The sequence below is a fragment of the Cornus florida genome, unplaced genomic scaffold, assembly GCF_030987335.1.
Source record: "Cornus florida cultivar Cherokee Brave unplaced genomic scaffold, ASM3098733v1 CherokeeBrave_3.0.0_Hap2_Chr10, whole genome shotgun sequence".
NCBI lineage: Eukaryota > Viridiplantae > Streptophyta > Magnoliopsida > Cornales > Cornaceae > Cornus > Cornus florida.
The window spans coordinates 112,542,133-112,686,311 of NW_026775580.1; the positions used below are offsets into that span (position 1 = coordinate 112,542,133).

The window sequence follows — 144,179 nt, forward strand, 5'->3', positions numbered from 1 at the left end:
TGAGGTCTGGGTTTATAAAAGGCTGCAGGCCATTCATTGGGTTAGATGGTTGTTTTTTAAAGGGCCCACATGGTGGAGTACTTTTGTCAGCTGTGGCCTTGGATGGCAATAATGGTCTATTCCCCATTGCCTATACTGTGGTAGAAAGTGAAGGGAATGAAACATGGACTTTTTTCTTAGATAATTTGAAGGATATTCTTGGTGCAGATGCATATGCTAGACATTGGACAATTATGTCTGATATGCAAAAGGTATAATTTTTTTCTTTAACTATTCATTATTATATAGTTCATTATTAAATTGTTCATAATTACTTCTAATTTATTTTATTTTGCATTTCAGGGTATTGAGGTTGCAATTTCTAACTTATTTCCTGAGGCAAGCCATAAGATTTGTTGTAGGCACTTGTTTAACAGTTTTAGGAAGGATAATCCTGGGTTGTTGTTGAAAAAAAAATTCTGGAAAGCTGCAAGATCATGCAATGAACTTGAATTTAATGATGCAATGAATCACATGAATGGGATTTGTACAGAAGCTCATGATTGGCTAATGGACAGGCCTTTGGAAATATGGTCTAGGGTGGGGTATGGTGAGACATCAAAGAGTGACCATATCACAAACAATTTGACTGAATCCTTCAACTGGGTTGGTCATTATAGGTCTAAGCCAATCTTGAATATACTTGAGTGGATTAGGATTAAATTAATGGTGAGAATCCAGAAAAGGTATCAGAAAGCTTTAGCTTGGAAGGGAAATTTGACACCAAATGTCTTTAAAAAATTAAACAAATCCATTCAAGAATCAAGAGGGTGTAGAGTTTGTCCTGCTGGGAGGGAGGAGTTTTGTAACAACCCACTCCACCACATGGTATGATATTGTCTGCTTTGGGCCTGAGTCCGCACGGTTTTGCTCTTGGGCTTCACCCCAAAAGGCCTCATACCAATTAGAGGTGACACACTTACATATAAGCACTTCACCTTTCCTCTACCCAGGCGATGTGGGACTGTGTACCCATAACTCGCCAGTGTGGTAGCCTGACAGTGTCTCTCGCACCCGCCCACGGCACACCCGCTCACAAGGTCATCACAATCCACTCCCTTTAAGGCCTAACGTCCTCGTCGGCACACTTCCTGCTGGGTCAGGCTCTGATACCATTGTAACGACCCACTGTCAGGTTACCACACTGGCGAGCTACGGGTGCACAAGTCCCACATCGCCTGGGTAGAGGAAAAGTGAAGTGCTTATATGTAAGTGCATCATCTCCAATTGGTATGAGGCCTTTTGGAGTGAAACCCAAAAGCAAAACCGTGCGGGCTCAGGCCCAAAGCGGACAATATCATACCATGTGGTGGAGTGAGTTGTTACAAGTTTGAAGTTCATGAAGTGGTGGGAGTAAGTGTGGTTAATTTAAACTTGAGAACTTACTCATATAGAGCATGACAGATATCAGGGATACCTTGCAGGCATGCAGCTGGTGCTATTTCATGGAATAGGCAGGACCCTCAGCATTTTTGTGATCCTTGTTACAATAAGGACACATATCTACTTGCCCACAGTGGGATGATTCATCCTTTGATGGATGAGAAGATGTGGCCCAAAACTCCATCAATTGACTTATACCCTCCTAAACCAAGAAGATTACCTAGTAGACCAAGAAAAAATAGAAGAAGGGAACAAGGTGAACCTGCCCCTGCAAGTGCAAGTGGAGTACCTAAGAGATCGTCAGTTGTAACATGCAAGTATTGCCTACAAACTGGTCATAATAGGAGGACTTGCCAGAGAGCTCAAACAGCAAGAGAAATAGTTGTAGCAGCAAGAGGGAGGGCTGCAAGTGCAAGAGGAAGAGCTCAAACTGCAGCAGTGAGTGTTTCAGTCAATTTTAAACTTGCTATGTTTTGATAAATTTCTTTTATTACTGATTTATATACCTTCTAATTGTTAATTTAGGAAAACATAAGGTCTCAAACTCAAGGATCAAAAGGAGCAGGAACTTCTGGTGTTACACAACAGGTATAAGTCCTTACTTATGTTCACTATAACAATTTTTTAATTCTATGATTACCCAATTCTGTACTTAGCTAATTTTTTTTGTTTAAATTGTTTCCAGTCCCAAACTACTAGGAGAGGTGGAAGAAATGTAAGTGCAAGAGGTGGAAGAAATGTACGTGCAAGAGGAGCTTCTCAACCAAATGTGAGTGGCATTGGTGGTGGTTCTCAATAAAATGTGAGTGGTAGCAGAGTTGGAAGACAGCCAAACCAGAGTGGCATCAAAGGTGGATAACAGCCAAGTGAGAGTGGTATTGGTGTTAATCCTCCACCATGGGTAAGCAATAAATTACCTAATATTTATCCTTATACATATTAATTTATTGTTGCATTAGTATTCTAATCTTAATATTCAATTACAGAGAGAGTAGCAAAAGCAGCAGTACCAAGGAAAGAAACACAACAGTAACTAGCAGTTGGAGGCTCCTTTGGGTTTTATTCACCATACAACAGTGAGGATTTTTTTATGACCTACTTTGTTTGAAACTTGTAACTTGTGGTTGACAATGGTTATGTTTGTAAGTTTGTGGTTGACAATGGTTATGTTTTTTTTTTTTTGTGGTTTCTCAGTAATAGATGATGCTTGATTTGTGGTTGTATATGCATGTGCAATGATAATAGATTGATGATGCTTCAATGGTAAATATACTCAATATAGGTCAATATTCATTGCATAATTTTATTTCAAATAAATAGCAAAAACAGATAACAAGAAGTAAGTAAATACAACTATCTTCAAATACAAAATAGTTGTTTCAAAAACTTGTAACCTTGAACTTATAGCTTGTCTCTGCAACCTTAATTCAGCAACAACCTCAAGCAAAAGTTGATTTGCAGGTGAATACTCCTCAGCAGCACCAACAGCAGCAGCACCAACATAACCATCTATAGGGTTACACCATTCCCAAAAACTACATGTTTCATTTTCACAAGTATAATACAGCCTGCCTTTGTTGCGATTTTTGTCATTCTCTGTAACCTTCACTATAGCAAAATCCCCATAGCGACAAATCTTGTTCTTATACTGTATATAGCCTCTGCCTCTACCTTCACGACTATTTACGCTTGATTGAGATATCACTTTACATAGGAGAATATAAGAGAGGAAGATAGGCACTTTACATAGGAGAATATAAGAGAGGAAGTGCAAAAAAACATTGTCCCTATCTCCTATTTATAGAAGCCAAACATGACCGTTGGAGTTGAGGGGCAATCTGGGCATTAACATGGACTTTGTGGGCAATCTGGGCATTTTAATTGCTTTATAACATGAAGCCAAACATAACCGTTAATTTTTGTAAACAAACAGAACCGTTTAGGGGCAATCTGGGCATTAAAAGCTCATTTTTTGCTGACGTTGGCAAAAAGTATCTCTGACCAACCTTGACCGTTGACTGAGGGGGGAGACTGATGTGTGTCAGAAAAAGTAGGGGGTCTGACTGAAGTTTTGCAAACGTGGGGGGGTCTCATTGAAGTTAGGACATACCTCAGGGGGTGTAACTGAAGTTAACCAAAAAAAAAACACAAAAAGGGTGAATGGAGTATAAACGTTTTTATTTTTTTAACTAAAAAAAATGAAAAAGAAAAATAAGAGCAAGGACTGTTGAATTAAAGATAAATAAAAAATAAAAAATTAGGAGCCAAATAAGTTTTTATACAATGGGTGATTGGGTATATAGCTGCATGTAATTAAATTGTAACAACCCGAATTCGGGGGTCCGAATTTCTAACCAGGTCCTTACCTGAATCAGAAGTCATCTAATGGTAAATGAGTCATTTCCAACGTCAATGCACTATATACACATCATCCCAAGGGTCATAACACGTTAAACTACTAACATTGACGAAGGATCACAAATGCAGGTGGAAAGAACAGCATCGGCCGGCTGACAGCCTTATGTCAGCCGATTGAAGGACAATGGTTGGTCGGCTAACTGAGTTAGTCGGCCGGCCGAAACGAAGATCTTGATAATGCCACTCTCTACAATGACTCGAAATGCACTGTCAGTCGGTTGACTAGCCTTGCCAGCTGGCCGACAGGCCCTAAAAGCTGTTGAATCTGCAGAAAATAGTCTTGGGAATCCTATACCCAACTGGGCTCATTTGTGAGCCAAAACCTGCCATAAGACCTGTCCCAACTCACGACAAATAAGATATAACGTCCCAAATCATAATGCTAATGAAATGATTTGAAATAGCTCATTCATCCCATCCAACCATGTTATATCAACATAGTTCATTACATGATGACCTTAAGACAAAATGACTTTCCTTCTATAGTATGCATCTTTCAAATTACATTTATACAAGTCCAAGAAACATAATAAAGGATACAAGGCCACAAAATATACAAATTTGTCTTTACACAATTACAAAGAATCTAAGTATATGAATGAGGCCGCCATTGCCGTAAATACAACCTTATAACACTAAGAAAAATTCTAGCGTCGTCTAAGTCCGTGAATGTAAGTCATACGTGTTGGGTTTTAAATAAATAATCCACATGTAGAAATCAAGAATATTACAATTAATTAAATAGGGAATTTAGGCTCGTACCTGATTGATGATTAACGCACATATACCTTTGAGAATTCCTTATCGCCCTTTAAGAGATCTGAAAAAAAAATAGAGCGTTTTACCCCCTTCTGAAAATTGTTGATACGATAGGACTGAATAAATGTTTTAAAACCCTTATATATAACAACAACAGAGGGAGACGGTTTCTCTACAAACAAGCATATCTAAATCCCCCTTCCTATCATGGAAACTTAGATATCAATGGTTAGAAATAAATCACACCAAATAAGTTAGAAAACCACAATCCAACGGTATAAAACTATACTCCCAATTAGACCACCAAATTGGAAAGTACAAACCCAATCCATCAAGTATCAATAATCACATTGCAATCCTATTTTAGAAAACGTAGTACATAGGACCATAAAATAATTTTTATTATTTAAATATATATATATAAATTCCAACAATCTCCCACTTGGTCCATGCACTCTAAGTTTTATAAAATGACACTATGAATTGCAACACACTTTATAAAAGTCGAGTGGCCACTCATTTTTATTTAGAAAACACAATTATCGAAATTGATGGATTGAAATTTTAGAGCACTCTCCTCCATAAATTTCCTCAATAGTGGATCGTGAATGCGTAAACAAGTAATATATTATTCTAAACAGTTCCATGGTCTCAAAACTGATTCCATTTAGGATTCAAGCAAATATAGTGGTTTTACTGTATTTCATGAGATATGCAAACTGCATGGGATCTAAACGCACACCTCACTATCCGTCCTGCTTCATACCATCGCGGTATGTCACCTGAACATATTACAGCAAACCGCCAACCTTCTGTTCAGTGTGAGGGTTTACCGATATGGAGCCAATCCTATATCTAGCCCAAGCTATCCATCCTACTTCATACCATCGCGATATGTCACCTGAACATATTACAGCAAACCGCCAACCTTCTGTTTAGTGTGAGGGTTTACCGATATGGAGCCAATCCCATATTTAACCTAAATTATCCTCATGGAGTGTGACAAAACTCCCACAGGCAAAATTTAATATTTATGTTTGGATTTACCAATGTGGTGTCAATCTCACATCTAATCCAAACAATCTCATGAGTGAAATACCACTCCCAGACAAATCTTATATTTGGATTTACCGATATGGCGTCAATCTCATATCTAGCCCAAACAACTGTATGAGTGAATTATCACTCTCAGACAACCTTTAATAATTATTTTGGATTTATCGATGTGGTGCCAATCTCACATCTAACCCAAACAATCTCATGAGTGAAATATCACTCCAGGCAAACATAATAGCACGTGCATAAACCATATATATCAAGATAATAATAATTATGCATCATAACTTTATTTTGGATGCAAATAACTGTCACCATAAGGCGTAAACTGGAGGAAAAATAACTGTCACCACAAGGCGTAAAGAAACTAACTGCAATGTAGCATATATAAAAGAAATACTGAACATCATAACATAATGACTCTCGAACACCTATCCGAATCACATGCTTTATAAATACTTTATTATCTTTAGCTGAAGACCTTTAGTGAGAGGACATGTAACAATCTTTCTGTAACCATATGGGAAAATCTTAAAGGCACTTAAACCTTAACTTTCTCATTCTTGAAAATGAACTTTATGTCAATGGGCTTACTACACTTGGTCACCGTTAAAATTTTTCATATTCTTAATTAATATAAACCTTTTGAGAAAGTCCAAATATTTCTTTTGAGAAAGTCCAAATATTTCAGTAGGATGATCTATGTGGATTCTAAAGCTAAGGACATACTTTGCATACCCATGTCCTTCATGTCAAAACTTTACATAAAATTCTTAATATCATGTATCACACGAATGTCATTGCTACCTTGCAAAATATCATCAACATATAGGATAAGGAAAACAAAATGACTCCCACTAAACTTGAGGTATATACATTTATCCATAACATTCTCTTTGAACTTACAATTAGTAACCACTGTATCAAAATTTTGGATACTACTGCTTTAAAACCAAGTTCTAGAAAATCTCCTAAGCTAAACTGGCTTAGGAACTAGATTAGAAACTGAAAGAAAGGTCTACAAAGGAGAAAGAACTGAAAGAGTAGGAATATGAGCTTTAACTGAAACCACTAAAGAAAGTGGAATGAAGCCTGGAATAAATAGAATAGATGCTGAAAATACCTTTCTGCAAAAAGAAACTACAATATTTTAAACTCCCACTGGATTCACCACTCTCATTAAATATGCATGACATATTCCAATAATCTCCATAAGTCAACAGGATAGTAAAATCTCGAATTCTTTAATCTTTCAAGATGCCCAATAACATAATCATTGACAGTGCGAGTATCAAGCCCCTTGATATCTGCATTATATAAGTCTATCTCTATAAAACATCCCCACACTTTCTCTTTTCTGTAACTTTATTTTACGCAAGAGAACTAGGAGTGGTGTACTGTGATATAATGTACTGATCTTTAAGTATGTACTAAAAGTACTACGATTTACACCATCCTTACCATTCTACCATTAAAATTCACCACCTTAGTCCGATCTTCAAACCATAATCTTTATACGAACTATTTTCAACTTTAGTCTAATAAATTTTACACATATCAAGTGCTTCAGACTTCTGGTAGATTAAGTATACAATCATACCTTAAGAACCCATCAATGAAGACAATGAAATACCTTTACTGCAAACGAGTTACAATAAGAAATGGACCACAAATGTCGGTATAAATATTGTCTAAAAACCAAATGACCGACTTGCCTCAAAATTGCGTTTCTTAGCATTTGTCCTTTGACACAACCAACGCATAAAATTTGTGGCCTAATAATCTCATCCTTGACCAAGCGTTCAAATCTCTTTTGAGAGACATTCCCCAATATCCTATGCATAACATAGATGAATCCTCTCTGACCAAAACACGATTTTATTCGGATGGTATCGAGTCAATTGAAAAACAAGAAGCAAATAGGATCACACCCGAATCCATCCACCATGTTTATACCTATATTTTTACCAAGTTAGGCTCAAATATTAATATGGCAATTTTCTTTCTTGCTTTGTTTTTCTTTTCACCACAATAACATTTTCTTTTGATGTCCTTTTATTTTTACAGGATCAACATTTATCATTCCATGATCAATGTTTTTATTCTGTTTAGCCTTATTCACTTTCTTGCCGCCTAGTTTCTTTATGAAACTATTCTTACTATCACTGCAAAATAAGCTGACTCAGTTTTAACACCCTTGAGTCGTTTTCATTCAATAACACAAAATACTAACAGCTGGTTAATGCCACATTTAACTTCTTGTGAATTATAATTCACCTTGAAAAGCTGGAAAAACCTAAGCAGAGAATAGATCACCATGTGGACTAATTAACTTATTAGCAAATATTTTTCTCTACTACCTCAGATCATTAACCAGCTTGCACATTTTATAGATATACTCCCTCACTGAACCATTACCATCATATCTCACTAACATAATCCATGTCAAATAATAGTATTGTAGTTACTTCTTAATACCCATTAACTCTTTCTTGATCAAATCAAGAAGCTTCTTGGCAGTATCAAAACTAGCATACCACCCTGAATAGTATCACCAATAGAAGTATAAATTAATCTAATGGCATGGTAGTACCTGTAGTTCACTTAAAAAATGCAACAACTTTTCTACCTAAGAAAACAATGCACTGGGCATATGGGTTTCTTTCTAAAACAACAGACACGTAGTCCAAGAAATCCAATATAATATCAAAACCTATCTTCTAGGCAGTATAATTTTAACCATTCAATGGTTCAATCCCTATAAGATATCTTTAAATTGCGGAAGCGTCTGTAACCTGAATAATTGTTATATTGAATAACATCACATAAATAACATATAGTAATATATCTCAGCTTTAGGGATTATAACTTTAATTCATACTTGGGGTTTTAAACCGAATTTATCAGGGTGTTTTACTATGTGCAAAACCATCCACCCCGCGGGAACAAATAAAATGTCATCTAAAAATCACTTTTTGGCAGAATTTTAGATTTTATTTTACCCCCAAACTTGCGATCAAATCGCACATAGACCTATTTGATTATACTTGAATTATTACTAAACACTTCCACTACCTTTTGGCAAGAGGGTTATTTAGTTATAATCCAAGCACTCTCAAATATTCTACTCACTTATCCCACACTAAGACATTGATCACCTTTTGGCAGAACAAATGGCCTCATGTAGGTAAGTGTACTGTGAGACCTCAATAAGACCAATGTCTTAAAATTTTAAAATAATAACCTCCGTGAGCATGTCACCTTTTGGCAGACATCACCTACTTTGGCTACCACATTTGAAACGGTCACTTTACCGGTCTTCCTAAACCCCAAGGAAGAACCTAAACTGCAGAAGTTCCATTTATTTAAGTTCAACAATTTCTTTATAATGCACATAAACTAAACCCAAATATTATAGAACATTTGATTTCACCGTAATATAAATGGCTTTAATACAAATAAAATAAAGCCCCCTCAATACATCTTAAGAAATTACAGTGAACAATATAATAATAACATGCACATCAATTGAGATTTAAAATCTTAATTCTTTATATACTCTAATTAAAATAAAATAATAAAAAAAAACTTTGATGCATGTATATTATATATCCGATGAACAATTTAAAGTACTTAAATCTTTAAATCAATTGGATAAAAAATACTTGCGTATGGCACATAAACCCCCATAAGTTTTTCAACTTAAAATTGTGCAAATATCATGAATTACTTAATAAAAACACTGGTTAAGGTGTGACCAAATAGCCACACAACCTCATGTCCCACTCAAAGGTCACTGATACATGTAATATAACATGAATAAAATTTCTCAACCTGACATCAACCACTCAAAGGTCACTGATACATGTAATATAACAAATCACATTTTAATACCTCGCTAACCATTTATGCATTTGATGCATGTATGTATAAACACATTCAAATAAACAAGTCCACTTTAAATTCATGAAAGTAGAAACTTTATTTTTTTTTATATTTTTTATATTTTTACTGTTAATCACACTGTACTGTACATGCAATCTTGCATATATATATATATATATATATTCACTATACAAATGCTTTCTTACAAAACTAATCAGACAAGCACCTTGGCAAAAAAACATGAAAATATTTACATCACTTGTACATGTATATTTTTGACCCGTGAATATATATATATACATGAATTAATTTATCCGTACATAATATATAATTCAAAAGAAATTTATTTGAATCAATGAATTAATATAATAAAAAGACAAACCTTCAATTAGTCCAAGTATACATCTGAGTGTACATTAAATTGAAAGAATTTCAATCTTAATGTACATGTGCATTTGATATATGTATATTACTTTATTATTTATTGAATAATTTATAATATAATATAAGAGCCAATTGCCAACAATCATAGTACGGAGCATTCTTTACAAACAAGATCCAACTCTAAAGCATATATAAGCACTGAACATATATGCATACACAAATTAGATTATGTTAAAAACTTTCAAACAAAAAAGTATCTCGTTTGACGTGCTAACATATGAACTTTCAAAGGCTTAGTCAAAACCATATTCTGTATATACTGTATTATCATTATTAGTCCAATATTATCATGTCACATGACTCACATGTGCTTAACAACATACATGTAGCAATAATATCTCTTCACAATCATCAGTATATACTAGATATAAAAGAAATGGACATTGGTAATATAAACACTGTGAATTGAATACATAAAATTGGAAAACAGAGACTCTCTCCCAGCGATGCAATACCCATATAAGAAGTTCATGATCAAATATATATCTACTTATTTTCATGCCCACAACTTTAAATAATACATATTCCTTCTTAATTTCTACAACCTAAACCCTAAATTTGCTCTGATATCAATTGTTGGGTTTTAAATAAATAATCCACATGTAAAAATCAAGAATATTACAATTAATTAAATAGGGAATTTAGGCTCGTACCTGATTGATGATTAACGCACATATACCTTTGAGAATTCCTTATGGCCCTTTGAGAGATCTGAAAAAAAAATAGAGCGTTTTACCCCCCTTCTGAAAGTTGTCGATACGATAGGACTGAATAAATATTTTAAAACCCTTATATATAACAACAACAAGGGGGGACGGTTTCTCTACAAACAAGCATATCTAAGTCTCCCTTCCTATCATGATAACTTAAATATCAATGGTTAGAAATAAATCACACCAAATAAGTTGGAAAACCACAATCCAATAGTATAAAACCATACCCCTAATTAGACCACCAAATTGGAAAGTACGAACCTAATCCATCAAGTATCAATAATCACATTGCAATCCTATTTTAGAATACGTAGTATATAGGACCATAAAATAATTTTTATTATTTAAATATATATATAAAAATTCCAACAATACGTCCATACTCCTCCGGTTTCCTGAAAATGTTAAGATAAGGGGTGAGCTCAACAACTCAGTGGACAATGCCTAAAACATCGATTTGGGACTCACTTGAGCCAACAACCACGGAATAGGAGAAAGAAATCGGGATCATACTTGGAAAATTTTTAAAATCACAATTCACACATTTCATATTAACAGATCATCAACACATAAACCAATCATTTTCATAAATGTCAACGTGCCATGAAATGAAATGCCTTACTGACCACAGTCCCAGCCCAACACAACGTCCACCAAAAATCGCTAACTAACTTTACCGAGATGAGATTGATAGCTATCCCCGGTTCCAAATCCGGCAATCGTTTCAGGCCTAGTATCAACTTTTTCACGCCCTACATCAGGCCACTCTCCCTCTAGGTTGAATTAGCCCCGGGCTCGCAAAACCAGGTTTTATTTACAAAACATTTTCTCATAATCCTTTCCAAACACATTTCTTTAAAAAAATCATTTCAACCTCACTTTTCCCAAACCATGCTCATGTCATGAATGGAATCATACATGAATGAAATTGACATGCACATGCTTGCATTTTATTAATTTAGACACACGTACTCATCATCGTCATCTTGTATATACATATAACCTCAAGAAAACATTTCAACGTAAGGTATACTCTTTAAACACCTTTGCAACCAAGCACATATATATACTCAATTAACATCATCTAAAACATGTTTTGCCACATAAATATTTAGACACATAATCAACATTCAAAATTATGAAATTTAACGTTTTTAACCATGTTTAGCAAGAATTCAAGTAAACAAACTTAAGTACAGTCAAAACGTAATGGTTTAGACATCCCTACCTCAAAAGTAGTCAAAATGCATCCCTGACCGGAAAAATCAATGCTGGTCAATGCCGGTCAACGGCAGATAACGACGGCGGAATAGAAAATTGTTCGGTGGAAACGTAGTCGACAATGAGGAAAGTAAACTGCTCTAAAGGCGCGACTCCGGAATCTGACTCGAAGTGGTCTAAAACCCCCTCCGAAGTCTTAGATCTAAAAATTTCAAAAATTCATAAAATAATCGCCACTCCTAAAAAATTAAATCCTTTAACTATGTGATAGGAAAAGATGAGAGGAATACTTTCCGTTAAGGAACTGATACCAGAAATCCTACCGATTAGCCGGAAAATGAAAAAGATTTAATGAGACTCAAAAAATAAATAAATAAAAAGAAAATGAGGAAAATGAGAGCTGCAAGAGAATGAGAGGGAATATGGATGAAAAGGAAGCCATGTGATATATAAGGAATAACTTATATCATGTGGGGCCCACTCATAAGAAAATATCTCTGTTTACCTTTATATATATATATATACACACACACACACTAAACACTTTACAACCACACATTTTCAAACACATAACCACATAAATATACATCATAAAATAATGTATGGAGAGTAACGGCCCCAAAAAAAATAATCTTCGTGCACAATAATACCGGTTGCGGGTCCCGTCTGGGACCTCCTAGTCTGAAAAACTAAAAAAATGTTGAAATGGCCAATAATGCATTTTTAAGAGTCCTGAACTCGAAGAAATACCCCAACCAACTCTCGGGACTCACCCGGCACACCCCACAGTGTCTGGCACGCAAAATAAGGTACGAAAAAGAAAAATCCCGAAAAAATAAAAAATCTCCAAAAATGGAAAATAGGGAAAATCAGAAGCATTACGTAAATATATATATATATATATATATATATATATTGTTAGATAAATATTCACACATACTTATTAATAGTGACAGACTTGAACTCATCCTGAGGAGGTACTAATTAGTCTTATGGCCTAGTTATGTTACATACAAAATATATTTAGGAACAATATAGTATCATTAATTAGAACAATTAATCTTTCAATCCATCTCATTTTGAGTCAGCTAGGTAAGAAAATTCTCATGTACAATACATGAATCTAATAAGCGGTGGAGTTTGAACATTTTTAATTTATAATATTAGAGGCCCTGCTAATCCATTTAATTATCATCTTGGTTACTAGATTTTTTTTTTTTTTTTTTGAAAGTTTAAGCAAACACACACCTATGCAGTCCATGCCTCCACTAAGGCTAAAACATCCAACCTTTCGTTTGAGGAGGAGGAGGAAAATATATGATGTGCCGAGTGCCCCGTGCACTGGGTACATCACAATTATCCATTCTCGCGCGTATACAACACAGATAGTTGTGATATGTTGGATGCACGGTGCACCGGACACACCATATACCTGCTCAAGGAGGAGGAGTTGTACCAACTGGCGAACACCATATACCTACTTGAGGAGGAACAGGAGGAGGAGGACTTGTACCGACTGGTGAAAATATGCTGGAATTTATAGTCTGGCCTACTACACATGTGCATGTGTTTTCTTCCCAAAATCTTATTTGAAAATCGTAATTTACCTATCTTTTTTTTTTTATTATGATCTCGATGAAAAAATTGGTCCCCCGGTGGTTTGCTGGAAAAAATGGTGTTTCACCGGAATATCACTAGGTGGGTCACCGAAAAAAATGCCGTGTCGCCGGAATATCACTAGGTGAGTCACCAAAAGGAGTAAGGGTTGCACAAAAAACTGGTGGAACCAGATAATTGAACCGACGGTTCGATTCTGGTTCCACACCTGTTCGGTACTAGTTTCGGTTTTAAAATTTTGGAATCGTTGAGTTTCGGTTCGGTTATGGCTTCAGACTCTTTGGGACCGAACCGAACCGGTTATATATTGTGTATATAATATATATTATTTTAAAATTATATAATATAATGATAATATATTTATAATTGTTTAGATCAAATATATTATTATTTCAATGTTTACATTAAAATAAAAATTTATTAAATACTAGTGATTATTACTTCATTAGCCCAAAATGTTTGTTTCTTGCAACAACACTTTATAAGAATGTTTATTAAAATGAATTAGACATACTAATTAACGGAATGAATTTGATCTTTAGTAAGCAGTTATGGATTAATTTAAATAACATATCAAAAGTATAGTTTTTTTTTTTTTTTAAAAAAAAAAGTAAGCAATTTATTTTTAAAATTTTTATAATGAGAACTGTGGAACTGAACCGAACTGGACCGGACTGGTCTTCACAGTTCGGTTCGGTTATATGTTCCAACGGTTTCGATTCTAATTTTTTAAGAACCATTGGGAACGGTTCAATTCCAGTTCTATCAAGAATAGTATCAAATCGGACCATGTGCACCCCTACAAGGAGTGTTAAAGAGAAAGAGAAAAATGGGTAATGGGTAATTTTAAAAAAGGTAAGGGTAATTTTGTCCTAATTATATTAATATTTGTATGATTTTGTATAAGTTATCGTATTCATAACTAGTTTTGTTTGATAACTCTTATACTTAATTCTTTTTCAGTGTATATCGTACTTGTAATTATGGCTCCAAACTAGTCAATTATTAAAATTTTCTAAATGTAAACTACATTTACATTGACATTCCTCTTTGATTAAATATTCTTAGATGTTATTTTCTCGGTAGAAGCCCTAATCATTAATTGGATGGATGATTATGGTTTATGCAGAAGTATGAGTACAATCACTACTAAGATTAATTTTGGGCTTGCATAGATTATGTCCGTAATCATTCAATTAAGGACTGCGTTTAGTGTACATGAATGGAATGAAATGCAAGTGGGAATAGAATGAGAATGAAAATGGAATGAAATGACTATTTTTATTCTATTGTTTGGTTGTAAATATGAAATATGTAGAAATGGAAAAATAATAATCATTGTAATGTTTGGTTGGATCAATTTTAAATTTAGAATGGAATAAATTTCAAATTGAGTTATCCAAAATATCCCTGTTAGTAAAAAATAAATTAAATTAACAAAATGACATTTTTCTATAATTTTTTTAAAAATAAATGGTGGTAGTGGTGTTGGTGGAGGTGGAAAGCGATAGTGGTGCATGTGGTGGTGTTGGAAGGCAGTGGCAATGGTGGAAGACGGTGGCTAGAGTGTTGGTGGTGGTGGAAAGAGATGGTGGTGTAGGTGGCGGTGGCGGAAGCCAATGGAGGTGACTGTGGTGGTGGTGGAAGGTAGTGGAGGTGGCGATAGTGGTGATGGAAGGTGGTAGAAAGCGATGGTGATGGTGGTGGTGGAAGGCGATGACAATGATGGTGGCGGCGGTGGAAGGTGGTGAAAGGCGATGGCGGTGAAAGACGGTGGTGGTAGAAGGTGGTGGAAGGCAATGACGGTAGTGGTGATGGTGAAAGGTGGTGGCGGTGCAAAGCGGCGGCGGCAGTGGTGTAAGACGGTGGCGGTGATGGTGGTGAAAGGCGGTAGCGGTGGCAGTGGTGGTGGTGGTGGCAGCAGCGGTGGTGGAAGGTGGTGGTGGTGGAAGGCGATAGCGATGGTGGTGGAAGGTGGTGGCATTGGTGGAAAACGGTGGCAGTGCTGGTGGTGTGAAAGTCGGTGGCGGTGGTGAAAGGCAGTGGTAGTGCTGGTGGTGGTGAAAGGTGGAGGTGGTTGTGGTGGAAGATGGTGATAATTTTTGGACTTGGACATGAAGTTTTTTTGGGAAGTTGGTTTTTTAAAAAAATTTACTTGGGAATGGAATGGTCATTTAATAGGTTTAGTTGTGAAATGGATTTTCATTCCAATGGAATAGTCATTACCACTTTAAATTGTATACCAAATAAAAGAATGATTGGAATGGACATTCCATTTCATTTTATTTCTACACACCAAACACAGCATAAAATTTTTATATATATATTGGTCACACAAACATGTAAATTTCTTACAACCATACCAAACACCAACCTTTTGCATTAAGTGACCCTGGTCCCAGCAACCTGAAACTGTATCCCTCGTTACCAAACAATACCTTAATAAAAAACTGGTAGGTTGAAATCATGTGCTATTGTCAAAGACCCGAACTAAAAAAACGGAACATTGAAATCTCTAACATAGGATTCAAATTTTTTTTTTTTTTTTTTTTTCAATAAACGGATCAACAGCTTCAACAACCCATTAAATGAACATTTAGTTGAAGCACCATATTTTCAATTAGAAACCAGCTAAAGCAGCTTCAATGCTTCATTTGTCACCGTTTTTCCAAGCTTCATTTTCTGCCAGCAACTCTTCACATGCACAATGGGATTGTGAAACATGAAATTTTCTTTTTGATGCAATTAATGCCCTCAATATGTCATTATCAATTAATAATTTAACTTTATATATAGAATAGACCTTCCACCAATTTAACGCATCCAATAATAAAAAAAGTAGTGTAACAAGTCCAATATATTGGTTGGCCTATATAATCAATTAAATTGGCTTCTAGATGCAACAGATATCAATCAAATGTGGCTGTGGATCAAAACTAAAGGCTTTAGGAGACTTTAGGGACACATTGACACATGCCAGGTACTAGAAAATGACTCATTAAATGCAAAATGTAAGTACCTGTGGAATTGTCAAAATGTTTGTCTTTTTACACATGCCAGGTACTAGAAAATGATGTGAAGGATGCTATATATATATATTTGTAAAATATCAAAATAATGTAATAATTTTCTGACTGACTTTTTGTTTTAGTAATGTAAATTTTGAAACATGGTTTTAATTAGTATCGTGATTATATGATCAGATTTTAGAGGTAATATGTTTGATGGGGTGGTTTGCTTTGAGAACATCACATGTGGCTTATTTAATGATGTAATTCGTCATTATTGATCAGTGATTCAATAGTCCACTTATGTATCCGGACATGCACGATCAAGTCCTGATCTTGGGACACGACATAAATTTTATCAACAGATTGTCAACCAATATTAAAGTCCAGTATTATTGTCTCCATGCGTAGTTCAGGATTAAGCTTTGATTGGTTAAGCCCATGAAATGTCTCATTAGGGCTAATTAAGGTTGGCTTGCTCAATATGACTTAATTTTTGTTCAAGGATGAAATCTTAGTGTAACTTTTCATATCTTGTTCACCATTTTACGTCTTGAATTTGATGAAATAGCAGTATTTTATAAATACGTAATTATCTTGAATATATTAATCATTTCTTTATTTTTTGATCGCCTAGAAGGGACAAAAGAAAAAATTTGTTGTTTCTTCAACAATTTATGATCTCTAGTGGATCTCTTACTAGGATTTCAACCCAGATGAAGTTCTGACTATTATTTTTATAACATGCATACACAATTATTTTTTGAGCAATTGAGCAACGCAAATCCTCTAAGGATAGAGGCATGAATTTATAATCGTCCGACCCTAATAAATAGAAGGGGAGACAAGTATAGAAAACACCCTTAAAGTATATTCCACTCCGGAGCATTTTTACTCTATATTTGAAGAAGTGTACAAAAAACACTCCAAATATTTTCACATTGTGTAAAAATACCCACATGACATAAATTAATGATGTAATACCCGATTTTGTCCTTTTTCAACAACTAAGCAACCATCTTTTATACTCACTTCCATTTTTTCGGTCATTTCCATATTTGCCGACAACCGTCGGCTCATGTTTGTGGATACATTGATCGTCAAATGCATAAAGATGTTCATCTCAAAATAGCTTTAATAAAGATGTCAAGTGAACTTATTGGTAGCTGGAGATTTGATCCATTTTCATTGTAAGTTAAACGGGGTAAAAGAAACTCTTCCAAAGTTGTCTTTAAAATACCCCATTATGTTCTGCTCTCCTATAGTCCACTGATGAAGCATAAATTCCTCCTAAAACCCACCCCAAAATTCTTAGAATCATCAACAATTGTCGCAATAAAGTAAAAATCTTGCACCTTTTTAACCACTAAATTCACCCCATCCTAACACATAAGAACTAAACCACCACCTATACCAACTGGATCAACACAAATCATATGATCAAAATCCATTTGTCTCCTTATCCTTTCCAAAACCTTATTTTATTTTATTTTATTTTTATCTCCAAAAGGAATTTGTAGCGTACTTTGCTGAATGGCAATTGGTTTGGCAATTGATTGAGGTTTAGTTTGCTCTTATTTAATCTGCAGAAACACAACAAGATTGTCTTGCTGATCTACAAAAACCCAGTTATTATTTTTCCCAATTTCTAATTCAAAAATATGTTTGGCAATGGAGAACCACGGCCTCTGATAACCACGGCCAGAATTAAGTATTTGGAATCAAAATACTGTTGAGGAGTCATTTACTATTAATCGCAGTGGCGAAGAAAGAAAGCAAGCAAGAAACCTTTGGGCGGAGGGCAAAGGAAAAAATAGCTGTAGAGGTCAAGATCTGAAAAACCATGGCCTTCTGATAATGGCGACCTCTGAAATTTGAAGAAAGAGAATGGACACAGACAGTTTACACAGTCGATTTGAAGAGAGATAAATAATAGAAAGAAAAAATAAACTAATTTTTTTGCTTACATCAGCAGGAGGGTATTTTGGGATTTTTATAAAAAAAATAGTCAAAATTAATGATTAATGGACAATTTGTTTAAAAGACAGAGGGATAACTTCACTTATCTACCCGGAGGTTAGGCTTAACTACAGGCGATCCTCTTTACATTTCAAAAATTACACCGACCTCCCTCCAGTCTGACCAACGTTAAGTTCCGATAGAAATCAATATGAAAATACTAATATACCCTCTATTATAATATTAATAAGATTTTTTTTTTGCCAAAAGACACTCTTACCCTTTACCTTTTATATTCAATCCTATTTTCACTCCATCTCTTATCTTCTTCCATTTGTGAACCATAATTACCGGACGGTTAGATTTCCAAAACCTTCTATATCTTATATATAGACACACACATACATATATATATGTATGTGTGTATGTATGTGTGTGTGTATGTATGTATGCATGTGTGTGTGTATATGTCCTTCATTTTCTTGCATTTTCTTGGCAACCAAACATAAATTCTTTCAATTTCATCAGTGCTATTGAGTTGAAGATCTGAAAATCATCAGTAAAATTACAAGTATAAAAAAAAATTAAAGCAAAACGAAATATTTAGCGCAGTAGATTGTATTTATGATTTTTCTTTTAATTTTTATGGTAATTTTGTGATATGTGTATATATACACATATACACGCTATATGTATATATACACATATACACGCTATATGTATGTATATATTTCGTGTTTCTCTTCTCTGGTTCTTCTTTTTCGCTTAACGGTGGATGATCGATCTCGACTGAAACGCAACCATCGGCAAGCGATCACCAATCGCTAATATTTTGGACTGCTTTTATTATGGGCAAAAACTAGGGTTTAGCTTTGCAATTTAGGCATTTGGGGCTTCCACGTAACAGAATACAAATAGCAGAGGTGGCGTACAAGAGCACGATGGAGGGGTCTGGCAACATTGTGATCTTTTTTTCTGGCGAGGGGGAACATGCCAGAGCCGACGACGGAGAATAAGTTAAGCTAGATTAGGTTCCACCAAGTAAGGTGTCGTTTTGTCTTGGTTTCACTCTTTTCGAAGTTCAACGAGCTCGGTGGAGTAGTCGAAGTGGCCGAAAATGCGGTTATTGAGGCGATGAATAAATCGATATGACGATTTGTAGTGGATGTATATATAGATCTAAACAGGGACCTGTATATATATATATACATATATATACATATGTACATAGGCTATATATGAATATAGAGTGTCGTGCAAAAAAATAAAGATTACATGAGTAATTTTCAGTTCAAAAGTAAGGGTGGAATGTTTTTACAACTATAGAGAGGGCAAATATGGTATTTTCAGACTCAAAAATGGCTGACATCATTGTTGACCGACGTTGACTGTCACCGGAAGGGGTAAAGTGTTACTACAGAGCTAACATTGAGGGAGGTTGGTGTAATTTTTGAAACGTAAAGAGTATCATCTGTAATTACGCCTAACCTCAGAGGAGGTAAGTGAAATTATCCCAAAGATGGATAATACAAAAAATTATATGTATTTTTTTTTTGTTAATTACAATGACACCCCATGAGGTTTGTCATAATTACAGTCATACAAGTTAAGCTTTTTTTGAACAATGACACCTCCTGTCAGAAATTAGATCCGAACAACCCTTTAAAAGAGGTGAAAAGTCAAGATTGCCCTTCAATATTTTATTAAATTAAAATGTAAAATATCAAAACTCTTAAATGACAGTTTTGCCCTTGTAACCAATAATACACCTCACCACACACTCTCTCTCCTTTCACCTCATCCAAGGTTGATCCGTTTTCGTTCCACCAAATCATGTCATTAGTTGTACGATCCATTAACAAGCTCATACATTTTTGGCAAGAACGACGTCGAAAGAGATCTCGGTGAATCACTGGTCATCACAGATCTTGATGCCTCGCTGGCCGTTGATTCTCCACCGGCCGCGGTGCTATCGTCATCGCACCTAACCAATTAAACACCATCAATACATATATGAGCCCTTTTGATCCCTCTATCGATAGGTCCAGGGGAATCCCATTGACCGAATCTACAACCGAACAAAGAAGTGTAACCCTCATTAGAACATTTGAAGCCATTGTCGCGGAGCCTTCGCCACGCTTATTCAAATCGTGAAGGTTGCATTAGTGTCGGTGCTGCCTCTGCCGCGGTCATCGTTGTCGTGCCTAGACAATCTTGAATGCGTATATATATATATATATTGGTTCAAAACCCAAATCAATATATATATATATATATATATATATACAAAATTATTGATTTGACATTCATACCCATTTTTAACAGGTTTGATATTTTATTTATTTATTATTATTATATAAATATTATATTAGGGTAAAAAAAGTAATTTCATATTTACATAGGTCAACACATAAGTCAAATGGCAAAAATATTATTTTATTATGTATCATATGTGGCATTGATCAATTAGGGTGTCTTTGTTAACTTTATCCAAATTAAGAATGTGTTATTGTTTAAAAAAGGTCCAACTTGTATATAACTGTCATTATAGCAAACTTCAAGGGATGTCATTATAATTAGCTCATTTTTTTTTTAATAAAGGAATTTCTTTTACATTTTTTATATTGTGAATGTTTTTTTTTTAGCCCTTTTATAAACCTTATCTATGACTATGACACTACTTTTAGTCACGTATACTAATTCCGTCTCAAAATAGTTATTCATCTTTTTATTTTGGGATGATCTAAAAAAAATATGTTCCATTTTAAATTTGAATATACTATTTTTTTTATAACATTTCCAAATTATTCTTTTAACTAAATAATTACACTAATTACGAAGAATTATTTTGTCTTTTAGTAAAAGATATATTTAAAAATTTACTCTTATTAATATAATAAAAAATTATTAAAATTTTATTATTATAAAAAGTTAAAATTTTCATATTAGACATGTATTGCGAGGCTGAGGGAGTGGCTGAAGAGAAAGTAACATGCTTGGTACAACCCACTTGCTAGAGATTATATGTCTGCTTTAACCGTTTCCAAGATGCAAACCACGAAACATTTTGTACGAAACAACCCGTCTTTGTCTACAAGCTCAGAAAAAGAAAGAAAGATAAAGGCAATTAATGTTTTTGTCAGCCAAAAAGGACAAACTAAATGAAAGCGGTAGTACAAAGAAAGTGTGGTCTGTTTGAAGATTAAAAATTTGGACAAGGTGTCTAGTAGCCTAAAAAATAAAAATTTTGTTCAAAATTGAAAAAAAAATAAAATTCAAATATGAAATATGTTTAGAGCATCCTGAAAATTGAAATTGAATGAAATTATATTCAAATTTGAATTTTATTTTTTTTTCAATTTTGAACAAAATTTTTATTTTTTAGGCTACTAGACACCTTGTCCAAATTTTTAATCTTCAAACAGACCACACTTTCTTTGTACTACCGCTTTCATTTAGTTTGTCCTTTTTGGCTGACAAAAACATTAATTGCTTTTATCTTTCATTCTTTTTCTGAGCTTGTAGACAAAGACATATATATATATATTTTTAATTATTGTGAAATTCAACTGATCAATTCAAAGTCTTAAACTAATTAATCATTTTGATGATCGATTTTTACCTAATCTTTAACCTGTATTGAATAATATATATATCTATATATATATATATATATATATATATATAAGTTTTATTTTTTTCAAAACTACTCTTAAGAAATTGAGCTAAAAGAAATTAATGAATTATAATTTGAAAACTGTTTTTTGAATTGAATAAAAAAAAGGTCTTAAAACTTGATCATTCCTATTCTTAATCATTGGAATAATAATGACACAGTTACAATTCACATTATGGTGAATTCTTAGCTATCCTAAAAATTCGAGGAGCACATTGTAAATTCACGATAGGAAAAATGCTATAACGAGGACGTGTTCATGCTGAACTCGCGTGGGGCCTAGTGAGATTTAGTGAGAGCGCGAGCTTATATGAATGACCGTACCGCCCAACAGTTACACGTGTCAGTTATAAGAAGCGGGTTTAATCACCTACATTAGCGTATAGTATAATACTGCAAACGAACCCCTTTAAACCCCGCCATTTTGTCATTCCCGGTACATTCAATGTGGCAATGTGCCCCCCTCTCTCTCTCTCTAGCTCTTCTCCTGCACAAACTGCAACGCACACCACTGACCACACCAACAACTGACAAACGGAACTAGAGAGAGAGAAAAGAGAGTATAGAGAGAGAAAAGAGAACCATTAAATGCAAAGCTCAACCACCACTGTAAGGACGCTAAGTAGTTGTATATATTCAAGTCAATAAACTCCCAACTACAATTGCAGCCTCAAGAGTCTTCTCATCTTCATTATCTATCTTCCTTATACCACTCAAATCAAATCAGAGATTTCTAGGATTTGAGCTTCTTCTTCTCCATAATGTGGAACTCTGCCGAGAACCTCTCCGCGAGGTCGGCGTCGTTCAGAGAAGACGGCGACGACGAGGAGGCTCTCCGGTGGGCCGCACTCGAGAGACTGCCGACTTACGCTCGAGTCCGGAAGGGCATTTTCAAGAACATTGTTGGAGATAAGAAAGAGATCGATGTTGATAAACTCGAAGTTCAGGATCTAAAGGTCGTGCTGGATCGGCTCGTCAACTCCATCGATGATGATGTGGAGAGGTTCTTTGAACGGATGCGAAGGCGATTCCAAGCGTAAATTTCTCATTCTATATGATAATTTATGTTCTGACTGGTTACTAGTACTGTTTTTGTTGTTTGTTTGATTAGTTTGTTTATGTTTGATTACTTTGCTGAAAGCATATAATTAATGCTTATTTATATAATTGATCATGCAAATTTTGTGCTATATTTATACAGATGATCTCAAAAATCGAAATTTATGTTATTTTATTTTGTTTTGATTGTGAATTATTTGCTTGTTCTTTAATTCCCAAATTCTGTTAAATTTGCTCATGAAATTGATTGAATTCTTCATACCTGTCTAATGTCTATGCAATTTTTTCCCCTGTTATGTACTTAAAGTAACTGAATTGTATCATTTGGCATTCATAGAGTTCAGTTTTTTTAACTTCCCACCTATATGGCATTGCAGAGTAGATCTGGAATTCCCCAAGATTGAGGTTAGATTTCAGAATCTGAAAGTTGAGGCATTTGTTCATGTTGGAAGCAGAGCATTGCCAACTATTTCCAATTTCATATTCAACATGACTGAGGTAGGATTTACAAAATTAATCACTGGCACAAGTGTCACCATCAATAATTAATTGTTTCCTTACTAAGTTTCTTTTTTTTTTTTCCTTTTCAATGTCCTCAAGGCTTTATTAAGGCAATTGCGGATATACCGGGGGGAGAGAAAGAAGTTGTCAATTTTAGATGATGTTAGCGGGGTAATCAGACCTTCCAGGTATACATTGAGTTTATATGCAAACCCAGCTGATGATTTTTCAGTCATGTATTTGATGAGGTGTAACTTTTATTCTAGATTGACACTGCTCTTGGGTCCTCCTAGCTCTGGAAAGACAACATTGCTGTTGGCCCTCGCTGGACGCCTTGGACATGATTTGCAAGTATGAAAATTCAATTTCTCTTGAACAGAAATTGACATGGTCACATTATACTTTATTATAATCGTCATGCAGTGCATCAGAATAAAGAAAGTACTCGTCCATAAATTTATAAATTCTTAACCAGTTTCCAGGATGTGCTGAGGCTTTTGATATTCATAATAAAAAATGCAAAATGGTTTTACAGATTCTTTTGAAGCTATCATGCCATGTACGGGTTTTAATTGACCTCCTTGACTTCCTCTGGTCATTTGGTTTTATTTTTAAGTACTACATTATTGTTAAATGACTTCACGCTATATAAGGATCACTGAGAGAAGAGTTCTCCTTTCCCTCTTTACTTTTCATTCTTCCTTCTTCTGTTGATGGGACCTATCTGGTCTACTTAAAACAAATAACTGAGTTCAGATGATAGTTGCTCATGCATATCATTGGTTGGATTCTTCTTATTTTGCTCATTTTCCTTCGATACCTTGATTGCTTTGAAGACGTCAGGGAAGATTACTTACAATGGACACAGTTTAAATGAGTTTGTTCCTCAGAGGACATCTGCTTATGTCAGTCAACAAGATTGGCATGTGGCAGAGATGACTGTAAGGGAAACTATCGACTTCTCGGCCCGTTGTCAGGGTGTTGGATATAAATATGGTAAGCTTTTGAGGATCACATTGTTGAGTGTGTGTGGAAGTCTCCTAAGTGCTGAACCATGTATATTTGCAACAGATATGCTTTTGGAACTTTTAAGAAGAGAAAAGATTGCTGGAAAAAAACCTGACGAAGATCTTGATATATTTATGAAGGTACATGTTTATCTTTAATCCATAATATATAATATTGATGCTTTATATTTAACTTAATTCTTTACTGATAGAATCTCATCTTTCTCAGGCATTAGCTTTAGGGGGCCAGGAGACAAGCCTTGTGGTGGAGTACATTTTGAAGGTAATTTCTAGACGCTAGTTACTTGGTACGCATATATGGAGCAGTATTTTTCATGCAATCCTGGTTTTAATTATTCTGAAATTACCATTTGGGTAATATATTTGAGAACAAATGAAGTTCTTGAATTTTACAATCTTGGTTGTAAGTCCTACTATACTAGAGAGTATGGTTTCATGTAGAATTCAATATTTATCAAGTCACTCCAACACTTCTCTTTAAGATTCACCTGAAATACTAAAATTCATCTGACAAAGATTTTAGGTTTGGACATTTGTGCTGACACGCTCGTGGGGGATGAGATGCTAAAGGGAATCTCTGGTGGGCAAAAGAAGCGGCTTACTACAGGTATATGCCCTGTGATCTTATGTTTCTTGGATACTAGAAAGATAATGTGTTTGTTTGTGTTAACATGGCTTGCATGCTTGGCAGGTGAACTATTAGTAGGTCCATCTAGAGTTCTATTCATGGATGAAATATCAACTGGGCTTGATAGTTCAACTACTTATCAGATCATCAAGTATCTTAGGCATTCAACCCGTGCACTTGATGCAACTACAGTCATTTCCCTGCTTCAACCTGCTCCAGAGACTTATGAGTTGTTTGATGATATTATACTCTTGTGTGAGGGCCATATTGTTTACCAGGGACCTCGCGATGCGGCTCTTGATTTCTTTGCATTTATGGGATTTAATTGTCCACAGCGGAAGAATGTGGCAGACTTCCTGCAAGAAGTGAGTAATGGTGATCTTGGGATGTTAATTGCTACTCCCATGTTTTACATCACTTCATTCAAATTTTTTTCTTGCACAGATTATGTCAAAGAAGGACCAGGAACAGTATTGGGCTGTTCCTGACCGCCCTTACCGATACATACCTGTGGTGAGCTTTGCTGAAGCTTTTTGTTCATATCAAGCTGGGAAGAATTTGTCTGAGGAACTGGATATTCCATTTGATAGACGTTATAATCATCCGGCAGCCTTGTCAACTTCTCAGTATGGTGTTAAGAAGAGTGAGCTTCTCAAGACTAGCTTTAATTGGCAGTTGCTACTGATGAAACGGAATTCCTTTATCTATGTTTTCAAATTCATTCAGGTGATGTTGTCAGTGTTTTATTTTCTGAAATTCTTTCATGATATATCAAATGAATCAAACTTAACTTCTTCGACATCAAACCAAGTTTTCTTTAATCACTATATATTGATATGCCAAACCTTTTCATTTGGTTTGCCAGTATGGTAGCGTGCCAGCAATCTGAAATAAAACATTTTCATGGTTACCTATGCTGATTATATGTATTATTTTCTGTTTTCCAGCTCGTCATTGTTTCTTTGATCACGATGAGTGTTTTTTTCCGAACAACACTGCGTCATAATACAATTGATGATGGAGGTCTTTATCTCGGGTCACTGTACTTTGCCATGGTTATTATTCTTTTCAATGGCTTTACAGAGGTTTCAATGTTGGTGGCGAAGCTTCCGGTGATTTACAAGCACAGAGACTTGCATTTCTACCCATGCTGGGTTTATACACTTCCTTCTTGGGCATTAAGTATTCCAACTTCGCTCATAGAGTCTGGTATCTGGGTAGCTCTTACATATTATGTGATTGGATATGATCCAAATATTATCAGGTAAGGCTCATATCCAGATGGAGTTTTCCCTTAGTTATGATGGTTGACATAATGGATTCTGCAATTTTAATGTTTTAATCTGCAGATTCTTTCGGCAGTTTCTGTTATTTTTCTTTCTTCACCAAATGTCTCTAGCTCTTTTCCGTCTGATGGGTTCCTTGGGTCGAAATATGATAGTCGCTAATACCTTTGGATCTTTTGCCATGTTGGTTGTCATGGGGCTTGGAGGATATGTCGTTTCAAGAGGCAAGCTAACGCATCTCTCATTTTCTCTATGTATAACTCCGAAATTATATGCTTATACATTTGCCTTCTCATTTTGACAGCTAGTATCCCAAAGTGGTGGATCTGGGGTTTCTGGGTTTCTCCTTTAATGTATGCTCAAAATGCAGCTTCTGTGAATGAATTTCTTGGGCATTCTTGGAATAAGGTAAATTTGTTTGTCTGATTGGCCATTCAGTTTCAGCACCTATTTGTCACAAATTTTTATGTACCTTTTCTTTGGGCCTAGCATAGTAATGACTCGACTCAGTATTTTGAGGTAGAACTACTATATCTGCCAAAGAGTCAAATATTGCTTGTGAGAGATAAAAAGTCTTCTACAGTGTAAGTTTGTAATGGATTCATTCTTCTTTCTATCATATGAATTCGTTTAATAAAAAGTTGAGGCATAATACTGCACACTTTATTTTAGGCAATTATTTTATCAGCAACTACAAGGTGCATGATTGAAGTGTTCACCGATGTTGATATGTATTGCCTGATATATATTAGTGGAAAAAAGTTTTGATCTAGATTAAACAATTGTTGTTAACTGATATTGATATGCATTGCCTGATATATATTAGTGGAAACAAGGGTTGATCTAGAGTTAACAAGTGTTGCTCAATGTAAATGAAAAACCAATCCCTATAAATGGTTCATTCATGTAGTGTGTGCTGTTTATATGAAGTGCAATCCAAATTGCAAATCTTGAATTCTCGTTGGGAAATGAATTGTCAATTTGTTACATAATATATCATTTGCACTTTGGGGTTTATTATATAATATATACACAGGGAAATTGAAGAAAGTTGGAACGTGTTGAGTAAAAATGGGATAATAGTCATAATCCTTACAATTTGGAATTCTGAAACCTATTTATATTTCATAAAACCTAGAAAACGAGTAGAGGCCTTACAAAGATAATCTTATCTACATTAACAACCTATAAAGATTCAAATAACAGTCACAAGCCTATAAAACAAATGCTCCTAAAACTGTAAAAATTGCTATGTATACAGTATTAGTATGCCTATAAATCCTAAGCATAAGGAACATCTATAAATGTCTGAAATTCAGCCACAGTTTGGGTAGTTTGTTCTACAACATATGTCCAGCCACATAATTGTTGGTATATAGTGATGACTATTGATTTCAAGCTTACTACTTTTCTTTTTCTTTGACAAAAGAATTTCTTTATTTTTTACAGAAGGTTTGTTCTTGTTGTGTTTAGGAATTAGGTACATACTAAATTTTACATAGAATTAAATCAGTAGAACATGGAGAAGGTGCCTTAATATCTTTCTTGACAGTAATAATGCTTGACCACAAATATACACTACCACTCTTTCAGTAATTACAGTATATTGAACTTTGATTTTGGATGGTGGCTATCAGGGAACATAACAACCCTGATTGAGACTTGGCCCAAGAAAACATGGTTCATGTCAAGCTATAAATAGGGTATAAAGTGTTGAGGTTGTGGAGCCTGAATCACAAGACCGGTTTATACCCTTGGATGCCCTTTGTATTTAAGTCCCCTTATTTTTCTGTGTTTTGGGTTGTGTGGTTTTGAGATTGAAAGACTGGAAGGAGAAGGAAGGAAGTGCTGCAAGGACTGATTTAATCATTACCTCCCTCCCTGCCTTTGATAATAATTCACCCCTTCAACATTTTCATTTTTGCAGCAACTTTATCTGATAGATAGCTAAAAGAGACTTGCTTTTATCTTCCAATAATAGCCCGAAGACCATTTTATTTTTTTAAAATCCAACCAGCCTCATCAATATAGTACCCCGAAAGTTGGAAATACCGAATTGTGAGGTTTTCTGTGTGAGAGCTCTGTGGACGTAGGCAAGACAATTTTGCCTAACCATGTAAATCGTGTGTTTTCTTGTGTGATTGTTTTTTCCTTCTTTCTAGCTTTTTCTAGTGTCTGCATGCTCTCTGTGTTTTTCCGTACGAGTGCAGTTCTAAGGCAAGGTTTCTGCTTGGAAGCTCATGTGCTAAGTTGTATTTAAGTTGCTTGTGTATAGTGGCTGAATTATGTGTATTCCACCTTAATCGGCAATCACCGCAATGATTCACCTTTGAAATGAAACCACAATCTTTTCCCTTATGTAGTTTAACTTTTCCCTCAAACTGAACATAAGATGGTTCACAGAAAACGACTTCTGTTTCATGGCTCTTCATGCGCATGCCTTTGATGTATGCCTTTGATATAAGTGGTCCAGTGACTCCCCAAGCCGGGATCAGGCCCGGGATTGGAATCCGTTTGAGTAACCTTGCACAGCACCACTGAAATTTATAGTAGTCTTAACAGAGGTTCTGTTTTACCATTCTTTCTTCCAAGTGGACTCATAAATTCTTTGTTCACTTGTTTGTTCATGCAGAGAGCTGGAAATAACACTAACTTGTCATTAGGTGAGGCATTAATGAAGGAGCGCAGTTTGTTTCCACAGAGTTATTGGTATTGGATTGGCCTAGGTGCTTTGCTTGGATATACAGTTTTATTCAACATCCTTTTCACATTCTGCCTAACTTATCTCAATCGTAAGCCATCTCTGTCTTCAAAAAATATCGTGAACCTTAACTTCTTTTCTGTCATAAATAAATAAATAGATGTATGAATGTATAGCCCATCAATTTTTTTAGTAGAAGGGGAGAAAGAAGCAATGAATAGTGTAGATGTATGAATGTATAGCCCATCATTTTTTTTAGTAGAAGGGGAGAAAGAAGTAATGAATAGTGTTCTTTTCTTTCATTTTCTTTTATGTAAATTTGATATAGCACTGGGAAAGCACCAAGCTGTTGTTTGTAAGGAAGATCTCCAAGAGAGAGACGGTAGAAAAAAAGGTGAAACCGTTGTTATTCAGCTAAGAGAGTTCTTGCAGCATTCAGCATCAGTAACAGGTTTGTAGTGATTTATCCTTATATGGATTCTCTCTCTCTACACACACATCTATTTATCTATCTAACTTTGATAAAATTACATCTGAAAGCCTACTTTTCTACTTTATTTATTGGGCAGCAAAAATGTTTAAGCAGAGAGGCATGGTTCTTCCATTTCAACCACTTTCCATGTCTTTCAGCAATATCAATTACTACGTGGATGTGCCATTGGTGTGTATATTGCTCCCTTTAATATTTTTTTATGAATTGTTTAGAATGAAGATTTCTAATCAAATTATTATATCAGGAATTGAAGCAGCAAGGAATATTAGAAGACAGATTGCAGTTGTTAGTTAACATTACTGGAGCATTCAGGCCTGGTGTGCTTACTGCATTGGTTGGAGTAAGTGGTGCTGGAAAAACCACCCTCATGGATGTGTTAGCTGGTAGAAAAACTGGTGGAGTAATAGAAGGAAGCATACATGTATCTGGTTACCCTAAAAACCAAGAAACTTTTGCCAGAATATCTGGATACTGTGAACAGAATGATATTCATTCCCCTTGCTTGACTGTTCTTGAATCACTTCTGTTCTCTGCTTGGCTCCGGTTACCACAAGATGTTGACCTAGAAACACAGAAGGTAATAATAAACCATGTGTTTTGCTGTTGTCCATGTTTGAGTATGCAATGACTTATGGAGGGTTAAATTTTCAGGCTTTTGTTGAGGAGGTGATGGAACTTGTGGAGCTCACTCCACTAAGTGGTGCACTAGTTGGTCTACCTGGTGTTGATGGTTTGTCAACAGAGCAAAGAAAACGGTTGACTATTGCTGTTGAACTTGTTGCCAACCCTTCAATAGTTTTCATGGATGAACCCACATCAGGATTGGATGCAAGGGCTGCAGCCATTGTGATGAGGACTGTGAGGAATATTGTAAATACTGGGAGAACAATTGTCTGCACAATCCATCAGCCCAGCATCGACATTTTTGAATCGTTCGATGAGGTCTTTCTCTCCGTCATTTGATAGGGAACTTCACACTTTAATGAAAACTATCTTCTGCATTCTCCATGCATGTGTATGGCAAGGTTAATATTTTCCTAATTTGTGGGCTGAATCATGCATACTGGCAATGATTCATTGAGAATCATGACAAGTTCCATCAAATGCCCCTTTCCTCATGCATATGGTGTTGCAGCTCTTGGCCAGTCCCTGCATGTTAGATTTGAAGACTCATCAACATTTATATTCCTATAGCTACAAGTGTCTCTGAGCAAAAGCATTTGTCCACTGCCAGATGTGTTGCCAGGACACAAGATGGGATAGGTCTGGCATGATATAGACATGCTAGCATGGAATTTTTTTTGAAAAACAATGACAAGACATGAAATAGACACATCAAGGTTATGGAATTATATTTGTGAATATTATATGCATAATACTTGTATCATTTTTACATTTGTCCTTTGGTGATTATACATACTTCCATTTTTGGTGCAAGTTGGTAAAATTTCTAAATACTCTTATAGTCTCTTTCCTTCTCTTGTTTCTCTCAATATAGTCTTTATCCAGTTAAAAAGAATTATGCCTATATAGAACATTATTCATTTGCTGACATCATATTGAATTAATTTCATGCCCAGTGTGAGTTGAATAACTGTTGGTTTGTACATCTGTTTGAATGGAGCACAGTATGGCCGCTCTTTAAAGTGTCCATGCTACTTTTTTGGCCATTGTACTGCTCCATAAATACCATTTTGCTTTGCTGATTGCCCAAATACTCTACCAAGTTTACATGCTGGGATCAAATTCAAGCAAGGTATTTTGGAATAGATTTTGTGGATTGAGAACATTGACCCCCGTCTCTGTATGACTGTGTTGGGCAGTATACATGTGCAAGAAATATGTACATTTAATTGCTGCATTGGAATTTCACATAGCTGTGTCCATGGATGCATTTGTACTTCAATTAATTTTCAAGAAAATAATGGGTTGAAATACTCATTTTCTGTCTATAATGATATGCAGACAGTAACATCAGGGAGTCTAGAGATAGCTAAATCTTGCTTTCTTTTCTAAGTTTTACCATGATCTCTTCATTCCTTATTCTCTAATATTATCCGACATTGCAGCTCTTATTTATGAAGCGCGGAGGAGAGGTCATTTATGCAGGTCTATTGGGCCCCAAGTCTTGCAATCTCGTTGAGTATTTTGAGGTAAAAACTTTGCTTGTTTAGTACTTCCAGCATGTGAGTTTTATAGCTGATTGATGGTTGAATTGCTTGAGTTCTCTTGATACAGTAGCACTTTTGTTTTATAGGCAGTAGAAGGAGTGCCAAAAATCAGATCTGGATACAATCCTGCTGCATGGATGTTAGATGTTACTTCATCAGCAGAAGAAAACCGTCTTGGTGTTGATTTTGCAGAAATATACCGAAGATCAAATCTCTCTCGGTATGCAATTTTCACGGGATTCTGATTGTTGATTTTTCCTTTATATTCTTTACTTAATCTGTCTGTTATTTTTAATGTTTCAGGCGTAACAGACAGTTGGTTGAACGTTTAAGCAAACCAAGCATTGACTCAAAAGATTTGAACTTTCCAACCAAGTACTCTCAGTCATTTTTTGATCAGTTTCTGGCCTGTCTTTGGAAACAAAATCTGTCTTATTGGCGCAACCCGCAATATACTGCAGTTCGTTTCTTCTACACTGTCATCATCTCATTGATGCTTGGAACAATATGTTGGAGATTTGGTTCTAAAAGGTTTCTATGTGATCCTTTTCTCAATTTTCTGTTGTCTTTGTGACTCCATTAATGACTAATCTTTGTTGAGAAGGTCATGTTTGTGACATTAGATAGGTTAAGACACTTGGTAAATGTTTAGAATGACACTATGGATTGAGTGGTATCTAAATCCTTTCAGAAAAATAAAATAAAAAAATGATGAAAACTTTTATAGGCTCTGAAAGATGAGAAGAGACGTGGTGGTTTGTGACTTAAAGGTAGATTCTATGCTAGATGGAGCAAAATATCAAATTAGGAGTTGTGGATGACTTCATATAAATGAAACAAGGCTTTCTCGAGTTGAACTTGAGAAGGATGGTATTTGCACTTGCTTTTGCCTTTTTAGGTTATGATTTTGAGTGAGGAATGACGGACAATCGTCAAGCTCACTGTAGGTACAAGAAGTGCAATTATTCTGCAATCTTATTTGTGATAAATCATTTCAGTGTAGTTGATTTTTGTTTTATTATTCTTTCTTCTTTGCTAAACTTCCGCACTTGCAGTCTAGATGTTCATATGGTTTGATTCTCATGATGATTTCATTTCTTCCAATGGTTTAGGGAGACCCAGCAGGACATATTTAATGCCATGGGATCCATGTATGTGGCAGTCCTATTCATTGGAGTTACCAATGGCACCGCTGTTCAGCCTGTTGTTTCTGTTGAAAGATTCGTTTCATACAGAGAGAGAGCTGCAGGGATGTATTCAGCTTTGCCATTTGCATTTGCTCAAGTGCGCCTTCAGACATTATTTTCCATCATGATACTAGTTTAGTTTGCTAGAAACCTCTAGATATTTAATATGCTTTCATAGCTCTGTCTTCTGCATGCAGGTTGCTATCGAGTTTCCTTACGTATTTGGACAGTCACTTATATACTGCTCCATATTTTACTCCATGGCGTCATTTGAGTGGACCGTGCTGAAATTTATTTGGTACATATTCTTTATGTATTTCACTATGCTATACTTCACCTTTTATGGAATGATGACAACCGCCATTACGCCCAATCATAATGTGGCTGCCGTTATTGCTGCTCCCTTTTATATGCTTTGGAACCTCTTCAGTGGATTCATGATCCCTCACAAGGTAAAATTTTCACTTGATATAATTGGATATATCTCTTTGATAATGAAACAGCATGTCATCTTCTGTTTTTTGTCATTAAAATTTTAAAATGCACACTACTAAATATAGTGTACTATTAGAACAAACATTGTTAGATAGGTGGCTAATCCAAGGTCATATATTAGACATGTATAACCCACTCAGGCAATAATTAATTCTTACTATTAACTGGTTGATGTGTGGTGCAAATGCTTGCACTTTTTTCTTTTCATTCTGTTGTTCCAGTTTGTATAGCAGTAAATAACTTTTTACTGCTTTTTCAGAGGATCCCCATATGGTGGAGATGGTATTACTGGGCAAATCCCGTAGCTTGGAGTCTTTATGGCCTCCTGGCTTCGCAATATGGTGATGTGGATGAAGTTGTGAAGTTATCAGATGGAGTTCAAACAGTAGCAATAAGGGTTTTGGTGAGGAATGTATTTGGGTTCAGGCATGATTTCCTTGGTATCTGTGGTATCATGGTGGTTGGTTTTTGCATGATGTTTGGGGTGATTTTTGCTTATGCAATAAAATCCTTTAACTTCCAAAAAAGATGATAGGAGGATGCAGTGTGGTGGTGCTAAGACTATGATTTGTGTTCAGGGTGGGGTTTGTTCCATGACAGGTATAAGACTATTATTAAATCAGGTTCTCATTAGAGAATTTTGAATTGTTAAATATGTAGGGAGCCAAATTGATTTTTTTTATATCTACACAAAGATGATAGCTTGCTGTAATCTTAATTTTGTGCAAAAACAATAATGATCGATGTTGCATTTTCAATAACTAAGTGTTGAATATTGTAAAGTCATATTTATAATAATTAAGCATACTATAGTTGAGTTTTTTTTAGTAATTTCGTTTTGTTCTTCTGACTCTGAAAACATTTCTTTATTAATTATACACTTTTACGTTACTCTTCTTCTTGTTGTTTTAAGTAAAGAGAAATGGTTGTAATTAAATAGTGACAATGCCATTCAATAAATAATATATAAGTTTGTTTTCATGCACCCTTGAAGAGAACAAAAGAAAAGAAGTAAGTTTAAAATGGTAAGAATTGATGAGAAACATAATTAGAGAAATAGTAGTAGTATCACATTGCAAGGAATGAGTATCTAGTAAAAGAGAATCTATTCCTGAGTAAAGGGAGGGACATCTGTTTTTGTTGCTACAATCTTCCCTTTGAAGTGACTAGTAGTACACTACATGCATCACTCTCTCTTGTCTTCCAGTAAACGCCAACCTTCACTGTTATGATGATACAAGTTGACTAATGCCTAATCATCAGGTTTGATACATTTTAGTAGCTAGCATGGCGATTATAAAGCTATCTTTTTGGCAGACTGCTGGGACATTTGCTAGCATTATTCGTGTCCATTTATTTTTTAGTTTGGTTAGTGATCCGAGTGAGGGACAGGGACCCTTCAGTTCCACCACAAAGGGACCATTTTTCTTCTTTTTCAATCTTCTCATCTAAGCTCTGCAACTCACTTTTGGACTTCTTTTCATGCTATAGTGCTATTCACACACATATTATGCTTTTTATGTATACCCAGAAAATAAATATAATAATTGGAAACAGCGAGACAAGCTATGCAATTTCTGCCATATGGATGGTGTTACAGGCTAAATTACACCACGAATTTTTACCTTTGTAATGGCAGTTGGGGCCACCAAGTCTCAGCCAACACTACAACACAATACACACAGTATAGAAATATAAAGAAGGCACACACAGTTTACAGGGACAAGCCCCAACCTTTGCTCATATTAAATATATTACAAAGGAATATGAGTTCGTACAAGGAATCAAGGCTCACACCCTCCCCTCTGTTCCCTCTACAAAGCCCACCTTAGCATTATATAGGCCACTCTCAAAACCGTCCATAACTGCCCACTAAGATGATGGATGACACCCCCATCCACCTAGGGTTGTGCTGGCACCCTCTAAATGTGCCAGCACTATAATGCAGTTGACAAGCCCAACTGCTAAACTTATTGGCATGTTCTGCTCATGCTACATAACCACAAGAAGTTACATTTTGCATAGTGGAAGAAACCACCCTTAACCGCCTGTGTGTTGGTCCTCTTAGAATTGTGCCACATGCTTGGGAGGTTACTTAGCACTCCCCCACTTCCCATGATGAGTGGGAAGTGCTAGTAACTTCCCCCAACCGACCGAGCCCACTAAGCCACCACCTCTTGTAACCGCAAGCCATGACTTTGTGTTGTCCATGCTCTAGCCACATCTGAGTCAACCTTGTGAACCTAGTCCAAGCCAAGTCCACCAATCTGCACCTACATATATATGTCTCTGAGTGCACGGCGTGCCAAGCCATGCACGCCCGTGTGCACGCTAGGGTGCACACCAAAGTGCACGCCGGTGCACACACTAGTGCCCTTCTACGCGCGCCATGTTTGAACCCTCATGCGCCCGTGGCTGTACGCCCGCCTGGACGCCCGTGCGCACGCCGAGCTAGACGCTCGCGCACACTAGGTTGGATGCCTGCCCGCGCACCCACCTGCACGCCCGTACGCGCGCCGCTGCACACCAGCGCTCGTGTGGGTGCCCACTTGTTTGCCCTTCAATATCTTGGATGCTCCCCACTTGTGCAACCATCTTGGAGTGGTGCAACACGTGCCCATGCACGTTGGCTAAGCCCCAACATAGTAGAATGGAACCTCTCCGGAAGCTATCTCTGCGACCTTGTCGACACACTGCTGATCGGTGAGTTGTGCTTGTAAAACCTTGCGAATGATGGAAGGTGTAACCACCATGCAAGCCATAAAAGCATCCGATAACTCATCCACACTCTTTAAAGCATTCCACTTAGTAGTGAATAGAGCAGAAAGACTACCAACAGGTCGGCGACTGAGTGCATCCGCCACTACATTCGCTTTCCCTGGATGGTACTGTATAGAAAAATGATAGTCTTTTACAAACTCCAACCACCTGCGCTGTCTCATATTTAGCTCCCGCTGAGTGAACAAGTACTGCAGACTCTTGTGATCACTGAATAATCTGAAGGACTCACCCAACAGATAATGCCTCCAAATACGCAAGGCAAAGACTACTGCTGCCAACTCCAAATCATGTGTTGGATAATTAAGCTCATGAGGCTTAAGTTTTCGAGATCCATAAGAAAACAGTCACTCCTCCTGCATCTATACACATCCAAGACCCTGTAACGAAGCATCCGTGTAAACAAGATACTCTATCCCGCTCTGCGGAGTAGCCAAAACCGGTGCAGAAGTCAGCTTCCTTTTCAGCTCATCAAAAGCTTGCTGACAGTGTTCATCCCACACGAACTGTACACCCTTCCTGGTCAGATGAGTGAGTGGTCCTGCTATCTTGGAGAACCCCTGGATAAATCTCCTGTAATATCCTGCCAGACCGAGAAAACTCCGAATCTCAGTAGGTGATGTAGGCTGTCCCCACTCAACCACCGCTGAAACCTTGGCCGGATCCACTGCTATCCCCTTTTCTGACACCACGTGACCCAGAAATTTCACCTCCCGCTGCCAAAATTCCCACTTCTCGAACTTGGCATATAACTGGTGCTCACGAAGCGTCTGCGAGATTATGCGAAGATGTCTAACATGATCGTCCTCCGACCGAGAATAGATCAAGATGTCATCAATAAAGATAATAACAAACTGATCCAAATAAGCCCGGAAGACTCTATTCATTAAGTCCATGAATACTGCAGGTGCATTAGTCGTCCCAAACGGCATAACTCGAAACTCATAAGAATCATATCGCGTGAGAAATGCTGTCTTAGGAACATCCTGCTCCCTGACCCTCAGCTGATGATACCCAGAACGCAGATCAATCTTGGAGAAATATGTGGCTCCCCTTAACTGATCAAACAAGTCATCAATCCTGGGCAAAGGATACTTGTTACGAATCGTAACCTTGTTCAACTCCCTGTAATCTATACACAGACGAAGCGAACCATCCTTCTTCTTTACAAACAGAACCGGTGCTCCCCAAGGTGATGTACTCCTACGAATAAAACCCTGGCTGAGTAACTGCTGAATCTGATCCCTCAGCTCTCTCATCTCTACCGGTGCTATCCTATAGGGTGCCCTAGCAATAGGCGCAGTGCCTGGAGCTAAGTCTATCACAAAATCGATCTCGCGACTAGGTGGCAACCCTGGAATCTCCTGAAATACATTCGGGAAATCCTGTACAATCGGTATGTTATCCAATGACACAGTAATCCGCTCCTCATTTTCCTCCTCCACGTGGAACAAATAGGTGCTACCGCCCCCTTTAGAACGTGGCATAGCTACTACATACATATCCTGACCAGGTATGGTAAAAATAATAGATCTATCAAAACAAATAACTTGGGAATGGTAGTGAGACAACCAATCCATCCCAAGTATCATATCATAAGTGTGCATGTCCAGGATCAATAGATTGGCTAGAAATCTGAGTCTGCCAATATCTAGTGTCACAGGCCCATCACTCTCATGTATAATAGCTGCATCACCCAATGGTGTAGAAATACCCTGAGGTCTAGTGCATACCCTCGTCCTCATCCCAGACAAAGCAACAAAAGTCCTAGCTACAAATGAGTGTGTAGCAACCGTATCAAATAAAACACGTCCATGCAAACCATAAATAAGAAACTTACCCTCAATAGTCTGAGGTGCCTGAACATCCTGTGGCATGGGGTTATACACCCTATCATAGTGCAACTGCTGTGGTGCCTGTCCCTGAGTCTGCGGCGGTGCCGGTAAAGCCAGATGTGTCTGTCCCTGAATCCGTGGAACCTGTGGAGCTGGTAGAGGCATTGGCGCCCTCTGTCCCTGCTGCACATACTGTCTCTGTCCCTGTCCTTGTCCTGCTTTAGGACACTGCCTGGTGGTATGACCATACTCTCCACAAGTGTAACAACTACCCTGGAAAGTACCAAATGGCCTCCTCTGTCGGTTAGCCTGTGGCTGACCCTGTCCTGCCTGTGGTCCCCCATTCTGTTGCCTCTGAATAGGTGCCCCATTCCGGTGAGCATCTGAACCACCTTTGTGCTTCTTCCAAGGCTGTTGTCCTTGGAACTTGCCTTTGTCATTCTGCCGGTGACCATTGCCATTCCCCTTTTCAGCTGACTGATTAGTAGAGTCTTTATCTCCCCGCTTCTCACCACGAGCTTGTCTGATGTCCACAGTCAACTGATACTGTTGTAGAGCGGCGTCTACCACCTGAGCATAGGTAGTATAGGCTGGACTACCTGTAATAGCTCTCTTGATAGACCACATCAGTCCCTTGACAAAACTGTTGCGCTTCTTCTCCTCTGTATCCACCTCCTCCGGTGCAAAGAGAGACAAGCGTGTGAATTGCTGTTCATACTCCGCCACTGTCATGTTTCCCTGCTGCAGACTTAGAAACTCGGTCTTCATAGCTGTCCTGACTGCATAGGGAAAATATTTCTCATCAAAGCGAGCACTGAACTCATCATAAGACAATGTCATCCTCTCCTCTGAGGTGGTAACTGACTCCCACCACTGTAGTGCATCCCCAACTAGCTTGAAAGTAGCAAGCATCTGCTTCTGAACCTCCGTGCACTGAACCAAACGAAGATGACGCTTAATGTCCTGTTTCCACTGGTGAGCTGCTCTCGCATCGGTTGAGCCTGAGAACACAGGTGGATTACCCTTTGTGAAAGAGCTCCTAACCTTTCCCCAAGAATCCGTCTGAACCACTGGTGCTGGTACAGGTGCCGGCTGTACCTGAGGCTGATTCCGAAGTGCAGCTGTTACCCCAGCCTCTATAGCCCGAGCAACGAGGTCATTGAGGTGAGGAGGAATCTCTGGATCTCTGACCTGGTCCAGAGTCTGTTGAACATTCTCCCGTTCCTCCTGAAACTGATCCATGTCATCTTGAAACCCAAGCCTTTGCTGCTCTTCCTCCATTTGCTGACGCCGTAGGAGATATTGTTGCCTACGTGCCGTTCTCCTTTCCTTCCTAGTTCCTTGCATGTTCTGTCCATTTCTAGTGTTAACCATCTGTTAACACGAAAAGACAGACATCAGTACCCTTTCTATACGAACCATAAGGAATACAATGAATCCTAACGTAAGCTCTATTCAAGAGAAAACGCTACGCGGAAGACTTAATACGAAACATCCTAGAGACACTTGAACCTGGAGACTCAGATACCAACTGAGATACCCCTCGGATCCGAGACACGGGTTGATCAGGCCCAGGCCCAAACCCGAGGGAATATCAAACAATTAATATTTTATAATGAACATGGAATACAAAATAAATTAAGAAATGATATTAAAGCTGAAAGGAACTAAAAATAGAATCCGCAAAATATTATAATTATTAAAATCCATCAAACCCAAACTCCAAAACTCCATCAGTTTACAACTTGGGAATCCATCTCTAGTGGACCCCTATTAAACATCCAAACGGAAGATAGAACAAATGTAATAAACGTCCAGAAATAAAACTATAGAGAGAGCCCTACATCGTCGGAAGAGTGAATAGAGACCTCTACTCAGCACGAACACGTCTAAGCCTGGAACTGTCGTGTACCTGAAAAATAGAAGTGGGTCAGGCCCACGTGCAAGTTCTATACTACTACAATCCAAACAGAGGCCCGATACGCATGTACATCCTAAACAATTCAACAATAGCTAATAGTCCGTAAATATATATATAGTCACACTAAAGTACTCTCACTGGACTACAGGCCGGTCTCAACCTGAATAGAGGTAACATGCTAAAACGCACACGAAGTGGGCATATGTACCTATACCTAAACAGGGTACACCTCCAACCATCGTAGCCAGCTACACATCCCGATGCATATACGCTCCCTAGCCATCGGTCCTGAGGCTCAAGCTCATACCGAGGCACCATAACAATACATATAAAAAATCCATCCAAAATCCCTGGTATTGCCGCTCAACAAGTAGTTGCCATGACAATACAAATCCACGGGACTTAACTTTTAGTTAATCCCATTCTTATTCCAAGTAGGTGGGTAATGATATTGATTTAAAAACCAAACCTATCCTTAGTATGCCACCGTCCCATACCGGTGCCTACTTTCCAATCCTCCAGTAGTCAATAATACCAATAAATCAAGTATATATCAACTAAATTCCAACATCCAACATTCAATGTTAGCAGTGATAAAATAAGCATTGATAAACAGGGTCACAACAACAACATATACATGCCCAATTTAAGTTGTTCCCTTTGGTCTGATATAAAGACAGAATTAATTAAAACTTCTATTTAACACCTTACAAATGACATACAGATATGTAGGGTATGTATCACAAAATCCTAACCTCCACAGTTGATACTAACTGTGATAATGTAAGCATCAAAACAATATTCACAGTATGTATGTAGACATGCTCAAATTATAGTGTTCCACAAAACCGATCTAGTGTTAAACTCAAATCCTCCTAGTATTTAAGTTCCAACAGTTGCTATTACAGAAGTTAAGATAGCTATCATCTAGACCCATCCTTCCAATAATTTATACTAGCAGTGGTAAGGAAAAACGTGAACCACAGAACCACAATGCATCCACAAACATGCTTAGTCTAGGTTGAACAAGCATACAACACTACTGTAACTACCAGTTTCATAGCAAAACAGATATCATTTTAGTTTGGTTTAATCTTCATTAATCCTGGAATCATTTAAGAGTGCAAAGAGTATGAAGCCTAAGGGAAAGAGTAAGGATAGAATCTTGCCTCAGAAACTTTTGTTCAAAGTTTCAACGTCGTCTTCTTAAAAAATCCCGGCGAGTTCCAAAACCCGGTTACTGTTCACGGGTACGAAACACTATTCCCGAAATTAAAATCTAATCTCCACCGTTCAGATTGTGCGACACTGAGTCATGAACCTATCCTCCAAATTTCAGCTTGATCGGACCACGGGCGAAGCGGAATCGGATGTTTGATGAAATCTGGGCAGAATGGAAAAAAATCTGTGCGACCCAGTTACTGTTCACGAGTACGAATCACTGTTCCCGAGGTCAAACTCTGATCTCCACCATTCAGATGGTGCGTCACTGAGTCGTGAATCTCTCTTCCAAAATTCAGCTCGATCGGACCACGGACGAAGCGGGATCAGATGTTTGATGAAATCTGGGCAGAATGGAAAAAAAACCTGTGCGACCCAGTTACTGTTCACGAGTACGAATCACTGTTCCTGAGGTCAAACTCTGATCTCCACCGTTCAGATTGTGCGTCACTGAGTCGTGAACCTCTCTTCCAAAATTCAGCTCGATCGGACCACGGACGAAGCGGGATCCGAGCTTTGATCAAACCTTGGCAGAATGTGAAAAATTGCGTTTTTCCTTCTCCACTTCCACAAAACGTGTGCTTTGTTTAAAAAAAACCCTACACAGACGTCTACCTTATACTTATAGAGTTTTCCTAAACCATAGGTTCATTTAAGTCCAACTCGCAATCCTAACCGGCCCATCCAATTAACGTAGAAACCTACGACGGTTATAATATAAAACCCTAATTTATACTGTAATTAAAACCCTAATTAGATGTATTTACCTAATTACCCTATTCACCATTAAATACTTAACAAATAATCTAATTGAACAAAATAATAATTAGTAAAACCAATTAAACCAAATAAGACACACATAGAATAATTAAACCAATTACACTTAAACCATTAATGCCAATTAAATAATTAAACACTAACAAGTAATTCCAATCAAATAACTAAACCAATTACACTTAAACCATTAATGCCAATTAAATAATTAAAACACTAATAAGTAATTCCAATCAAATAACTAAACCAATTACACTTAAACCATTAATGCTAATTAAATAATTAAAACACTAACAAGTAATTCCAATCAAATAACTAAAAATAAATATCATTTAAATAAATTAAATCACTACAAAAGAAAACAATTAAGCACCTAATAAAAAAAATAATGACACATAATCAAATAAAATGCACTTAAATAATAAATTAAATACCATTAAATACCAGGAATATCCTTTTTAAAATTAGGGTTATTACAGTTACTCTCTTACTGGATTGATCCATTGAATGGTAAAAAAACTGATTGAGTTAAATTCATATTTTCTAAATTTTTAATATATACATATAACTTCCGTATACAACATATTTATTATATTTATTTTTAATTAATTGGCTTTTATTTCATGGGTCCCCAATCGGTTTCCTTGGCACATATATGTATGTATATAAGGAAAGAGGTGGATAAAAAAAAAAAAATTAAAAAAAAGGAAGAAGAACATGGAATAGGAAGGAAAAACGAAAAAAGAGAACCTTAGGCACTTCTCTTTTTTTTTTTTAATTATTCTTTTTAGAATTTAGGGTTACGGGGTAAGATTTAGTTTGTGGTATAATAATTAAAGTTGTTCAATTTGATAGAATCCTACGAAATTTTCGATTTGGAGATGTTTTGAGAATTGAGTAATTTAAATCTATTTTTGAGGTAGGGATATATTAACCCTAATAACCCATTATACGATTTGTTCTTTCTTGTAATTTTGTTTGAGTAACATGTTCTGTATACATATTTTAATTTTTGTTGAATTGTTTTAAAGTGAGGTTATTTTGCATTTTAATTTTATTTTAATTTCAGTAAAAATGTAAAGTTAAATTATATAATAATATACACTTTATAATATACTGCATAAAGTATAACATATAGAGTGATATTCATATAGGGGAAAGTGCAGAAAACACCCCTGAAGTATACTTTTCGTAGCACTTTTATCCCCTATTTGAAAAAGTGTGCAATAAACACCCCTAATCTTTTAAAATTGTGCAAAATTACCCCTCTGTCATAAATCTGACATAAATTAGTATTATAATACCCATTTTACCCTTTTGTTCTTCCTAAAATGCCCATACAATCCACGATATACCTTTTCATCGGAACTTCCTCCCTTGACGATTCTATGGCTAACAAGAGAAAGAATTCCATAACCTTGGGCATAACAACATGATGAGACTATTGGTCCGAGCTATACATACAGATGAAAATGCTAGTCCCAAGCTTCACATAGTAAAAATTGATATCCCATTGATGAATAAGAAAAAAAAAAAAAGAACTCTTCCTGCTATTGCGGTTCACAGAACTAATGGAAAGCGATGAGCGCTCACTAAAAGAAGAATCAATAGATTCGTCCTGATCGGTGCCGTTCACCGGATTCACCGTCTAGCCACACTCTCCTCGATCACCAGATTCACCGTCCGGCCAGACTCTCTTCGATCACCAGATTTACGGAGGTCAACGACGACCTCGAAGGGCAGTACTTCGCGTTCATGTTCGACGCGTTGGCGATCGTGATGGATTGGTTGCTGGGGACGTCGTCGGTGAAGACTTTCATCTTCCAGTTCTCAAATCTCTCTTTCAATCACCAATTTCTCAGTTCTGGCTCGGAATTGTGGGTTTCATCATCAGTTTTGGCTCGTCATCGGCATTGTGGCTCAACGTCGTTTGAAGGAAGAGTAGGGGCGGCCTGAGGAATCGACAGTGCTATTCACGCACAACACTTTCCCCTCTTGCTCAGATGGGTTCATCGGGACTGGTTATTGCTGGCGACTGATCCATCTTTTTGTTTTTCCAACTGGGTCGCCTTTTTTTCTCTCTCTTCTTCTCCCCTCTCTCACTCTAAAAGTCACCTACCATACACATATACACACCCTACACACATATGCATATGGTTTTTGGGTTTGATTTACTTTTTGTGGGTTTGTTATAGAGAGTTTGGATGAGTTTATCGGGAAACATGGGGATACATCAAAGGCCCTCTAATGATGCAAATAGGAAGGGTGTGCAAAACAACCTTACTAAAGTAAGGTCCTTTTTGGTCTTTTTACAAAAAAAAAAATTATTTTTATATATTTTATAAAATTATTCAATAAGGGTAATTTGGTCAATTTAGATTTTAAATGTGTCAAGGGACCTAATTGCATCAAATTGAAACTTGAGGGGTGTATTTTGCATGTGAGGGGTGTGATATGCACTGTAAGCATATTTCAGGGGTGTTTTCTGCACTTGACCCTATTCATATATATGGTAAAATAAAAGTAATTTTTTTTTTTTTTTACCTTGACTTGCTTATTTGGTAATGATAAAGTTATATCCTAGTCGTAATGCCTCACCATTTAAGGTGAAGGGTTTAAGTCCTGAACATCCATATCTCATCCATATTTGAATATTGGTTGGGCGCTGTGGCAATAGAAATGGTTTGATATGAGAATTCCACAGTTCGTGTCCCCCACTCGAGAATTCACACTACATATTCCTCAACTATTATCTTATTCGTGATGGCATGTATGGTTCAATTTTCTTACTCAAGGGATCGAAAAAAAGCCTAACACTTGAGTGTATTTCAAAATTAATTCAAAATTTACTAAAAAGTTGTTTAACTAAATTTTGACGAAACTGGGACTTTCCTAAAATTTCAGGAGTTTTCTAAAAAGTTGTTAAACTAACTCAAAATGATGAAACTAATTTTTTCTGAAAATTTCAGACAAAAAGGATTTTGATTCAAGATTGAACAAATCCAATGAATATTTGAGCTAAGAATAGATCAGGAGAATGGTTTTATTTAGTATCCGAAAATGAATTACAATCTCATAACTCTAACGGGTTAGTAGCTCAAGGGTTCCAAAAGAAGGTCCAGGGTTCAAGTCTTAATAAAGACATGCGTACGTGAGTACCAACTTAAAAAAAAAACTAATCTCATAACAAATTGACTGTGTATTTTCTGTGTTGATAAACTGTGATAATTCAATCAATACATTTTGAATTTGAATTTGTTTTTGAGCTACATTTGACTTAATAGCCATGAGAAAAGTGAATTTCAGAACATAAAAAATACTACAGTAAATGTTTTTTTTTTTTGTTGAATGGTCTACAGTAAATGTATTGCTTGACTATATACTATAAAGAGGAAAGTCAGCAAAGTCATGAATAAAAAAGCTGAATTCTTTCTATTCAAAATGTCTTGTCGCCAAAAAAAACTCAAATTCAAACAAGATTATTAGTATCCGATTCAAATAGATAATATTAGATACTAGTATTATAGAAATTTATGTTTTATTCAAACACATGTACTTATTGCAATTCCTTTGACTTTTACATATTTATGGCGAAACGATGTTAACAATTCCACAAGCGCACATGACCTATATAACTATACTTTTATGTATAAGCTGGCAAAGTCTTTTTATTATTATTTTTTTCTTTTTCAAATTACTCATTTATTGCTTGACTAAAATACACTACGTACAAGATTCTAAGAATTTAACTAATTACAACTACAAAAGAATTGAATTTTATCTAGCTATATTTTACAGGTAATTACCATTAATTCACCCCTTTTCTAGTTACATTGAGCTAAAATAAAGCCATTAGTTGGAAAAAAATATATGATTAAAAACTGTACCTTACAAACTTTTATTTTTATTTTTTAAAATTTTCTTTCCCCTTTTCTTTTGGTGCTAACCATAAGAATTCATCCAAAACCCTATTCCTTCATTGAATTATTATACCAACACTTTGTCAGTTTGTTAGGATGGCTTTATAGCGTAGTAAATAATCAATATCAAATTGTACCAATTTATAAGTAGAATAGCTAAATGACATTAAAAGCTTACACTTTAGAGACAAAAGGACAAAAAGGAGAGTAAGATCAAAGTGATCCTACCCACCAACAATTAAGAATAACACACAATTTGTTTAATTGCACAAAATGATGCAAAAAATAATTAAAATAATGAACAGAAAAATAAAAAAGATGAAGAAAATACATATATAAACTATTCAATCTCACTTAATAACAAATTAAAAATCTTTGTACCTTCCAGCTCTATTTGCCAGCCATGAATCTCTGTCTTGGACAACAAAATCTATAATGATGCCATATGTAACCACACTTTTTAACACTACACCTTGTAATAATTTTTAAAAAGAACAAAATTAAAATAATAAATTACATAATTGTTTTATCCAAATGGCTCACACATCTCGATTTTAACATGCTTTCGACAAATGGACAAGTATATCTAAATATTTATATTTATGTACAAGAAAATTTGAATTAATTGAAATGCTTGTAGGAAATTTGTGAAATAAAATATGGAATCAAGGTCTTAGAATTAGAATTATTCCACATATAAAAATCATATGAAATTTGCATACATGATTATAAATAATCTTTGCTCAAAATTATTTAGTTACAGTCTCTCTAATGGAAGATTACATGGCCATGAACCAGTAAGATATCAAAATAGATTTTTGAATAATTGGAGGGACTGATGAAATTATTGGCATCCCTCTCAAAAAGAAAATGTAATAAAGTTTTTTTTTTTTTTTTTGGCCCATACTTTTGAAGCTCACAAATAAAAAAAACTAACTTTATTTCATTTTGTTATACAGCTTGGAGCCTCCCATCAATACGTAGCCGTTTCTACTTTTCTACTCAGAAATGCATATTTTAACAACATTCACGCGCCATTGAAAAGCGTGTACTTTACCCCGATTCACTTTCTATACCCTTTTTGATTGCTCTATCTTCCAAGATGAGACAGATTGTCCATTAGTACACGTTCACCGTCCGAACGAAATGATTATTTTTTCTTAAATTATTATTATGTTTTGATTTTTTTTTTTTTTTTTTTTTTCCCAATTAACAACTATGTAGTTTTTTAATTGTAAAAAGTAATTTTGAAATTTGAAAAATGTAGCAAAACTCCCGAGTTAATGAAACACTTAATTACTTTTAAAAAAAAAAAACTTATATTCCTCAAAAATGGACGTGGTCGATTGCAATTCTAATATTATAAGGGCAAAGTATAGAAAACCTCTCTCGAATTATAATTTATTTCAATAAATCCTCTTTATCTATTTTTTTTACTAAAAAACTCCCTACGATTTGTATTATTTTTCTAATAAATTCCCCTTGTCTTATTTTTTATCAAAGAATCTTCCTCAACTATCTAAATGGGGTAAAAGATTTGATATTTGGACCAAAATAATTTTTTATTTAAATCTTAATTCTCCCAAACTTCAAAAATTCATATATCACAAACCGTATATTTAAAAATTATAAATAATATATACACGAAAAAATTATAAAATAAGGATTCCAGAAATATAAGATTTGTACAACAAACTTTCATAATTAGAAAGAAATAGGCAATCTAAAAATCTACTCCAACAATCTTATTTTATTTTTAAGAAAATCTACTCGAGATATTTGTAAGAAAAATTTCAGAATTATTCATTTACATATGGAGTTGAATATATAAAAAGTTTAGCCCTAACGGAGACCGATTTCATGAGATATCATATTTTGCGTCAAAGTATTTTCATTCTTTTAAGACTCACTATTTAAAAATAAATAAAAATAAATATTCGGTCTCTATTGGGGCTAATTTTTTTTATATGTTATGTTCCATATAAATGAATAATTCTGAAAATTTTCTTACAAATAACCCAAGTATTTTATAAAAAATAAAATAAGATTATTGCAGTAAATTTTTAGATTTTCTATTTCTCTTTGGTTATGAATTTTTTTTAAAAAATAAATCTTATATTTTCTGGAATTCTTGTTTTATAAGCTTTTCGTGCATATATTATTTGCAATATTTAGATATGTACGGTTTGTGAGATATAAATTTTTGAATTTCGAAAAAATAAGATTTAAATAAAAGGTCATTTTGGTCTAAATATCAACTCTTTTACCCCCCTTAGATAGTTGAGGGGGGTTCTTTGGTAAAAAATTGGACCAGGGGATTTATTGGAAAGGGTTATAAGTCGAGAGAGGTTCTTTTGGTAAAAAAATTAGACAAGGGGGTTTACTGAAAAATGCTACAAGTCGATGGGGGGTTTTATATATTTTGCCAATATTATAATTTGTCAATTGTCAGGTGAAAGTTTAGGGGTGCATAAAAATTATATCAAACCGAAAATCCAAACTGAATCAAACCAGACCGGACAATTTGGTTTGTTTGCTAATGGTTCGGTTCGGTTATGGTTCTAAAATTTTGAAACCGTAAATATACGATTTGGTCACGATTTGAGGTCCTTTAGGACTGAACTAGACCAAATCGAACCGCTATGTTATATATATGTTAAATTATACAGTATATATAGTATAATTGGTATGAGGTATTTTTGGGTAAAAGTTCAAGAGCAAAACCGTGCGGGCTCAGGTTCAAAGCGGACAATATCATATCATGTGGTGGAGTGGGTCGTTACAAATGGTATCAGAATTTGACCCAGCTGGAAGTGTGCCGACGGGGACGTCGGACCTCCAAGGGGGTAGATTATGATGACCCTGTGGGCGGGTGTAAGAGACACTGTCATGCTACCACACTGGCGAGCTACGGGTGCACAGTCCCACATCGCCTCGGTAGAGGAAGTGTGAAATGCTTATATATAGGTGTGTCACCTCCAATTAGTATAAGATCTTTTTGGGGTAAAGTTTAAGAGCAAAACCGCGCGGGCTCAGGCCCAAAGCGGACAATATCATACCATGTGGTGGAGTGGGTCAAATTCTCTATTTAATTATACAAATTAAATATTAAGATAGATTTTAGGTCTTATCAATTTATTAGATGATTCTTTTTTATTTTTTATTTTTTTTATAATGGCTGAATTTTGAATTGTGGCTGATTGTTTGTTATTGAATTAGTAATTCTAAATGTATTAGGTTATTAGCAATTCTGAATTTATTCACTTCAATTCCAGAAGTAATGAAGAAAAATGAATTAAAAATTCTAAATATATTAATATTTCTGAATATTTTGGTAACTTGGTTTATGGTTGTATATACTAGTTATAACTTATAACGTTAGTTATTTTCATATTTTATTTTTCATATCTTTCTTTTTTATTTTTAATATGAATGAATTTTTATTATGAGAAAATTGACAGTCTGACATAGTATTTATTAAGAATTTTTATTAAAAATGTTTTTTTTTCATATCTTATTCTTGATTCATTGTATATGATTTTTTTTAGTATATTAATTAAAGATTGCCCCCACAGAAGGAAATTTCTGACTACACCATCCAATCAATAAAAAAAATTGATAAAGTAAGTGAATATATGATTTCATTGATTTGGGCTGCAAATAAAAAAAATTTAAGTCTTATTTAGAGAATAATAATTAGTAACACAATTACACAAACTAAATTTTGAAAGAATTTTGATAGTAATAACTAATAATTTTTCTAATTAAAATTATAATATCAAATAATATTAATCGTAAATTTAGATAATAAAAAAAATATATTTGTCGCACTGCAGTAAAATTGACTGAGTCTCTATTTACTAGTAAATGATTGCTTCACTTGCTTTGTTTGGATTATTAATTTGTGAAATGTTAAAGACTGAAAATGTGATGGAAACAATACATTTGTTAGTGGTAAAGTCAAAAGTGTGAAAGAATATTTAGATGAAATGTTTTTTTTATTTTTATTTTTTTTATTTTAGGAAAGTGAGAAAGAATATAATATTTTGAGAAAGTGGAAAAAAATATCATATTTTATGGGAAAGTGATAAATTGGTAGATATTTATATATACTTACAATTGTGTCATGATTATATATATATATACATATATTTTTTTTTGTGTGTAAAACCGTGAATGGGCTTTTGGTTTTATATATATGTGTGTGCGCGCGCGCGCAATGTCAAATTTTAGAAAGGGCAATTATACACCTATAAAAATTAAAAGTTCGGTGGGGTATATATATATATAGTATATATGTGCAATGTCAAATTTTAGAGAGAGTAATTATACAAATAGAAAAATCTTTTCTATAAACATTAAAAGTTCAATGGGGACAGTTGGTATGCCAAAATTTTGAAACCAAATCAATTTTTTACGATTTGGTTTAGTTTGGTTTCTTTGATCAAAAATAGTTTGGTTTGGTTCGAAATTTTATAAAATTGTTAGAATTGATTTGATTTAAAAAAAATTTAAAATCGGTCTAAACCGAGTCGTGTGCATCCGTGAATGAAATATATGTAACGTTTTTTTAACATTAAGCAAATTGCAGGGGTGATAGCAAATTTTTAGATAAGATTTATTGTCAAACTAAAAGAACGGGGGATCAGTTGCAAAAAAAATAAAAATAAAAAATAAGTGATTTTTTATGTTTTTTTGGCCCCATATGATACTCCATTTAGCAACTAATTGCACGCGCTTTGAGTGCGTTTGAAATTGCATGAAAACAGTTGTTTGTTTAATTATTGCTATATTTAAAACGAAAAAACGTTTGTACCACTGCCAGCAAAATCGCTTCTGTATTTTCAGCTTTTATGCTCTCGTTATACTCTTACAAAACCACTCTCCTCACTCCCTAACTTCCTCCAACACACACACTCTCTCTCATGGCTTCTCACCGGAAAACCACTATTAGATCCATCCAAAATCGCAACCACAAACCACCTTTTGAAGCGCACAAATAAAAACAAACTATCCTTCGATAACTTTTGGGTGCAAAACACATCAATGGCAGTGTTTTCAAAATCAGGGATGGTTGTTTATGTTTTGTTCTTTGTTTCACTTCTGTTGCTACTGAGTCTCCGAGTCAACTCGGAGCCGACTCAGGACAAGCAAGCCCTCCTTGCTTTCCTCTCCCAGACCCCTCACGAGAATCGCCTCCAATGGAACCCCTCCGACTCGGCTTGCAACTGGGTCGGCGTCGAATGCGACGCCAATCGCACCTCTGTCTACTCTCTCCGACTTCCCGGTGTCGGCCTTGTGGGTCAAATTCCGGCCAACACAATCGGTAAATTGACTCAGCTCCGAGTCCTCAGCCTTCGTGCCAACCGCCTCTCAGGTCAGATTCCCTCCGATTTTTCCAATCTAAAGCTTCTCCGGAGCGTCTACCTCCAGAACAACCAGTTCTCCGGCGAGTTCCCATCTAGTTTTACCGAGATGCCTCGGATGACCCGTTTAGATCTCTCCAGCAACAACTTCACCGGCACAATTCCATTCGCCGTCAACAATCTGACCCACCTGACCGGACTTTTCTTGGAAAACAATGGGTTTTCAGGTAAGCTCCCAAGCATCAACCAAGAGAGCTTAATTGACTTCAATGTTTCCAACAATCATCTCAATGGTTCAATCCCTGCGACCCTATCGAAATTCCCTGCGTCAGCATTCGCCGGCAACATCGATATATGCGGCGCACCGTTGCCGCCGTGCACCCCATTCTTTCCCTCACCCGCCCCATCGCCATCTTTAATTGCGCCACCGCAAAACCCATCTGGCAAAAAGTCCAAAAAGCTCTCAACGGCGGCGATTGTAGCAATTTGCGTCGGTGGGGCGCTGCTTCTCCTCTTTCTGTTCCTGATTCTCATCCTCTGTCTGCGGCGGCGGCGGCAACGACAGACGGCGAAACCCCAGAAGCCGCCGGAGACAACTGCACGGACCACTGTAGCAGTGGCGGAGGCGGGAACGTCGTCGTCGAAGGAGGACGTGACGGGCGGGTCGGCGGAAGCGGAGAGGAACAAGTTAGTGTTTCTGGACTCGGGAATATACAGTTTCGATTTGGAGGACTTATTGAGGGCTTCTGCGGAGGTGTTGGGGAAAGGGAGCGTGGGGACGTCGTACAAGGCGGTGCTGGAGGAGGGGACGACGGTGGTGGTGAAGAGACTCAAGGATGTGGTTGTGAGTAGGAGAGACTTTGAAATGCAAATGGAGGCCTTGGGGAGGGTAAAGCATGAAAATGTGGTTCCTCTTAGAGCCTTCTATTATTCTAAAGATGAGAAATTGCTTGTCTCTGATTTCATGCCCGCTGGTAGCTTATCTGCTCTTCTTCATGGTACCATGACTCTCTCTCTCTCTCTGTCTCTCTATCTATATCTGTATCTATATCTATATCAAAATGTATGTTATATCTATGTTATGTTGGTCCATTTTAGGATTTTGTTTCTGAATTTTCGCCATAATGAAGCTCAGGCTGTTACAGTTCGAAGCAGGCATTGTTGCTTTGCCAACATTACCATTACCAGTCTTTGCTAAATACCTTAATTCCTTGCTGAACTAATTGCCTGTAAAAACTAAAAATTGTGTGAATTTTGTTGTTTTAAATTTTTTACTAATATTTAATTATTTGTTTAATGCATATTAATTATATATGTGTGTGTTGAATTGTATCTTCAATGTTACTAAAAGCATAGTATTATATTTATGGGGTATTCTGCATTTAACAAAACAGTATGTTTCTGCATCATAAACAAGACCGTGTGTTACAAAAAGAGTGTAAAATTTGCATATTATTCAAGCTGTGTGTGTTAACACTGCGAAATGCGCACCCTGGCGCGTGGAGTTTGGTGTCAATTTATATTACCTACTGTATTATTTTAGGGTAATTAATAACAACATTGGCAACAGACCACCATGATTCCCTACCGACATGCTTTTTGCCCTTTAAATGATGATGAATGAATTTCTTCATTTCAAAGCTAAAATATATAGACTATTATATTATTCTTTATCAGTCCTCAACCTCAATTTTATATACCAACAATGTTTTGTTTCCTCATTTACCCCTGCAATTATTTGTACAATTCTATGCTTTTAACCAACCACCAACTATTGCATTTGCAAAAAGACAGACTGCGCTACTTCTATTTTGGAGTTATTATTATTATTATTATTTTATAATCTTTTCTAGAAAATGGTAATATTGTGGTAGTGGAATGCAGAAATCATTTGATATTTTTGAAATACGAATACAGTAGTTTCATTACAGTCTATTTCCAAAACAATTATTTTGAAATTACTTTCTAAATCTATTATGTGTCGGTTTAGTTCCGTGGTTTCGTGAGTTTTGCACTTCTTGTATTAATAATATCTTCCCATCTTTTAAATTGCATTTGGTGTTAAAGAAAATTATAATTTTAACAGTAAAAGATTTGGTCACAATTGTATCAACCTCAAATGAAGTTTTATATGCCATGTTGGGTAGCATGAATTAGAATTGATACTTTAACTTTTTTTTTTTTTTTTTTGAGACACAAATTACATATTTACATGTTACTGAATATAAATTAAATTGTGTTTGTTAAAAAGATAAATTCATTAAAACTAAAACAAATTCATATAAAATGTCTTAACACTGCATCCGTACAGCAACAACAACAATATGTTTTTTTGATAAATTTTCATTGAAATAAAATTGTTTCTTAACTTTCTAAAACATACCATAAAACAATTGTTGGGCCATTGCTTCCGCTTTGAGTATATTACTGGTCACCGGTGAACAATTGCAGGTAGCAGAGGCTCAGGCCGAACTCCACTGGACTGGGACAACCGGATGAAAATAGCGATGAGCGCCGCTAGGGGCTTAGCTTACCTACACGTGCCGGGAAATGTAGTCCACGGCAACATCAAATCCTCCAATATCCTCCTTGGCCAAGACAACATCGCCTGCTTCTCCGACTACGGTCTCAACCCACTCTTTGGCTCGTCCACCCCACCCAATCGTGTGGCTGGATATCGTGCACCGGAGGTAGTGGAAACCCGCAAGGTCACCTTCAAGTCGGACGTGTACAGTTTTGGTGTTTTGTTGCTGGAGTTATTGACCGGAAAGTCGCCCAATCAGGCGTCATTGGGTGACGAAGGCATTGATTTACCGAGGTGGGTCCAATCCGTGGTCCGTGAGGAATGGACGGCTGAGGTTTTTGATGTGGAGCTGATGAGGTATCACAACATTGAAGAAGAGATGGTACAGTTGTTGCAAATAGCAATGACATGTGTATCGACCGTACCGGATCAGAGACCCCCCATGCAGGAAGTGGTACGCATGATTGAGGACATCAATAGAGGGGAGACCGATGATGGGCTACGACAGTCGTCTGATGACCCTTCAAAGGGATCGGACGGCCATACTCCTCCCCAGGAGTCAAGGACCCCACCTCGTGCAATCACACCTTAGACAGTGTTTGGAAGCTGAAAAATGAAGAAGAAAGTGACAAGTCATCCTCAGAATGCGCAGTGTATGGGGTGTTTTCTTTTGTTTACTTCACATTTATTTTGTTTTTTTTTTTTGTTTTTCTTTCTTAATTGTAAAATGATTTTTAGGAGAAAAAGGGGTTTGAATTGTTTGGGTAAGGATACAGTATTGCTGTAAAATGTGTCGATCAAGTATTTTATTGGATGAAGAAATGTATAGTTATAGAAATGCTTGGACGACATGTTTTATCCGACAAGATCCAAACCCGCATTGTTTTCGGGTTAGAGTTTCATGAAGTAATTGAGAATGAACATGTTTTTATTTTATTCTTTTCTCATATTTTATGTTTCAGAATAAATTACTCTTTACACTAGGGCTATGCTTCTTTCTTTAATTCTAGTTATTGTAACTCTTTCCATTTTGATCCGCATGATTATAAATGAACAGAGTTAAGTTGAGATCGAGCTTATGAACTTAGGGCTATATCTAAAAATGAATCTAGGTGAACTGAATTCGAACTTAAGGTTATATCTATAAATGAATCCACGTGAATTGAATTCGAACTTACAAAATTAGGATGGTAAATGAATCGATTCTGCACCAGAATATGTACAGATTACGAGTAACTTTGCAACCCTACCCATAATATACATCTACCGTGTTCACTACTTCAGAATGAGTGGCTATGATGCATGTGTATGTGATTTATTCGTCTTCACTACTTCAGAATGAGTGGCTATGATGCAGTGTACTGTTTGATTATTTATTTGTTGCGTGGGGAGAATACTGAATACTAATGTGTGAATATGGAGTGCCACGTGGCGAGGACCCACATGGAGGGCAGGTTTGGGAATTGACAGATAACTGCAAAGGAATTTTGTCCGTTAATGGATAATAGAGAGAGAAAGGGAGGGAGAGATGGGGAACAGGCTGGCCGAGCTCTGTCTGAGTCTTTTCTTTCTTTCTTTCTTTCTGACACAAATAAAGGACGGACAGTGTTTGACTCACTGTTCCATATCCAACCTCCTCCTCCTCCTCCTATTTCTTCCCATTTCAATTTGACTTGCCACTTACTAGTTACTGCTCTAATGACACTATGATAGATAGATATATAATTATATATATATATATAACTGTCACACTAAAGTAATACAGTTACATTGAAACGTTTTAAGTAGTGCTGGCAAAATTGAAGGATGAAGTTAATTGGGGATTAAATTGAAGATGACACCTTATCAAAGCCATATTGATTGATGTAATTAAGTGTTCTTGTTGATTTGTGTCAGAATCACCACAGCTGTCATTGCTGGTTTGTTAGATGATTTCATTGTGGATTTACAACTACCATGTCAGTTTGACCAGAAAAACAACAAAAAAACGGTTCAGTAAAAATTAAAAATACAAAATTTATGAAATTAATTACACCCATCTTTCAAAATGGCCCCCAACAAAATACTATAGTGATTTTTATAATAGCCATCACTATTTATTAAGGCAGTTGTCTCTCCACTTGTGGAAATAAGTGAAGCAAACAACCCAATCATAAAAGACCACATGGGCTCAATGTGGGAGAATCCACTCCTTTAATCAAACCAGTGCCAAGTTTCCTTGGGGTGGCCATCCAGGCACATGCTTTCTTGGAAAAAGGCATAGTTTTCTGTGGTTTGGTGCACCGAAAGAGGACACTAGCAATACTTTTGGTCGGTCTCAAATTGACTCTCGTGCGTTTTTTCCTTCGGATTTGTTAACCCTAGATTAGCCCCTTGCGATCTACTTAATCATAGCCCTTCATTAGATCAATCAAGAACCACTTAATCAAGATGGTATTCAATGCAACAAAGCCTCTTCTGGGAGGAATTTTTGATATCTAAGCTTTAGATATACTAATATAATGTCCTTCATAAACAAAATGACTCAGATTAGAAACTTCAAAACGAGTTCAATTTAACAATTGACCAAAGGAAAAATAAAATATATTAATAAATAATACATTGCATGAAACTTATTAAATCACTCAAAATAACGAGTAATGGACAATGGTTTCCATCATATATATATCATCCAAATAGTTGCTATATATATGTCACAATTGTGGCCCACTGTATGCCCTGCCATTCATGTCAAGCCTGTTGGTGTAAGAGGAATAGAACATGAGAACCCCATTTGTTATAATGGAGACATGGAACAGTGGAAACACTGTAGAAAAGGAAAATCCTGAAAATGATTAGGGTCACTGAAATAAAAAAAAAAGAAAAGAAAAGAAGCTCAATGTTTGAGAGGGCACCCAACCGTATTGGCAGCTCACAATCATTTTGTGGGCCATGGAAAATATGGATGCCTATTTGGCTATTTGCCAAATAACTAAGACAGGTGTCTTACAATTAGCTCGGATTCTCATTTATTGGATATTCTAAATAATGATGGTGAATTTGTTTGATGGATAAGGGCACGAGTCATTTAGTGAATTCAATGAACAAAGGCAGAAACTCACTGTCGGCACTCTTTCATTATTATTATTATTATTTTGCCAAATACCGCTCTCTCTTTTCTGGCACGATATTCTGTATTTTCTTTAAAAAAATATAGTTTTCATGTACAATTCAACTATAACTTTACCTAAGGTATATATGATTAACACAGCTTAGAGATTTCCTTATATTGGTCACCTAATACTATCTCCAAGAGCAATTTACCTAAAATTTACCCCCTAGAGTTAAGTTCTTTCATCAGTTTTTTTACTTTGCAGAACACATGCATCAACAGCATCAGCATGATAACTGTGTTTTCTCTCTCATCACATCTCTATCTTTCCTTATGTAATTTGATTTTAAATAATCATCCACCCATTTTATGGGAATTTATGGTTGATTAATATATATATTATTTAATTCAAGTCATAGTTTGACAACAACTTGACAACTGAGTGTCCCTTCGGTAACTGTTAAGTGAACTACTACAACTGACTGCATTTTCTAAATTCATTTGGTGATCATCCACCACACAGAGAAATAAATATGAGAAGTGAGTTGACTAAATATAGAACTAATAACTAACCTTGGAGTAGAGCTTAAGACAAGTGGTTTTCTTTCCTTCTCAATTGGATTTGAATATATAACCATGGTTGTAATCTTCCCAGTTCTAATGACTTGTTGCAACACCCTGAAAATCAATCACAAACAACTAAAATATGAATTGATTGATTCTATACACCTAATAATAAGAATTTTCAGTTTTAAAATTATATTTAGCATTGAATTTTTATCCCAAACCTATCTTTGGTGTTAGTTGGATCAGTAAAGACAAAGAACACCTTTCACAAGAAACCTTAACTAGTCCTCACTAACCTTACTTTATAGACCATAGGATTGCATTAAAATCTCAACAACCAAAGTGACTCCAAATTTGATTAAATGAGGATAGAGAATATATCAAAGGCAAATGAATAAGCATAGTTGGAAATAAAAGGGATGTAAACCTAAAAACTGTGCACTGAGATCCCTCAATTCAAGCATATCATTAACATTTGAGCCATATTATATGCATATATGGTTAAATGAAAACATCCATACCTTTTCTTACGGACTTACCACTTTCCAGGTCATCTGATGGGGATATGCTGTAAAAATGATATGATTTCTGTAACATATTCTCTTCCTTTGAAATGTGACGGCGAGTTTTTTTTTGCTTGCACTTGCAACAAACTGCATAATGTGGTGGTGGTCACAAAATGAAGCTGAGGACAATACATTCTTCCACACACTGTCCAACATAACTTTGTGAAAAACAGCCAACCTTGTCGATAAAATTTTCTGCTGCCAACCTGCCACTGATAACATGCCTTTTAAGTATCCTTATATGATAATTCTTTACAAGAAGTCAGGCCGCAGTAGTATACTAAATGTCGAACAATTCCTTTACACTGCATAAAAAATTCATAAGATCACAGAAAGCTATAATAGTTATTCTTCTGATTATTGTGATTTTTTTGATGAATTTTAGTAAAAGCTAGAGATGGTTCACCAAGTGATCCAATTCATAGGAATGATATTGAGATGAGTAATGCCAAACAGAATCTGTGATGTGACACATTTGAATTGTATCATTTTGTAACAGAGGACCAAGGTGCTATTTAATTTCAAAGGTGCCACTGTCACATAATTCAGGATTATTTTTTATTAAAAGCTTGAAAAGCGTTTTCTTGCTGTTGTGATGTTAAACAACTGGATAATTTTGTATTAAAAGCTTGTAAAGCATTTTCTTGCTGTTATGATATTAAACGATCTCCTTCTTTTGATTCAAACTTGGTACTATCCTCAAGAGAAAATATTGAAGACATACCCCCAATGACAATAAGTAGAGGTCCAACACTTTGAACAAAGCCAACATATAGAACTAATATGACCAAACCTTAATTATTATTGTTGTTTTTTCAGTACTGGTTTTGGCTACCTGCTTCTTTTGGTAAAGAGATGGAATTGACTTGTATCCCGATTTTGCTCACATATTGGGTTCTATAACAGGAAGCAAGTATGTTTATGTTAATTCTGCGAATATCAAGTAGTATAGAGGTCAACCGCTCTACTCTTTGCAAAAGAATAACTAGTTATTTAAATTCTACAATCTTTCTAGTGGAAAGCTTCAAATGAAACTTGCCTGGTGAGTTGTGCATGCCACAGGTCATCTTGTGCCCATTGCATACTCACAGTTATGAGTTGCTCCAGCATCAACCATAAATATTACCGAGGGATCTGCAACAAGCGCAACTGCAATGGCCAAACTTTTGTGCTGCTCAATAGAGAGTCCAGCCAAATCGGCAAATCCAAGCAATGCATCTCTTAGTGGTGTCAGGCAGCTCGATCAGTCCCATTATCTCCTCAAAAAAATCTGCACCCAATAGTTCTGGGATAAATTTTAGATTTACTAAAAAAATAACAACAGTACCAATGGAGCCACAAAACTCTCTCATCTCAGGGTTGAACTCCCAAGGTAAGAGAAACCGAGCTGAGAATGCTAGGGGAAAATAGACTGCAATAAGTGGAGACTGAATGTCATTTGTTCATGGTATTCAAAACTCGAGCAAGTGTTTCAACCTTGCGTTTCTCTCATATGCATGCGGAAAAAAAACCAAATAACAAGAAAGTAAACAACTGAAGAGCAGTAATTCACAAATGTCTACAACATATGTCACTAAAACATGACTTGTGTATCAAAATCAATACAATTCTGTCATGTTTTTGTGTTATATCACAAGTTCAATTAAAACTGAGAAGTCTTGATCGTAGCTCACTGTCAAAGAGCAATGCCAAAGCTTTAACAGTTGAAGACCTGATAAAGTGATTTTTTTTTGGCATCATAGTCAATCTCAGACAACTGACATGGATTTAACATTAGAAACAGTAAAAATTAATATCAGTATAGAATACATCAGTTTTATATGCATCTTACATCCCATTGTAGGCTTTATGTTTATTAAGAGAACTCATCCACTTAAACTAAAGTCACTGTCACCTGTCTAACAATGAAGGATGAATGACAACTTACGTAAGGAATGACAACCATAATCTAGAGAATGTGCAGTTTCCTGAAAGCAGAAAGTAATATAATCTGAACAAAAATAAAACCAGAGGTGACCTGCAAAAGATAAAGCAAATAAACAAGCAGATTCAGGATGATCTCACTCAAGCCACCATTTTAAAAAAGAATTAGATAATTTAAAACAGTAATCATACTACAAAGGAGACAACTTTTACTGTATAATTAAACAAAGTTATCAGTTATTGCATTAATTTTGAAAAAATAATGAATCATCCATTTACCAAACAGAAGTACAATTATTTTCCCAACACACAACTTATTGTTTGGCTTCCTCAATGGCGAACTAAGCAAGTATAAATTTAGCAACATAAGCATAGAAAAAGTGAGGGCCCCAAAGTATGACTCCGAAGAAGAACCTGATAAAGATTAAAGAGCTTTCAGTGCCACCTTTCAAAGGCAATGCAAGTTCTATCCTTCATCATCATCTTCCAAGGATGACCAGGCAGGTCTCTCATCTGCCAACTATATCAATGCCTTTCCCTTTTTCACCTCCATCAAGAATGGGTACAAATCAAATGGATCAGCTTCTTTGGCACTTTCTTGAATTCAACATTCCTATAACTTGGGCCAGTCTTCTCTGAGGTACTTGCAAATGCCTTACAGGTTCAAGTGATCAATCTTCAAAATATTTTCCAGCTGCTCATCTGCACCTCCATACATATCAATGTCATTGCTATTCTTTGGCATGCACAGACCACAGAGTAGAAAAGGTAGGCTCTGTAACCAGACCCTTGTTGTAGACAATGTAATGATCATCAATTATTGGTCGTCCATCCCCTTCTCCTGGTTGAATAATCTATTCATACATGGCCTCTCCTCTCTTCCTGCTCCAGTAAAGGCCATCCACAGAGCAACCTTCTTGCTGTTGTTGTCACCAGATTGGCAGGTACAACTTCAGCCCAAAAAGGAATCATCTAATGAATTATTTCTTGACACCATTCTCTGTGTCCTCCAAATCTTCAACCTCCATCTTTCAAACTTGTCATGTGTCAAATCGCTGATCCCCAAAACAAATTGCTCTTATCCGCAGATGCCTCGCAGCCCAGTTGGATAAGAGCCTCCTGTGGAATTTGGAGTGCCCAGGCTCGAGCCTCTGCACCTACTAACATAATCTTACATTTATGAAAAAAAATTGCTCTTATCCATTTCATAGAAAGCATGAAAATTGGCTACAGTTGCAAGAGTGTCATTTCTTCAGCATAGGAATATATATCTCATCGTGTATGATTATATCCTACACCATAGCTGGCCCATCTATAGAAGATCTTCAAGCAGCTTTGCTTCAATTTACCAACAAAATCTTGTGGTCACTAGAAGAAAATATCACCACTCTTAACTACTGGAATATATCCCATTAATCACATTTCCTGTCCCAGTAAAGCCAATGTGGTATGAATTTCCCCAATACCTGGGTGTGACGTATCGCCAGCGACAAACACATGAAGTTCTCCTCCAACTTGAATCCAACTACACCCAGGATTCTTCTTCAGGCCCTTCTTTTTCATCAAAATCCTCAATCTTGATACCTCATCCCATCTTCCAGAAGCTGCATATGTATTTGAAAGAGCAACAAAGTTTCCCAAATTATCTGGTTCCAACTCGTTTAAGTATCTGAATAAAAATTCCCCAAGTTTAACCTCATGGTGTTTTCTACAAGCAGCAAGAAGTGATCCCAATATCTGTGAGTCGGGCTCAAATGGCATTGTGAGAATAAGCAATAAAGCTTCATCCAGATTTCCGTGCCGAGAAAGAAGACTGACCATGCAGCCATAATGCTCCATAGTTGGCTTCACGCGGTGTTCCGAGACCATATCAACAAAAAGCTCCAGACCTTTATGTACCAGCCCTGCATGGCTACATGCTGATAAGATGCTGGTGAAGGTTATGCTATCAGGTTTTATACCTTCCTCCTGAAGATGTTCTAATAATAGAAAGGCTTCTACAGCTTGGCCATGTAATGCATATGCAGAGATCAGAGCGTTATACAAAGGTAGTTCCTTGCTTAAAACCAGATCAAACACTCTCTTTGATTGATCTACACCTCCGCAATTAGCATACATATCCACCAGAGAAGTCGCAACTGGAATAGACAAATAAAGGTATCGCCTCATAACGTAGCCATGGATGGCTCTTGCAAACTGCAATAAGGCTGTATCTGTGCAAGCTGAGAGTGCACTAATAATGCTTACAACATTGGGTCGGATCCCGGTTTCTAGCATTTGCTGAAAGAGCAGAATAGCATCATTTCCAAAACCATTTTGAGCTAAACCAGAAATTATGGTGGTCCAAGTAATTATGTTAGGCTGAAAACCAAGGGACAACATCTGTGAGAACATATCTTTGGCCTCGTTGACCTGGCCCTTTCTTAGAAATCCTAAAATTACTGAATTCCATGATATTACATTAGGAGGCACACCCTCTAATTGCATTCCATAAAACAATTTAAGGGCTTCACCACTCAGACCTAGTTCTGCATAAGCGGCCAATAATGTATTCCACAACACAAGATCTCTCTGTGTTGTGGAGTTGAAAACTCGTCTTGCATCATCAATTCTCTTACATTTGGCATACATATCGACAATGCTGCTTGCAACTACAACATCAGATTCAAGGTTTCTTCTAATACAATAACAATGCCCCTCTTTGCCAAGTTTTATATTGCTTGTTTCAGCTGACGAAGACAATATCGATGCTAGAGTAACAGAATCAAACCTAAAGTTCTCTAATCTCATTAGTCGGCACAAATTGAGTGCCTCCTCAACCAGACCATACTGCACATAACAAGATATTAGCAGATTCCATGTCACCACATCTTTCTCAAATATCATGCTAAAAACCAACTCTGCTTCCTCTATCAGTGCAACCTTTGAATAGAAATTTATAATGGAACTTCCCAAAATGTTATCTAAATCTAACCCACTTAAAATCGCAATTGCATGCCCTTGCTTACCTTCTATAAGAGCATACAAATTGGCTGAAGCTGAAAGGAAGCTTGCCACAGTTGCACGAGTCGGTTGAACACCTTCCACTCTCATATCACAAAAGACCTCAACTGCTTCCTTGTACATCCCATTTTGAACATAACTCGCAATCATGGAATTCCACGCGACTACATTTCTCTCAAGCATAACATCAAACACCCTTCTTCCGTTTTCCAGAACCCCACATTTCCCATACATATCTATTAGACTACTTCCAACAAAAACACAACTTTCAAAACCCATCTTTAAGACATAAGCATGAACTCCTTTTCCAAACCCAATCAGCTGTAGAGCACCACAAGCTTTTAAAGCATTTGGGACAACAAAATTATCCGGTAAAAAACCCTTTTCTTGCATTTCACAAAAACCCAACAAAGCTTCTTCAGTAAAACCCATTCTACAATACAATCCAATAATGGCAGCCCAAGAGAACACATTCTGTTTTCGGAGTCTGCAAAACAAACGGGTTGCAATTGCAACATCTGAAACATCGCATTTTGCATAGAAAATCACCAACTTTGTCTCAATATACTCATTCTTGGTAAAGAAATCACCATATTTTATAATTTTAGCATGAATTTGCTGTCCTGTGAAGAGGTCTCGCTCGTGGACACAACCCTGAAGGATTTCACCGTAGATTTCAGGACCACTTGGGAGATTTTGGGACTCCATTTCGGTGATGAGATCAACAGCTTCTTCTATTTGACCATCTTTGCAGAGAAAAGATATGTGTTTGAAGTAAGATTTGTATAATATTTGATTGTTTTTGTCATTTTCAGATTGTTTCCCGAGATGATTTGGTGTGAATTTGAGAGATTTGGTGGGTTTGGTGGATCTAGTATGAGGAAGTTGTGGGTTTGGAATGGTTTTAACAGGAAGAGAAGCCATGCGTGAAGAGGTTGAAGAAGGGAGTTGAGATATGGTGTCATACTTGCCATACAAATTGATCAGACCAGGGTATTTACGTGGTTGAAAATTTATGGGATAGATTGAATTTTATAATTTCTTTAAAGATTAATAATTCCAAGTGACAAGAAAAGATGTGATAAACTGATAATAGACTGAAAACGGGGGTTGTAATATGTTTGGCAAAATGGTCCACTTTTGTAGGCTAGAATTGGATTCGAATAAGTGACCAGTTTCTGTATCAATCTTTGTTTGATTCGGGTATTTCATTTCAAGTACCTTAGGAATTCAAGCATTACCACAACCAAGCGTTTGTAGTCCAACGGTTAGGATAATTGCCTTCCAAGCAATAGACCCGGGTTCGACTCCCGGCAAACGCATGGTTCTTATTTTTTTTTATATATATATATATTTACATTTTTTCCCTTTCACATACAATATTTAATATTATGAACTGTTTTGAGTTCTTTCTCAACAGATGATCAGGAGGGAGATTAGAAGAAGAAAATTTTAAGTACATTATATTTAATTAAATTATCAAAAATCTGTAATAAGTTACAATCATTAAGGCTAACCAGGAATTAATTTCTTTTCCTGATTTCTCAGCCTAGTGTGTATTCTTTTCTCTTTGAAAATGAACATTGGTATTGAACTTGAGAATAAATAATCACCAAAGGAAATAAACGTCTAAAAAACGAATAATTGGACAAAGAAGTAACGAAAGAGATAACAAGTAACATAACTAAAGTTGCAAGACACCAAGGCATTTTTAACATTGAGATGTTATTTGAATAATTAACTACGGAGAACATCAGAACATGCATATATTCAGGAAAGATTAGGAGAATCATTTTTAAAAAAATGTAGGTCACCTGCCAACAATGGCGGATGATCTTATGAAGTCAACTTAGTAATTTATTTATATATTTTCATTAATTTTTTTCTGCACAGAATCACCCTTGTATATATGTTTGTCATTATAAAATATATTATGTCATTAGAAATATGTTACGGTTATTTATGTCATTAGAAATATGTTATGGTTATTTGAGGCCCCTAACTTCACCTAAGTGTAGATTTCCCAAACAAATATAAATGATTAGTTTAGTTTCAAAATTGCCTTGTTTCTTAACTAGTGTATCTGACTCATTGGTGAGATGAGGTGCTGACTACATTACATACCAGAGAAAACTTTGGATCATGGGACATCGAAGAATTGCATCAGGAAAATAAATCGGTTGGCGTTACCAGCTTATCTAATATCTTGAAGATCTATCCCCAAATTTGAATTTAGGAGAAACAAACATGGTAGATCAGCTGTTTTTTCTCTTGCTTATATTATATATAGTTCTCCTAGTAACTGGGAATGAAAAGCCAGAATATGTTGCAATTATGAGACTGACACCAAGTGCTGTGCATACAGAAGTCGAAGGTCCTGACATGGATTTCCTACTACTAAATTCTTAAAATTTGGATTATCCACTGAAAGAGCTAGACTATGATACAATTTCTTAACTAAAACCAAAGTTCTGTAAATGGCATCAACATTATATAACAGACTCTAGATCCCAATCTACATTCAAGAAGGAGAGCTCATTTTTAATCCTCACCAGTCCAGTAAATAACTAGTACACAATCAAAATAACTATAGGCATTTCTCCGGACTTTTGTGCAGTATAGCAAAATGAGAGAAAAGTCAACAACCAGCCATGGATAGCAAATATGAAACAACTGCTCATTATTTGGGTGGCAAATAGACTCGCATACAACAAAAACGAGCTTCCCTGGAGATCATCGCATCCACCAGACATTATTCTCTCATAAACACGGAAAAAACGAAAAGGAAAAAAAGAGAATACTAAACTGGGAAGCAAAAGCCAAGTGCAGGCTTAAAATGGAACACTCTCAGAGTAGGGGTCTACAACAGGATCTCTCAAGTTATCATAGAAACTAAGAAGAAGACTTACCAATACGAAACCAGAAAAGTAGTATTTTTGAAGGGCCTGAACACGGGGCTTCCACAAGAAGTTTCCAATGATTTGAGGAAGCATAAAGAAATCTTGAACCAGACCGAAATATGCCCCAAATCCCATCAACCAATTTTGCAGCATATCAACACTTACGGTGTTTGTATCCTTTCCGAATAGAAGCAACAGCCCATAGGGAAGGAAGAACCAAAAAATGTGAACAGCTATGGTAATTAGGAGAACCCGCTTATCACTAGGGACAGCTACTGGTTCTGAAGTTCCATGTGAATGCAGTTGATTTCGAGATGCTGACACCAACTGGAAAGCCCTAGCAGTGAGTAGCAAGGCAGCCAACACAAGAAGTTTTGCAGTGTAGTCAAGGGCCTTGAAGAGCATTTGGTATCTTTGATAGTCATACGGATGGTTTCTGTAAGATTCGGATTCCTTTGATTTGAACAGAATTTCAGCACTGCTGATAAGGGGAAGGCTATAGCCAAGAAATTGGATGCCCAGCATCACAAGCGATATGTATGGAATTGCAACTGTCTTTCGCTTCATGTACAAGAGCTGGCTTATTATGATTCCAACTGACACCAAAAGCATCACTATCCGAAGAATTCCCTCAAAAACTTTCCGGAAGAGAACATCACTTTCATGATTTCCATATCGAATAACAGAGGTCCTCGCCCTTATTGGGAGAAAATAAAGGGGGTCATATTCACTCCTTTGGTTGGTAATGGTGATCTTCGCAGTTGGATTTATGAGCCATCTCAAACTTTCAGATGGGTACTCAATTTTCACTTCGGTCGAACAGTCTAGCCCACTCTCAATATTTATACTCTCAGCCATAGCCTTCGCACAGGCAATCAAATACATCTCACCAACTAGTGGATCATAGAGACCTTCCAAGAACATCCTTGCTTCACTTTTGTAAGGTTTATTATCTTCTCCAAACTTGAGATGAAGGGACACATTCAAGCGATCAGAACTAGTGAGTTCAACTTGAGCATTAACTGGAGAACCATCTTTATATGATCGGGGAGTATAACGACCAACTAAAGGACCTAAAGAAAGCACCTCAGCTAGAACAAAGAAATTTATGTACCTGGGGGCTACATAGGCAGCAAGATGGAGATCATTAGAGAGAAGATTTAAACTGGCAAGTGAGTCTTCTTTGTCTTCCAGAGCTGGATAAGTTAGGAGATATTGCCTGATGATTGCAATAAACTTAGATGGCTGACTTCTCTCCCTAAATGCACCGGCCAATTCAGTCTTCGCGTAACTGTATGACAGATAAGAGCTAGAATACCACTCATGGTTATTGCGGATATTTGAGGGACTCATTTCCAACCCGAACAGTATGGGAAAGTACGAGTTAGTTTCGTTTTCAATGCTGGAAATGCTTCCGTAAATGATGCTTCTCTGCCTGCTAGAAAGTGAGCGAGGAAAGTACAGTGAGATCTGAGAATCACATCCTTCCAAACCTGAATCAACAGCTCCAATACAACCAACCATGCAAAGCTGCCCCATGGAGGAATTCCATATTCCCTCCACGGAAAGTGTCAGGCCAGAAAGACCCCTCCTCATTGCTACGACATGTCGTTCCATGAGTGCAAATGCTCTAAATACTGCAGAAACCCTGGCATTTCCGGTCTTATAGTCAGTGGTTTCCTCCTCACATATTATATTCTGCATCATAAGCTTTACATTCGTCCAGTCAACAGATTTAATCTCCTTGCCAAGCAAAAAAGGGCCCAACCTAATATGTCTCTCATATCTGCCACTAAATTTCCAATTTGGAGCAATGCTGTAAGCTTCATTTGAGAAATATTTGAGGACTTTACAGAACTCAGAGGCATTTAGCATGTTGACACCATCTTCCAGCAGTTCATATTGTATTGGACGTGGATCACAAGTTCTTGACTTGAGCTTTTCAGTAATGAACTGATATTTTGAGTAACGACCCAACTGAGAAGATATGTGAACTTTATCAAAGTACTGAAAGCTTTCTCGTTTATTCAAACTTCTCATTTCACCTCGGATTGCACGTGTTGTCAAACTGAAGGTCCGAGGGTAATGGAGAATAAGAAATATCTGATCATCTTGCTTCAATTGAGGCCAGCGCTTGTAATGCGAACCAAAATTGTCCGTCATATCTTGAAAAACATCAACCAAATCATAATATGGCAGAGTTGAAATTCCCAACAAACAGAGCAAGTGTTCCCCTCCATTTTCCTCAGTTTCAATGTACACACCTTCAAAGACAATTTTGAGGGCAGAGAGACCAGGTCTCATATAGTAAAAGCTTGAGAACAATTCAGGAGCATAAGTGCTATTTCTAGATATGCCAATAGACAAAACACCACTGAGACTAACGACTTTTTTGGATTGATGGACCGAGTTGACATCCTTCACCTCAAAACTAACCAATTTTAAGGGAGAGACGAAAGAAGAACTGTCCGCAGGCATGTCACTGTCATCAAATGGCATCAAAGGCGCCCCACCAGCCTCCTGCTCCCAATCGCCATTGAAGAAAGATAGTTCATTCTTAAGTCTATAACTTCTACTATCATCGGGTTTCAACTCAGAAGCTGAAGAGAGAAAAGGGCTGCATTGCTTTTCAATCTCAGCAAACCGATTGTATGTATAGACTACTGAGGAATCATCCGAGAATGCAAAGTCATCGAAAGAAGCTGTGTAGGACAACCCAAACAACTCTAGAAGGGTCCAGAGACCAAGAACCAAAAGTTTGATCTTCATAACAGTGGATTTGAAATGCTAAACCCTCAATATAAAAGGCAAAGCCAGAAAAGCTAGCAGACCCGAAAGATCTGAATCTAACCCAGATATGTGAATGCAATAATGAAATATTGTACACTAAGAAACAGTCTGAAGATTCTATTGAAAATAGAGATGAGCCAAAGGAAAGAAAAAAAAAAAAATCAGATGTATTGTCTCTCTTTATTTTATTCTTCTATCTCAACTTCAATAGAAAGCACGAGAGTGACAAAATCAATAAAAGTAAATGACAATGATGGAGATTCTAAGAAGATCTTAATGCTGAAAGACTAACCTGAAGAAGGGTTTTGTCAATATCTTCTGCTTATTTCCTTCACTGCAGAATTGGTTCTGAAATAGTCGAGTCTTGATTGCCAACAAGAGAAGAAAGGAAACAACCTGAAACTCTTGAAAACAGAGAGTTGACCATAAAAAAGAAGGGAAATTACATGCATATTTCACAATGAATATAATATCACTCTGTATTATAAAAGTGTTAATTGAGACTTGAGGGTCACATGGATGAGTCATATTCCTCTTTGATAAACTGCACTTACCTCCCTTGATAGTCCCAAGTACTGTTGCCCAAGGCCTCCATTACACTTGGCAGTTTAAATTGCTGAAAGTTCAGCACTAAATAATCAGCCAATTTCAAGTTAAGAATGAAATTATTTTACAGGAAAAAATTAAACAATAAAAAGGAAAACAGAAAGAACAATCCAACAGTAATGGCATATTTGATTTACATATTTTACATATATTGAGGTAATTCATGCACAATTTAAAAGGCCATTTTTATCAGTGGCCTAGCGGTACCAAGCCCCTATTTCTTAAAGGGAGGTCAGGTATTCAACCCTCAGTAGAGACATGTGTGTATGAGTACCAACTAAGAAAAAAAAACAAAAGGCTATTATTCAATATTCATCCAATGGACACGTAATGTTGAAAGTGGAAGATTAGAGACAAACCTAACACTTGACATTATTTATACAGAGACTGTTTTTGTATTCATATTCAGGCCTATCAAGTCAATGTAACCGATAATTTAACCAATTTTTTTCCCACCAATGACAGGCCTCGTTTCAACCCCTCCCTCCAAAAAAATAAAAATAAAAATAAATAAATAAATAAAATTAAAAAAATTAGTGCAAAAGGGTTGCAAAAAGGAAGACTTTGCAGGGGTTCAAGACCCGATCAACTGCTTCACCACAAACCATGCCATCTTTTGTCGTCACATTTTTTTTTTTTTTTTGTATCATTCTCATGACCATCAGTGCATAATAAACCCTTCTAAAAATTGTCATTCTAGAAATCAAGAGAGCCTGAGAAAGCAAGGCAAAACACCACTTCCTACATATCCCATTCTACCCAAGGACACTATTCTGCGACTCTCTTTATCACTGCTACTTGAACCTTCCCCAATCCGTTCCTTCTCTTGACCTTTTCCTATAATATAAATTCAGTCTTCAAGTACCCTTTATTTTTTCAGTAATTCTTTAACCACCATTTGTGAGGAAGGCATTATCAAAAGGAAAATTATTTGGAAAGAACCTGTTCTTTGTGCTAAAAACCTGTGCCTTCGCTTATCCACCACTTTAGCATGGTGACTAGTTGCACAAATTCATTCACAGAAATGCTCTGTGACAGTAACACTCTATTTACTTCTCAACCTGTTAAACCAGCATTTTGCAATGTTTTGTCAGTTTAAGAAAATAATAAATAGATAAACCCAGCATGTTGCACTGACTGCTACTACTAGGGCATATGAATCAAGAAAGCTTGTCACTTTCTCATTCATGCAATTTATCAAACACCTTGTGCACCAATCGCTTACATTAAAATAAAGGGCCAGCGTTGCAAACCAGGCTTCATAAATTCTAGCCCAGAGTTCCCAATAGAATAATTCATCAGACCTAAAACTCATGGCCCAACTACAAAGTTATAAACCCAAACCATTTATCCAAAGCATAAGATCTGATAGTCTGATACTCTTTTTAAATTCCGCGGACCAATGTTGCAGAGACACGTTTTAGGGGTGAGATTATTTTGTTTTTAAATTGATACTAACTTTTAGTTGACACTTCATATAAATATACACATATAAAAAGTCTAGCTAAGTCAATACTGCATAATCGTATATATGACAACTTTTATTTATCTAAATTCCAGTAGTCTTCAACAACACTAAATGCATCTTTTGAAGAAGCTATATATGTATCGTTAGCTTAGATGCCGACCAAAGTGATTCTAATTCCATTCCCACTCTTCTCTCGTGCTTGAGATGCTATATGCTCACTCTCTATTTATGCATCTCTATGGTCAAATTAATAATGCAGATTTTCAATGGAGGGAAATTTTTGCATGGGTACTGGTACCATAATATATATCGTGGGTGTCCCTCGTGGTGCTACATTTACCGTTGGTTTGCTGAGTAGTCAACCGATCACACGGCTTGTAAATTTTCTTAAATTTTCAATTGTCTACCCTATATCATAAAATTTGCAATTGTAACATAAAATTGATAACTTGAAATTAAAACTCCATAAATAATTATGAAAAATGAATAAATAAATTGAACTGAGTGATTAATTAGTGAGTTCAATAATTGATCAATCAGACTTAAGTAGATATCAATCATATAATTATTTGGATAAGAAAACGTTTTTTACATGTACGATAATGGAGCATATATTCATTTTCCAAAATTTTATGGGCTAATGCATAAAGTGACATGTAGCATGCAAGAACCACCTACTTTTTTTCATTTTCTTTTATTTTGTGAAAATATTTCCTTGGTTCAAAGAGGAGAGTAATTTACTATAATGGGTAAAATTATATCCACATTTCATGTAGAATGACTAAATAACATAGACTTCCTCTGCTGTTTCAAACATAATGTTGTTATCCTTTCTTAATTAGTGTTGTTAGTTTGTCAAAGGTGTAAAATGACAGTTATACCCATCATACTTTTATTATAATTTAATGTAAATATAGTGTTGTTTCAAGCATTCTAAGAACAAAATTGAAATTTAAGACAATACGGACAGATTTATAACAAGGGAGGTAAATGTTACTTGAACCAAAAATATAGGAGTGGTAAGTATTATTTTTGAAACTAGAGATGAAGTCAATGTTATTTAGACATTTTATAGCCCATAGTTTACATTAAAAACATTCTTTTTCTAGGATAAGCATCCAAATAATTCAAATCCAAAGCTATCAATCATCAATGTATAATCAAGTGGAAATTATCTATATCATAAGTGAATATGGGAATTAGTGGGACAAATCAGTCTTCTCATTGTCATGATACACTGAATGCCCAGTTAATGAATCTTACGAAAGAAACATTACTACCCCTAAATGTACCTATTTATTTTTAGCTTTCAGGAAAAGCTCAAAAGAATATTTCACATTATGCAACATAAAGGCCTTTCTTTTGATATTCTTAGCCTGCTTTGAATTGGGTTTCAATAGAATTTAGAAAAACTTCATCAACTCATTAATTGATGATAATTGTAACAGAAAAAAAGTTAGCACTTGGATGGAAAAACAGAAAAAGAAAAAGAATAGAATCTTGCATTTCTTATCCTTGTTTGGATTTTTATTAGTTATTCTAAGTATCTAAACCTTTGGCAGAGCACAATTATGCTTAAGTAAGTAGGCTTTTCTCTACTTTTTTATTTATCGCCCAATATAATTTAAAACTTCAGGCAAAATAATAATAATGGTAAGAGTGGCGGTTTAATGTTTAATATATTAATATCAAATACTAATTGCTAAAGGAGAGGAGAAAAAACATTAACTATATAGAGTCTTCATCTCTTATTTCCTATGTAGTAAGAAAATTAATCCACACTTTTAATATAGACTGTTAGATTAAATCTAACTGTCATTTTTCAAACCCATCTATGATCTTTCCTTTTAATACAAAACCACTCTCACCCTATTCTTAGTTTCTATATTTAATTTTACCATTACCACCTACTATAACAATAAAAGGCAATTATCAAAATAAAAATAGAAACCTTTTTTAAAAAAATGATACTAATATATTTTACTAAAAATTTGTTTTTATTTAGATGTTTCTTTGAAAGGAAAATAATGTCCGTATCTTTCAATTTTGTAACAACAGAATGATATTATAGCATTTTTCTAAGAAACATCAATTTTGTAACAACATTTTCCTAAGAAACATCAATTTTACAACTATAATACACTTATCTAGTATAAGTAAATTTACCAACAAATATACTGTAATATTACATTTTGGAATATCGAATTGATTAATTGGAATTGAGATTGAAGAAAATTTCATTTAAAGTTTGAACAAAAATTCTTTCTATTTCAATTTGAAGTTGGGCATTTGGTGAAATTCATTATTGAATTTGTGAATTTGTGAGTTTAATTATTAGATGATGATGTTGTACTGACTGTGGTGGGACTGTAAAAATGGGTGAAGTTCTTCTCACAACCTTATATATAGAGAGAAATCATTTGTCACTTTTGTCCATGAATTCAAATTCAGCAGTTAAAATTTAATCTAACGATCTATATAGAAAGTATAGATTAATTTTCTTGTTTCATGGAGAGTAAGAGAATCAGGACTCTTAACTTTATATATTCATATAAATATGGATTTGTATATTTGTAACCATATACTTTTCTTTTTTAATGTGACATAAATGTGGCTTTTCAAATATCACATGAGAATGTATAGTCGGCCTTACGTGATGGGCTTGTTAAAGTATCATTTAGGCCCCTTGCAGCCGGCACTTTTGCCCCATCCCCCACTTAGTGGAAACACTGGTAAATCAAAACATGGAATGAAGTTATATATGTATATATATAGATAGATATATAGACACACACATACGTACTCAAACCACACCAAGTGCAAACTTGTTTCTTTAATGAGGCAGAGTCATTAGTGAATTTTACCATAAAACTAGCGGTCTCATTCAACAAATGAAGTTGGGATAGTTATGCAAGTGGGACTTGATTATTAGGGATTCCGAAACCATTCTTAGTAGTTAATTAGTATATACAAGCTTTTATGTATACAAATTGTCTCACGAAACTTTAGTGTGTCCTTATATGAACACAGTTAACTATTTATATGGGCATCAAATCTCAAATAAATAAATAAAAAGTAAATTGGAAGAGAATGACTATACTGAAATTGATCAATTGTGAGGTGGCATGGATACTTTGTACAACTTGATGACTAAGTAAAAATTTAAATAAAACTAATACATTTATTTGATTGTTGTTGATCATATGTTCACTGCAGCGCACATTAGCACTAGCTGGTCCTACTATTTTCTGGTTTATTTTACAACATTCCATACACACAAAGATCGGTTTCGATTTTAGAAGAAATATTGATGGAGTATTCTAGTTGAAAGGGAATATTCGTTTTCTTTTTTTCAACTCCAGACAAGGAAGGATATTCACAAGGACGATATGGAGAATATCACGACCGCCTGTCCACCCCATGAGAATCTCTGCCATGCATATATATATATATATATATAGAACTATAGAGAGAGAGAAAGAATCTCCACGAAAGGAGTGTGTTGGAGTCTTGTACGAGAAGACTGATTATGGAAAGCGACCAACCATCATCATTGCTCAGGGAATTCGATGCACTCCTCTCACCTTTTCTTTTCATGTAAAAGCCAAAGCCAAAAAGGTCCCTCTCTTCCTATCAATTGTTCCTCCGATTGGGTCGACCCGGATTGAAATGGTATGCTTTCCCCCACACGTTTAGGGGTGACAATTCGTGTTTGTGAGTCGTATTCGTGTATTATATTGAATAGGTAAACCCAAATTCAACCCATTTAATAATCGTGTGAAGAATTTTCAACACTAACCCAATTCGTTTATTAAATAGGTAAACGTGTTAATCCGTTTATCGAGATATTTAATATTTAATCAAATACTAAATAATAGAAAAAATTTGTCATAATTAACCCAAATATTGAAAATAAAATAAAATAAAATTATAAGGCATAGGCAAGGTTTATGTTGAAATGACTTAACTATCTATAGTAATTGGGTTTAAACATATAACATATTACATAAGTCATGTTCATGATTATAACATGTTGAATTAAATAGGTCATAAACGGGTTATACGGGTTGAACCCCTCAACCCTAACCCAACACGATTAAGTAAACAAGTTAATCGTGTCGACCCTTTTATGACCCAAACCCGTTTATGCCAAATACAAATCATTTTAACTCGTGTTGTGTTCATGTCGTGTCGTCGTATCGTGTCGTAATTTGTCACCCCTACACACATATAGACTTCTTACTTCTTATTAATAAACATTTTAATTTTTAAACTTCTACTATGTTCCTTTTGGTTCTGTATAAATTTGGCGTGTTTCAATAAGTGCGATTCGTGGGCATTTTTTTTTTTTTTTGTTGTTGTTGTGTTAGATTTGTTCATGTTTGGTTCGTTTTCGGCTCACATGGGTGGATTTGTTATTTTTCTCCAACTAGATCTCCGATCTAGGTTGGTTTTGGTTTTGTCCCGCGTAGATTTGATCTGTTTCTCCTTGATTTGATCTTGAGCAGGGTTTTGGGTGATCTTCCCCCTATTGAAGCGCCTTGTGGCTGTAGGTTTGGAGTTGTTATCTTGATGATGGCCAGATCTTTGGGTCATTCCTGTTGCTGCATTTCTCCCTTGGTGGTTTCCATTGCAGACCTTTGGCTCTCGTTTCTTCACAAATCTGGAGTCTATTCTTCATTTTTCTTGCTTTGCTTCAAGATTTGTATGTCTTTTCTAACTTGACTTTTTTTTGCTTATGTAATGTTGTTATGGCTTGGCCTTTTTACCTTTGCAATAGGGGTGCACACGGTTCGGTTCCTTACGGTTCCGGTAGGAACCGAAACTGGAATAGTTCACAACGGTTCCTAAAAAACGGAACTGGAACCGTATTCGGTTCCATGAGAACCGTTAGCCATGAGTTGAGAGACAGCTGCTGAAGCTTGCGAACACGAACTGGGACAGCGGCGATGGAAACTGAAAGATATGGGTTTTGATTTTTTGAACAATCTGAAATGATATGCCGATATGGGTTTTGAACTTTTGATTCTTGTAGCAGATCTGAAATATATAGGTTTTGAACTTCTGATTCTTGTAGATTTTGTAGTTTACACTTGCAGAGAGAGAGAGAGGGCAAGTTTAGCAGTTGCAGAGAGAGAGAGGCAAGCTTGAGAGTTGAGAGACGGCTGAAGCTTGCGAACCTGAACTAAACAGCAGGCAATGGAAACTGAAAGATATGGGTTTTGATTTTTTGAACAATCTGAAATGATATGCCGATATGGGTTTTGAACTTTTGATTCTTGCAGATAGATCTTAAATATATGGGTTTTGAACTTCTGATTCTTGTAGATTTTGTAGTTTACAGTTACAGAGAGAGAGAGGGGGCAAGTTCTAAAGTTTAGAGTCAAGAGAATAGAGATGGAGATTGGAGGCGATTGGGGAGGTGAGGCTCAGATCTAGGGCAAAAAGACAAAAAAAAAAAATAGAGATGGAGGCGATTGGATAGAGCCGCTGAAATGATTTGCCCTAAAAATAAAATATAATATATATATATATATATATATATATAATATAATCAAATATATATATATATATATATATATATATATATATATTACGATTCCGGTTCCAGAACCGAACTGTGAGATCGGAACCGAACCGAAACTCAACGGTTCCTCATTTTAGGAACCGGAACCGGAACCGTGAGAACCGAAATTTCGGTTCATGTTCTCACGGTTCCGGCAGGGCCGCCCTGAGATTGAAAAAATTTCAAGAGACCCTAGGCGGACTTTAAATGTGAGACTCTCTATACATAAGTGATATGCTTGCACTAAATTTTTTTTTTTTTTTTTTTTTTCAGGCCCTTTTTGCTGCATTTGGTTAGACTTTTTTTTTTTTTTTTTTTTTTTTTTTTTGGGTAGCCCATCATTCCTGAGGCCCTTTGCTGCGGTTATAAATTTTTTTTTTGGTGGCCCAACATTCATGGCCTATAAATTTTGATTTGCTGCATTTGGTTGTAATTTTTTTTTTGGTGGCCCATCATACATGGGTCTATAAATTTGGAGGCTCTTTATATTCTGAGGCCCTAGGCAACCGCCTTGGGCCAGGGCCGGCCCTGGTTCCGGTTCTGATTCCGATTCCGGTTCTACTATTTGTTTGTGCACTCCTACTTTGCAATGCTTAAAAAACAAATGACCCATGTACATGTCACATACATATACCAAACCCAAATTCTTTATCCAAAAGATGTGGTTTAACGGGTGGATATATCCTGGAGGGTACCTCAACTTTTGTCTTAGTAAAACAAGAATTCTTTTAATTTGGAGAGAGAATCTTCTTACCTTCCTGCCCACTTCACTAAAGTTAGCAGCGGAGAAGAAGATTCCTATCTCTTAGGATCCTTTTTATTTATTTATTTATTTATTTATGTTTTTTGGGGCTTTGAGCTCGTAGGTGGGTGTCTTTTCCCTTAAATTTTTTTTATGGTATTTATTAGAGTCGTAGAATTGGAACTCAGATATTCCTTCTTGGGAGATATTATTATATTAATTCTTTTATTTGACTGTTTCATTTTAGACTAGATATTCTCTCTCTCAATGCACTCAAATGTAGAATAATTATGCAACTTCTTTCCATAACCAAAAAGAAAGTTGCACAGTGGATTTTGATACTAAACCCCAGTTGAATGTGTGTGTGTGTGTGTGTGTGTGTGTGGGGTATATGCTATTTCCAAAGTTTCTACTTTCTAGTGCATGTTAATTAATTATAATAGAATCATTATTTTACCTTTCATGCATATGATATAATACATTGGTAAGAATAGATCCTTAAAGGCCATTTGTTAGTACTGCTGTTATGGAGGTTTTTCTTGGTTAAATTTGACATGATTAATATATTATATATATAGCAACACACATTTATATATATACACACACACAGTCACACATATATAGATAACTTAAGTTAAAAGAAAGAAATGAAGCAAAAAAAAAAAAAGAAAAAAAAGAAGAAGAAGAAGAAGAAGATGAAGAATCATCTTTTTATATTGGTGATTTAGAATCGTACAATTAGGACAAGCACTAAAGGTCTCAAAAACCAGATGTCTCTTAACTCTAAGCACATGATCCCTCAGGTGTCAGACACCCTCCCTCTGCCCTCTTGATTCCTTCTCTCTCTCTCTCTCTCAAGTCGGAGGGCATCCCCCCACCCTTAAATACCAAGCTTTTGCCTTTGTTCCAGCTTGCAAGAAGTTACCATGCATCTCTGTGTGTTCTTTATCTCCTTATAATTAGCTTTTTCTTTTCTTTTCTTTTCTTTTCTTGTTTTTCTCTCTCTAAAACCCCTCTTTCTTTCTCTCTCTAAAACCCCCTACTTTATTATATATATATATTCTCCCTCGAACTCGCCCCTAAAAGGAAGACTATCCTCCCCTTCCTTGATCCTCCTTGTGTTCACAAACACCACCACTTCCCTTTCTCTCTTTTCTTGCTCCTCTTTGTTAATTTTCTCATATATACCACCCTATAGCTATTCCTCCTCCTATATCAAAATTTGTCATCATAAGATTGTTGAATAAATTAATTAATTAAATTTGTTACTATTATATATATACAAGATATATACACCAAAATGATGGCATCCCCTTCGGAACTAAGCCTCGATTGCAAGCCCCATGGCTGTTCTATGCTGCTAAAATCTTTTGGAGACCAGGGTGACCAGACCCAGAAGCTCCAAGACTTCCTTGCTCGTCTCGAGGAAGAACGTCTCAAGATCGATGCTTTCAAGCGTGAGCTTCCACTCTGCATGCAACTTCTCACCAATGGTACTTTTTTCTTTCTTCTTCTTCTTCTTCTTCTTCTTCTTCTTTTTCTTCTTCTTCTTCTCTCTCTCTCTATATATACATATATGCATACCTTTAAATTTAATTAATACTCTTTGATTTTTGCATTTTAAGATAGATTAAAATTTTTTTAAGTCTCAATCCTATGTTATATGAATATCTATGTGTGTAGCACCTACAAATCAAAGACGTACAGAATCAATCAGCTACCTTAAGATTCAAAAGACAATTATTTTACTACCAAACAGTGGATATTCATTTTCTGTGCAGTACTAATGTCTAGCTTTTAATCTTCTCTTTATCTTTTTACATTGGTAGAACCAGTGGAGAAATAGCTAGCTTTACATGTTCCCACCAACTTTATTGTTGATTTCATCACTTCTTATTATATATATATCCAAAGTAGCCAATCACATAAATCACTCACAAACAAATACCTTCAATATGAAACTCTCTGGTGTCTGTTAATAAAAAATGGGTATCATATTCAACCGTACCTGAGATAAACTTGTGCTTCTTTATGAATTAATAAAAACCATTATCGATCATATATATATATATATTGACAAATTTTTCTGGGTTAATCAGCCGTGGAGGCTTCAAGGCAGCAACTACAGAGCTACCAGGCAATTAATCATGGTGCACAACCAGTTCTTGAAGAGTTCATGCCCCTTAAGCAGCATTCAAGCTCCGAAGAAGGCTCGGATCATAAGGAATCGAACATGTGTGATAAGGCGAATTGGATGACATCTGCACAACTATGGAGCCAAGCAAGTGATCCTCATCGTCATGCAACCAAACAACAATCCTCCATAATAACATCTCCTAAAGAAACCGATCAAATCGGCTTCAGTGTCAGTCCCAAGCTAGACTTAGACAACAAACAGAGGAGAGGAGGTGCTTTCCTTCCCTTCTTAAAAGAACGAAACTCCTCATGTCCGACCCCAACATTACAAGCTCTACCGGATTTGGCTCTCGCTTCACCGGACAAAGAAATGGATAATAAGAAATTATCTGAAGCTGAAACTGGAGGGTCTGGCGCGGCAATCCAGCAACGAAATTCAGAAGCCCAAATAACCACTACCGCTACTACTACTACTACTCAAACTCAGAGGAAGGCAAGAAGGTGTTGGTCACCAGAATTACACCGAAGATTTGTGAATGCTCTCAATATGCTAGGTGGTTCTCAAGGTAACTCAAATTTTGGATTCGTACTGTAACCAGTAAAGAATAGTAAATATTACAAAATTATCAAAATACATAATTAATTATAATTAAGCTTTGGGATTTTTATTTGCAGTGGCCACACCAAAACAAATCAGGGAGCTAATGAAGGTTGACGGTTTGACCAACGATGAAGTTAAAAGCCATCTGCAGGTGCCTCTCTCTCTCTCTCTCTCTATATATATATATAAATATATATATATATATATATATATATATATTTGTACCTATATATATAAATACAGAGCACCCTTTTGTTGTGATAGATGCAGACATGCACGACAGAGTCGCAGAGCAGTAGCCCTTTGTGCGTACCAGTGTACCACAGTACTGCATTGCATATTCTTGGTCTAACAAACATTGATTGATTATATAAAGATTTGTTTTTTTGTGTGTGTATACAGAAATACAGACTGCACACCAGAAGACCAAGTTCGAGTCCACAGGCTGCAGGAACCCCAACGCCTCGGCTGGTGGTCTTAGGGGGCATATGGGTCCCACCGGAGTACACCACGGCAGCTCATGGTGGCACACCAGCCCTCTACGGCTCACACCAGACCACCCACGCCTCCCAGCACTACTGTCCACAACCAGCTCCCCAAGAATTCTATCCTTCCCCACCACAGGCACACCACCAATTGCACCAGCTCAGCCTCCACCACCAGTTTGACATGTATAAGGCGTCGTCAGCCAACCACAGCTCGCCGGAATCTGATGTCAGGGATGCCGAGAACGGATCCCGGAGCAGAGATGAGAGCAAGTCAGAGAGCAGTAGCTGGAAAGGCGATAGCGCCAGCAGCGAGAATGGTGGAGAGAGAATAGGGTTGGCAACGCTGGGAGGTAAATGAAAGTGAGATTGATCACTCTCAAGTTCTAACTATATTCAGTGTTTAGGGTTAGGGTGTATGGTAGTACGTGTTAGGATTAGTGGATTAGAGAGTGTGTTGTTAAATATGTTTTCTAGTTTTAAAAAATACAGAGGGGGGTAAAAAGGGCATAAGAGAAAAGTAAGTGTTTGTTTTGTTCTCCGTGTTGTTCTGCTCTGATGGAAATGGTCATAAGTTGAAGATTGGATTATATGTGGTGTTTGGCGTTTTCTGCAGTTTTTGCTTTTTGGGAAAATTGTTCAGTTGACAGATTTGCCCTTGCTTTTATTGATAATGACAAGACACCTTCGAGACCAACCTTTTTACCTTTAAAGAATAAAATTGACCAAGCTATTGTCTATAAAGAGATGCTGCTAGGACATGGTATTTCATGCTATATTGGGTCAAAGAAGTGGTCATATAAAGGCAGGAAAGACCAAAGACCAAGAACGTCTACATGTTGACACTTGATACCCCCTAGCAAATGACCACAATCCTAATCAACATTAAACAAAACGGTTAACCTAGGCAAATTTTAGTTTTTGTAAGAAAAGGCTTTGGGTGTGAGAGGTTGTCTTTTTAGTTTACTCAACTTTAAACACCGAGATATATTTTGGATAATGAGAGCGTATGCATATAATGATGTTATGGCAAGTGCACTTTCATAACAAAGTCAATTAAGAGTAAGACTACAAGGAACAAATTTAAGTAGATTCCCCGAGTCTCTTTCAGTTTCAGATACATTAAGGATAAGGGCATTGTTATAGCAAGCCAACGACCAAGTGTGCACAGGTCAATGAGGACAAGAATTCACATGTAAAACGCACCCAAATGATACAATGTTTTTTTAATTTTACCATTGTGTTGCAATGATTTTAGTTAGTTATTTCATCAATACACCTTTAGAAAACAGTTTCGAGCGCTATTTCAGCTAGAATTGGTATCTTAAAAGGCCTAGGCAAAATTTTACCCTTTCTTCTCCAAAGAAATCAAACATTGCAAGGTTGCAAGAAAGAGAGGAGAGCAAAAGGAGAGAACCCCAAATGAGACGGAACCTTGATGATCCCGACTGTCTGCTATCTCCAAAAGTTAGCAGATATTTGGATGTTACGCAATTCCTTATTACAGTTCTTTTGCAAGAAAGGAAACACTAGTCAGTCTAAAAACACTTGGCTAGACCCATTTCGGTTTTAGGCCCTCATATCAAACAATTGTTTTGGATGATAAAAAGCTTTTGAAGTTGTGTGCGTGTTATATATTTGCATAGGGCTGATCACGGATCGGTTTGATTTGGGGATAAAGTTCAATCCAATTCGGTCCCCACAGATTGGTGAAATTTGAAACCGAATCGATCCGTAAGGACCTTCAATCTGAACCAAACCGATCTGTGAAATATCGGTTCGGTTTTCACAGATTGGGTTTTTCAAACAGCCCAATATGATTACACTTTATGACTTATTAAAATATCAAATTAGTAATTAAAAACCTGTAATGACTAATGACTTTGGTGACCTAAGGTTAACTTAAAGTCTTAAATAATGAAGAAAAAAAAAAAGGGAAAGAAACTTGCCCTGACAATACCCGACCTGGTTTGCCATCAGTATTTGCTCTCTCTCTCTCTCTCTCTCTATATATATATATATATATATATATATATCTGTTAGGCAGATTGTTGCTTGTGTCACCACCACATTCGCCGCCGACGTCACAGCACCTCTCGAACGAAATTTGGTGGACAGGTTAGCTCTCTCATATATGGAATGTTAAGGACGTTGCTATATGCGATTTCACCACACTAGGGGCGATTTGTGCGACTGCGATTTTGTTAGGTTAAGAATGAAATCTTTTCTGGAGATTGCAAGATTACCAAGACTCTCGCTTGGAAGGGACGTGAAGACGGCAGTTCCTCATCAAGGGCCGTCATTATACATCAACAGGGAGTCCGTCAGAGGAAGGAAGTCAGTGCTTGCATCTTGCCTGGTCGGATGTTTTGACAAGGAGGTTGGGGGTGCGATCGAGTGGAGGTATTGGCAGCGCGGGCTTGGAACACGACTTGTGGGGTGGGGGTAACACCCTTATCCGATTCGCTGCTCCTTTTCCGGTTTCCTTCTTAGGTAGAGGCTAAACGGGTGCTGAAGAAAGGCTGGCGACAGTGGGGAACTGCAACTTTGAGGATCGACGTGTGGTCTTTTAGAGTCGGATGCTGTGGCATTCTTAGAGACAAAGGTCTCAAACAGATCTGGTTATTCGGACTTCCTCTACACATATGGTGCCATGCTTTGTTTGTTAAAGTGGGAGAACTTTGTGGTGTATACGTGAGATCTGATGCAGATGAGACTAGGGACGCCGAAAGCGTTCGAATCACAGTGAGAACAGGCTCAGACTGTCCAAAGTTTATATTTATTAATGACAATACATTCTGCTACAAGGTCGTGATTTGGGAAGAAATCTCACCGGAGCTTGTTCCCTAAACGAAGAGCCTCGAAAGCAGTGATGGGTCACACCTTTTGACGGAAGAGGAATGGTTTAAGATCCTCAGTAAAGGAGAAAAGGGAGTTCTTGAGATCCAACAGTAGCTGAACGATAGAGAAATACAAAGGGCAGTGAAATACGTTTGGGGAAGAAGATGAAGTGATCTTTACGAGCCAGTCAAACGCGTTGATGCTGAGCAAAAAAAGATTACACGTGGAGGACGACGGGGTGCATCTCTAGATTCCCCCTTATCTTTATCTATTGGTGATAAGATAGGGAAGGGTAGTTCCAATTGGGCTGAGGTCAGTGGTGTGATGGGCTAAAAGGAGTTAAGGCAGGTCAGGGGCGAGATCGGGCCTGGTTTGAATTAACCCAATAGAGCTTTTTATGAATCTAGGCCTAATCAACGGGTATAGAAAGGGCTTAACAAATTTGGGCCTAATAGACGGGTACAGAAAGGGCCCAATTCTTTAACCATCTCTATTTCAAATACTAAGCAAGGCCCTAACATTCCTTTGAGGCTATGTACTGAAGATCAAACCTATGTTCAGACTCAACCTCATGTCTCACAGCGCGACTCATCAAAGTATAAACACTAGTCTTCGTCGGACAAAACAAAATGGAGGATGATGAGTGCAAACTCAGTCGGTCGCCATGGTTCTCGGTGGACTCGGAACGAAAAGCAAAAATGGGTAGCACGATCTCATGCCTCCATTCATCTAGGTTTGACTTATGTTCTTCATTCTCAAAGCTCATTTTTTACCCCTTCTTCTTCATGTGGAGTGGTGAGAAGTGGGGATGGTGTGGAGAATGGGTTGATTCAACAGAGGGATTTTCTTGGGTCTTCAATTTTATGGTTTGATAGGTCAGTGATGGATGTTTCAAAAATCATGCTTGGAAGCGTAGGTTGCTCTAATGGGGTGACAGTTTGTGTTGGGAAAGACCTGCACTTTAAACTGACAAACGATTTAGCCGTGGCTCTACTCAAAGAGCTCAGGCTTTTTGAGGCGTTTAAAGGGCTAAACTGCCTACCACCTAAGAATGAGGCGAATGATGTTCACAGTTTGTTGACTGAGCCGGATAATTTAGAAACAGAGAGAGATATGCAATTAAAAGAGGTGATTGGGGATTGGGTTCCTTTTCAGCAGCTTTGTGTTAATGATTTTTATTCTTAGATGGACATGGATTAACCTGATGTGGACTTAATAGAACCTTTGGTAGATGTACAGTCAGATTGCTTAGAGACGACTAATGATCTGGGTTTGGAATGGGTGATTAAGAATATTGGCACAGTAAGTAAAGCTTTGGGTGTTTCTTCAAACGGTAACAATGATTGAACTATGTCCATTCTTCACGAAATAGTTGTAGGAAATGACAATACAGAGAATTATCGAGGCACAAAAGAAGTTAAGACCAGAAAACATCTTTCACATCGGAAAGAGGAACAAGAAGTCAAGAATTTCATTTCTTATATTAATTATGAAGGGAAGGATGGGGTGATTAAAGAGAAGGGAAGGACCAGAAGTGGAAAATGGGGAGGAGGAAGGGAGTTGATCCTTTTTTTTTTTCTTTTTCTTGATGAAGTTACGAATTATTATTATTATTTTTTTATAAATAAAATGTATTGGAAGGCGTTCAAAAGGGGAACGCGTCCCAAACTGTACACAAACCGAAAAAAAAATAAAGTGGAAAAGACCTATGAACTCAAAGAGCCCAAAAAATCCACCATGTCCACAAAAGAAGAATAATTTCTCCCCTAACCCCAACAATAAAGGGTACAAATAATAGAGAATTTCAACGCCCCAATGGAGGACACCTGCCCTGGAGCTCTTTGGTCTTGCGTGTGGTCCGGCACCCTTATCAGTACCCAATCTCCAAACTTGTTCGGTATCGAAAGATTTTCTATTTTGTTCTCTCCAAAGACTTCACCAAACACAAAGGAGAGTCGCCCTCCAAAAATCTCTAGCATGCACCCCCACCCATTGGCCCTTCCAAATATCCATCAATTCCCTAGTGGTCCGGGGCATGACCCAATGGACACCAAACAAACCGAAAATGAGACTCCAACAGTCATGGGCCACCGGACAATGCAACAAAAGGTGATCCACGGACTCTCCATCAATCATGCAAAGACAGAACCGATTGACAATAATATGCCTTCTCCTCCTCAAATTGTCCAAAGTCAGGATCTTTCTCCAGGCTGTTGTCCACCCAAAAAATGCCATCCTAAGAGGCGCATTTGATGACCACATCGTCTTCTACGGGAATGTGGAACCATGAAACCCAGAAAGACAGAAAAAAGGATCGGACTTGAAACATCCCCTGCGCATAAGGCACCCAAGACAAAGAATCCGCACCAGTGCCCTTCATCTCCTGTGTGTTTTAGTTGGAGGAAGACAGTTTCAGATGGGTTTTTTCAGGAGTTTATGGACCTGTTATTGATAGTGACCGACCAGCTTTTTGGGAAGAGGTTTGCTACGTTAAAGGATTGTGGTCATTGCCTTGGTGTTTAGACGAGGATTTTAATACTGTTAGGTCCCCGTTTGAAAGTTCCACATGGGGTAGGTGGTCCTCCGAAATGACCCTGTATTCAGAATTCATTAATAGTCACTTTCTTATTGACCTGCCATTGGAAGGGGTAGCCTTTACTTGGTCTAATGGCAGGGATCCAGTTACTTTTTCAAGGCTGGATAGATTTATGATTTCTGGAGAGTGGGAAGAGCATTTTTCGGATGTTTCTCAGGCTGTTTTGGTTAGAGTGACATCTGATCATGTGCCCTTGGTTCTCGATTGCGGAAGAATGAGATTTAGACGCACACCTTTCTGCTTTGAAAATATGTGGTTGAGATCTGAGGATTTCCAAGGGAAAGTCCAAGTCTTGGTTGGAGGAAATGAGTTTTACAGGCTCTGCTAGCTATATGTTAGCTAGAAAGTTTCAGATTCTCAAAACTGAACTAAAGAAATAGAACAAAAAGGTGTTTGGGAATCTGGAATGGAAGAAAAATAGAGTTCTTGCTGATATTACTGAGCTTGATCGTCTTACTGAGGTGGGGAAGGATTACGTTCTAGAAGAGCCTCTTGCCAGGCGATTTTTGCTGAGATTGCTGTTATGGAGGAGATTTCGCGGCGTCAGAAGTCTTGGGCATTGTGGTTAAAAGAAAAAAATCGTAATACAAAATTCTTTCATAAACTTGCCAACGCTTACAGAAGATGTAATCACATCGAGCATATCCGTGTGAATGGTTCTGAGCTGTGGATAGAGGATGAGGTGCGCGAGGGAATTGTTTTATTTATTTATTTATTATTATTTTTTTTATCAACAGGTCTATACTGAGACTTTGGGATGGAGACCTACACTTGATGGTTTTCCATTTAATTCTATTTCTGTGTTGGATAGTGATAGGATTAAGGTTCCTTTCACTGAAAAGGAAGTGCTTAAGGCACTATCTAACTGCAATGGCGATAAAGCTCCAGGACCAGATAGGTTCACTATGTGGTTTCTTAAGGAAAGTTGGAGGTGGTGCGAACTGAGGTGATGGGCACCTTTCAAGATTTTTATTCTCATGGCACATTTAAAAAGTCACTGAACGTATATTTTATTACCCTTATTCCTAAGAAGGGCGGCGCCTCTGATATTAAGGACTTTTGGCCGATTAGCTTAGTGGGATGCATGTATAAGCTTATTGCCAAAGTTCTTATCTTTAGGATGAGTACTGTTTTGGATGGACTTATTTCAGAATCACAGAATGCTTTTGTTGGAGGATGGCAGATCTTGGATTCTGTTCTTATCGCAAGGGAATGTGTTGATTCTAGATTGAAGAGTGGGGTTCTTGGCGTCTTATACAAGCTTGATATCGAAAAAGCCTCTGATCACGTTAATTAGAAGTTTCTTCTTTATTTGCTTCGGAGGATGGGGTTCGGAGATAAGTGGATAAAATGGATAGAAACTTGTATTTCGTCCATTATGTTCTCTGTGCTCGTGAACGGTTCCCTTGCTGGTTTTTTTTGCTAGTTCACGTGGTTTGAGACAAAGAGACCCATTATCGTCTTTTCTATTCTTTATTGTCATGGAAGGATTAAGCAGATTAATAAGAAAAATGGAAGATTTGGGTTATATCATGGGATTTAGAGTGGCAGAGATATTGAACATCAGATGCAGATTTTCCATTTGTTGTTCGCGGATGACACGTTGGTTTTTTGTGATGCCGATGCCTCCCAACTCAGATATTTGAGGCGCATCCTTGTTTGTTTCCAAGCGATTTTTGGACTTAAGATTAATGTTGGAAAGAGTGTGATTGTCCCAGTGGGGGATGTTCCAGATATTTTCTCCTTAGCTGCAGTTCTTGGATGTGGAGTGGGCCATTTTCCTCTTCCTTATTTGGGATTGCCTTTGGGAGTTTCCTCTACAAGAGTGGGGAACTAGGACCCGCTGATTAATAGATATGAGAAGAGATTAGCAGGTTAGAAAAAACAGTATCTTTCAGAGGAGGGAAAGTCACTCTCATTAAAAGTACTATCTTGTCCCTTTTTACCTATTTTTTAATCTTTGTTTTAAATCCCATGCTCTGTTGCTGAAAGGATTGAAAAAATTCAGAGGGATTTTCTATGTGGCGAAAGAGGAGAGGAGTTTAAGTATCATCTTGTTAATTGGGAACAAGTTTACAAACCATTGAAATTAAATGGTCTAAGCATTCGTATGCTGGTCCCTTTTAACAGAGCTCTTTTGGGAAAGTGGTTATGGAGATTTGGTAAGGAACTCCATCACCAGTGGCGAAGAGTTGTTTCGCGTCGCTTTGGAGAGGAGAGTGGGGACTGGTCCTCCCATCCAGTCTCTGTTACTAGAGGCGTTGGTATGTGAAAATTCATTCGGAAGGGTTGGGATGTTTTCTCGTCACATATTAGATTTAAGGTTCGTGATGGTAGGCATGTTCGATTTTGGGAGGACTTATGGTGCGGACATCAGTTGGTGTTTCACTCTTTTCCTAGACTTTACAGCATTGTTGATAATAAGCACGCCTACGTAATTGATTGTTATCATCTTAATAGTAGTGGAGTTATATGGGATGTGCGTTTTAGGTACTCCTTTCAGGATTGTGAGATGGAAGAAGAATGTGTTTTTTTGGATCTGCTGTATAAACAAAAGGATATTGGCAGAGGGTGTGACGATATTTTATGGGTCCCGTTGACCCATGGTAGGTATGGTGTCCGATTTATGTTCTTGTGTTTGTCCAATTTCATTGGTCACGATTTCCCATGGAAGTCTATTTGGTGTTCTAAAGCTCCTCTTAGAATCGCATTCTTCGTTTGGACTGCCACATTGGGAAAGATTTTGACAATCTGAGAAGGAGAGGTAACACCATTGTTAATTGATGTTATCTATGTAAAGCATATGGAGAATACGTGGATCACATTCTTATGCACTGTCCTATGGCGTACGATTGTTGGAATTTCATATTTAGCATGTTTGGCGTTTATTAGACCTGTCAACGGATCGGATACGGACCGGATCATGGTCGATCCGATCCGAAACCGATAAGTAATATAGTCGATCCGATCCGATCCGATAATCCGACGAATTTTTAAATAAGCAATCCGAATCCGATACTCACTCTATCGAATGTCCGATCCGATAAATCCGATCCGATTGTGAGTTTTTACCCTTTTGCAATTTACACAAACAAATCAAGCAAATTAAGCCAAAGCTAGGTTACAAAGGGAAAGAGATAAATGAATTTGGTAACAAGAAACTAAAAAATCATCATAAACATGGATAGAGAAAGAGAGGGAAGAGGAAAATCTGAAATAACTTTGCTTTGAAAGATATAAATTAGGGCTTGTAATAAAGAAATTAAAAGAAAATATAGAAGAAAAATGAGACCAAAAAAATGTTTGTCGATCGCTAATTTCCCCCTTCTCCTTCTTGCTGTCGATCTCCATTCACCTGCTCATGCATACAGACTTACCTGCTTCTGGAGTCTTCTTCCTCTCTCGTGAATTAATTGATAGATATGAGTAGGTTTACTATGGTGTGGTGAGAAAGGTTTACTACTATGTGGGTGAGAACACCTACTTTATTGTAAGTATAACATTCTGATTTATTGATTTTTATTACAGTTTTAAAAATATGATGTTGATATATATATATATATATATATATATATATATATATATTATTTTAATCGGATCGGATTATTAACGGATCGGATTAACCCAATCCATATCCGATTTGTTAAGTTAACGGGTTATCGGATTCGGATCATTATCGGATTATTTTACTCAATCCATATCCGAATAATCGGATTGAATTCGGATCAGAATCCGATCCATTGACAGGTCTAGCGTTTATTGGGTAATGCCTAAGCATTCCTTACAACTGATCAACACATGGAAATGATGCCCAGTTAAAGGGTTATGCTCGTGATTATTGGATGATTGTTCCACATTGCGTTTGATGGTGCCTATGGCGAGAGAGGAATAACAGAAATTTTGAAGACAAGGAATCGTCTTTAGCAAATCTAAAAATTCATATTCTTCGTTCTCTTTTCTGTTATGTAAGAGGAAGCGAATGCTTTTCGATTGATGACTTTTTTGATCTTTTGGATGCTATTGGTCCTTAAGTCCTTTTTTACCTTTTGTATTAGGGACGCATTCCCCCTTTTGAACGCTTTTCTAATATACTTATCATTTATCCAAAAAAATAATAATAATGAATAAAAAAAATATATAGAAATACAGTAAGTATATATATATATATATTTAAGGTAACAGATCAGAACGGATCGGTTTTCCCAAGACCCAATCCGTTAACTGAACGGCAAATAGCGGATTGCTATTTTTCTAAACCATCACTGATCTATGAGATCCGAAAACCGAACCGAACCACACGGATCGGATTGGTTCGGACCGAATTGACGAATTATTTGTTCACCCTTATATTTGCATGACTACTAACTATATATTTGCAAAACTACTATATTTGATCAAGATCACCAGGAACCCCCCATCATGCAAACCAAAAATGAGTAACAGAAAAAGAAAGATCGCTTTCCAACTCTCTCTCTCTCTCTCTTTACCTTTCTTGTTTAATCCATCCAAACACAGCTTCTAAGAACAAACTCTTAATACATTTTAATAACACAGCTTCTAAGAACAAACTCTTAATACATTTTAATCCAACCTATAATAACTGATGAATCCTCGTCAACCGAAACATGGCCACTCCCAAGTGGATTGCCTCTTCAAGACCTTTAAGCACCATTCAATATTTCTGCTTTTATAGCATGCATCACCTTGAGTGACTACTAGCTACAAGTTTTATAAAATACATCTCCGTCATTATAATATCTCTAAAAATGAATCCACAACTCCAAGTTGGCAACTTGGCCCAGATTCCCAAAGGAGCAATTTAACACTCACTAGGAGGTTTCTACTTTCTATAAGACCAAGAGCTTATCTCTACAATCATCTTATGAGGAAGCAGCAATCCAACCTCTTTGAACCACGCTAAAAAGAAACCCTTTAAAGTCTCTCGCACAGAAGCCCAAGAAATATGTCGCACTGCCACACATGTGACTCAAATCTTTGCACTTCTTGTAAAAAATATAATCAGAAAAACTTTGATGGTATAAACATTTGAGAATAGCATGAGTTGATCACCAACAATTTTTGTAAAGATATCTGTCCTCACCTGCCTATCCAAAATAAACATATATATTTATATTTAAAGAAATGTGCAAGTAAATATGAATATAACTCGTACCAAAAGGAAAAATACAATACAATAAATGAAGCTGCACCCATCAAATGCCAATGGACTGTTGGACCTCAGTTCATCATCAAGCATTGCCATTTGTTAGGACCCCGTCCCAAAGCTCGCATCATTACCAACATCAACCTCTATCATTGTTGCATCAACGAGAGACTGCAAGCAGGAAGAGATGAATAAGTCAACTATGCCACCATGCATTCCTGTTTTAAATTTTGAATGTGAAAAAATGCTGCTTGATTGTAACAAATGCATCCAATAATTAATTGATAAGCATGAGTTTTGGTTATGAATCACTTCAAAATTTTGAAATCGACTTTTGATGAATGCAAATACATGTAAATACTTAAAACACATACTGAAGAAATTTAGGTTTACTTTTTTTATTTTATCACAATCAAAAATTCTAGCACAAGTGGACTTTACACCGTGGTAACAAGAAACCCTTTAAAGTATCTCGTACGGAAGCCCAAGAAAAATGTCACGCTGTCCAACATGTTATTCAAATCTTTGCACTTCTTGTCAACCACAACATCACTTGTGAAACTTCGGAGCTCACTTAGATCATATTCTTAGTTTGAGTTAGTGAGTTCGCAGGTAATTAGCAGGTGGTGTCACGGCGAGCCCTGAAGTTTCAAGGACTTCTAGTGGCCTCAGAAACTGTTTCTAGAGTTGCTTTCCCAGGCTATCTCATATATAACTCAGTGTACAAAATATTATGCCTTCATTCAAGCAAAAAGGTAAAATGTTAGATACATGTCTCAGAATATCTGAAAAGAATCGATTACCAACTATGCGTTCAAAACAAAACAAGTATTTCTAAATTGTAGATACACTTGAGAATAATCAGGCATATATGAATGAGAATCCGGGGAGTATTGAGTATTCAATATGTATATAATACAAATATGGCTATCTTCTACAAATATCTGTGCTTCATAAGTAGATGATTCCCTAGAGATGTGCCATGGTGAGTGTGTTGCGCAGCTACACTTGAAATATTTCAAGGTATTGTGGAAAATATGCAATTCATCTAATAAATTCAACTAGATCACATAAACAAATTTTGATTTGCCGGTTGCACAGCTATCAGAATAAAATAGGGTTTAGACTAACCTGAAGCTCCTGTTCAGAGCTTTTAAGTCTTTCATTGTAGTCTTTTACTTGCTCATAACATTTATGCAGCTGCATATAATTCACAGAATACAACTATTATCCCCAAGCGAAGCTCCAGATGAATTTACATATAGAAAAATGGTTATCAAGGCAATTACCTTGATCAATTGCATCCGACGGTGAGAGGAGAGTTTCTTTGCAGTTGTCAATGCATCCTCCAATTTCTGCAATAATACCCTATTCTCAATAAATAAAAGTAGACAAGGCCAGTGCTTGCTCTAGAACAAACATAAAGTAGTGACATATTACACAAGTAACATTCTTCATGATATGAAACTAAAATGCAAATGTAATCACAACAAAAATAACCTGTGATTTCTCCTGTAATTTTGAAACAATTTGTCGTTTCTCGTCTGCCAAGACTTCTATCTGCGGTATCTGCCAAATTAATGCATATTAGATCTTTCACTACTACAGTAATGATAGTGAAATTTATAGACAAAGATTAAAATATGGCTTGTAACCAGGTAGCCTCAGGGTCCTAACATGTCATCACAAGAAAATAGGAAGTTGTCACGAGCAGTGAAACAGAAGACCGTTTGCTAAAATGGTAATTTAGCCATATAAGCAACGGATAGAATTAGCAAGGAAGTTCCTATTTAAAAGTTATAACTGTGACTTTCTCAGGTGAAGATGAATGAATACATAAATATTGTTTTCCACAATCGCTTCAGAAAATACCAATCTCAATAATAAGGGCTTTATATAGGAAGGAAACAGAAGCTGAGACATGTTTATTTCATTTCAATCACCTAATATCACATACACACGCAGTCACATATGGAGAAAATTTTGCAGCCAACCTTGAGTGACAGTGTACTTTGTTACAAAGTTGTTGAGTTGATTTACCTCGATATGTACAAAGTACCATTAACAAACCCCACTCTGGGAGGCTGCAAGATCAAGTCCCACCAGGATCTTTTATCCCAGCCAGTAGGTGGTACTCATTAATTTACATTTGTTATTGTGGCATGAGTTTTTGTCGCTATTGGATGCAAAACAATCAAGCAAAACCGCTCTAGAGACTGCTCAATAGCAATGAGAAACTTAAACAATAGACACTTTTCTCTGTTGATTCAGAATCCAAAAAGAAGGCAAACCTCCTTTTGAAGTTCTTCAAGCCTTTGCTTTGAAAGGTTCAATTGTTCCTCCACCTGATAATATGAAACAAAAAAATTATAATTGAAACGATGATGATTATGTGAGAAAAAACATCATTATCAATGCCATCTATTACGTTCTTTTGATTCACAAAACAAACAATCAGTGATAGTTTTATAATTGGTGCATACATCATAAAGCTTGAATGTCCAGAAAAGAAAAAAGAGTCTACCTTATCACAATTGTCATCACTCGAATCTGATGAAAGCTCCCTACTATGTCGGTCACTCAAATTAGAGCTGCTGAACAGAAAGAAGAAGCAAGGCTGAGTAAAACCCTACCTAATGCATTAAACTGTTATAATCCCTATCAGCCTTGTTTGACATGTTGAGATCAATTAATTTAACAAACATTAAGGTCAATGTGCTAGATACGATTTATACCATAGACATAACAGAAAAACACTAACAGAATGCATAGAATATCTGACAGGACTCCCTCCCTTACCCCCCTATCAGCTTTGATTGACGTCATGTTGTTGAGATCAACTAATTTAACCTCTCTGTCAGTGTGTGTTCCTCCCTTGACCTTCAGTAATTATTATAGCAAACAATGTGCTAAAACGTAGCTATAATAACAAAGCAGGTTTCATAATTATACAAAACAATCAAAAACGATATTACTTAAGAACATTGAATACTAGAAACTTCATAACCAGATGTTGCAAGCCACAAACATATTACAATTTTGAATTGCTTTGCCCATCAAAGCCATCTGTCTAAATCAGTTTTACAAAGTGCACATCATTTTTGTGTTTGTGTTTTGCAAGTCAAACCTAAAAGCCTTAGTAGAATATAACGTCTTGATCTTATATGAATACTCTGATGAGGAAATGGCTTCTAATTATTTGAGCCTTTGAGGTATTCCATACCAGAGCCAAAGCGATCATTATATTGCTAATAAATTGTGTAATACATTGGAAAGAATATGTTAAATATCTTTAAGTGCATCTGCTGTCTTAAACCAAAAACAAAAGTGACACGGATGAAACATTGTGCATATTATGTTTTCTCTCCTGTTATTTACACAATCTCTTCCATGGCCCCCATCCTCCCAAGAATGAAATTCTAACACAATAGCAAGAAAATAAATACTCAAGACTTTGCCTAGAAAGTCACCTTATTTTCTTTTACAGATGAAACTGTTTAAAAGGTAGTAGATGTCTTAATGCAAGGCATGGCCAGCTAATCTAAAATCTTTAGAAGTACGGAATGTTTGTGCTCGCCAAATGAGTGAAGAGGGAAACTAAATGAAGCTAACAACAACTGTATTGTCCACTTTGCCAATGCCTTTCCAAGGTACAAACACGATATTACCGGCACAAAGCTAATTTTACCCTACAATACATAAAACAGTTCCATTCTCTTTTTAAGAAATTAATGGTTCCAGTAATGATGCCAAGCTATGCCATAACTAAAATTTGCAACTGAATGTGATCCCAAAAATGTAGGTTTAATAAAAACAGATAAGACAGCGCTAACACAACTTGCTCTGAATATGCTTTGTTTTCCGAACCCCACAACATTCTAATTTCATCAATAAAGTTGCTGTATGAACGAAATTTAAATGATAAAGATGACAAGCCTATACAACCTTTGTTGGGTTTTAAAAAGCAAGCAACAAATCAGATGTATCTTACCCATTCCCTTTCTTCGGTGTATAATCTTTATCCTTGTCTCCACTTTTCAGATGATCCTTAGTTCTCTTTATCTCCTTTTCTCGACCTCCATCCATTTCACGGTCTCTTTCCCGCTCCCATTCATGGTGCCTATCATGTTCATGCTCAGTATCCTCCATATCTCTATCTTCATCTCGATCTCTATCTCTATCTATGAAACGATCTCTTGATCGAACGTGATCTCGTTCACGGTCAGATCCTCTTTCCCTGTCTTGGTCATGGTCCCGAGATCGCTCTCTATTTCGATCCAAATACTGATCCTTATCATGATCATAATCCCTTTCTCGACCTCTGCCCCTATGCCAGTCTGTGCCCCTCTCGGGGTTCCGTCGAAAACTTTCACGACCAAAATTTGATTTCCCACCTCTAGCTCTTACTTCATTTACTCTCACAACTCGTCGATCAATAGTCTGATTTAAAGCATCCGTCAAACGCATCCAATTTTTAAAACATAAAATAGAAAACTAAAATGCACAAGTATATCCTGCACTAAAATTAAAATAAAGGAGTTCCAGATGACACAGTTATTCATTAAAAAGTACCACATCTTAAATCTAAACCAGAAAAAATGTGCTTGCACGTGTATGAGAGGTTTAAGAAATACCCTGCCATTCATGTCATTGATAGCATCAACTGCTGATCGCGAATTTGTGAAAGTAACGAAGCCATAGCATTTTCCCCCAACACCACGATCATTAATTATCTGCAGTGAAAATGTGTTAGATTGTTAAAAATAAGCAACCCTTTTCAAATGAAGTTGATAGCAACCAAAATTGTAGAAGATGTTCAACTTAATTACTGCAACTGCAGAAACAAAATATTGCTGCAACAATACTATCTGAATTAAAAGAAATATTGTCAGCAACAGGAACAATACTATCTGAATTAAAAAGAATGTTTGCTCTAACACTCACTGTCCCCAACGCCATAGGCATACCAACTCTCAAGAACAATACTATCTGAATTAAAAAGAATGTTTGCTCTAACACTCACTGTCCCCAACGCCATAGGCATACCAACTCTCAAACTCATATCCCGAAAATTCAATGACAATTTTAGCTCCGGCCCACTTTACATCCATTAAGGTCCGCCACCACCCCCCTAAACATGGTAATTTAGTAAATGGAGAATTTGCAATTGTTTTACGCTGATAATTCATCTATAAATCGTGTCATGTTACACTACATTCTCAATATCCCTCAATTTGGTAGCTCAAAAATGGCCGAACAAAAAAGATAAAATTAGGAATCTTAAACATTATTTTGTTTTGGTTTTCCAAAATAATAATAATAATAATAATAACTCCACCAAAGCTATGTTTAGTTGGGTTGCAGCCTTTTTCTGTAAATTTCTATTGAGAGTAAACGATGATTTTGTTTCTTTTCCAACCATTTCCACCAGCAACCAAACAGTGCATTAATCGAAATAGAAAACTAACACAAAACAGTAAAAAGAAAAATAAAAATAAAAAACCCTAGGAAAACAAAACCCTCAATACGTAAAGACCTGAGACACAATTAAAAAAGTAAAACCACAAGAAAGAGAAGGGGCATAGAGAGAGAGAGAAAGACCTTAACGGCAACGACCGATCCATACAATTCGAATGCCTTGCGAACGTTGTCTTCAGTAGTATCGTATGGTAGTCCACCGACGTATACCGATTTGTCGTCGTCAATCGTCATTTCTCACCTCAACCAAAGAATCAAATCAGCTTCAATATATATATATATATTCGTGTATATATACAAATTTCAAAGCTATAACTGTGTGTATACAGTACAAGCCATGAATAGCACGTTTGATGTGCAAGAGGAGAAAGGTTAATGGATGGAAGGGAAAATGATAAAGATTTGGTGTATTTGGGCCTGGTACATTGGTTACCAAACTTGGGCCTTCCTTTAAGTTTGATTTCTTAAATTGGGCCAAATGATTGGACTAATTTCCCTTACATTGGGCTAAACTTTAATGTTGCTCGGCTTAAATTAGTCAGCCAGATCAGAGATTGGGTCGTCACAACTGGGGCTAATAATGGGTCAGTTGGGTTGGGTTTGTTGGACTCATGTTTTTTCAAGACTATTTACTTGGGCATGTGATTTAATGGTTGGTCCAAGCTTTGGCCCATCCTCCATGTACATATTTATAATTTATACAATTACCTTCACCTTCCGAAATATATATACACATATATATATATATATATCAAGAATCAACTACCACCAAGGTCCAAGGGTGAGTGGTATCATCTCCTTCCCAATGCAAACTCAAGATTGAAGGTTTGAGTCCTTTTAAAATAATATTTGTTGGAAACTCTTAATCGGGGCTTTGGAACTCATGATAAGTCTTTTAATCTATTGATGTGGTTTCGAGAATGTAAAAGCTCTGAAGAATTATTTATTTAGAACTAAGGGCTAATTTGGTGCGATAGAATAAAATAAAAGAAAGTGGAATGGAATGATTTTTTTTTTTTTTTTTTTCCATTCTTGTGTTTGATGTCAATTTTAAAGTTGGAATCATCATTTTCCACTATTCTTGGAGAATAGTCATTCCATCAAAATCATTCCACCTTCAAACAAAAGGAATGACCATTTCATTCTCTTCTCATTCCATTTTCACCTCTATTCTCATTTCATTCCAATTCATTGCGCGGTACTAAACTAACCACAAGTGTAAATTGAGTCTGCCTCTTTAGTCCTAAAGTTACTTGTTAGATTTTTGTTGAGCAAAATGAATGTAAGAGACTCACCAATCACTAGCAAAATAGTTGCAATCATGGGAGGCGGGCAAAAAGAATGTTAATACGTAAAGTGAAAAGACCAAAAGGAGTTAAAAGACGTGCATTTTGTTTCAGCCCTCTTGTGCTTCAACAACAATGGTCTCTTTCACTTGTGTGCGACAAAAAAGCTTTCAAAACTTTGGGTCTAATCACTAATAATGCTACTACCATAAAGGAAGTCTTGGGCCTAAAAATGCAGGTCACCCTCATGAAATACTGTTTTAAGGGGGAACATTTCAGGTCTTGGTTGATCATGGTGGGATCAATTCCAACAACCCATCTTTGTCTTTGTCTTTTTTTAAAAAGAAGTAACCCTTTATGCATTCAAATTGCTTTTGTGATTAATCATTTCAATATAACACAAAACCACTTTTAAGAGAGTAAGTAAATATTAGCATCATTACTGCTAGTCCTCCATCATTGTCACCATTATTACTTATTAGTACTCCCATGCCACTGTTCATCCATAATGCCATTGTGGCCTTGCTTGAACTTGATTTTGAGAAATGACTAAATACCCCTAATAACAGTAACCATTGTTTCCTAACTTTCCAAAAATCATCTCTGAATTTTTCATTGTTTAAATCAAAATCAAGAGAAAACTCTTCCCACAATTGATTCCACTTGATTATGTTGTTAATAATTGGTGGAAATTTACAATTCTACTAGGGTTATGTCGAAAGGATTGTAAGAATTTCACTATCATGATCAAAAACAATAATGAATTCAGAGAGTTCAGAATGAATAAATACCATTACACTAGGGTAATATAACAAATGTAGAAATTATCAAAATATTCTGAAATGTTAGACCCGCTAAGTTGAATGTACAATATTTATTAACCTCCACACCATCTATCACTCCTAACCAAAACTCATCTCTAACAATTACGCCTTAAGAAAATTTAATCATTTATTGACTACTTATTAATAGAACTAATATTTTCAACTAGTGGCTTTTAATTTAAAGTCTGCCAAGATTGTTATTTAGTAATAATTTTTCAACTTATAAAGCCTTTAAAAATAGAAGATTGAAGATTCAAATTCTCAAGCGAGTGTGCGAGTTAAAAAAAAAAAAAAATTAATATAAGCATTATACACAAAGATTAAAAGGAGGACAAACATGTCTACACAACACCATAGGAAAAAAGTGTTTGATATGCTAGAGATCTCCTTTTTTCAATAAATGAATACTATAGTACCAAGTTAGCTTTATTAGGAGAGCTCTTCTTGTTGCTTTTAGGGTACTTTAAAATGAGTAGTATAATTGCCACCTTATCTTTTAAGAAATAGGGTATAATTTGACAATAACATTCTTCGTGAAAAGAAAAACGAAAGCGAAGGTTGCTGTCAACACTAGAATTTGCTTAGTCCTCTTATAGCCTTCTCTACCATTTCAATGTAATCACAAAGATTACAAGTACCTGCAGGCAGGTCAGCTCTTCTAGAATGCATAAAGTCCAAATTTATTTGCTCACCAATATGAATCTAATTGTTTGCTGTTATAAAAAATAAAAAATAAAAAATAAAAAACCTTAAAGCACTTGGACCTAAGACGCACGGAGTAAGTATGCGTGAGTGAGAGAAAGAGCGAATACGAGAGTGAAAATGTAAACGGATAAAATTTAAAATTTACTCCGAATGAGGATGTGTGTATTTTTTTTTTTTTTTTTTTTTAATATTTGAACATATACTAAAGGCCATTATATATTTTGTCAAATAATAAAAATGTAATTTCATAAGTACTAGAAAATGTATTTGAGTTATAAGAAATATTATTTATTTTATGTTAGGAGATACATAATATTAGTAATAATTAAAATAAAACTTAGAATGTATTTTTTATTTTTTAAAAAATGATACCTTAGAAGTCTATATGCTTTTATAAATTATTTTAGATTCGGAAAGAGATATTGTTTAATTTTTATTACATAAAATGATTACTTTAAATAAAATAAGAGTAGTGATAGGAAATCGAAGATTTCTACGGAAAGAAAAACCGAATCTTTTTGGCTAGGTGTAATGGGTGGGTAATTGTCCATTTACCCAAAAACTCGAATTATTGGGTAATCCTGCATACCCACCCATTTATACCTAATCACTTTCCCATCCGATTCCGATGTAGGATAAATAACTCTTGTTGCATTCTCCCCCACCCAAACTCACAACACCTTCATTGCGACTCGAGCCACCCTGCCTACCCGGGGTGTTCACCTAGGCTCCTTCCGGGCCGGGCGCTTGGTGTGACACCGGATCAAGGATTGGAACTGGGTCTGACTCTGATACCAACTGTAATGGGTGGGCGCTTGCCCATTTACCCAAAAGTTCGAACTATTGGGTAGTGTTGCATATCCACCCATTTATACCTAATTACTTTCTCATTCGATTCCGATGTGGGACAAATGACCCTTGTTACACTAGGCCACATCAGATTCTTTTCTAAACGTTTCTCTTTCTTTTCCTCGCCGTTTATCTCTCTCTCCTCTCTTTTCGTCAACCGTTTCTCTCTCTCTCTCTCTCTTCAAGTCCTAATCCTCTCTCATCTGCCTTCCTCGTCATTTCTCTCTCTCTCCTCTCTCTTCAAGTCCTCATCCTCACCTTTTTGTTCAAGTTCTTATAATATTCTCTTCATAGGCATCTCTACCTTGGGTTCCAAGGAGATCTTTCAAATGAAAAAAATATTCAAAAGAGTTGCCATCACAACATGTATTAATTTTTTACAGAATGAAAATCAAGAGAAACTGATGAATCTTTTCAAAGCTTTGAAGGCAATAGATTACTATTGCAACCTTTTTTTTTTTTCTTTTTTCTTTTTCTTTTTGTTATTGTGCAGACTTTATTGGCAAATATGTAATCTAAAAAATATAGAAAACAAATTATATTTCAGTTTTGTCATACTTGAATCGCAATATGTAAAACAATATACAGATTGTTCCATCTTTAATTTGGTTGAAAGTGAAGCCTTCATAATCATCGGTTCTGTTTTGACCGAAATGATAGAATTATATATCATCCATGGATTAAACCCTTGATTTTAAGAAGCAATACAAGATGGAATTTTATTTTTGTTTTTCTCTTCAATTTTGCGAGAGAGAGAGAGAGAGAAAAATAAAATAAAAATAAAAAATTAATCGAGAACTAGAAGAATGGAGGAAGAGAGGAGAGAGAAAAGTGGAGGGAGAGGGAGAGGGAGAGAGGAGAGAGGAGAGAGAAACGAAGACATTTACGCTTTTAGGAAATACGTGGCCTAGCCACGTTAGGTTCGACTTTTTATTCGGTTATTTAGTTCGGTCATTTTATCATTTTTCATAAAATAATATGCCCTAACTAAATAAAGTAAAATTAAAAAGTATCTATAATTTATTTTCAAATATTTTTGTGTCTATACATTACAGGCACTCATTTAATATTTTAAACTTAAATAATAAAAGCGATCAATATAAAACCGACATGAATATGGCAAGGATTTGTTCTTAGTCTAGTTCTATACATTTTTAATCGTTTTTATTCAATACTAGATACATTCTGATAATTAACATTCATAATAAATTCATAATCAAATGAATGATAAATTATTATGAATTTGACTATTAAGAAAAAATGAATTTGTGAATTGCGAAAAAAATTTACTCTCAAAGTGTTAATTTACACATTTCCTATTAATTTACACGCAAACGTCACCCTTCAAAGCATTGTGTGACTTAAGGATTGACTTCTATTTAATAATTAAAGATGATTGATTAAAATTTGCAGTTAGACCATTCGCTTTTCTTATTTCTTTGATTAACAAACCAAAAATGAAAAGAATGATTATGATGTGATTTATTGTTGAAGGTAGAAGTCCTTGACCGGAAAAAAAGTGGATTCCCACTCCTCACTTTATTCTCTCGATTTCCTCTACATAATGGATATTAGGACAATGAACACCAATTATTATTATATTTATTATTTTTGATTATGGAGATGTTGAGATCAGTATTAATTAAGGCTGTGCAGGTTCACTCCTTTACTTATAACTTCAATAAATTTAATTAGTTCCTACCATTTCTCTTTTCAAATTTTTTTTTTTTCTTCCTTTCTTTCTTTCAAAGAGGCCATAAATATATTAAGGGCTTAAATCATAAAACCCCCATTACTTTTATTTTTTAATCATATTATCACTTTATCTCAATTATGTTATATCGAGCTGTTAATCTAGAGCATGTAAGGGTGTCAATTTTTACCTTCCCGTCGGGGCCCGGCCCCGTTCCGCTCCGTTAATAACGAATATGAGAACACCTTTTATATCGTTAGGGTGAGTATAAATACAAATTTTGTACCCATTGCAGGTCATGAGACGGGTAAGGGTTCAGTATATATATCCGTCGGGGCCCGTCCCGCCCGCCCCGCTAAGCATATAACTATATATATATATATATATATATATATATAATATTAATAACTTATTTAGGATGTAAACTTGGTATTAAATTTACTTTTGTTTAAGTTATGGTGGAAGTTGGAATTTAGAACTTCTTGTGATTTGGTTGTATTAAACTCTTATTTTCAGTGATTATGTTTTCTGAATTACGTTATATGCATGTTATTTTTTTATTTTTTTATTTTTGTTGGGATTTATAATTTCATTTATATTGTGTCATTCCCGACTTTTCACATTTAAATAGCAGCAGCTTAAATCCCAAAAGGTGAGAGAAAAAAATTTGTTAGTGGAACGAACACAGGGCACAATATTTTACAACGAGGCGGGATTAGACATGAAAATCCAACCCGTTGCGAGTTGCGGAGCGTGCATGAACTTGACAAAAATTAAATGGGGCGGGATGGCATTTAGGGATACCCGTCCCGTTGCCATCCCTAAGTGCTTGGTTAACAAGTGTTTTGGCAATCAAAATTTAGTGACGAAAATATCCCTAGAGGAGCACATGCCAAATAAGTTAAGATTTTATGGTCATAAAGGTAATTTAACCATTTCACAAATTCTTAATTGTTCATTGACATAAGTAGGACAAAGTGGTAACTTTATAATCCTATTGAGATTTTTATAAATAAATTAAAATTTTATGATAAAAAAAGTACCGAGGATTTTATGATTTAAGCCTATATATTAACGAAAAGTAGGAGAAATACAAAAGACTAGAAAGTGTATATTAATTGTAGAAAAAAGAGATTGGATGAGAACTTTTGATAATTAGACGTAAAGAAGGATGATGATGAATGATACAATGAGGTGAGGTGCAAGGTATGGCGCGTGCGACATCCGCCAATTTATTTATTGGGTACAAAAAAAATTCGCCGTCAACGAGGCACCAAAAAAGCTTGGAAGCCAGTACCCCGCCTCCACTGCTTTTTCAAAGCCGACTCGCGTTTGCTTTGCAGACCCGGCCCCCTCACCCATCTCATATCTTTCTCTCTCTCTGTATCCCACCGGAATCTCATTTTCCGACCAAATTTCTCATTTCTCTCTCTACACTAGTCAATTATATATACTGCATATTCTCTCTCCTCTATATAAACATGCGTCAGATCTCCAACCGAGAAAAAGAAGCCACCAGCAAGGAAACGCACTGAAAGCTTTGCAGAGACACCACAACACACACATACATACTGACCCCTCTCTCTCACCGTATGGAATCTATCACCTTTGCTGTTATTTCAATAGTCTATTCTTTGTGTTTTCATTGTTTTTCAAAATCAAAAAGATATTGTTTTCTCAAATGCACGCTCTCATATCTATACTATATATATTATATACTATGTAGCTAGCTCGTCTCCAAAGCACTTATTTTTCTTGTGTTTAAAGTCCCTTTTCTTAAAGCCTGTGACAGACTAAGTGCTTCTGGATGCAGACTAACATTGTTTACTCTAATCACCGGACCATATGCGTTCCCAACACATATACCACCACATTTTTTTACTTGTTACGAGAACTACTCTTTATACCTCCACAGCATGTTTCGTGCTTCGTTTCACGAACACATTCTTTGTTTTTGTTTTTTTCCATCAACACTAATTACTTGAGAGATTAGTTCAACATTCACACATTTTGACATGTTCATCAGGTCTGTTTCACGTGCTAACTAGTTCCTTCTTGATTTGTAGTTGTTTATGCTTTCTTAAAATGTTTTGATTGTTTTAATTAATTTTCTGAAACAAATTAATTGGAGCGTTGGAGAGGTTACATATATCACTGTTTGCTCTTCAAATTCACATTTATGTCCGATGAAGGATCGGTTTGCTTCTCACTCTTTATTACGTCTTTTTTCTGTGCTTTTAATATGTTCAAACTTCAAAGTCAAAACCATTCAGACTTAATTTCATATATATATATATATGTATATATATATATATATATATACACTTCATTCCATATATGCTTGCCACTACAGATCCTCGAAAGCTATTCCCTATCTCCTTTAGATCTTCTCTTTAATTTTCATCCTCTTACATTTCACGGCTGTTTATTGCTTCATTTAATTTCTTTAATAAATATAAAAATATGTATGTATGTGTATCAGCGTATATATACATAATAACCAGACGATTTTGAAGAGAAATTAATTCAGTAAATTACCTCACCTCACACGTGGCTCGATCTCAGATTCAGATCTTCTGATTCTGTGTCTAAGCCGCATTACAGTCGAGATCTACTGAATATAGGCTTTCTATCCTATCAGTTCTTGAATATATACATATGCCTATATATATATATATATGTATGTATGTATAGGTTTAAAGTAGTGTATTAATGTTAGTATACAGTGTTGATTTCAGAGAGTCTGCGAGTAGGTAAGCCGAAGTTTCAGTTAATGGAAGGAGAGGGAGTGCATTGAAGGAAGGGGAAGAGAAAAGCAGAGCAGAGCAGAGCAGTGTGTTTAATGATCGGTAGCGAATAATAGAAAGTGTAAATCGCAAGGTTTGTTCTTTCTCTCACTATGCACCTCAAAACTGTTGTTTTCCAGCATGCTACGTGTCGGCGTCTTTAATTCAAACTTCTACTTTCTTTGAAGGAGCAACTTTATCTTGTTTCTCTCTCTAAAACTAAATCTCTGCTATTTTTTTTTTTCCCTTGTTTTATTTCTCTCTCTAAATCTACATATCTCATCATTGCGGGTGTGCCGTAGTGTAGTCTAGTCCTTGGCGTTTCGCTCTCAACCATATCTTGTACAGAGGAGAATTACAGATATTCTTTATTTCTGTCTTTGTTGCATTTATTGACTCGCACTGTTACACGTGATGGGTAGTTGTCAATATATAGCAGTACTTGTTTATATGTATATATATGTGTGTGTATATATATATATTACAGTAATAAGAGATCATAAAGAGCTTGCTTCTGCGTGCTTGCTTGTGAGTCTGACTTTTGCGTGCTAGTCTGTTTTTATTTAGGTTGTGCTAGAATAGGCTTTCCTTTTTGTTCATGTTTGCCTTTCTTTTTCGGAATTTTCTGTTTTGTGTCTTGTGGATTTTGTTCATGCTAACTTCACCTACTTGTGGTTTTTCCAGCATGCTCATGTCATCGTAGGATTGCTCTTAGTATTTTAAGAAATGTATATGATGAACTTTCAACTACTGCACTCCATTTTTGTCCCACTAAATTTATATTTCAATATAGTTTTATACTTAATAATTAACTCTTTTTGTCCGTTAAGAAAGTATTTTATTTTGAAAAGGTTAACAATATACCATATCTTCTAAATTTCATATATTTGGGGGAAAAAAAAAGACCAAGGACGATAATAATTAATATTTTTTTATTCTTCTTTCTGTGTAATTTCATATTCTATGAATAATGCTTTTTCTCTCTGTAATTTTTTTGTTTTTGTAAGTTAAATAATGGAGGATTTGTCGTATCATTATACATTTTTTTTCACTCTTTTCTAACTTGTCTATATTGTTTACTTTACAATCTAAGATAAAAATTAATTGGGCTAATGGTAATGATTCTCACATCACATATTTGGAGGTGGAGAGTTCAAATCCCTTTGAAGATGCCTCAAGAAATTTTATGAAATATTTTTGAAAAAAAAAGAGAAGAAATTTTACAAATAATTACTCGGCCGTGAATTATAAAGGGTGCTTAAGATGCACGACACAGAAAAAATATATATATATATTTGGCACAGTGTTATGAATACATTTGGTCAGTTCCACTTTTTTCTTGACTGGATATCCATTTAAAATTCAGTTTTAAAAATTATTTATTTATGGTAATTAACTTTTGAGTCTTGACTTAGGCTGTGTTGACAGTAGGACCGCATTATAATGTTGGTTGAAAAGTTAGACATGAATGGCGTGAATGAAATGAGTCATCACAATACAGGGTTTCCATAGTGTAAATAGCAACTTCTACTTAATATTGTACTGGAACCCTACAGTTTGTGGTATTGCACAATTGGATATAGGTGTACATAGAACAAAATTAAGCTAGCAGTGTTTCGTCGTTTTCACCCCTTTATTGGTGAATGGGATGATTGCTTGTTTGGGCCTTGAGGGGCTGCCCAAAGCCACAGCCCACGGGACAGAAACAGAACAGTACCTACAGACACTTTGGATTTATATATAGAGAGAGACTGACATTTTTCAACTAGGATTTTAATTCACAGACTGTTTGTACTAGTAAAATTTTTGTCTACCACCCTGTATTGTTATTTTCTTCTCGGGCGGGATGTTTGCAAATTGAAACCCATTATTATCCTCGTCTTTTCCCTTTAGCCTTTTTAGGTCATTTAACTTTGACTAGCATGTATTAGGGTTTGGGTGTCTTCAGAACCCAAATTCTAGCACTTCTTTTTTATATTCATATTCAGACCCTTGGAAAGGCCTTCTAAATTGATTGATGGGCATTCCAGGTTAGGGAGAGAGAAGTACTTTTGTTGTCAAAACATTGTCCTTTTTATTATTTTTATTTCTTTTTATTTGGTATCATTGTTTGCCGGGCCAACGTGGGTCCATATGGGTGAAGCATAGGTCATAGCCTAGCCTATTTCCTTTGGTAATACCTCCAACCTGGATCCTGATTCACCTTTGACCGTTGTGCAAACGATAGGGACCCATTAGTCAACCACGAAGAAGAGCAGTTGACACATTAGCCAGTGATTAATATAATCTGTGGCCTATATTTGCCTGACAAGGACCGGACCGTCCAAATTCCTAGTCTGAAGAAAGGCCAAATGGTAAAGTTTGCTTGCAGGGAATCCACATATTATCCCATCTCAAAGGAATGAAAAACCTGATTGTGCTTCAAATCTTGTTAATCATTCCAATTTTTTCCTTTCCTATATATGTATATTGGGGATATCATACGCACCCATATTGTCCAATTGTAGACTTAACTCTATATAACAATTTGTTTTTGAAGGAAGATGTGATATCGATTGGAGACTCAAACCATCAATCTTTGGTTTGAAAGGAAGATGTGATATCAATTGGACTTAGCCTTGAGGGAATATCTCATGGTTGCTAGGATAAGGTTGTTATGTTGAGGTGGTGTCCTACCAAAATTGAGGTATGAGTATATACAAAGTATTAGTAAATGCTCTCTACCACTACTGACATCTGTAGGAATTAAAGTATAGCAAAGCTGAAGCACACTGTCCGGCTTTTGGTGAACAGAGTTAAACTGTAGACCACACTAATTATGACACAGCACTGCTTGGCCACTAAAGGTTATGGAAACACTAGATGCTGGTTTTGTTTGAACCAATCTTACATTGCCACACTAAACCTAACGGTTTTGCTTGAGGGGGTTAATTTCCAAATTTACTGTGTTGTCTAGTTCTGTTATGTCTGGAGTAGCTGAGCTTTGGGATGAGTTAAAGCCCCCTATCTGTTGCTCAAAAGGGTAAAACAAAGCTGCCCTGCCCTGACCTGACCTGGGAAGGTCATCCCTATAAATGATTTATGGGACCCTGACTTATGATATCATCCTTATAAATGTTGAGTTTGCTTAGGATTAAGATGGATTTTGTTGAATAATGAAAAGATTCCACTACAAACAGCCTCATCCCTCTAGCATGATTGTTTCTCAAATTATAAATGTCTTTGTTCTACTTTTTCTTTTTCTTAATATCTTAGTATATTTTAGTTTCAATATTTGTAGTAGTCCTGAGACAAGTATGTTACTGAAGAGCAGGAGGTTTAAACATCTCATTCACCATCTTGCTTATCCAGAACTTAGAATTCAAAATGAGAAATTGTGATTCTGTTCTGCAGCCTGTATGATCATCTAGCTTCAGCACTTTCTTGTTATCCTTACGGTATGCTATACGTTTTTGGTTTACAAACAATAGATAGATCAGCGGAAATACTATAAAAAATGATACAACAGGAAACATGATATGTAACAGAATAAATTTTAATAGAAAAGTTACATGGAACTAAAATTTCTTTGGTCTGAGTTTTACATGGAATTAATTTTCTTAGTATTTTTGCCATGTAGGTTCATGCTTCTTAACAGTTTTTTTCTTTTTTTTGCCAAGCTTCTTAACAGTTCATGTGACTATGGAAGATGCAAATATAAACCAGTGATATGGTTGCACATACGTGGTTCTTTATGTTTATAAATACACGTGTAAACCTTTTACCTTTTTAAATTTGGGTAAATTCTGGTTTCACTTTGCCCCGGTCCACGTTTCTTACGTTTTGCTTGAACTTTTCTGACAATAGCAATACTGAAAAGGAAAAATTACTATTGAGATCTGATTCTCTATTATTCTTTTTGCTTCTTTTTGTCCCGTAGCCTATATCATCTAAGATTCTCGAAGTACACATGAAAAAAATGCCATGGCATCTCCTTTCAACACTCCCTTTGAAGATATACCATTGTCATGAGTAACTCCTTTTGTTGACTCTGTGTGCGTGTGTGTTTCCCCATAAATTATTGCACTGCATCACTTAAAATGTCTTGAAGTCCTGCTAAAAGTTTCTTGAATGACTTGTATGAAGGTCCCACCTTGAACTACAAAAATGCCTCACTGGCAGAAAAAAGACCCTGAACAGAAGCATATGATCTCGAGGAAACCTCTTCGGGACTCCATGAATCAGCATTCACAATCCCAAATATCAAATGGTTGCTGGGATATCTCAGAAATAGCAAAAAAGAGTGAAGGAAGGAGAAAGGGACGAAGAAGAGGGAAAGGGACAAATGTGGGAAGGTTGCAGGATACAAAGCTTGAGCTCAGTGTCGGATTTCCGGCTTCGTCAAACAAAAGTCTCATGTTCCACCGCAGGCCTGGCTTTGGCCAATTGGGTACCAAGTGCTTGGTGAAAGCCAATCATTTTCTTGCAAAGATATCAGAAGAGCACCTAACTCAGTATAGTGTAAGTTGTCTTTGTGTCTCGACTGTGGATATTTTTCCTCCCTTCTTTTACAATGATTGAGCTTATTACTATTGCTTTTCTATTCATGTATTTTCTATTGTTTTATTTTTTAATTTCTTTTTTTTTTTTTTTTTTTTCCTTTCTTTGGTTCAGGTTACAATAACCCCTGAAGTTACTTCCACTAAAATTAACAAAGCTATCATAAGCCACTTAGTGAAACTTTATAGAGATAGTGAATTGGGGATGATGCTCCCTGTTTATGATGGTAGAAGAGCCCTTTACACAGCTGGAATTCTGCCTTTTACCGCAAAAGAATTCTCTGTAACTTTGGACAATGACAATGAGTGGAATGGCATCACAAAGTATGCAGTCAACTGCCCTCCATTAATCTTGTTTCATATTATGTTGGGCTTATTATTTACTCTCTGGGACTTATGATTTTAATCAAGTTTCAACTATTTATGTCAGGGCACGAGAATTTAAAGTGACAATAAATTTTGTAGCTCATGCTAATATGCTTCAATTACGTGAACTTCTTTCTGGGAAACAAGTTGATACCCCTCAAGAAGCGATTAAGATCATGGATATTGTGTTAAGTGAACTTGCAGCACAAAGGTGAACATTCAGTTGTTTCAATTTCTTTGCATTATTGCCTTTTATTTTTGGATTTTAAATTGTTTGTAATCCTTCAATCTGGATAAGTCTAGGTATTTATCAGTTGGGAGATTCTTCTACTCTCCTAAAATTAAGCCACCACAGCGACTGGGTAACGGCATACAATCGTGGCGTGGCTTCTACCAGAGTATAAGACCTACACAGATGGGATTGTCACTGAATATCGGTGGGGATCAATATTGGACTTCATCTATATTTTGTTCTGTCCTCTGAAAATGGTATTATGTGCTCATCTTAATATATAAGACAATGCTTCTCTTTTTTTCCTTGCTGTTCAGACATGTCCTCAACTGCATTTATCGAACCACTCCCTGTTGTTGATTTTGTTGCTCAAGTTTTGGGTAAAGATGTATGCTCAAGACCACTGTCAGATGCAGATCGTATTAAGGTACACTATTCTACAATTTAGATACTGAGTTATATTATTCTTCACTTTAATCAGTTCTCTTCGCAATAAGTTTCATTTTATCTTGCAAACACACAATCATACACATCTAATAAATTGAGGAAACAGGTCCTACATAATTGACTCGGCGTATTGCGATAGAGCACTGGATGATTATGATGATGGTGCTGTTGGTGATGTCATGACGATTACATATTTAGTTTTTGCAACTTCTTCGTGCAATTTTTCATTTTGCATTGGACAGCCACAAAATCACATCCATAATTGTACAAGGAATGATAAAATTAATAGTTGGTGATAGTAGTGCGGTATTTCTGTGCCTGTCCATATGCAGGAAGCTGAGTTAATACGATTAATCTTAAGACCGCATTCCCACATTTAAAATGTCAAGGGAGAAAGCGTTTTCGATCTTATTTTATTTCAATTTCTTTTATAATGCTACTGCTACATGAAAACCAAGTTATGCTTCTATATATAGTGTAACATTTTTATTCGATTTATAGGACACATTTGGAACATGGGCTGGGTCTAGAGACCCATGTATCAACCAGAGCAAGACTAATCCAAAACCTAATAGTTTTCCTCTACAAACAATTGAATTGATGGTATCTAGAACATTTTGGACAGTTGATTAGCTTCACTGTTACTCTAAAATGCAGATCTCATTATATCTGCTGATGAAGGTAGAAAGCTATTAGTCAATAATGCCTAATGAAAAGTTCTGTCAATGTTGAGCAGGTTAAAAAATCCCTTAGAGGTGTCAAAGTGGAAGTTACACATAGGGGAAATATGCGAAGGAAATACCGGATTTCAGGGTTGACATCACAGCCAACGAGGGAACTAGTGTACATATCTTGCATTTGGCCTTGGTTTTGTTATTCTTGCTTCATTTTTTATTTTTTATTTGTCCTCATGCTAGTTATGTTTTGATTTCTTCTCCTTCCTACAGTTTCCCGGTTGATGAGGAAAAGAACATGAAATCAGTTGTTGAGTATTTCCAAGAGATGTATGGATTTACCATTCAACATTCCCATCTACCTTGCCTACAAGTAGGAAATCAACGGAAAGTCAATTATTTACCGATGGAGGTAAAACTCTGATCAGTATTTCAACTTCATGTGTGCAGAAATTTAGTTTGCTTTACCAATTTTATAAGGCTTCAAATGATATTCAGGCCTGCAAGATAGTTGAGGGACAGAGATACACAAAAAGGCTGAATGAAAAGCAGATAACTTCTTTGTTAAAATTTTCATGCCAAAGACCTCGTGACCAGGAAATGGATATTTTGCAGGTTTGCATCTTCAATTATTGGATTATTGTTGCTTCTTTGATAAATTAAATGTGTGAAAGTTTAAGCTAAATAATTAAATCTAAAACACTTTATATTACGTGACTGCTTGATGTTACTAGAACCTTGAGAAATTTTCTTATTTTTATCCCCTTCGTAACTTTATGCTCATTCACTGTTTTCAACACGAAAAACTATAATTAGAAAATAATAATAATAAAAAATTTTACTTTATCTGTAAACTATATATAATCATTGTTCGTAACTCAGAAAAGGTGTTAGATATTAAAGCATAAACAGATGGCCGTCACACTAATAGTTATCTCATATCTCATCAGACGATTCAGGAGAATACATATAATCAAGATCCCTATGCGAAGGAGTTTGGCATAACTGTAGATGACAAGCTTGCATCAGTTGAGGCTCGAGTTCTTCCAGCCCCATGGGTAATGATTTTTTTTTTCTTTCTTCTCATGTCATTCATCCTTGCTCTACTAATATTTTGTTTCCAATAGCTCAAATACCATGATAGTGGAAAAGAAAAGGAATATTTACCTCAACTTGGTCAGTGGAATATGATGAATAAGGTAGTGTAATATCTGTTCATGGAATATGTTAAAATTTCACAACTAGTTGACATCTTAGGTATTATGTGCAAGTTGCTTGTATAAAAGAAATCTTCTTGTCACAATGCAGAAAGTGGTAAATGGGAGCTCCGTAAATCACTGGGCTTGTATCAACTTCTCGCGAAATGTCCAAGACAGCACAGCTCGTGACTTTTGTCATCAATTAGTCCAGATGTGCCGAGTCTCTGGAATGGTAAAATTTCCTAATCTCAAACTGCAGCAGGTTTTGACTAATTTTATGTCAGTTTCATGGTCATCATTATGTCCTGATGGAACCATTGTAAGATTTGTCCACGTGGTTTTCTAAGCTATAGAATCATGCTGATAATGTTATGTTGATATTTGATTTAAGGAATTCAACTGCGAGCCTGTGATTCCAATCTATTCTGCTAGACCAGAACAAGTAAAGAAGGCTTTGAGATATGTGTATAATGCTGCTGCAAACAAACTTGGAGGGAAAGAATTGGAGTTACTTATTGCCATTCTTCCAGACAACAACGGATCTCTGTATGGTATGTGGATATCTGTTACTATTCAAATCCACTCAAGATGATCATATGTACTATGTTGGGCACCGCCAATACATCTGAATAATATGATTGGTATCACATTTCTGTGGTTATTTCTCTGCGTCTCACTTTCTCGTACATCTTATATCATTAAATAATTTATAATAAATTACTTTTGTGTAAGAAAAAATTCATTTTTTTTTTCTACTGCAATTTTATTTTAATTCTTAAAAAACTGAAATATATTTGCATCTAAGCTGCCACTTGTTTATTTTCTTCACTTCTATGTTTCATAAGAAAGAAACTGTGGAGCTTCATTTAGGATTATTTCAACAAGCTGGTCATGCACTACTGTATGTACTCTACTTATTATACACAACATGCTCCCTATTCAGGTGATCTGAAACGAATGTGTGAGACAGATCTGGGGTTGATTTCTCAATGCTGTCTTACTAAGCATGTCTTCAAGATTAGCAGACAATACCTGGCAAATGTGTCACTGAAAATTAATGTCAAGGTATTTTTAAAGCTAAATTGTTATCATTTTACTTCTCATGGGATAAATTTTTCCCTTTCCTTCAATCTAAGCTTGAATTTGCGGTTCTTCTTCAGATGGGAGGAAGAAATACTGTGCTTTTAGATGCCTTACGTTGGCGAATTCCTTTGGTAAGTGACATTCCAACAATAATCTTTGGAGCTGATGTGACTCATCCAGAGACTGGAGAAGACTGTAGTCCATCGATTGCTGCTGTAAGAAAACTAAAGCCTGTGTTACCTGAGAGCTGTTAATAAGTTCTGGGTTTGAGCCCATACTGACTACTTTGTTCAGGTTGTAGCCTCTCAAGACTGGCCAGAAGTTACGAAGTATGCTGGTTTGGTATGTGCTCAGCCCCATCGACAAGAACTTATTCATGATTTGTTCAAAACCTGGCAAGATCCTCAACAGGGTACAGTTACTGGAGGCATGATCAGGTACATACCTAAGACAACTTCAAAATTTGGCATGAATTTGGTGTTGTGTTCATTTCTTTTATAACTTCATTATGTCTAGCAATGAGAAGTGAAGTGCTCTAGTACTTGAATAAGAAACAACTGATAGTGCAAAGTTTTTGAAATAGTCTTAGCCGATAGTTTAAGATATCAAAGGTATTATAACAAGTCTGTTGACCCACTTTAATTTTTGAGTGAATTTATTTTCAACACCTCTGTGCAGGAGAATATTTCCTTCCAAGTAAAACATTTTCTCAAAGAAATGCTTTCTTAATTGGAAATGTGTGTTGCTAGAGACTACTGTGTATAACTATATATATAGGCCCTCTTGTATATTCAATAGTGCACATAAGTAGATGAAAAAGTGGATTGTGTATATATCATCGCATGTTTTTTGATGATCCAACATGACCATTGGAGGTTTACTACTGCAGAGAACTTTTACTATCCTTCAAGAAAGCCACTGGACAAAGACCTTTGAGGATAATATTTTACAGGTACTCTAATTTGATTTTACATTAGGAGTTCCTTCCTGCACTTGTTCATTTTTTTTCTAAGTTGTGGGTAATATATTGTTTTATCAAGATAGTACAGGGGTTATAAAGGATCAAGTATTTGCACAGATGCTCCTTTTTCCTCCTGATGTGATTTGTTGTCCCTGTAGGGATGGTGTCAGTGATGGGCAATTCTACCAGGTTCTGCTATATGAGCTGGATGCAATTCGAAAGGTTAGTTGATACCTGATTAAACTGAGAGCATTTATCAATCATGATTTCCATGACCTTACATTCTGGTTGTGTCTATAGGCTTGTGCATCACTGGAACCTAGCTACCAACCTCCGGTAACATTCATAATTGTCCAAAAGCGTCACCACACTCGACTCTTTGCAAACAACCACAATGACAGAAGCAGCATTGACAAGAGTGGGAATATCTTACCTGGTAAATATTTTTTCTTAATGGTAACAGCTGAAATTTGCTTCTTAATGAATAAAGCAAAAGGAGTTCTTAGTTCCTTGTCAAGGAGCTAGCCAGCTCATCAATAAGTTTTGGCTTGACCAATGCATAGAAGAGACAAATTATTTAAGCACTCAAATGCTTTGTGCCAGGGCTCAGAGAGATTTTTTGAGCAAGCTAGCTAGCTAGCTAGTTTTCTCCTCTGGTCGTGCAATTGCTACTCTTGAATAAATTTGTGTTATGAGTTTGAAGTTTTCAATTGCAGGCACTGTGGTGGATACTGAAATTTGTCATCCTACTGAGTTTGACTTCTATCTATGCAGTCATGCAGGAATCCAGGTATGCCATTGACCTTATTCTTAATACGCTCACAAAGTACGTAAAAATTAACTAATATTTTTAAGACTTGAAGTTTATCGTTGTAGGGTATTCACAAGTTAAGAATACTCCACTAGACAAATAAAAAAAAAAAGTTACACTTCATAACACAACTTCAAAGAAGTTTTGACCATGTGAAGATGGTTTGATGTAATGCTTAGTGTCAATCATTATTTCACAATTTGTGTAAAGGCCTAGCATGCCAAATTATTAGTATATACTTCACGATATTCACAAGTTACACATACGACTCTACAAAGCCTTTCCCCAACATTCCCAAGTTCCATATATTAGATTAAAAATGAACTAGACTATGTAACATTACTTCAAACAAGTTTCAAGCATGTCTTCATGGTTTGATATAAATGCCTAGCATATAAAACATTAGTATATGTTGGAATTGACATTTTGCAGGGGACCAGTCGACCGGCTCATTATCATGTTCTCTGGGATGAGAACAATTTTACCGCAGATGAGATCCAGTCTCTGACAAACAACCTCTGTTATACGTAAGAAATTTGCTTTCCTCCTTACTCTTGGCACTTATTCTAATTTTTCAGTGATTAATTTGACTATTGATATAATTCCAGGTATGCTCGGTGCACAAGATCTGTTTCTGTAGGTAAGCTTTTGACTCATCTCTTGTATATTTGTATTATGCACATACTAAAATCTATATTGCAATTTGTGTTTTATCACGTGGATTGGATGCTGTCATTAATTTGTATTCCCATCAATAATTCTGTTATATTTAATCTTATTTTCTAAATTTCTACAAATAAATTACAAAATTAATTCTGTTCATGAGTCATTTTTTGGTTCAGTATATGTGCTTTTATTTTTATATTTTCATTTTGGTGATGCATTTTGACAAGCAAGGTGCATTTGTTTCCTACTTTGTTAGTCGAATTCAATAAATCATATATACAAGCTAATTGGCATCTTACTAATATATATATATATATATATATATATATGCAGTGCCACCTGCATATTATGCTCACCTGGCAGCCTACCGAGCTCGATTCTACATGGAACCAGATGTCCATGATAATGTGTCAATGCATGGCACTCGCACAATGAATAAATCATGTGTCCGGCCCCTACCTGCATTGAAAGAGAAGGTGAAGAATGTGATGTTTTATTGTTAGAGAAAAAGAAAATAGGAAGAAATGGGAGAGAGATTTGTACATGATTTTGTGTTCATATTGTAGAGAAATGATGCACCATGAATTTTTCTAGTCTGTCAGACAAATCTTTGCCCCTTCAGTGTGTTTTATAAAGGAACTACTTTTGAGCTGTAGAGTTTTTAGATGCATATGATCAATATAGATCCTTTTGCCAATATTGCATTTTCTTTGGCAAGTTAACCTTTTTTTTTTTTTTTTGTTTGGCACATATATTATATGATCATATATATATATATGCTTTTCACAACTGTAAATTATTTTTGGAAATAGTCTAATTACTTTGACATAGGACACCCGAGTAAAATCATGAAGAAGCTGTGCCGGTGGTCCACAAGTGATGAGTGGTGACCACAGATCATACAATTATCTGCTAAATATATATTCGTAGGGCACACACAGTAAGTAAATCTCTTGAAAACTGTAGGAGGCCTGTGGAACCAAAATGCACGTCCTTTTTTTTTCTCACTTTTGTTTCACCAGACCCCCTTTATTACCACATTTTTCTTTTAGGATTCTATTCGTAGTATGAATTGTCACCCACCTTTGACAACCCCATCAAACCTTAGCTATGTATTTACAATCTAAGTCATACAATTTTTCTCAACAGTCGCTCACATTCTTACTCAAATTATCACTGTTCATGACTTAATTCTGCCGCTCTCACACTCCCGCTCTCAAATTTGCTCTCGCTCTCGCAGTGTCGCTCCGGCTTCCACTTGACTTAGTTTACACTTGCTTTAAAATAAATATATAAAATAATAAAAATTCGATCCTCAAGTTTTTAACTGATGAAAATGCATAATCCAATCCCTTTTTTTCTTTTTCTTTTTTTTTTTAATTTTTTGGCCTAGCCAAGTGACTCATCAGTCCTCACTATTTTACTGGAGAGAGTGTGTGTTTGAGGAACTCGTTGTATCGCTGTCGACATGTGAAAGAAAGAGAATCGACACATGAACATGTACCTATAGGTTGGGGTAAGCAAGGCCCATATGGTAGTGGTCCGGCCCTCTGACACATTGTGGGCCACTGTTTGGTCAGGAGTTACGGGAACGCCCACACGTGAATCAATCCGTTGAAAATCCATACAAGCCCACAGCTCCCGTCTAGTGGACCCGTTTCGTGGGCCCACCTTTTTCTGTCCGATCATCGGCTCTTCTTCTGCTCCTCAGCCTTGAGCCATTTTTTCTTTTTCTATTTTCATCAAATTAAGAAGAAAAAAAAATTATTCTTAAGAAAATTAAGGAAAAATAAAAAAGACAAAATACTGAATTCAAAAGACGGCTATTATTTATCAGTTTTATATATTACCTTTATAACAACATGCTAATTTGCGATAAAAAAAAAAAAAAGGAGTTCAATGAGTAGTTCGATTTAAATCGCCTGTCAAATCAAATGTGAAAAATTAAAGTAAATAAATTATTAAAGACTCTCTAACAGCACACACATATATGAAAATCCAACTAACCAATTTCAAAATCTTTATTGGCTCAATTGAAATTGATTTAACAATTTAGATGTATTCTTTTTTATTCAATAATTCATTAGCTAGAACAGAATTTTGATAAATTTTACTAAATTAAATAAATATATATGTGTGTGTGTGTGTGAAGCTGAATCTATCAGTACTCTAGTTGGTAATATAGTAAATTTAGGTTGAACTGTGATAAGAAGAGAGATAAAGGATAGTCACAGAGATGCAGACTGGACAGACCCCTCATGTGACCATGCACCATTTTCTGCAGCTCATTATCACATAGATGTGTCCCTTCTCTTTAATACAAAAATCATCAGCACCCAAAAATAGAAATCATCATTAACAATAATTTTGTAGTTTGCTTCAATACACACACACACACACACACACACACACGTATGTGTGTATGCATGTGACAATTGGCAATTTGTAAGCTATTTTAGTGTCTATTCAAATTTAAGTGAGATGACTCTACAAAGTTGCTCAATTTGTTTTCTTAAGCACCAATTAATGAATTAATAATATGGTCCACTTCATTAAAAGAGAGTTAAACACAGGGATCAAAATCACTGCAACAACCAACATTTTGTCTCTCATGAAAATGAGTAAATTACACTAAAGTCTATGAAGTTTGGATAAAATATACCTAAGTGAACCATCAATATTTATTATTTTGATTTCTCTTTAAATTTGATGTTTCAACCACATCCAAGTGTATTCCTTTAGATCAACCTATTGATTAAATTTTATAAAATGATAATTCTACCATTTCTTTGTATAAAATATTAAAAGTAGTGATACTTGTACCGATTTATTACAATAAATTATATAACCCAATTTTTTTTAATTAGTTATTTATACACAATACAAGTGGAGGGTCTTATTTCTTTATTTATTACACAAATGACCAATTAAAAAAAGTAAGTCTGACAATTCACTATAATAAATTCATACAAATATTATATGATATATTATTATAATTAATATAATAACATTATTAACTTTTCACGTCTAAAAATATTTTTGAATCATTGACGAACAAATGTTAAAAATATCAAAATAATAAATGAGCAACCGCAAAATCTATTGTATTACTATTGAAACACATGAAATATTGATATTTCATTAATTTTCTTGGAATCACCTTTATTTTGATCTGACCCCAATGCTACCTGATTTAGATGTGCCTTAAAAGGAATGACGTACAAAATTGGTCAAGTGTTAGGTAAAACCTACAACTTCCAGTACTACTTATTTCATTGATTTCAACAACTTCACCAAGTTGTGTGTGTGTGAGTTTTTTTTTTTTTTTTTTTGGGTTAAATAATACTAACACACTGTATATTCCTGATAAAGCATTGATTTTTGGCTTCACTGCTAACACTCTATGTACCTCATAAGCATCAAAAACAGTAACATTAGATTCTTATATTATAGTATGTATGTAGTGCTTTAGACTCATTAATGGAAAATTTTGCAGTGCGTACAATTCAAACCTAGGAAGCATCATGTAGGCATTAGGTTGGGTGTGTGAATCATATATTTTTCTTAATGTAACAGATTAATGGTTAAGAGTGGGTGAATATTATTCCCTGATTGGTCACATGGTGGCTGTAGCATTTCTTAAACCTCAACAGGCAGAAGTGAGAATTATTTTTGGTGAATTATTATTACCTTCTAAATCAGTAGAATCATGTCATGCATTTCTCAATATGCATTCTCAATTATGATTGACGCTTTCAGATGTAGGATGTCAATGGGATTATGGGATGGGTTCACGGGACACTCTTTTCCAAACTCATCTTACCATTGAAATTTTTTTCCTAAACCCGATTTGGTACTCTGCATCAAATTCAGTGCGGGTTTGGGGCGGCACGAAATATATATTTTTTAAGAAAATAATTTAAATTTGAACAAATTTAAGATAAATTTTATAAAAAAATATTTAGTAGAGTCAATTTTTCAACAATTATAATAACAAAAAAGTTCTTAAGATTTAAAATTATCATAAGAAATAGAGAAAAATATATATATAACTAATAAAAGAATATTTATTACATATTAATTATTAATCGGGTCGGGTGCGGAACTTAAGCTCTCTTTTAAAATCTACCCTTAATCTAATTAGGATATTTACAAACTCGTCCCAATAGGAACGGAACAGACGGGATAAATTGACATCTTATTCGGATGATACCTACTACAATATACAATTTTATGGTTTAGGTTTGACTAACCTACCCCTCGGAGTAAAATTAATGTGCCGCATACATGAGCTAGTTGGAAAAGATTTTTTATTTAACAACTAATAAATAATCCTGTCCAACTATATATTTTGAAGTTTGCATGGTTACACATATAAAATAAACTCATATTGTTTTATTTTACATTTTTTTGCATGCATTGATCATCTAAGAACTGTAGATAATCTGAGAAGGTTTTATCTTTTGAAGTCAAAGACATATGGCATTTCAATTCATCATATATCAAACAATATCTGTAATTGACCTGATCGATCATATCAAAAGTTCGACCTCTCCTCAAATCTCATACTTGTAAGTTGTAAGGAAGCATGTTTTTGTATCTGTAACACAAATCTTTTGCAAAATATATGGAGTCCATTCACATACTAAAAACAAAAAAAATATTACTAGTCATAGTCAATCTCTCCTTGTAAGTCTCAGAAATTGAAATTCCAATTTCAAGACATCCATCATGTTGGTAATTGATGGTCGATCTTCTTCAACATGCGTATTTATCCAGAAACATCTAATTGATGGTTTATTCCGATATATCCAAATGCTTTTGTAAAGTGTACCTTTGATGGGTCCGAAATTTCCTTCAGTTGCTTAAACGTACAAGAAAAATCATATCTAGTGCGCGCACTGATATCATCGAGCATTAAAAATCAGATTTGAATCTTTTTTGTGCAGTACTTCCAAACCTGTCAATGTACGCTCTACTGTATGATCATAATTAATACTATCCTTTAACAACACTCACTATCTAGTGGGATTTTTAAACACATGTTAGTTCATAATTATTCTATCAAAACTACTAGAATTCAGATTAATCATGAATAGATTAGAAGATGCAAATTATAAGTGGAGACGAAAAGAAGGAAGCACTTTTCCTAAAGTAATATCACATTCAAGTGAAGGTAAGAAGAAAACTGTGACAAAAAAAAAAAAAAAAACAAACAAAAAAAAAAAAAACCGAGTCGACGACAGAGCCAGTTACAGATTTTACAACACCATTATTGTACGTGATGATTTAGTATCATAGTACCAAGTGGAGGGTTTGGGTCAGGCATGGCTTCCCAAGCCGAAGCCGCAATGAGAGGCCGACTATGCCACCCCAGCGTCAGACACCCTTTATTCTCTTCCACACAATACCCCTCAGCCGAAAACAGAGTCAGCAACATACTGGCTTGCTTGAATGCATTTGAACCCAAGTGCAATGCTCTGAACCCAGCTCCACCAAGCCGACCCCTCCACTGGGCTAACGGCTCATGTCTCTCCACCCTTGCCAAACCTTCACAACACACCACATTACATATCTCCCTCTGTATGTATATCTCGGCCAAGGCTTTTTCCAGCTGAGCTGAACAAGCCTCAAGCGAGTCGAACATTGTTGAATAGTAATACAGAGCTTCTGTGAACCGCTCCAAGAATCCGGGTTGGTTGTGATTTGCTTCTTGCTCCACAACCGTCATTATTTTCGGATTCAAGTTCCGGATCCATCCGAGAACATTGTCGATCGGGGACCCGGGGATGGAGTCGTCCGACGCTAGTAGCCGATGGAGCTGCATGATGGAATTCACAGCCACAGCTTCTCTTGGGTTCACTTGTAACATCCACGGCTTCACGTCATCGAGCCGTGAAGCCGCTACTCCACGAAACGTGAACCGGACGTTGACGGATCGGGCTAACTCGGCCAGTCGTAACCCGATTTCCCTAAGCGAATCACGACCGTCCGGTGATGGTGGACCAATGCCGGTCAATCGGAGAAATGGTGGCCCACCTGGACGTAGGGCAAGAGCCTGTATCAACGCAGGCCATTGCAGACCGTGCATCAAATTGAAGTCAATGACGTGGACACAATCATGACCCTCAAATGCTTCTAAGATGGCTTGATTCGCAGTGAAATGAGCGAATTTTAAGTAGGGACAAGCTTCATAGAAGTGATGATAAAGTATCTCATTTTCAAAAGCCGAGCCGATTGCGGCGACCCCTTGCGGCGCAAATAGCCGGCAGCTCAGCGCGTCGATGAAGTAGCCGGCGACTTTGCCGATGCCACATCCGGAGTTCACACGTGTCAGCAAACCCTGCATTTCCTCAATCAATGAACCAGCCAGTGAGAACTCCCCACGGTGGACTGACTCCGCACACGTCAGCAAAACGTGTACTAGCCGGATACCGGAATCTTCCTCCATCGCCGTTAACTGTTGAGGAATATCCTGCTGGGGTTGCTGAGGCGCATGATGGTCCGTCCACGCGTTTGTATCTGCCGTCTGATTTACAGCGGGTCCCGCCACGCTTTCGACGTAAGTAAGATCCGAGTACTCCGATAGATCCGATGGCACTGTTACCGGGACGGGTCGATTGAGTTCGGAGAGCAATGAGTCGACCCAGGAGGCGAGGTCCGAAGGGTTGTAGTGAACGGCGTCGTTTGCGAGATGAGTGATTTGGGTAGGGGCGTTGACCATGACAGTTTCGAGGCGTTCGAGACGCTGTGCGACCTGACAGAGCTCCGACGACCGGACCTCGTACCCGGCTCCGGCAAGGAGGCCGTCGATCTGATCCGGTGGTTTGCCGGCGCATGATGATGAGCTCCCACTGCTGCTGCCGGCTGAGATTGAAGAGTCATAGGGGCCCATTTTGATAGATTTTGCACCGTCTGATTCAGAATCATGAGAGTGCGACTTCTGGGTGGGTTCTGATAATCATCCCTAGTCCCAGTTTAGAGATGGAGAGAAATAGGAGTTAGAGAGAAAGAGTCTGTAGAAAGGAGAAGTTAGAGAGTGTGTTTACAAGTGGGAAGTTAAAAGTGATGAGTGAAAGAGAGAGGAAGATGGACTTTGATGTGTACATAGAGAGAGAGAGAGAGAGGAGAGAGTGAGCTGTGCCATGAATCATGTACATTACCATGAAATGTAACTATCTATACTGAAAATTAGTTTATTTTTTTCATATTTCTTTGAAATACCCTTTATTTAATACGGAGCATTTTGAAATACGCATTCATTGAGCTGCCGATCTTAATTTTTTTTTTTTTACCGTCTCTCATAATTTTTGGACCAATACACAAATCACACACTTATAAGTTTATAACCTTTTTATTTTTTTATTTTTTTTACGTATGTAAATTTCTCACTTAAAATTATTGTTTCAAGAGCATCAATATCATGCAATTTTATTAACTACCACTGTAATAAAGCGTGGCATTTAGATCCAGGAGTACTTGGATCGAAAAGTTTTCCATTTTAATTCATCTGACACTTTTGGCAAAGGGGTAAAGATGGGAATTTTAATAATTCATGATGTATATATATATATATATGTATGTATATTTGTGTGTGGGCAGTTTCATAGAAAGAGGGCTGGGTGATGGACCACTTGATGTGGACATCAATGCAAAGCTTTCAACACAAAATGGATTTAATATCTTAACCTGAAAATGACCCTTAAAATAATATAATTCATGCCCTAAAATGATTGAGTAAAAATAAATGATTAATTAGATCAATAAACAATTCAGTTTCTTGAGTATAATAAATCTATATATTTAAATTTTCAATTTTGTGTGAGCATACATATGCAACCAAAGCAAGAGCCCAAATTATTTCTCACTGCAATTCGACAATTTTTAAACATTTATTTTTAAATTGGATTTATTTTAATCTTCTGCATTAACTTACGAACAATCAATTCCTCTCAATATGTATATATTCATTACATATATTTATATTTTTTAATAATCATACAGAAATAACACACATGCAAGCATTTGAATAAGAAATATACAATTAAAATGAACTCACCCAAATGGTTTAGCTTTGATAATTACTACGTACTACCCATGAGGTCGTCCTTACAGTAGTATTACTTTATTTTAAAGAAATTAGGTATTGATGAGACCACTGAGTACTGATGAGTAGTACTGTTGACACAGATAGAAAATGAAAGATTAGTTTGTTGGCATAAACAATTAATGTGTATGTCCATGAAGGTCGTCATACGCAGAAGAGCATAGAAATTTTGGGAAAAGCCGGGGACGCGAAAAGTCTTAATTAATTGATCTAACGACTTTACTTTCTCTACTAAATAAAAAACATTTGTGATCATATAAATGTGTGTGTATATATGTGTGTGTGTGGTGGGGTCAGGGGTGGGTCATACACAAGTACCTTCTGGTCTGTCACATGAAACCACAATACCAGAGACCAGAATACCAAGCAGCTTTCACAGTACTTACTGACTGACTTCACCTACAGAAAACTAATGCGCGCATTGGGAAGCACTTGATCTCATCGCACAGTATCAGTATGTCCATAAAAAGCCTTCCATCCATGACATTATATTGGTGAATATTCGGCACCGAGACATGTATCGTGGAAAGACATCATCAACACATGTCATTGTAATTGCTACACACCCCTCAATAATCTTATCCAAAATATATAATTTATCCAAAATAATAAAATGTTAATACTCCCTCTGCTCATAATAGATATCATTTGCGGATGGTAGAATTTTTTAAGGAAACGTATAATTATTGCATTATTTCTTTTATAAATTATAAAATTATCCTTTCAAATTTAAATATATATATATATATATATATATATATGTAATCAAGTTTAAATTTTATTGAAATTTTAAAAGTATTTTATGAAAATATGTGAAATATGTTGTTTAAATTTAGTAAGTAGACAAGTAATTTAGAACAACTCAAAAAGAAAAGATGGACAATTATTATAGGACAGAGGAAGTATATACGGTATATTACGGAATACTATATATATTTTACATGTAAAAAGTTCTTACAAGGGGATTCACCTTAAGATCGAGTCGGGAATTCTCTACTATAATGCTTTGTGAGTCATTAGATACCATACACACGTGTTATGTGTTGTAAGTCGTTCGATGAACTGCACTGCATCCCAACATGTTACCATCAACTTTCTTGGGGGCAGAATATCCAACGGCTACAAAGAGAGCTCATGGGGAAACCTGGTATCCCTTGTAATTCCTAATTACATAGGTACTAGTATATATTATATATATATGTATTCAACATCATGTTGAATTGACAGCGGACTAATATGCGTGCATGTTGATATAATTGAGAAAGAATGAGTTTATTTTTTAATTCTCATATCCCTAAGCTGAATATAAAATGAAAAGTTGATCAGACTGGGCAAAGATTAAGGTTAATTAGGTCATGCAGGATCTCCTTTCATTCTTAATATATATATATATATACACACACACATACATATATATATATATCCTCCAGGCTCCCTTGTAACGCTTCTAAATTATATGGACATATATTTAATAGTCCAATGAGTCAATTCCAGATATGGGTCATCTTCGTAATAGTATTAAACTATTAATTCTTCTGATTTATTTATTTATTTATTTATTTTGGTGATTCGGATGTTTGGGTTAAAGTGAAGCATTAAAGCAACAATGACCACACATACCTTCCATCTTTTCTTTCAAACTATTGTCTGATTACAAACTTTCAACAAATTTATGTGCATTTTACCTCCATATGTATGTATGTATAAATATATATATGTTGGTGTAGCTAGTTATAATTAAGTTCGGTAAAAAAAATTCAGATTTCCACATTGATTGATCTTTTAAATTATTTTTAAGAGAAAAGGACTTGTAACAAAAATATATGGATATAAACTATAGTTTTAGGATGAATGTTGTAAATTTGTGTGCAAGACAAATTGTCATTGACAATGCATTATACTATTGCGATCTGGAAATCTCTTTTTGTAAGTTGCTTTGGTGACAGCTAGTTGCATTCATGATTTATTTATCAAATATATATTCAAAATATTGGCCATTAATAAATAGTGGGAGAGAAATAGGAAAAAGAAAGAAAAGAATGGTGTTTGCCCAATTAGGTAAAGGTGATGTGGTCCATGAGGAAGCTATGAAAAAAGAGTGTGAAAACTAGCGAATATGAAGACGCTATGATTGGGACACGTAAGCTGTGGTTGGAATCAAACCATCAGCTTTTCTTTATACAAGTGTGGTATCAAAGGGCGGGTAGTGGGAAGTTGGGACCAGCATTCCCTTAGAGAACATGTTGTGTTCGGGACAGACAACCCTAATGAACACGTCCATTCCGTTCTTTTAGCTGACACTATCACGTTATTGCATCCCATGACCATACATATATATATATATATATATATATATTATAGACAGATAGAGAGAGAGATGCTCCGGAGATAATTGGGCCTTGGGTTGTTTGGTCCCAAAACGAGAAAAGGTGGGTATGGGTGGTCCAAGACACTACTACTTTACCTTTTCACAAGTTGGCTTTAACAAACTTGTGGTGTTTGTTATGAACCCAATTTCAACACCAAATATTCATACATATCTAAATAGTTACCCCACAGTGTTTAAAACAAAATCATAATATTTTTATAGGATTGAGAGTTGCGCGGATTGGGCAGGCCAACTGATGAGCCCATGCCAACTCCAACGTACTGAAGTTTGCGCCAAACTCAAGTTTGGAGAAATCAATTATATCTCACAACCCAATAGACTTTCAACAAAAATAGATAAATAAATGATAAAATACATGCATTAAAGTATTGAAACTATATATACATGTTGGAAAATTATATTTATTGCAACAATGTCCCAACACTCACAACTCCTTTTAGAGTCTATTATTAAAGTCCCGTTTAGCATACGTTTTGTTCCTACTGTTTTTGTTTTTTTGATTGCTAGTGTTGAATTTGGCAACAAAAGCATGTTTGTTGCATCCCTAGTTTATTTTACACAATGCTAAAACACTTCGTAAACAGTAGCCCACACCAAAAAAATTATTTTTTTCTTATTTTGACAATTGTTGATGGTCCAAAACCATAACAGTAGTGCAACACAGGCCAAAAATAAAACGCCTAAAATATCATTCCCAAACGTGTTTTTGACTTTTTTTCAAAACACTCCAATAGCAAAAATACTATTTCTGTTTCAGCCAAAAGTAAAACGCCTAAAACAAAACGCATGTCAAACGGATCCTAAATAATGATATGTCACAACTCCCTTGTGAGTGTTGCAAGGGTGGCCTATCCCCACTAATAGCAGGCTCCATGCACGTTTGATATCGAGTATTATAAATTTTAACATTTTCTTATGTATTAAGTCTATGCAATAAGGAAGAAAGTCGAACTAGAATTCTAGAACCAATTTTGTAATAGTGCAGTTGTGGACTTGTAGTAGTGTTGAGGTTAAGCCTCGAACTTAGAGAAATATTTTCCTCACATAGACAAGTCCCAACTCTAAGAATCTCAAGAACTTCTTCGACCTAAAGAGTTAGAAAGGGACACGGTATGAGAAACCCATCTCTTAAAATAGTGCAACAAGATCTATATTTTTCTTGTACAAGAAAGATTCATTTTGAGTTTATTGAAATGATGTCTATAACATGCCAACAACAAAAATATTACTCCTACATACCCACTAATGCAATGCTTAGCATACCATATGACGGATATATTACATCATCAATTAGTAGCCGTCTGATTCAAATTGACAATTTTGATCAGGACAAGGTGAGGCCAGAGGAGAAGCTAATTCCAGCCATGTTTGAGCCCTTCATATTGCACTCCGGGATTGGGACCCAAGTCCAATGTCTCCACACTATATCATAACATAGCCATATTATATCCCATATTCCCTCAAAGTTAGACATCAGAACAGCCCTAATCTTTCCATCTCTCTCCTCCAAACACCCAACTATAACTCCATAGGGCTTCTTTATCTTCTCAATTACTCCACTTGGAACTTTTGAAAGGAACTCCCAGTGCCTCCCATTTGAGCTCAAGCCCCACAATTCTACACCCTTTAACAACCTTGATCTTTTATTCACATCATCACCACCATCCGATCTAACGATCATCATGTTCCCATCACCGTACACGAGTAACCTATCAATCACGCTCCCCCAACTCAATCCGACGGCCAGTTGCCCCTCCTCATTCCCTTCCAAATCGAATCTTGGCCGTACAAACACCGGTGAGTCGCTTTGTGATGGAAGAGCAAGTATAACACTTTCGTTCCTCCCATTCATTGCACTAAGGAAAATAACGTGATCCCCTCTCCAACTGCCACGTGGCAAATCTCCAACATTTTCTCTTGCTTCCATAGACCCCCACTTGTCAGTATCCGAATTGTATTCGAATAGAATCGGACCATTTTCGTGCATTTCAGCAAATAAAAACCGAAAATGACCCGAGCCTGAAGGGCCACATAGTAATTTCATACTGGACCGACGCCACGAAGATGTGCCACGTGGTCCTAGTGGACTTGGAGGGAGCTTTCTGACCGTATTGTTCATGGGATTAACTGAAATAACTTCCCGACTAGTGTTCAAGGCAAAAAGAAAATAATTACCCGAAGCCGTCAAAAGAAAGAGATCTTCCCCAGGAGAAACAATAGAGTTCAAAATTCCGGCTATCGAAATCTTGAACCATCGATCAGACTGGTCGGTGAAGCCGTGGAGTACCGATAAACGACTCCATCGCTTTTTGTAAATGAAGAGCCAATTGTATAAATTTGATTGCATATTGTACTCGCGAATAAAATTTTCATCTGAAGTAATGGAGTCGATGGATTTACTGATGGATTTTAATCGCACAATTTCAGGCAAAGCTAAATTGAGGATTATGTATTGTATGAGCTCCGATGGAAGGAGGCAAAAACCAACAGTGGTGGAGCTCTGGTGACACTCCACTTCGGAGGACAAGGGCATGGTGCAAGTTCCTTTTTTTTTTTTTTGGTTTTTTGGGTAATTATCCGAATTGGGGCATTGGCTGGCATTATATTGCGACAGTTTCTTTGGCTTTTGTTGACGTTACTAATTATTAATCTATTGTTAGTATAATAATGTTATAAATTAATGATAAATCAACGTCAACAAGCAGAAGACAAACCTTCCGACGGTGCATCCTATGTGGATCCGTCGTCATGGTCGGGGAAATGGGTGGTGGAGATGTTGGCATACCATTTTTGCAAAAACTTTGACATAGATTGGTACATAGTGATTAGTATTATGTATACTAATAATAGATTATTAAAATTTATTATAAATAGCCTAATACTACTTGGTTTGCTGAGTGTATTAGAGTATCCAGAATGAGGCATGCGAGCATTTTATAAATATATTTCTGGACTGTTGGGAGCGGCCTGAAGTGGACTTTTTGTTTTAAATCCATTAATGTTGCATTTGGGTACTTTGGAAGCATCAAATTAACATCTTTGAGATTAAAATTGGAGGAAAAAATAGTTTAAACTGGAAGGTGATTGAAATGGACTCTTTTTTAATAAAAAAAAAAAAAAAAAATTCATATTTAAACTATTTTTTGTCCAAATTGAATCTTTCAAGGTTCGCTATTCCTAAAACATAATTGTATTTGAGGAAGAGTCTATATGAATAAATCTTCTCCTGTGATCATTTTCAATTTACTACTTATGCCAGATAAGCTCGAAGAAATCTTGTAGTGGATTGGCAATTGGACCTCGAGGGGCTTTAACGTTGAGGCATGACTCATTTTACTGCATACATGTCGATACCACAGGGTTGTGTGTGTCAGGTAAACTCAGGAATAAATCACCTTGAAGGAAAAGTGACCTGAAACTTGTCATTTAGGACAATTTGGTTTTGTTTTTAGGGGTACCAATTCACAAGCATAACTCAGAAATTGGTCCTGAAGACTCTGTTTGGAAGCTTTCTATGCATGTACCAGAAAAGAGTGTTACCTTAGAAACCTGGATTCTGATTATTGGTCATTAGGAAGTTAACCTAGATTACCAAACTAGAAGAATGGCTGAACAACAGACTAGAGAACTGAAACTTGGGTCCCAGGTAGTCTAAAATTACTACTATAACTATGAGGATTTTACCGGATACGTCTGTACCACCACACTTTTCCCCTTGGAGGAAAACTGACCTGAAACTTGTCATGAGGACTGTAGGAAGTAGTGAGCAATTTGGTTTCGTTCTAGGGTTACCAATTCACAAGCACATCTCAGAGATTGGTTATCAAAACACTCTTTTGAAACTTCTATGCATGTATTAGAAGACAGTTTTAACATAGAAACCTGGACTCCATTTATTCATTAGAAAGTTTACCTAGATTACCAAACTAGAAGAATGGCTGAAAAACAGATTAGAGACTTGGGTCCCAGGTCTCCTACAAATTGGTGACTAGTAAACTTCAAGCTCTGTTACGGACTAAAAGTTGCTAATTTCTGCAGCAGTACAAGTAACCCAACAATTTCGTAAGGCATGAGAAATTAACTCACCCGGTAATTTGACAAGGATTCATACTATAAAATATTAAGGATAAGATATTCATGGAGTCTTGTTATCTGACAACAGGTTGAATTTTCTTAGAGAAAAATCTCAAAGAACAACAATTGTAAATCAATCCAAATTGTTTCCTTATGTACTGGAATTTCATTTTTTCAGGTGAAGATTTGGAGACACCATAGATGTCTCTTTATAAGTTTTACAACAATCAGAATTAAGTTATCTCACATCATCATGTGAGGCTATAGGTTTCCAATCTCAAAATAATGTATCATAGTAAAAGAATAGCTAAATTGCATCATACTACCAATCTAAAAATAATGTATCATACTACCAATGTGAAGCAAGTGTAAAAAAGGCCAGGCGAAAAGAGAACATTCAAATAATATCTCAAAATAATAATATCGTGCAAATTTAATACAGGACAGATATCTAAGTAGCTAATGATAGGCATAACTCATAAGACATATATCTAAGTAACTAATGATAGGCATAAAATTTCAAACAAGTACACTCTTGGCAGCGGCCGAAAACATTCAAAAGGAAAAACTCATACACCAGAAATTTTACCAGATATGCCCTTCTCTTCCTCATCTCCATAATTGTTATCATCATTTTCGTTGTCCAGCAGCTTAGACGTTGCAGACTCGCGTACTGATGGAGCATTGCCTACCCCAGTAACTGACTGCTGATATAGAACACCTCCTGCTATGGTTAAGAGGAGGCAAAGCAAACCAATCGGACTAGCATGCTTATCCCAAATCATCACATTGATAGCAACTGTGAGGAACTTATTAACAACACCAGTCACCGTAAACGCTGTGGCAGAGATTGCCTTCCTGGCAGCAAAGCCGAAGAAACTGATTAGCAACCCAAACACACAAGACAATGACACTGCAAAAAATGCAACCGAGTCAAACCAATTCCGAGAACTCGATCCCACAGCAGTGAATACATCAGCACACTCTCCAGTTATAATCCAAAACAAAGGAGCCATCATCAATGAGAGAAGATTGTTGTAAAACACAAACCCCCAAGTGTTCAATCCAAGATTTGTCACCATGTGTTTGATATAAACCATTTCAGTTGTGATTGTGATCAAATACGCAAATGCCCATGAGTAGGCTGTGAGTGTAAAACCTGAATCCGTGGCAACATATCCAACGGCACCACCCAAAATGATCACCAAAGAAAGGAAAGTGAACTTTGAAGGACATGGTTGTTTTCTAAACGTAGTATCGGCAATGGCAACCAAAAGGGGCGTCAAGGATCGAAAAACTATAAATGTATCGACATTGGCATGACGAAGCAAATTCGTGTTAGTAAAGATGGCTAGATAGAAGACAATTGCCGCGGGCATGAATTTCTTAGCAGTTTCAATCACGAATGGATCGTGGTGTAAAAACCCTAATTTACCTAAAACCCATACTCCTAGAGCTGAAGTTAGGTACTGCAACGCAGTTAGAAGACCAGGGTAGTTGAATTTGGTAATGGCGAACTTGTTGATCACTGCAAGCAAGCTCGAACAGAGTGCGTAGCCAATAACAAGACTGCTTGTTGCGTATACCTGCTTGGATGCATCCAATCGAATGGAAGCCATCTCTTTGTTCTGCATTTTCCCTAAATTCACTGCTAAGTCTACCGAATCTAAACGAAGTTAGGAGCTTTCGTGGATAGATTTGGCATCGATAGTCCCATTTGTGTGAGATGTTTGAAAGGAACTAAACTAATAAAGGAATTCAATGAAAATTAATAATGTAGGTGATCTGCCAAATTTGGTGCAAATGAATAGGAAAAAGTCACCAAAATTTAGCATAATCGCACTAATTTATGGCAATGTAGTAGATATTAGGAGCAAAAAGATTGCATTAATCTGCTAAATTTTGACGAATTGCAGTTGAAAAATCGAATCAGGAGGGCTAGATGAAAGGTAAACACCAACACGAAACCCTAGGTACAGAGACCAATCACCGACACAGGACTGAAAATTTTGAATAAATGAGAAAGAGATGGATAAAAACAAAGCAAGCTTTAAAGATTTTAGGGATCAAAGAAGGAACCTTATCACGTGAATCAGTCCGACTTCTCTGAAACTCTGCCCGCGATTGATTGACGAGAGAGAGAGAATGAGACGTGGGGTCGTTTTGAAATTAATTAATAATTTGTATCGTTTTATCGTTGGATTGGAGGACGCGGTGTTTACAAAACTAGCAATTGAATGTTTCTCACGAGGAAAGGTTGCATCCGAGAATTTATCAAATGTCGGACAGGAGATATTTTATGCCCAATACGTGTGTTATTTTCTGTGTTTGTTTTGTGCTTGATATCTACTGTATAATTTTGAGAGTAACAGCTCCTGTCGTTTCTCGTAAGAAAGTTTTGACCATTTTTTATTTTTTTAAGTTAGATTCAATAAATAATATATTTGATTTATACTGTGAGAGTTTATGACTCTTATCAAGGGAGGATTTAAGTAAGTAAATAGGTTAATGGATCAAAATGATCCGATTGAATTAGTCGAATATGAATTGAATAAAAAATTTGATAATTCAATTAGGATTTGAATCCGACCATAATTAGTAAAATACGATATGGGTAAAATAGGGCACGAAAACGTACAAGTATAATTTGATATTTTTTTTAAAAAAAACGAAAACGTAAAAATATGAATACAGATGCGTACATGTATAATACATTATATACACTAAAAATTCAGGACAAAAAATTCGACTATACACATTTTATTATTTTCTTATATATCATATATTTGTAAGGAAAATGAATAATAGGTAACAAATAATAAAATAAATATATTACAATTATCACAATAATCATAACAGAAATAAACTATCTAAATATAGTTAATTAATAACCATACGTTCATAACATGATCAATTCATCACAAAATTAATGAAAAAAATTATAGTTCAATTAATCAATTATGTTGCCTAAATAAAAAATAAAATGCAGCTGCTTAAACCTCTTAGGACACTTTTGAACAAATTTCAATATCTTTACATTTTATCCTGGATAAATGTGATTTGACTATTGAAATACATCCATGATAGTTAGAGTTTTGTTCAACATGATCCCAAAATGCATCCTTTTTTTTTTTTTTTTTTTCATTTTTCCTTGATAAGCCTATATACTTATAATAAATGCATAAGTATATGGTGTGATATTCGTGAAAATATCTTTATATTCTACTAAAACATCTAGTGAATGTGGTGATTTACAAACTTCCAAAATAATAATAATAATAATAATAATAATAAAAGATACTAAGAAAATTTAAAAGATCTCAAAATAAAACAAAAAATTTATAAATGTCTACAAATATCAATAAAAATCTATGATTTTTCAAGATTATAGTGTACCACAAAGTATATATGTGTGTGTGTATTTTATTACTTTAATTAAAGATCAAGCATTGGATTGACAATAATAAGAGATTAAAAAAAAAAAAAACAGATTGATTGTAAAACAACTAGGTGGTCACAGCCTTTCTCGAGATTGCACAACAAATAGTATTATTTTGATGATGTGAAAGAGAATGGCTATACTAAACAAAATACGATAGTTTGTGTTAAAAATGTGTGTCTAAAAAAATACACAATTAAAAACAAGGTTACCCTAAAGTATAAACATGAATTAAATGGAGCAACCAAAACGAATAAACGCATTACATACGGGATGATGAAAAAAAACGCATATTTTACCGTATCTTTCAACTCTAATCGGCAAATGAAAGTATTTTTTCAAAATTCGTACGTACGCATTTAGTTCGCGTATCATAAGTTTGCGAATTTACTAACTAGAAAGCCGACAACTCATTAGCCTAACAAATTAGATATGAATTGTGTTGATTAAAAATAAATAATTAATTAATTATATATATATATATACACACACTCTTTGTTTAAGAGATAACGAAAAAAAAGAAGAAAAAAGTAATCATATGTTATATGTACAATAGTGTGGCGTTCTCATATTAATAAATTTCTTAATATACATTATATAATACTAATAATGTCATCGTATTTATTCATTAAAAAGAGTAAATGATCTATTTTTTCTTTCTTTTCCTTCCATATTTTATTTATCTTTTATTTTTTATCATTTTTTCTAATTATTAATTTTTATTCTCTTTTGACATTAATTTCTTTTCTTTTTATATTAACAAACAACACCTTTACCAGATCGGATCGGAATGTTGAATCAGATATCCATTTATTAACCAATTGAATATAAATTCACTTACAAAATATATATATATATATATATATATATATATCGTCGGATTATCAAATCAAGTAAAAGGCTTATTATATTAGGATTGAACCAGGCCAGATCTGGCCCGAATCCGATCAGTTGACAGGTCTACTCAGGGACAGACCTATGTTTGCCCCCTTAAAACAAAAATTCACTATTATGCCTCATTATTTTGTCATTTAGATATATATATTTACAAAATATTACATTTGCCCCCCTGAAATTATTAAACATATTCAGTATTACCCCCTCACTTGAGTTTCTGGATAGTCTACTCTCAAAAGCATTACTCTAATTTTGATTTGCGGATGCAACAGCTATGTAAATATATTTAATAATGTTATAACATTACTTTAAAAAAGAAAAAAGAAAAAAAAAGGAAGAACCTACATGAGAAAGACATCTGAAATAAGTCGCTTCATAGGCTACTTGATTCGCCGATCTTAGAACCCATTTAAGAGATAACTCTTGACCTTCAAGAACTAAAATCTTAACATCATCCATAATAGAGTACATATTTTCCTTTAAAATTCATCACGGGCTGAAAGTTCCCTACGATCACCACCTTGGAAAGACCCCAACTATGACAACTTAGGACAACTGATCTTAGAGCAAGACCTTCATCCACTGAGGCTGATCCCACGTGAGGAAATAAAACTGACACCATTCAAATGAGGTGACTTTCTCGATTTCGGAGGATCAGACCCTTTTATGCCAGCCTTTGAACTCAAAAAATAAAAAAAGGTTTAATTTAAGGAAGCCTTTGGCGAGAGGGAAGGCGGAGGGGGGGGGGGGGGGAGCATCTGTTTGGAGTAGATTGGAGAGGGCTTGCATTTTGAATTTAGACAATTGTAGACATTAAAATTTCATGAGCTTTTCCTTAACTAATTAATCCATCAAATATGGGTCTCATATCTTCTTAAATTATTTAATTGATCAAAACTTAGTTAACTTAAATTATTTAATTAGTCCACCACAGTTAGTTAAAAAGATGGCTATTTTCTTTTTTCCTTAATTGGTACTCACACACACATGTCTCCACCGAGACTCGAACCCTTGACCTCTCTTTGGGAAGTAGGAATCTGGTACCACTAGGCCTGTTGGTAAAAGATGACTACTCTCAATAAAATATATTTAGAAATAATTATTTTAATAGATAATTAGCACAATATAATTGGCTCGGCCCAGTTATAATCGTGTCCTTATCAAGAAATGACATATGTCATCATCCTATCCATCCAATAAGTTTATAAATAGGGGCATGGAATAAGGAAAATTGGAGCAAAAGTCCAAGAAATTTGAGAAACTCAGAAATTCAAAAGTCCAGAAATTCAGAGGGATCCATAAGACTCAGAGAAAGAGAAGATTCAGAGAATACAAAACCTTTGTCAAGCTCAACATTCTCTCAACATCCAAGCCTTAAAGAACAACAACAACATATACATTCAAAATCATGTCATTCTTCCTCAAATTCAACAAAAGATGAAGAACAATAAACACATCAAAAGTCTTGTCGTTCTTCCTCAAATCAACAAATTCTTTGACGACGAAGAATAACAAGCACATCCAAAGTCGTGTCGTTCTTCCTCAAATCAACAAATTATTTAATGACGAAGAATAACAAGCACATCTAAAGTCGTGTCGTTCTTCCATAAACTTAACAAAGAATAACAAGCACGTCAAAATTGTGCCATTTTTTTCTTTGCGATTCAATAAGTTTGAAGAATAACCAAACAACACTGTTCGAGATTAAGTTTCGTCAAATCTAGATAAGAAATCATCAACTATCTTCCTTAACTACAAATACTTGAAGAAGATTGTCAACAATCCGATTCAAGATCAAGCTCCAATAGCCCTTAGATCCAACCAACAAAGAAGATCGAATCAGAGGATACTTTATTTCTTTTGTAAAGAATACCTTAGAGAATTGTACTCGAATTTTTATAAATTAATAAATTATTATTTACTCCTTATTTTATTTTCTAATTTACAGATACAAAATTTGTGTGCACAACAACTACATCTGAATTTCCTTTACTTCCATAAAATATTGGATGGCTCGATCCACAATACAGTGAGGCTTTAAGAACCTCGAATTAAATTCCATATCAATTTGTGTGTCAGAAAAAATATTTGCTTAAATTCCTTCTCAAGTCTCCAAGCAGTTTTAGTTAACAAAGTCAAGTTGAAAGCTTCGAGGTTCCAAAAGCCCAATTTTAGTTATATTATTACGATATGTTGTAATAATATATTATATGAACATTTTATATTCCATATAAATATATTGCATAAATGTTATACTATGTGATTTTTGTTATATATTAATGGGGCCCACAAGTATGCAAATGAATTGTAGGCTACAATTTGTAGAATTAATGATTACAGCAAAGTGACACAAGTATATTACTTAATCTGTATGCAAGTGGTAATGCTATTTGTAGGCTGGCACGCATTACAAAGAAACTTTTATCATTTGCAGTATGGGATCAATCTATCCCACTTGTGCTAGTTGGCAAAAAATGCTATTTCTCATCCTATAAATATGGATCATATTGTATCACTGACTTCATACTTTGAACGAGAATAAGAAAGAAGTTCATTTTTCTCTCAAATGTCTCTCTTTGTTTCTTTGATTGTGTATGAATATATTTATTCTTATATTTATAACAAGTTATCAGTCCGAGCTCCAACCATCTAAAACTTGAAAAATAAGTTATTTTTTTCTCTTTCTATCTCAACTCTATATATCTATTTTGTGATATTAGTTTTGATAGATTGTTGGGTTTTCTTACTTTATTGAAGAATATTGTATTTCTCATTCTAAAGGGTAAGAAAATTTTATTTATTTCCGCCTTTATTATTTAATGATCGGTCTAACCGCCTTTATCAATTAATGATTTAATGGCCAGTTTCACCGTATTTATTGCTTAGATTATAATAGTTCTGTGATTTTTTTTCGTTGCCATATTTGTGAGGAACTAAAAACTGAATACCTCACTGAAAGAGATCCACTAAATTTGTGAAAAAAATTGAAAGAAAGATATGATCATCAGAAAACCGTTATCCTCCCAAAAGCTCTAGCCGATTGGTCGGAGTTGCAGTTGCAAAATTTCAAAACTGTGACTGAATATAATTTTTTTCTTTTTAAAATCAACTCTACGCTAAAATTATGTAGTGATACTATCACTGATGAGCTCCTCTTAGAAAAAAAACATACACCACATTTCATGCCTCGAATATACTTTTACAGCAACAATATCGAGAGCGTAGATTTGAAAAATATTCAAAGTTAATATCATGCTTACTTGTGGCTAAGCAAAATAATGAACTTTTGTTAAGAAACCACCAGTCCCGTCCAACTGGATCGACACCGATTCCTGAATCATACGTTGCCTCGCATCGTGGACGAGGACGCGGACATGGTGGTCGTGGTGGTCGAAATTGCAATGAATATGGTTATGATAATCGAAATGGTCATAATGGCGAATATGGTCGTGAAAGAAATCATTCTTATTACTGTGAAGGTTATTAATCCTCAAATTCTAATAATCAGAGATTCACACCATATCCCAAAAAAAGGGATTATAATGAAAAGGGAAAAAATATGGCCCAAACTTCAAAGATAGATTCAAATATTTGTTATCGATGTAGAATGACAGGGCACTGGCAAAGTAAATGTCGTATGCCTAAACACTTGGCTGATCTGTACCAAGCCTTACAAAAGGAAAAGGGGAAAAAGATATAAACGAATTTCACTGATTTCAATGAGCCAGTGAATATCATAAATCTGGAAATGTCAGATTTCTTTGAGGACAGTGATGGAAAAATATACCACTTGATTGGTGATGGAAATGTCCACACCAATTAAACTCTACTTTCTTTTATCATGTCATAGTTAGTCTATTGTTGTTTGTTTTTTTTATTATTGTTTGTTTTTTGTTGTTGTGTTTGTACTAAAGTTTGTTCAATTACATTTGAATTAAAAGTTTATTTTGATATCATTGTATTAAAATCTCTATTGTCATAATAAAGTCTAAATATAAACTTTGCATAATATATTAGGCATGGAACTATCAAATGCATTGGTTAATGACGATGATATATGCCTTGCAGATAGTGGAACAACACACACAATTCTTCCAGATAAAAAATATTTTTCTTACTTAACATTGACCGAGGCTAGTGTTGGTACAATTTCAGGTCCCACAAGTTTGATTGAAGGCTTCGAAAAAGTCGATATTGTTTTACTACATGGGATAATAATACACATTGATAAAGCCTTATATTCTACTAGATTTCAAAGAAATTTGTTGAGTTTTAAAGACTTATGTCAAAATGGGTATCACATTGAGACCGCGAATGAAGGAAATGTAGAATATCTCTGCATTATTTCTAAAAAGCATGTTGTAGGTGCAAAATTTCTCTCTATTAAGAGAAATAAAAAGAAAAATACAACTCACTCAAAATAAGCAATTATAATACTCACAGAAAATCGTATATTGCTCGATGTCTTTTATTAGAGGTCTAAGCCTCTATTTATACACAAGAAGGTGGTAGAATTATGGTAGGACTCGCATTGTTTGCCCTCTAATACATTCTATATACAATGCTCCTTTCTATAATGTTATTTCTTTTTATACTTCTTTCCATGCCAGACTTCCCTTTTTACAGATCTTCCTTGTATAGAATTTACCTTCTATGATGAATCCTTCAATTGCAGGACTCGTTCATTCTTAAATAGCCTGGGCCGAATGTATCTTAAATCAGCTGGGCTTGAATAATGGGCCAGAAGGCCAATGTTAGTGATCTTGATCTAAAGGAAGAATCAACTTGGGCTCGTTCTGGATTGGGCATTTGTAATTTGGGCTTGATACGGATTGGGCCCTCGTAATATAAAGAATATAAATTTGAGCATGATGATGTGGACGATCCTCATTCAAGGAGTGTCTATCGCTATTCTGACTTAAGAACTTCTTCAAGATTTGTTTTTGCCTTCACTGCGCTCAGTTCGTTCACTGTGCTCTTTACTTCGTCGTGCCACCAGGTTAGTTCTTCATCTACTTTTTGATCTTACATCATGAGCACTTCAACCACTCACAACCACGTAGAAATCATAAATTCTGAATCCACACCTTCGTCTTCCCCCATTCTCATTAGGGTTCCTCTCCTTAGGGTTTCTAACCCTCTTAAATTTGCAAATGACTCGGCCAATCAGTTAGATGGCTCCTTACTTTAGGCTGAGACATCCACCTCTGGGTCGAATAGTATTTTTACTAAAGAAGGGAAAGAGACGATTTTGTCTATTCGATGTATCAAGTTCACTAATGATTCGGTAATGGAGGAATTTGAAATCCCTGAGGGGGTAGAAATTGTTGAATACTCATGGACGGCTGACTTCAGTTCAGGCGAGGGGCGTTGGAGAGGATGAGTTGCTTCTCTCAGTTGGGCATCTTAAAGCTCTTCGATTTCCTCTTCACCCCTTCTAACATCTGGTCTTTAATAAGTTAAGTCTAGCCCCCCTTCAAGTAAACCCTAACTTTTTTTGGAGAGTCTCGGCATTCTTGGTTCGCCAAAGGCTTGAGAGTGTAATACCCCTAATTTTAAAAGGATATTTCTGGTATTTAATTTTTTATTTAATTGCATTTTTATTTGATTAATTGTTTAATTGTGGTGATTAAATTGAATTAATTGAGTTATTTTTAATTATTTAATTGGAATTAATTGTTTAAGTGTATTTAATTATTTAATTGGGTTTTAATTTTGTATTTTCATTAATTGGATTTTATTTTCATTAATTGGATTTTAAATTTTTGCATTGATTTAATTATTAAATATTTTTAGGTTACAGTTAACTTTGGATTATAATTCACGTATAGGTAAGCTGCCATAGGGAAACATAGATAGTTTCATGGGCCGACTAGGATTGGAGTTAGGGCTTAGTCTAATTATTCATGGATTAGGGTTATTAAAATACACCTATAAATTTATGCAATACGGTGGTTTAGGGTTAGTAAAATAAATGTAAGTTCTGTAAAAAAAACAGAGATTGTAAGATACAGAGGGGAAACAGAGAGAGAACCGGAGAGTGAACTTGGGTGATTCATAAAACAGAATCAAGGAGGGAAGTTTGGTATGTGCTACTGGACTGTAATAGGAGCAGCAAGGGCTGTTTAACACAACCAACGTGGCCGGAGAAGATAGAGGCAACAGTTAGAGATTTTGTATCCAAAGTCTCAAAGGCAAGTTCTGTTCTATTCTATCCCTTTAATCCGTGTTCTGTGCATGCTTAGGAAGACTCTAGGAATTAAACTAAATCTTAATTACATCGTTTATACATGTTGAATCAGTTTCTAGCATCATTGAATTAAATCTGTTTCTCAATTGTTACAAGTTCAGTTTATATATGGTTGTCGTTGCTTTAAACATTGGTGTGTAATTAAATTCTTAGTTGTATAACTCTGTCTTGTGATTAATCTGGGATGAGGATGGGACTTTAAAATATGTAATAAAACTGAATTCAAAGACTGAAAACCACCGGAGTCGGAGAAGACAACAGAAGAACAGATGGAATTAATTTAAGGTTAAAATTGAACATGTATGAGGATGGTTGGATCTTATCATATAACTGCTTATTGTTTTAGCAAGTTAATTTCTCTGCATGACTTAAAATTATGAATCATGTTTTACAGCTGTGCTATAAGCATACTGATGTTTAATTATATGTATGCTTAGTTGGGATTAACTGATGATTTAATCTGTTATATATTGTATCCGTTATGGCACTATTCGGAGGAGTTAAGTGCATAGTCTTACTTTGCCAATTTAATGGACTGTAATTAGGATTCTAAATCCTTTCTGGGATGCATGATTTAGTTTTACACATATTAAACTGTGTTTGCGCTTATCTTGGAATGTAGTTGATAACTATTTATACTGTTTTGTCAACTACAGTAAATGGAGGGTAGTATGCACCGGTATAGGACGGTGTCATACTAGGTATGGATTAGTTCAAACACTAAGCCTACCTAATCTGGATTGAGGTTCGGATTAACAATAAAAGTTAAGTCCGACTTCTGTTAGTGTCAGGTCAGTAAATAACTGAATGGCATAATTGGATTTCCGGGATGGATTGTTATACATATATCAAACCGCTATATCAGATGGATGATATTTTGTATTAGGAGGACATGGACTTTATATATGTTATGATGCCGTGATATGAGCTTAAGTCTCATGACCATAGTTAGGGTGCGTATATCGCCTATGATGGATAGCTGGACAGAGGTGTTGTTCCCTGGTAGGTCTAGGTACACATGACCACATTATGTGCGATTTGCATGGTATCTTTCCTCAGGCTGAGACAGACCTTTTGGACTAGTGAGCGTCCTATTATGTGTAATTATACATATATGGACTACTCTAGATATTATTGAGTCTTTTTTGGATATATCTGCATATCATATTCCTATTTGGATTGTAGTAGATCAGGATTTACATGTGGACCTGACCCACTCTTTTATTTTTCAGGTGCATGTCAGTTCCATGGTTAGAGTTTGATCGTACAGAACAGATACGGATTTCCACTCCACCGACTATGTAAGACTATTATCTTATTAGTTTTGGATATTGATTTTAGCTATGTTTTATTTTACAGTTGGGACTGTTATTAGGGGTCCACTAGATTGATTCCCGAGTTGTTAATTAATTAAAGGTTTTGGAGTTTGGATTTTTTAATCTTTATTAATGGAGGATTTTAAGTATTTAATGTTAAAGTTTTTTACTTTAGATTTTCCTTCAGCTTAAATTCTATTTTTTATTTCATTTTGTCATATGTGTTCGCATTAAATATTAATCATTTGGTATTTCTCAGATCTGTGCTCGGACTTGATCACCCGTGGCTCTAGAATCGAGGGGTATCACAGAAAGTCTTGATTTGACTCTCGTTGACCTATTGTGTACTTACACTATCTCCAGGCATGGGACCGAGCTTAGCCATTTTTATTTCACCTCTAACCTTCAGCAAAGGATATGCACGGACCTTCCTTCCTCCAAGAAGAAATGGAAAGAAATGATGATTATAGTTAAAGGGAAATGGTTTGTGCCTCAATCAAACACACTCCCAATCCCTCGTAAATTTGGGAAGTTAGGTATAGAATGTCTACCCTCTTTTCATATCAAGTGCTCTGGCTGCTTCCCATGTCAAGTCTTAATTTTTCATCATACTTATGAGTTTCTTTGTTTTTTTTAGCAACTTTCCCTTCTTCAGCAGCTAAGAACAGGCTCTCCTTTCTTGAGGAACAGGTTTGGAGTGATCCTCTATCCATTGTGGAATTACTCTCTTCATCTAATTTAAAAGAAATTGCCTTTAACGCTGCAGCAGCCGACCTTATGGATTTGGCCCTTCCTTCTTTTGGCAACTTTCTTTTTACTGATGAGGAGAAGTGTGATACCCTTCGGATCCGAGACACGGGTTGATCAGTCCCAGGCCCAAACCCAAGGGAATATCAAACAATTAATATTTTATAATGAACACGGAATACAAAATAAATTAAGAAATGAAATTAAAGCTGGAAGGAACTAAAAATAGAATTCGCAAAATATTATAATTATTAAAATCCATCAAACCCAAACTCCAAAACTCCATCAGTTTACAACTTGGGAATCCATCTCTAGTGGACCCCAAAACTCCATCAGTTTACAACTTGGGAATCCATCTCTAGTGGACCCTTATTAAACATCCAAACGGAAGATAGAACAAATGTAATAAACGTCCAGAAATAAAACTATAGAGAGAGCCCTACATCGTCGGAAGAGTGAATAGAGACCTCTGCTCAGCATGAACACGTCTAAGCCTGGAACTGTCGTGTACCTGAAAAATAGAAGTGGGTCAGGCCCAAGCGCAAGTTCTATACTACGCATGTACATCCTAAACAATTCAACAATAGCTAATAGTCCGTAAATATATATATAGTCACACTAAAGGACTCTCACTGGACTACAGGCCGGTCTCAACCTGAATAGAGGTAACATGCTAAAACGCACACGAAGTGGGCATATGTACCTATACCTAAACAGGGTACACCTCCAACCATCGTAGCCAGCTACACATCCCGATGCATATACGCTCCCTAGCCATCGGTCCTGAGGCTCAAGCTCATACCGAGGCACCATAACAGTACATATATAAAATTCATCCAAAATCCCTGGTATTGCCGCTCAACAAGTAGTTGCCATAACTATACAAATCCACGGGACTTAACTTTTAGTTAATCCCATCCTTATTCCAAGTAGGTGGGTAATGGTATTGTTTTAAAAACCAAACCCATCCTTAGTATGCCACCGTCCCATACCGGTGCCTACTTTCCAATCCTCCGGTAGTCAATAATACCAATAAATCAAGTATATATCAACTAAATTCCAACATCCAACATTCAATGTTAGCAGTGATAAAATAAGCATTGATAAACAGGGTCACAACAACAACATATACATGCCCAATTTAAGTTATTCCCTTTAGTCTGATATAAAGACAGAATTAATTAAAACTTCCATTTAATACCTTACAAATGACATACAGATATGTAGGGTATGTATCACAAAATCCTAACC

The 144,179-nt window shown here is 35.9% G+C and overlaps 10 protein-coding genes, 1 long non-coding RNA gene and 1 other non-coding gene across 22 annotated transcripts; 5 read left to right on the forward strand and 7 right to left on the reverse strand.

Moving 5' to 3' along the window:
- Positions 1-22,641: 22,641 nt before the first annotated feature.
- On the forward strand, positions 22,642-34,558 carry LOC132277233 (ABC transporter G family member 32). Its single transcript, XM_059779017.1, has 24 exons — positions 22,642-23,214; positions 23,615-23,735; positions 23,838-23,926; positions 24,005-24,089; positions 24,575-24,734; positions 24,810-24,886; positions 24,975-25,028; positions 25,283-25,373; positions 25,458-25,759; positions 25,839-26,120; positions 26,342-26,658; positions 26,744-26,904; positions 26,985-27,088; positions 29,313-29,472; positions 29,710-29,832; positions 29,951-30,042; positions 30,119-30,451; positions 30,526-30,816; positions 31,944-32,027; positions 32,132-32,265; positions 32,349-32,576; positions 33,158-33,329; positions 33,430-33,684; positions 33,987-34,558. The coding sequence occupies exons 1-24, from the start codon at positions 22,940-22,942 to the stop codon at positions 34,257-34,259; spliced, it is 4,263 nt and encodes a 1,420-aa protein (XP_059635000.1). The 5' UTR covers positions 22,642-22,939; the 3' UTR covers positions 34,260-34,558.
- Positions 34,559-51,006: 16,448 nt separating this feature from the next.
- Positions 51,007-55,002, forward strand: LOC132277235 (probable inactive receptor kinase At2g26730). The gene is made up of 2 exons (XM_059779022.1): positions 51,007-52,540; positions 53,994-55,002. The coding sequence occupies exons 1-2, from the start codon at positions 51,223-51,225 to the stop codon at positions 54,656-54,658; spliced, it is 1,983 nt and encodes a 660-aa protein (XP_059635005.1). The 5' UTR covers positions 51,007-51,222; the 3' UTR covers positions 54,659-55,002.
- On the reverse strand, positions 54,751-59,323 carry LOC132277236 (uncharacterized). Of its 5 annotated transcripts, none has more exons than XR_009470996.1 (3): positions 59,126-59,323; positions 58,264-58,496; positions 54,751-57,835 (listed from the first exon to the last, which is right to left on the reverse strand). It is a non-coding gene; the product is annotated as an uncharacterized LOC132277236 (long non-coding RNA). The 5 variants fall into 5 exon arrangements; XR_009470995.1 differs by having other exon boundaries at positions 58,264-58,502; XR_009470994.1 differs by having other exon boundaries at positions 54,751-56,872; positions 57,731-57,835; positions 58,264-59,323.
- Positions 59,324-59,329: 6 nt separating this feature from the next.
- Positions 59,330-64,258, reverse strand: LOC132277234 (pentatricopeptide repeat-containing protein At5g55740, chloroplastic). Of its 4 annotated transcripts, none has more exons than XM_059779020.1 (3): positions 60,659-64,258; positions 60,218-60,307; positions 59,330-59,560 (listed from the first exon to the last, which is right to left on the reverse strand). In XM_059779020.1, exon 1 carries the CDS (start codon positions 64,138-64,140, stop codon positions 61,630-61,632), a length of 2,511 nt encoding a protein of 836 aa, XP_059635003.1. In that variant the 5' UTR covers positions 64,141-64,258; the 3' UTR covers positions 59,330-59,560; positions 60,218-60,307; positions 60,659-61,629. The 4 variants fall into 4 exon arrangements, with proteins under 4 accessions (XP_059635003.1, XP_059635001.1, XP_059635004.1 ...); XM_059779018.1 differs by having other exon boundaries at positions 60,628-64,258; XM_059779021.1 differs by lacking the exon at positions 60,218-60,307.
- Positions 64,259-64,466: 208 nt separating this feature from the next.
- TRNAG-UCC (transfer RNA glycine (anticodon UCC)) lies at positions 64,467-64,538 on the forward strand. Its single transcript has one exon. It is a non-coding gene; the product is annotated as a tRNA-Gly (tRNA).
- A 1,509-nt stretch (positions 64,539-66,047) lies between these two features.
- Positions 66,048-68,885, reverse strand: LOC132278419 (uncharacterized). Its single transcript, XM_059780211.1, has one exon. The coding sequence runs from the start codon at positions 68,883-68,885 to the stop codon at positions 66,048-66,050; it is 2,838 nt and encodes a 945-aa protein (XP_059636194.1).
- Positions 68,886-78,114: 9,229 nt separating this feature from the next.
- LOC132277237 (myb family transcription factor EFM-like) lies at positions 78,115-80,901 on the forward strand. The gene is made up of 4 exons (XM_059779023.1): positions 78,115-78,781; positions 79,388-79,990; positions 80,100-80,176; positions 80,428-80,901. The coding sequence occupies exons 1-4, from the start codon at positions 78,589-78,591 to the stop codon at positions 80,869-80,871; spliced, it is 1,317 nt and encodes a 438-aa protein (XP_059635006.1). The 5' UTR covers positions 78,115-78,588; the 3' UTR covers positions 80,872-80,901.
- Positions 80,902-90,963: 10,062 nt separating this feature from the next.
- Positions 90,964-96,969, reverse strand: LOC132277238 (uncharacterized). 2 transcript variants are annotated; one of them, XM_059779025.1, is made up of 9 exons: positions 96,713-96,969; positions 95,746-95,844; positions 95,103-95,551; positions 93,636-93,702; positions 93,403-93,456; positions 92,612-92,680; positions 92,401-92,466; positions 92,243-92,311; positions 90,964-91,282 (listed from the first exon to the last, which is right to left on the reverse strand). In XM_059779025.1, the coding sequence occupies exons 1-9, from the start codon at positions 96,821-96,823 to the stop codon at positions 91,214-91,216; spliced, it is 1,053 nt and encodes a 350-aa protein (XP_059635008.1). In that variant the 5' UTR covers positions 96,824-96,969; the 3' UTR covers positions 90,964-91,213. The 2 variants fall into 2 exon arrangements, with proteins under 2 accessions (XP_059635008.1, XP_059635007.1); XM_059779024.1 differs by having other exon boundaries at positions 93,636-93,705.
- Positions 96,970-104,691: 7,722 nt separating this feature from the next.
- LOC132277239 (protein argonaute PNH1-like) lies at positions 104,692-116,364 on the forward strand. Of its 3 annotated transcripts, none has more exons than XM_059779027.1 (23): positions 104,692-104,826; positions 108,858-109,232; positions 109,386-109,594; positions 109,701-109,847; positions 109,940-110,073; positions 110,186-110,295; positions 111,052-111,158; positions 111,263-111,401; positions 111,488-111,604; positions 111,940-112,047; positions 112,117-112,188; positions 112,298-112,420; positions 112,580-112,739; positions 113,132-113,253; positions 113,349-113,486; positions 113,566-113,708; positions 114,161-114,223; positions 114,391-114,454; positions 114,533-114,668; positions 114,949-115,022; positions 115,476-115,570; positions 115,652-115,683; positions 116,043-116,364. In XM_059779027.1, the coding sequence occupies exons 2-23, from the start codon at positions 108,879-108,881 to the stop codon at positions 116,210-116,212; spliced, it is 2,817 nt and encodes a 938-aa protein (XP_059635010.1). In that variant the 5' UTR covers positions 104,692-104,826; positions 108,858-108,878; the 3' UTR covers positions 116,213-116,364. The 3 variants fall into 3 exon arrangements, with proteins under 3 accessions (XP_059635010.1, XP_059635009.1, XP_059635011.1); XM_059779026.1 differs by lacking the exon at positions 104,692-104,826 and adding an exon at positions 107,104-107,418; XM_059779028.1 differs by lacking the exon at positions 104,692-104,826 and adding an exon at positions 107,470-108,169.
- A 4,434-nt stretch (positions 116,365-120,798) lies between these two features.
- Positions 120,799-122,849, reverse strand: LOC132277240 (protein SLENDER RICE1-LIKE 1-like). Its single transcript, XM_059779029.1, has one exon. It carries the CDS (start codon positions 122,602-122,604, stop codon positions 120,982-120,984), a length of 1,623 nt encoding a protein of 540 aa, XP_059635012.1. The 5' UTR covers positions 122,605-122,849; the 3' UTR covers positions 120,799-120,981.
- A 4,590-nt stretch (positions 122,850-127,439) lies between these two features.
- LOC132279907 (uncharacterized) lies at positions 127,440-128,980 on the reverse strand. Its single transcript, XM_059781968.1, has one exon. It carries the CDS (start codon positions 128,736-128,738, stop codon positions 127,530-127,532), a length of 1,209 nt encoding a protein of 402 aa, XP_059637951.1. The 5' UTR covers positions 128,739-128,980; the 3' UTR covers positions 127,440-127,529.
- Positions 128,981-130,664: 1,684 nt separating this feature from the next.
- Positions 130,665-132,581, reverse strand: LOC132277241 (GDP-fucose transporter 1-like). Its single transcript, XM_059779030.1, has one exon. The coding sequence runs from the start codon at positions 131,911-131,913 to the stop codon at positions 130,849-130,851; it is 1,065 nt and encodes a 354-aa protein (XP_059635013.1). The 5' UTR covers positions 131,914-132,581; the 3' UTR covers positions 130,665-130,848.
- Between the last annotated feature and the right edge of the window lie 11,598 nt (positions 132,582-144,179).

Excerpts from the sequence above, each read along its gene's own strand:
- LOC132277239 (XM_059779027.1), top strand. The coding sequence starts at position 108,879 with ATGCCTCACTGGCAGAAAAAAGACCCTGAACAGAAGCATATGATCTCG. Across the intron at positions 111,605-111,939 it reads AGGAAATGGATATTTTGCAG|ACGATTCAGGAGAATACATA; the intron begins GTTTGCATCTTC and ends ATATCTCATCAG. Across the intron at positions 112,421-112,579 it reads TGTGCCGAGTCTCTGGAATG|GAATTCAACTGCGAGCCTGT; the intron begins GTAAAATTTCCT and ends ATTTGATTTAAG.
- LOC132277237 (XM_059779023.1), top strand. The coding sequence starts at position 78,589 with ATGATGGCATCCCCTTCGGAACTAAGCCTCGATTGCAAGCCCCATGGC. Across the intron at positions 79,991-80,099 it reads TATGCTAGGTGGTTCTCAAG|TGGCCACACCAAAACAAATC; the intron begins GTAACTCAAATT and ends TTTTATTTGCAG. Across the intron at positions 80,177-80,427 it reads AAGTTAAAAGCCATCTGCAG|AAATACAGACTGCACACCAG; the intron begins GTGCCTCTCTCT and ends GTGTGTATACAG.
- LOC132277234 (XM_059779021.1), bottom strand. The coding sequence starts at position 64,140 with ATGGCTTCTCTTCCTGTTAAAACCATTCCAAACCCACAACTTCCTCAT.
- LOC132277233 (XM_059779017.1), top strand. The coding sequence starts at position 22,940 with ATGTGGAACTCTGCCGAGAACCTCTCCGCGAGGTCGGCGTCGTTCAGA. Across the intron at positions 25,760-25,838 it reads TGGCAGACTTCCTGCAAGAA|ATTATGTCAAAGAAGGACCA; the intron begins GTGAGTAATGGT and ends TTTCTTGCACAG. Across the intron at positions 27,089-29,312 it reads TTGGGCATTCTTGGAATAAG|AGAGCTGGAAATAACACTAA; the intron begins GTAAATTTGTTT and ends TTGTTCATGCAG.
- LOC132277240 (XM_059779029.1), bottom strand. The coding sequence starts at position 122,604 with ATGGGCCCCTATGACTCTTCAATCTCAGCCGGCAGCAGCAGTGGGAGC.
- LOC132278419 (XM_059780211.1), bottom strand. The coding sequence starts at position 68,885 with ATGAAGATCAAACTTTTGGTTCTTGGTCTCTGGACCCTTCTAGAGTTG.
- LOC132277235 (XM_059779022.1), top strand. The coding sequence starts at position 51,223 with ATGGCAGTGTTTTCAAAATCAGGGATGGTTGTTTATGTTTTGTTCTTT. Across the intron at positions 52,541-53,993 it reads CTTATCTGCTCTTCTTCATG|GTAGCAGAGGCTCAGGCCGA; the intron begins GTACCATGACTC and ends GAACAATTGCAG.
- LOC132277241 (XM_059779030.1), bottom strand. The coding sequence starts at position 131,913 with ATGCAGAACAAAGAGATGGCTTCCATTCGATTGGATGCATCCAAGCAG.
- LOC132279907 (XM_059781968.1), bottom strand. The coding sequence starts at position 128,738 with ATGCCCTTGTCCTCCGAAGTGGAGTGTCACCAGAGCTCCACCACTGTT.
- LOC132277238 (XM_059779024.1), bottom strand. The coding sequence starts at position 96,823 with ATGACGATTGACGACGACAAATCGGTATACGTCGGTGGACTACCATAC. Across the intron at positions 95,552-95,745 it reads TCAATGACATGAATGGCAGG|ACTATTGATCGACGAGTTGT; the intron begins GTATTTCTTAAA and ends GCTTTAAATCAG. Across the intron at positions 92,312-92,400 it reads GTCGGATGCAATTGATCAAG|CTGCATAAATGTTATGAGCA; the intron begins GTAATTGCCTTG and ends AATTATATGCAG.